The sequence below is a fragment of the Aquarana catesbeiana genome, linkage group LG12, assembly GCF_042186555.1.
Source record: "Aquarana catesbeiana isolate 2022-GZ linkage group LG12, ASM4218655v1, whole genome shotgun sequence".
In the NCBI taxonomy this organism is placed as follows: domain Eukaryota; kingdom Metazoa; phylum Chordata; class Amphibia; order Anura; family Ranidae; genus Aquarana; species Aquarana catesbeiana.
In genome coordinates this window covers 12554737-12698915 of record NC_133335.1, presented here as the reverse complement: position 1 = coordinate 12698915, position 144179 = coordinate 12554737, and the positions used below count along the sequence as shown (strand labels likewise).

Here is a 144179-nt window from a genome sequence, read left to right as displayed (position 1 = left end):
TCTGAATTACTTTCGTTTTAGTCGTATTTTAGTTGAAATCGAATGGGTTTAGTTAAATTGTAATACATTATTTAAGCATTTCTCTAGAATTGACTCCTTATATTATCCTGGAGTAAAAATCTAATAACATGTTATTATTTGTGGTATTAAGATCTGAAGATGCACTACAGACACAGATTTAGCCGTTGTGATATATAACATCTTTATTAACCCCTACCGTCCGCGCTATAGCCGAAAGACCGCTGCAGCGCGGACTTAATTTGCCGACAGGGCGTCCCTGGACATCCTCCCGTGCTTGAGCGGCCTGCGCGCCCCCTGCAGGGCGCGCTCTGTGAGCAGCGAGTCTATGAGACTTGGCTGATCACAGATCCGAGTAAGGAGTCGATCCCGACCCCTTACCATGTGATCAGCTGTCAGCCAATGACAGCTGATCATGTGACGTAAACAGAGCCGGTAATCGGCTATTTTTGAGGAAAAAAAAAGCCGATCGCCGGCGGCTGCGAGAGGGACATCAGTCCCGATCGTGGAGAGGCTTTTGTACCCACTAGTGTCACCTACCACTGCCTGCCAGCGCTTCCTACCAGTGCCCACCAACGCCACCTACCAGTGCCCACAGTGTCACCCATCAGTGCCCACAGTGCCACCCATCAGTGCCCACAGTGCGTCATCACCAGTGCTGCCTATCAATATCACCTACCAGTGCCACTTACCAGTGCCCATCAGTGCCACCTACAAGTGCCCATCAGTGTCACCTATCAGTGCCCATCAGTGACATCTATCAGTGCCACCCATCAGTGCCACTCATCATTTCCACCCACCAGTGCCTTTTTATCAGTGCCCATCAATGTCATCTTATCTGTGCCTATCAGTGCCGTCTTATCAGTGCCCATCAGCGTTGTCTTATCAGTGCCGTCTTATCAGTGCCTATCAGTGTCGTCTTATTAGTGCCCATCAGCGTCGTCTTATCTGTGCCTATCAGTGTCGTCTTATCCGTGCCTATCAGAGTCGTCTTATTAGTGCCCATCAGTGTCGTCTTATTAGTGCCCATCAGTGTCGTCTTATTAGTGCCCATCAGTGCCGTCTTATCAGTGCCTATCAGTGTCGCCTTATCTGTGCCCATCAGTGCAGCCCATCAGTGCCCATCAGTGCAGCCTCATCAGCGAATATTAATGAAGGAGAAATTTTTTAAAAAAATTACACGTTTGCAAAAATTTTATAACAAACTATGAAACATATTCCAAAAATGTCTGTCTTTTTTAGTTTGATTAGCAAAAAATAAAAACCCCAGTGGTGATTAAATACCACCAAAAGAAAGCTCCATTTGTGCGAAAAAAAATGATAAAAATTTCATTTGAGTACAGTGTTGTATGACTGCGCAATTGTCATTCAAAGTGTGACAGTGCTGAAAGCTGAAAATTGGTCTGGGCAGGAGGGGGGTTTAAGTGCCCGGTAAGCAAGAGGTTAAAAATAAAACATAAACAAACAAAAATATTGCTTTTTGACAAACAGAAGTGCAACTTTAAAATATAAAAGAAAAAAAAACAAACTGTAGACTCTTTTGGCTGTAATGTCATTGCACATATTACCTGAACATCCAGTTTGGCTCCGGAGCAATTTTTATAATTTTTTTATGTAAAAATCATAATTTTTGGCAATAAAATTATTATTTTTTTTTTTAAGCAATGCCACTTTTCAATGTTTGTTTTTTTCTTTTAGTTTTTAGTTTTGTGTTCATTACATTTCTCTTACTGCAACTCTCTTTTTACCATCTTATTTTTACAGGTTTTTTTTTATTTCTCTTGCTAACTCTGTATACCAATTTAGTTTTACAAATACATGTTTAATATATGAAAAGGATTCCCAAACTACTATAGCATTGCCACTTTCCAGTGTTGGTAACATTCCTCTTTGTTTTTTTTTTTAGTGTTCATTATTTCTCTCTAACTTTGTTTTTGCCTATTTTTTTTTTTTAAGCAATGCCACTTTTCAATGTTAGCATTTCCCAGGTTTTTTTGTTTTTGTTTTTTTTTATTTAGTTTTATTGTTTTATGTTCATTATTTTTCTCTTACTGCAACTCTCTTTATACCATCTTTGTTTTGCAAATGCATTGCCACTTTTCCCTGTTAGTAACATTCCCCTTTGTTTTTCTAAGATTGAGTATCTGTTGTTGTCTTTTCCTCTTGCCACCTCTTTATACCATCTTAGTTTTACAACATTTCTCTATTTTTTTTATTTCTCTCTAATGATTGCTCTCTTTATACAATCTTAGTTTTTCAAACTCTTATATTTAAAAAAAGGATTCCCAAAGCACTATGACATTGCCATTTTCCAGTGTTGGTAACATTCAACTTTTTAAACTGTTTTTCTAGGGGTTTGTATCTTTTTTTTTTTTTATTTCTCTTGCTAACCCTGTATACCATCTTAGTTTTACAAATACATGTTTAATATATGAAAAAGGATTCCCAAACCACTATGGCATTGCCACTTTCCAGTGTTGGTAACATTCCCCTTTGTTTTTTTTAGTGTTCATTATTTTTCTCTAACTTTGTTTTTGCCTATTTTGTTTTTTTTTTAAACAATGCCACTTTAAGCAATGCTAGTAGCAATTCCCTTGTTTTTTTTTTTTTTTTTAAGTTTTTAGTTTTGTGTTCATTATTTTTCTCATACTGCAACTTTCTTTATACCTTTCTTAGTTTTTTCAAATGCATTGCCACTTTTCACTGTTAGAAACATTCCCCTTTGTCTTTCTAAGGTTTTATATCCGTTGTTGTCTTTTTCTCTTGCTATCTCTTTATACCATCTTAGTTTTACAGATAAATATTTAATATCTGAAAAATTATTTCCAAAGCACTATAGCATTGCCACTTTCATTCGATAGTTACATTTCCTTTTTTTTTTTTGTTTGTTTTTAGTTTTGTGTTCATTATTTCCCTCTTACTGTTACTATCTTTATACCATCTTAGTTTTACAAATGACTACCAATAGGATTCTGCAAGCTCTATGACATTACCACTTTCCAGTGTTAGTAACATTTTCCTTTGTTTTTTTGTTTTGTTTTGTTTTAGTTTTGTGTTCATTATTTCTCTTGATATTTTAGTCTCTTTATACCATCTTGGTTTTACAAATAAATATTTAATATATGAAAAAGGATTCCCAAAGCACTAGGCATTGCCAGTTTCCAGTGTTGGTAACATTCCCCTTTGTTTTGTTTTTGTTTGTTTGTTTTATGTTCAATGTTCATGTTTGTTTGTTTGTTTTATGTTTATTTTTGTTTGTTTTATGTTCATTATTTTTCTTTTTGCTCTTTGTTTTTCTAAGGTGTTCTATCTGTTTTTGTCTTTTGCCCTTGCTATGTCTTTAAACCATCTTAGTTTTGCAAATAAATATTTAATAAATCAGAAGAATTCCCAAAGCATTTCCCCTTTCCAGTGTTAGTAATATTCCCCTTTGTTTTTCATATTTCATATTTGTTTTTTTTCCTCTTGTAGGCATAAGGTGAACTAGGAAAAAATTCATTTTCGTTCCCACACTTGGGCACTACTTTTTAAATATATTTTTGCATAGACAACACACCTATGGACTTTATGTTAAAAGTTCTCCACAAAATATCCTGATTTTTTTTTTTGTCTTGATCCATAAATGTATATACAGTAATTGTGAACCAAAAAAAAAATGAAAATATTACGGTGCTGGTTTTGCTTGTAACTTTATTTCTAGTCATTTTAGCAACACAAAATATCTCTCAAACTGACATTTACACCCGTGCGTAACATTTGAGACAGGTATTGGTGCATTAGTACACTCAAGAGTGAATGTAGACCATAAAATATGGCAAAGTTGTAGAAAATACGCTTCAACTTTCGCAGATTGACACCAAGCAAAAGGAAACATACACATTGTAAATGTATCAAAACTGAGATGTTGTATTCATCAGAATTGTCAGTAGGCACTGTGTAATTAAAGAAAGTTAAAAAAGCAGCAGACTTTGCAAAAAGTTGGCTAAAATGACTCAAAATGCAAACTCCCCCCCCCCCCCCATGCCAAAAATGTACAATTCTACAATAGATTCATTACAGTTTAAAAGTCACCCTAAAATATCAAACCGTGTCTTCATTCATCAGTCTCATCTAGACATGTGCACTGCCGGAAAATGTGTTCGTTTTAATTTCATTCGTTTTCTTTGGAAATTTGAAAATTCGTAAATTTTTAAAATTCGTAATTCGAAAATTCGAAATTCGAAAATTGGCAAATTTGGAAATGTGAAAATTCTAAAAACCCAAAAATAAGAAAGGAAAATCCGAAAATTATGCCGCGTACACACGGTCAGACTTTTCAGCTACAAAAGTCCGACAGCCCGTCCAACAGACTTTCGACGGACTTTCGGCGGACTTTTGGCGGACTTGCGACAGACTTTCTAACGAACGGACTTGCCTACATACGATCACAGAAAAGTCCGACGGATTCGTACGTGATGACGTACACCGGACTAAAATAAGGAAGTTGATAGCCAGTAGCCAATAGCTGCCCTAGCGTGGGTTTTTGTCCGTCGGACTAGCATACAGAGGAGCGGATTTCTGGGTCCGGCGTAGTTACGACGTAAAGATTTGAAGCATGTTTCAAATCTAAAGTCCATCAGATTTGCAGGTGGAAAAGTCCACTGAAAGTCCGGGGAAGCCCACACACGATCGGATTGTCAGCCGGCTTTAGTCCGTCGGACTTTTGTAGACGAAAAGTCGGACCGTGTGTACGCGGCATTAGAAAGAACGAACATCCAAAAATCCAAAAATTTGAAATAATAACGAATTCATTATTAAATTATAGGTATTGGAATTTCCTTTCAAATTTGGCTGTTAGTGAACGTAATGAATACAAATTTATCTGAAGTTACGAATGATCCGAAATAAAGAACCTAAGAGATCTCAGCCTTTTTTACTTCCAGCAGCCCGTACGTGACGTCATAAAATCGCGCCCTGGCCTCCGAGAGTCACAGAGATTGCCGGGGACCATCTGTCCCTCGGTTTTCTCTATGACTTCCTTCTGGCGCCGCTGGATTCCATCTCCGGGTCCCCGTTCGCACGGGAGAGCCCGGATAAGCAACAGAGGGCGGTGGGCCCCAGTAAGAACAATCAAGCGGCTGAACTGCCGCCATAATCGTTCTTATGGTGTAGGGAATCGCCGGCGGAAAAAAATGATATCTGGATGATGCCTGCAGCTGCACCTATCATTCAAATATCACCACTGAAAGCCCAGGAAAGACTGCGGTATGGAAGTGGTTAATATGACAACAAGGATTCATCTGATACTTTCCCCTTAGTTTTATTGTTTTGCATCTATTTTTTTTCTCTTTCACTCTCTTTATACCATCTTAATTTTACAAATAAATATTTAATATCTGAAAAATGATTCCCAAAGCACTATGGCATTGCCATGTTCCAGTGTTAGTAACATTTATCCTTGTTTTTTTGTTTTGTTTTTTTTTTTTTTTTTAGTTTTGTGTTCATTTTTTTCTCTCAAAGTTTTCGTCTCTTTATACCATCTTAGTTTTACTATATTTTTTTTGTAATATATTTTTTTCATATATGAAAAAAGAATTTCAAAGGTGCTATGGCAATGCCGCCTTCCAGTGTTAGTAACATTCTCTTCTGTTTTCTATGGTTTTGTTACTGTTTTTGTCATTTTGTCTTACTCTCTTTATACAATCTTAGTTTTTCAAATAAATATTCAATAGATGCGAAAAAGGATTCCCAGAGCACCACAGCAGTCTTAGTAATATTTCCAATTTGTTACCTCAGGATATTGTTGAAAACTACAAAATTCAGCAAGCTGAGCTCGTGAAGAAGGCCGGTGAGATGAAGAAACTTTATGCTGAAGTTTTGGTAAATATCATACGATTCTTTATTTTATTGTTATTATTATTTTTTTTTTTTTTTGCAAGGGCTCTAAATAGCTTATTTTCAAGCAGCAATATTCTTTTAATTCAAGCAGAGTTCTTCTTTTAAGTGGCCCTGTCAGTAAAGTTAGAAACCAGCAAGAATAAATTCCTAACTGGTTACAATATGTAGCAATAGTATAATTTTTCAGAATTTTTTCAGCTTTTATCTATTTGTCTCTCTGCCTGATGATCGGCGGGTGCCGACGTACGTCGAGCCCAGGGGCATGCGTGCCCCCTACCCGGAAGAGTTAGATCACATATATATACGTGACCCGGCACAGAGGCACGCCCTAAAACTGCTAGAAGGCGGACCTTAGGTGGTTAAGATTAAAAAATATACAATTATTTTGTATATTTGTCACACTTAAATGATTCAGATCATTAAACACATTTTAACATCATACAGAGATAACCCAACATAAGTACAAAATATCATTTTTAAGTGAAGATTACATTTATTAAGGGAAAAAAGCTGTTCGAACCTGCCTGGCCCTATGTGAAAAAGTAATTGCCCCCTAAACCTAATGACTGTTTGGGCCGCCATTGGCGGCAACAACTGCAATCAAGCACCAGAAACTGATAGCTGGACATTCTCCTTCAGGATTTTGTGGTAGAGAATAAGAATAAGGTCCGTTGGCATGGGCCATAGGGAGAACGGTATCATTAGCAGTAATCAGCATAGATTCATGAAGAATCGTTCTTGCCAAACCAATCTATTAACCTTCAATGAGGAGGTGAGTTGCCATATAGATAAAGGAAGGCCCGTAGACGTGGTGTATCTGGATTTTGCAGAAGCATTTGACACAGTTCCCCATAAACGTTTACTGTACAAAATAAGGTCCGTTGGCATGGACCATAGGTTGAGTACATGGATTGAAAACTGGCTACAAGGGCGAGTTCCGAGGGTGGTGATAAATGGGGAGTACTCGGAATGGTTAGGGGTGGGTAGTGGGGTTCCCCAGGGTTCTGTGCTGGGACCAATCCTATTTAATTTGTTCATAAACGACCTGGAGGATGGGATAAACAGCTCAATCTCTGTATTTGTGGACGATACTAAGCTAAGCAGGGCAATAACTTCTCCGCAGGATGTGGAAACCTTGCAAGAAGATCTGAAAAAATTAATGGGGTGGGCAAATACATGGCAAATGAGGTTTAATGTAGAAAAATGTAAAATAATGCATTTGGGTGGCAAAAATTTGAATGCAATCTATACACTGGGGGGAGAACCTCTAGGGCAGTGGTTCTCAACCTGGGGGTCGAATGATGATTTGCCGGGGGTCACCGAATCCTGGGCTGTTCCTGAAGTCCGCACTGCTCTACCAGACTTTTTGCGACCACCCAGCTGGGCTGTTCCTGGAACCCGTGGTCGCCCACCCAGCCTCTTCTCAGACACCCATTCAGTTCACGGCAGGGCTGGGAGTCAGAGACTAGAAGTCAGCTGACTGGTCAAGAATGTGAAGTGGGAAGGGCTCAAAGAGACACTATCTCCTGATTTTGGCATAGGTGTCACTGCTTCGAGACACCACAAAGTCGGAGACACAGTGAGTAACACTACCTGTGATTATAGTTGTCATTAAAAGTCCCCACTACAGTTCTCAGATCAGCAGATGACCTTGATCAAGAGCACCTAAGTTGGATGGGCAGAACTCCCCCGAGCACTGCCACTCATCCCAACACCCCCCGAGCACTGCCACTCATCCCAACTCCCCACCAGCACTGTCACTCATCCCAACTCCCCACTAGCACTGCCACTCATCCCAACTCCCCACTAGCACTGCCACTCATCCCAACTCCCCACGAGCACTGCCACTCATCTTAACTCCCCCCACCAAGGAGTAAGAGAAGGAATAAACATAGAGAATGCATGGAAGGGAGCGGACAAGAATAAGAGAAAGAACAAGAAAGACGGCTAGAGAGAGAGAGAGATGGGGGAAAAAAAAGAAAGAAATTAGGATAGTGAGAGATAAAAGGTAAAGAAGGGAGAACAAACAAAAAGTTTTGGTAGATCCTAAAATGTACCATAAGGGGTTTTAATACTGTACGAGTGGAAGGGAATCGGGGAGCGCTAAATATCTGTGGGTTAGGGGCGCAAATTACTTGTCTTGCCTTGGGTGCTGAAACACCCACGCTACGAAAATAATTTTCTGTGAGGGGGCCCACAACTTGTGAAATTTTATCCAGGGGTCACAACCCTAGTAAGGTTGAGAACCACTACTCTAGGGGAATCTAGGATGGAAAAGGACCTGGGGGTCCTAGTAGATGATAGGCTCAACAATGGCATGCAATGCCAAGCTGATGCTAACAAAGCAAACAGAATATTGGCATTAAAAAGGGGATCAACTCCAGAGATAAAACGATAATTCTGCCGCTCTACAAGACTCTGGTCCGGCTGCACCTGGAGTATGCTGTCCAGTTCTGGGCACCAGTCCTCAGGAAGGATGTACTGGAAATGGAGCGAGTACAAAGAAGGGCAACAAAGCTAATAAAGGGTCTGGAGGATATTAGTTATGAGGAAAGGTTGCGAGCGCTGAACTTATTCTCTCTGGAGAAGAGACGTTTGAGAGGGGATATGATTTCAATATACAAATACCGTACTGGTGACCCCACAATAGGAATAAAACTTTTTTGCGGAAAGGAGTTTAACAAGACACGTGGCCACTCATTACAATTAGAAGAAAATATGTTTAACCTTAAACTACGTAGAGGGTTCTTTATTGTAAGAGCGGCAAGGATGTGGAATCCCCTTCCACAGGTGGTGGTCTCAGCGGGGGGCATTGATAGTTTAAAAAAACTATTAGATAAGCACCTGAACGACCACAACATACAGGGATATACAATGTAATACTGACATATAATCACACACATAGGTTGGACTTGATGGACTTGTGTCTTTTTTCAACCTCACCTACTATGTAACTATGGTTCCATCAATAAAGGCAAGTTGTCCAGGTCCTAAAGCTGCAAAGCAGCCCCAGACCATCACACTACCACCACCATGTCTGACTGTTGGTATGATGTTCTTGTTATGAAATGCTGTGTTAGTTTTACGCCAGATGTAACGGGACGCACACCTTCCAAAAAGTTCCACTTTTGTCTCATTAGTCCACAGAATATTTGCCCAAAAGTCTAATCAAGATGTTTCATGGCAAATGTGAGATGAGCCTTTGTGTTCTTTTTGGTCAGCAGTGGCTTTGGCCTTGGAACTCTCCCATGGATGCCATTTTTGCCCAGTCTCTTTCTTATTGTTGAATCATGAACACTGACCTTACCTGAGGCAAGTGAGGCCTGCGGTTCTTTAGATGTGGTTCTGGGTTCTTTTATGACCTCCTGGATGAGTCGCCGTTGTGCTCTTGGAGTCACTTTGGTCAGCCGGCCTCGTCTTGGGAAGAATCACCACTCTTCCAAGTTTTTCTCCATTTGTGGATAATGGCTCTCACCGTGGTTGGCTGGAGTCCCAAAGCCGTATAAATGGCTTTCTAACTCTTTCCAGATTGATACATATCAGTGACTTTGTTTCTCATCTGTACTTGAATTATTTTAGATCGTGGCATGATGTGTTGCTGTTTTTGATCTTTTAGCATGCTTCACTTTGTCAGACAGCTTCTATGTTAAGTGGTAGTAAACTTATTTTTTGAACTTGTACCTACAAGTAAGGCTATAATAAGGCTTTCCTGTAGGTACAGTAAATATCTCTTAAACTTGCACTGTTTAGGAGATATTCACAGAGCATACAACCGGTGACGTCACCGGCGCATGCACTGTGGAGGAACGGCATATCCCTGCCGTACCGTCAGTTGTTGCCGTGCCCATGACTCCCATCACTCCCGGGAGTGACATCGTCGTGGCTCCGCCAGTCAGGCGCCCGGCGCACATGAGCCAGGTAAGGATGGAAGCCCTGTCAGAGGTGACAGCATGCCGTTGGAGGGCTTCATTCTAAGGTGTATATTTCATAAATTACCAGTATGCAATGCATACTAGCACATTATGCCTTTACCTTGCAGGGGTTTATTTTTTTAACCTTTTTAACCTTTAATGATTTAAAATATGCCCAAGTTTACTACTACTTTAAATGATTTCTTGATTCAACAGGTCTGGCAGTAATCAGGCCTAGGTGTGGCAAGTGAAATTTAACTCAGCTTTCCAAAAACAGTGCATTCATGATTTAGCAGGGGGGGGGGCAATTAGGTTTGGGCATATTTTCCCTTAATAAATGAAATCATCATTTAAAAACTGCATTTTGTATCTGCATTATTTAAGTGTGATGAATATGCAAAAAAAAAAAATCAGGAAAATAATTTTTCACAACACTGTATGAGATAGCCAGGAGCTAGGTCCATTTTATTTGCTTGTTTTGAAAAATTCATGCAGGGTCCTCCTTTAAGTAATTTTGAAATACACTATATTACCAAAAGTATTGGGACGCCTGCCTTTACACACACATGAACTTTAATGGCCTCCCAGTCCTAGTCCGTAGGGTTCAATATTGAGTTGGCCCACCCTTTGCAGCTATAACAGCTTCAACTCTGTGAAGGCCGTCCACAAGGTTTAGGAGGGTGTCTATGGGAATGTTCGACCATTCTTCCAGAAGAGCATTTGTGAGGTCAGGCGTTGATGTTGGAGGAGAAGACCTGGTTTGCAGTCTCTGCTCTAATTAATCCCAAAGGTGCTCTATCGGGTTGAGGTCAGGACTCTGTGCAGGCCAGTCAACCTCCTCCACCCCAAACTCGCTCATCCATGTCTTTATGGACCTTGCTTTGTGCACTGGTGTGCAGTCATGTTGGAACAGGAAGGGGCCATCCCCAAACTTTTCCCACAAAGTTGGGAGCATGAAATTATCCAAAATGTCTTGGTATACTGATGCCTTAAGAGTTCCCTTCACTGGAACTAAGGGGCCAAGCCCAACCCCTGAAAAACAACCCCCACACCATAATCCCCCCCTCCACCAAATGATTTGGACCAGTGCACAAAGCAAGGTCCATAAAGACATAGATCAGCGAGTTTGGGGTGTAGCAACTTGACTGGCCTGGCCAGTCTTAACCTCAACCTGATAGAACACCCTTGGGATGAATTAGAGCGGAGACTGTGAGCCAGGCCTTCTCATCCAACATCAGTGCCTGACCTCACAAATGCGCTTCTGGAAGAATGGTCAAACATTCCCATAGACACACTCCTAATGCCGTGTACACACGGGCGGACTTTTCAGCATCAAACGTCCGACGGTCTTTCCGACGGACTTTCGACGGAGTTACGACGGACCTGCAAACGACCGGACTTGCTCACACATGAACGGACTAAAGTCCATTCAAAAGTCCGGTCGTTTGAACGTGATGACGTACGATCGGACTAGAATAAGGAAGTTCATAGCCAGTAGCCAATAGCTGCCCTTGTGTCGTTTTTTGACCGTTGGACTAGCATACAGACGAACAGATTTTTCGATCGGACTCGAGTCCATCAGAAAGATTTGAAGCATGTTCCAAATCTAAAGTCCGCCTGATTTTCGACAGAAAAGGTCCGCTGAAGGTCTGATGAAGCCCACACACGGTCGGCTTGTCCGACTGATTCGTTCCGTCGGACCATTCCGGTCTAAAAGTCCGCCCGTGTGTACACGGCATAAGACTTGTGGACAGCCTTCCTAGAAGAGCTGAAGCTGTTATAGCTGCAAAGGGTGGGCCAACTCAATATTGAACCCTACAGACTAAGACTGGGGTGCCATTAAAGTTCATGTGTGTGTAAAGGCAGGCGTCACAATACTTTTGGTAATATAGTGTACGTCAACCTACCCCTGTCCATTACCTTTCATATTATGCATTAAGTGTTCCCAAGATGACTGTCGGTCCTCTTCAGCGTTCCTATCACACAGAAAGGGAACAGTTTTTGGCAGTTTGCCTCTTCACAGTTGGGACGTTGGCTGTCAATTGAAAGCAGAATTGAATAAATTGCGCCCTGTAAATTGCCCGCCACATCATTTTACTGAGCAGAGAAGCCAGTCGGCAGACATTTAAGAAACAATCCAAAAACCCATCACTGTCAGGGTTGGGTGTCTGGGCTGGCACGCTTTTTTGATGTTCTTCCTGAATTGGAGCTGTATTACAGTCTTGTTATGTTTATGCCCTACAGCAAAAGTTCGGGGAAGCCGAAGACCAGGATTCACAGGAGCTCTTTGGCTGGATCAGTACCTTCATAAAAGAATTTCAGAGCGCCTACACGGACATCAAGCCTCCGCAAAGATGACAGTTCTCTAAATTGCCTTGGAAAACAATGTCCTTCTTCTGTCTGCTGTGTTTTTCTCTTTACTTACACTCAATTGTTCAGAACTAAGTGTGACGCCAATCCAACATATGTACATTCACTTTCTCATCCTTCAGCATCTTTTTTTTACCAAGAACTGGACTTTAGAAGCAAAACCAATTGAAAAGTGTGCAACACAAAGGAAGTCTATGGCGTGAAAACGAAGCCTTGAAATGCTTACGTGGTTTTCCTGTCCAAGACAGGGTCAAGACAAAGCCCCGGGCATGGTGGTGGGATGGTGGGGGGCACCATATGATAAACCTCAACGCACATTTGCTATGGATCAGTGGCTAGCAACCAGCAGCTACTGCTCCAACACTTACACCCCAGCCACCCACCGCTGAAGGGAAAACACACCTTGCATGTGCAACCACTTCCCAGCTGTTAGAAAACAAGCGATTGGCCACACATGTGCAGTGCACATTCCATGGGTATCTGGATCAAGGGGGCAGAAAGAGGGCACAGGGTGGTAAGCCCATTTTACATTATGGGTTAGCAGTGGAGGTCAAGGGTGCAGTTCTACATCCTCACCCTGGGTGCTGGAACCCATCCTGGTACTGGTCCAAGACATTTGACTTACATGTAGACCCAGCTCTAGATCACTGCTTAAAATCACTTAGTGAATAGTAATTTTGTGTTCTGCGAATGGCAGAGTGATGGCTAAACCTGACAGACTCCTCCAGCAAGATATACTCACCCATCTGTGCTCACTTGTGCCCATCTCCACTCTCCAACAAAGTGGGGGTCCCAGGTATGAGAAAGCATATTGCCTCCCCAAGTGGACCAGACTACCAGTCCAGAACACGGTTGCATTGAGAAATAATCAAGTCATTCACCTTGCTGAGCTCCAACATTGGAGCTTACTCAAGATGGACCCCTGCAGCGACAAGGCGGCGAGGAACTGGGGGTTAGTTGGGTGCTTGTGGGTGGTGGGCTTTCATTCTCCTCTGAATATCTCCGAAAAGCATAGGGGTTGATTTACTAAAGGAGTATGCAGTCTGCTTGCTCATAGAGAACCTTCACTCGGAATAGAGAATAGGTTCCCGAGTGAACTGGGAAGGGGTGAACATCCAATGAGCAATACGATTCTCCAGGTCAGGTCCACCAAACATATTGGGTACTTCTTCGTTTTTCAGTCTCCCCTCAAAATTGAGTAGAGAAGGCATAAAAACTGTCAAAGCGATACCTTTTAGTGGCTAAGAAACATGAGCTTTTAGAGCCATCAAACTCCTTTTGGGGCTATAAAGTCCCTTCTTCAGGTATTATGACCTATCATGGTGTCCAAGGAATTAAAGCATGACAAATTTAGACGTAATAATAATGGGTGCCAAACAAATATGCTTTTAGGTATTCATAATCAAACAAAAACACCCAATGCGTTTCAGAGGTGACAGAACTCCCTTTTCATCAGGGCTTAGAATGATATAAGGACTTGGTTCTATATACTGTATATTATTTGGTATAAACGCTCCTTCGGCTGAGTGTATACAGAGTTTATACCAAATGATATGTAGATCCATTTGGTTTTGGTGACTTCTGAGATCTTATCCCAATCTAAGCCCCGATGAAGGGGGAATTTTGTTGTCTACAAAGCACATTGGAAGTTTTTGTTCCATGGTCAGGGGGCAGGTTTGGAGACCAGTACAGTAGCTATAGCAGTAGATATGTTCATACTGACTAGCCGGATAGGTACACAAGTAGGTCACCCTGGTGGTTCACCCAAGGTGCAGGGTCTAAGCGCTAACTGATCTTCACCAGAGCTCCTGGTGGCAGAGGTGGGTTTTGCTGTGTGTTAGTACAAGGCGGCAGTCCTCATGACCGCTCCACCAGGAGGTGGGCAAGCTGGGGTCAAGCAGCAAATGTATCAGGTAGGGAATAAACAGAAGCGTAGTCAGTAAACAAGTCAAAGGTCGGTAACAAGTGGTTGCAGGTTTAAATCGAGAGGACGCATAGTCGAGAAACAAGCCAGGGTTGGTAACAAGTGGTAGTGAAGATATGGACGGCAGCAGGGCAAAAGGAGAAAGATATTGGCTGGAGAAGAGCACAATAATCTGGCAAACAGGACTCAGCCGTTTGGGGGGATATCTACATGCCATATAGTGTAAGTTCTCAGGAGTTTTAAAAATGTGTCCTCTGGGCAGCTATACTCAGTACTATCATTGCATTGAGGTGTCGGGCTCAGATCCCACCAGTATCTGGAGCTGTGTGATAAGAACTTACTCCTTTTGGGGTTACTGGGATAACACTTTTGTGCTCGTAAAGCAAGACCCTGGTAATACTGAGGGGATAATTGGCCTATGTTAATCCTGGAGGAAGGTCATTAGTTTTTTAAAATTAAATTCAGAGGCACCCTACTGACCACACCCACTTTTAACCCCCAAAATCACACCCCATGTGTAGCCACACCCACAAAAGCACACCCCTATTTTTAACATCCTCAAACAAGAGGTAGAAATTCAGGGTGTAAAGACTAGTACAGTGCCTTGAAAAAGTATTCATACCCCTTGACATTTTCCAAATTTTCATGTTACAACCAAAAACTTAAATGTATTTTATTGGGATTTTATGTGACGGACCAACACAAAGTGGCACATAATTGTGAAGTGGGAGGAAAATGATAAATGGTTTTCAATTTTTATTTACAAATAAATACTTGAAAAGTGTGGCGTGCATTTGTATTCAGCCCCCCGGAGTCAATACTTTGTAGAACCAACTTTTGCTGCAATTACAGCAGCAAGTGTTTTGGGGAATGTCTCTACCAGTTTTGCACATCTAGAGAGGGACATTTTTGCCCATTCTTCTTTCCAAAATATCTCAAGCTCTGTCAGATTAGATGGAGAGCGTCTGTGAACAGCAATTTTCAAGTCTTGCCACAGATTCTCAATTGGATTTAGGTCTGGACTTTGACTGGGCCATTCTAACACATTAATATATGCTTTGATCTAAACCTTTCCATTTCTCTGGCTGTATGTTTAGGATAGTTTTCTGTTGGAAGCTGAACCTCCGCCCCAGTCTCAAGTCTCTTGCAGGCTCTAACAGGTTTTCTTCTAAGATTGCCCTGTATTTGGCTCCATCCATATTCCCACCAACTCTGACCAGCTTCCCTGTCCCTGCTGAAGAAAAGCATCCCTACAACATGATGCTGCCACCACCATGTTTCACGGTGGGGATGGTGTTGTTATGGAGTAATGTGCAGTGTTAGTTTCCGCTACACATAGTATTTTGCTTTGAGGCCAAAAAGTTCAATTTTGGTCTCATCTGAGTAGAGAACCTTCTTCCACATGTTTGCTGTGTCCCCCACATGGCTTCTCACGAACTGCAAATGTGACTTCTTATGGCTTTCTTTCAACAATGTCTTTCTTCTTGCCACTCTTCCATAAAGGGCAGATTTGTGGAGAACACAACTAATAGTTGTCCTGTGGACAGATTCTCCCACCTGAGCTGTGGATCTCTGCAGCTCCTCCAGAGTTACCATGGACCCCTTGGCTGCTTCTCTGATGAATGCTCTCCTTGCCCGGCCTGTCAGTTTAGGTGGATGGCCATGTCTTGGTAGGTTTGCAGTTGTGCCATACTTTTTCCATTTTCGGATGATGGATTGAACAGTGCTCCGTGAAAAGTTCAAAGCTTGGGATATTTTTTTATAACCTCACCCTGCTTTAAACTTCTCTACAACTTTATCCCTGACCTGTCTGGTGTGTTTCTTGGCCTTCATGATGCTGTTTGTCCACTAAGGTTCTCTAACAAACCTCTGAGGGCTTCACAGAACAGCTGTATTTATACTGAGAGTAACTTACACACAGGTGGACTCTATTTACTAATTAGATGACTGAAGGCAATTGGTTCCACTACATTTTAGTTAGGGGTATCAGAGTAAAGCGGGCTGAATACAAATGCACTCCACACTTTTCAGATATTTTATTTGTAAAACCATTTGAAAACCATTTATCATTTTCCTTCCACTTCGCAGTTATGTGCCACTTTGTGTTGGACTATCACATAAAATCCCAATAAAATACATTTACGATTGTGCTTGTAACATGACAAAATGTGGAAAATGTCAAGGGGTATGAATACTTTTTCAAAGCACTATAGATTCCAAATTAAAGGCACCAAGATAAGTGTCACGTTCAGGGGTCAGGCTCAGAGGACAGCAGTAGACCAGATGGATAAGTGCAGCAGCAGGACACCCTGGCAGATGACATGGGGCTCACCCAAGGTGCGGAGTCTAAGCACTAATTTTTTGTGATATGGTGGAGAAGAGTTTTGCTGCGTGTTAGTACCAGGTCAAAGTCCTCAGGAACACCTCACCAGGAGGTGAGCAAGCTGGGGTCCAGTAGCAGATATTGCAGATAGGGATCAAGCAGAAGCGTAGTCAGTAAACAAGCCAAAGATCAGTAACTAGTGGTTCCAGGTTGGGATTAAGCAGAAGTGTAGTTGAGGAACAAGCCAAAGGTTGGCAACGATTGGTAGCCGAGACAGGGATGGCAGCAGGAGTGACAAGAGCAAGATATTGGCTGGAGAGAGAGCACAATAATCTGGCAAACAGAAAGGGCAGAGACACTGCTTAAGAAGAAAGTTCATGGGAGGAGCAAGGAGATCAAGGTTCACCAGAAACAAGATAGAGCTGTCCAGCATCTCAGGTGGCGCAACAAGGAGAGACACAGCCAGACACTGCAGAGGTTCCAGGTTTGGACCCAGATCCTGCTAATTGAGTTAGGAATAATTAAAGACAATGTTGGACTATTTCACCTTTTGGTTTTTGTCAAATATTATTTCTATGAGTTGAATTGCTGCCAGGTAGCCATCGAGGGAGACCTGTTGATTTAAGACCCTTCCTACCATAGCCAGTGAGGTTACTTGCAAAGTTTCTTACATGTGAACGAGCATTGAAATCCCTGTGCCCCTGAAATGTGTTTATTGACTGTAAATTCTAATAGAATATCATTTATATAGCAAAAATACTCACACAATCCAAATATTTACTGTCAAACTAATTGTCTTCCACCAGCAATTGTCCATAAAGTGTATCTGTGTGTTTGCAGTTTGGATGGTATGTTACTTTTGAGCACTGGTGTCCATGGCTCACTGTTCCTCATACAGCTCAGTAGACCACAATTACACAATATATATCTAACTAATTACAATTAGCCTGGTTGTAGTAAAGATGTAAGACTGTAAGCTCCTCAGGGGCGGAGTTTGAACTAAATGTTTTAATGTTTACTTTAAATTGCTGCGTAATGTCCAAGCTACTGTACATAAAGTATATGTATATAGATGAATAAAGTGGGGCAAATGACTGTGGCAGGGTTTAGTAGAGTGTAAGCTTCTTGGGCCAGGGTTGTATACTAAGCCCTAAAGATTAGATTGTCAATCCCGTATAGATACGAAGTGATAACAACATGACTGTCTCAGTATAAAAATAATATGTGTAGATTGTTTGAAAATAAATTGATATGTTTATTTGAGCTTCTGGAATAATTCTCATGCATAGACTGCTGCAGGACATTATTGTTATTTGGCTCTGGAATAGATTTCTCTTTAATTATTAACATTATGTGATTAGGCAAAAGACAGCGAGTACACCATGCTTGTTTTGGCCGCAGGGTAAGCTCAGTCCCGGCTAAGTTGCATAAGGTAGTTAACTAGGGTGAAACAAAAGACACATGTCCATCAAACACAAACTCTAACAAACACCAGCAGTGTGGGTCCCGAGAAAGGCAACACAAAACCTCTGGGATTAATTTACTCCACAGTAAAATAAAAATAATCTATATTGACCCAACCAAGTGCAAAGATAATTATTTTTCCTGGAGGGGGTTTTCAGCCTTGGGGACACAGAGGAAAAAAATGAGGCATGCGAGTACAAGGGGTCAGGAGTATGCAACGTACAGACTACAGGGGTCAAGAGTGTGTAATGTACAGACTTCAGGGGTCAGGAGTATGTAACGTACAGACTACAGGGGTCAGGAATATGTAATGTACAGACTTCAGGGGTCAGGAGTAGTATGTAACATACAGACTGCAGGGGTCAGGAGGAGTATGTAACGTACAGACTACAGGGGTCAGGAGTATGTAACATACAGACTACAGGGGTCAGGAGTATGTAACGTACAGACTACAGGGGTCAAGAGTGTGTGATGTAAAGACTCCAGGGGTCAGGAGTGTGTGACATACAGACTACAGGGGTCAGGAATGTGTAACGTACAGACTACAGGGGTCAGGAGTGTGTAACGTCCAGACTACAGGGATCAGCGGTGTGTGTGACGTACAGACTGCAGGGGTCAGGAGTGTGTGACGTACAGACTGCAGGGGTCAGGAGTGTGTGACGTACAGACTGCAGGGGTCAGGAGTGTGTGACGTACAGACTTCAGGGGTCAGGAGTGTGTGACGTACAGACTTCAGGGGTCAGGAGTGTGTGACATACAGACTTCAGGGGTCAGGAGTGTGTGGCGTACAGACTACAGGGGTCAGGAGTGTGTAACGTACAGACTACAGGGGTCAGGAGTGTGTAACGTACAGACTACAGGGGTCAGGAGTGTGTAACGTACAGACTACAGGGGTCAGGAGTGTGTAACGTACAGACTACAGGGATCAGGAGTGTATAATGTACAGACTTCAGGGGTCAGGAATATGTAACATACAGACTACAGGGTCAGGAGTAAGCTCTCCCCCTAGTACAGCTCTCCCCCTTCATAAAACACACTTACTAGACTAGGATAGTTCAGAGTATCGGAAGTCTTGTTTCGACTGGGTCATGTGACTGGAGCCAGGGAGGACCAGCCTCCCTCGCTCTGAGCTGACAGGCTGACCTGGTGGGGGTCCAGGTCAGCCTGACAGTACTAGTTGCTGAGTTGCACTGTGCATTGGATACTGTGCAGGGTAAGGGGAGTTTGGACCCCCCTATCCCTCCCTTATCTACGCCCTTTGACCCAGCATGCAGAATCCAATCAATGTCTTAACTTAGAATATTCCGCAAGTACATGACTTGTAATAAGGACCTACTTTAAAAAAATGTAATGGTTTTTTGACATTGTTGGCTCACATGGGAGGGCATTCGACAGCATAACTGCTCTTACTGTAGATATTCCTTTCCCACACTAGAGGACTTCTTTCTTCCACAGCTGCTATACCCTTGTTTCCTGTACAATCTAAGAACAAAAAGTTAAATTGCCAGTGCCTAACATTTAGTACAGATAGGCTGAGCACTGCTCCCCAATGCACAAGAGGATCCTTACAGTGTCCACTGCACAGGTAAGGTGACCTGGTGGCAACTGCCATGGATTTACATACAGCACAGGTATGGGGGCTCCTTAATCTTGTTTCTAAGGTCCCATGAGGCAAGGACGCAAAGAGAATGGGGTCTTCTGGGTGGGGCTTCTATTTACTGGTTTAAGGTCCTTCAGAAACCTCAGGGGCGGAGCTTTACACATGTGTATGCTGCCACAAGATAATCAGAAAAAGGAAAGTCGGTCTTGATTACACATGCGGCACCCTAGAACCACTTTTCAGAGGCATTTGGCCGGTGGTGAGAAGGTGATATGTCACCTCTTCACTGCCTGTTTTAACCCTGTAATTGACACATCACTGCACTGAAACCTTGTGCGTTGCTCATGGTTGCGGGTCAGTTGCAGCGCAGTATCATTTACTTGAATGGGTTACTTTGTCATGTAGTAGTGACTTTGCAGCTTAAGGGGGAGTGGTTGGGGGCCTCAAAAGCATGGCTCAACCAAGTGTTTTTACCATGCCCCAACACAAGTGTAAACAAGCAAACAAGCCCTTAACCTGCCAAACTCAGTTTTTTATGGCAAATTTGGCAAGATTTGATTTCATTAGAAAATTACTGATATTGCCAAAGTGCAAACTTTTTTTTTCTAAATTTATAGGATATGTTTTTGTTTGGGTGGGGGGGTGGGTGTATTTAAAATAGTTTATTTTATTCAATGCAATATACTGTATATATATATTTTTTTTAATGTGTATTTTATCACCCTGTGCATACTATTTCTTAAAAACAATTATTTTACTTTTCCATTTTGTTTGCATATAGCAGTGCATTACATTGCTATATGCAAGCATTTTACTGAATGAAACCTATTCATTCAGTTTCTTTTGTTTTGCTTAGCTGTGATTGGCCCAGTCTGTACCATGTGATCACACAGACCAATCACAGCTAGCAGCACAATTGTATACAATGGATGGCTTGAAAGGAAGCCACCCATTGTATATAACTGTCATGTGACCTGCTGTGATTGGTTACAGTGGTTACAGCGGTGACATGGTACCGGCAGAGGGCCAGTGCACTGGTCAGTCTGGTGGACACAGCCGGTGACAGATTGCACCACTGTGCAGCCACACGGCCGTCCTGTGACATCCGCTCCAGATCAATGAAGGGTTCCTGCCAGTGTCATGCCATAGGCTGGGCGGGAACTGGTTAAAATTACTTTTTTATGGGGCAATACTATACTGGCTCTTTGAGATTGTCAATGTTGACGAAACGCGTCGGATCAGAGTCATGGCACAAGACGTCATTGCGCATCGGAGGTGTCCCCAGAGGAAATATTTGTTTAGAATTGCTTTGTTTCTTCTACTTTAATAAAAGTTTGTTCACCTCTTCTTCTTTCCATGAGTGTTATTACATGTGCAGCTTGGAACAAGACCTAACTACCAGCTGGTGCCCTGTATGTTGATGTTTGGAGTGCTTGGGGGTCCTGTATATACCAAACCGAGTAACCTCTATGTGATCCTGTGTCCAGCCTAAACCCACAAGGTGGTCCTTGTGGGTTGGTCCATGGAAACATGTGCCTTACATGACCTATGATTGGAGGGTCATGTAGTTCTGGGAAGCCTCTTGGGAAGTATTTATGGTGGAGGTTGCTGCACTGGCATGGGATGCACAGTATTGTCTTCTGTGTGTATCATTTAAGAAAATACATGGACTTTATTATTATACATGTTGAGGTTTTCACAATTGTATTGAGCGCAGCACATTTTTATATATTAATATTATACTAACGCCATTCATTTTTATTTATTTTATATTATATGTATATATATCTATATCTATATAGATATAGATATATATATATATGTGTGTGTGTGTGTGTGTGTATATGTATATGTATATATATATATATATATATATATATGAATGGCGTTAGTATAATATATAAACTGTATATATATATATATATATATATATATATATATATATATATAATATATATATATATATATATATATATATTTTTTTTTATTTATTTTATTTTTTTCTTTAACGTTGCTGCTTGTCATTGAGCAACACTGCCTGCTACATTATTTCCAAGGCCTTCTCCAGCTCCCATTGAATGGTACCACCACAGCTTTGGTCTATGACCTCACATTTATCCACATTTATATAGCGCCAACAGCTTTACAACATTAGGGCAAACACTACAGTTACGATACAATTCAATACAGGAGGAATTAGAGGGCCCTGTTCGTTAGAGCTTACAATCAAAAATTATTACATTATTAAAAAGTTAACTTCTTATAAAAAAAAAAAATAGAAATGAAGGTAAAAATGCTGACTTTATGGATTATTATGTTGTGAAAAGGAAAAATAAGACTAACAAAAATGTTTTATTAAATAAAGCAATAAATCAAACAATCAATCTAGAAATAAATACATGAATAAATAAAGTAATAAAGCGTTATATAAAAAAAGGTTCAAATACTTCTAATCAGGTCAGCAGGCATTTTTTTTTTAATAGCTGCAGGCTTTCCACAAATTGAAAAAAAAAATACAAATACAATTCAATACAGGAGGAATCAGAGGGCCCTGCTCATTAGAGCTTACAATCTAAAATGAGTACATTATTAAAAACTTAATTTACTTATAAAAAAATATAAATGAAGGTTAAATATACTGACTTTTTGGAATATTATATTGTAAAAAAAGTAAAAAGAATAGCAAAAATGTTAAATAAAGCAATAACTCAATCAATAAATAAATACATAAATAAATAAAAATGCTGACTTTATGGATTATTATGTTGTAAAAAGCAAAAACAAGACTAACAAAAAATGTAAATAAATAAAGCAATAAATCGATCTAAAAATAAATACATAAAAAAATAAAGTAATAAAGCATTATATTATAAAACAGGTTCAAATACTTATAATCAGGTCAGTAGCCATTTTTTTTTTTTTACAGCTGCAGGCTTTCCACAAATTGAAAAAACTCATATTTTTGTTTCCCTGCATCAACCAGGAAATAGCTTAACAGTATTTCAGTTTATTTTTCTTATTTCCTTCATGAAGTTCATTTTTTTTTTCTTTCCTAAATCAGATATAGCGAAAATATATTTTATTTCTAATGATCTTTGCTTTCCACAGCAAGCAATCTTCTCTGTATCATCCTACTCCCTGATACACTTGAACTGGAGACTGCGAGCGCTGGGTCCTCTGCAGAGCGCCCGGCGAGAACGCAATCCTGCAGATGCTGTATTTCTTAGATTACAGTTCAAAGGGGCAAAATTCCCTGGCAGAGCGGAAAGCACCATCAAAGATAAATGGGCTCTGATAAATTTTCCTTATTTCTTGATCTCTCGAGTTTTATTACCTCTTTGTGGCCTGTATCTTTTTTGCAATTTGGCTCAACCAGCCATGCTACCTTTGAGTAGTAGAGCTCTTCTGTAGAGGGGTAAACAAAAAAACAAAAAAAAAAACAACTAAAAAAAAATGTTATACATAACTACATTACCAAAAGTATTGGGACACCTGCCTTTACATGCACATGAACTTTAATAGCATCCCAGTCTTAGTCCGTAGGGTTCAGTATTGAGTTGGCCCACCCTTTGCAGCTATAACAGCTTCAACTCTTCTGGGAAGGCTGTCCACAAGGTTTAGGAGTGTGTCTATGGGAATGTTTGACCATTCTTCCAGAAGCACCTTTGTGAGCTCAGTCACTGACGTTGGCCTGGCTCGCAGTCTCCAATGGAATTCATCCCAAAGGTGTTCTATCGGGTTGAGGTCAGAACTCTGTGCAGGCAGTCAGGTTCCTCCACCCCAAACTCGCTCATCCGTGTCTTTATGGATCTTGCTTTGTGCACTGGTTCGTAGTCATGTTGGAACAGGAAGGGGCCATCCCCAAACTGTTCCCACAAAGTTGGGAGCATGAATTTGTCCAAAATGTCTTGGTATGCTGACAACTTAAGAGTTCCCTTCACTGGAACTAAGGGGCCAAGCCCAACCCATGAAAAACAACCCCACACCATAATCCCCCCTCCACCAAATGATTTGGACCAGTGCACAAAGCAAGGTCCATAAAAGACATGGATGAGTGAGTTTGGGGTGGAGGAACTTGACTGGCCTTGACTTGGAGGGGGGATTATGGTGTGGGGTTGTTTTTCAGGGATTGGGATTGTCCCCTTTAGTTCCAGTGAAGGGAACTCTTAAGGCGTCAGCATACCAAGACATTTTGGTCAATTTCATGCTCCCAACTTTGTGGGAATGGTTTGGGGATGGCCCCTTCCTGTTCCAAGATGACTACGCACCAGTGCACAAAGAAAGGTCCAAAGGTCAAAGCAAGGATGAGTGAGTTTGGGGTGGAGGAACTTGACTGGCCTGAGTCCTGACCTCAACCCGATAGAACACCTTTGGGATGAATTGGAGCGGAGACTGTGAGCGAGGCCTTCTTGTCCAACATCAGTGCCTGACCTCACAAATGTTCTTCTGGAAGAATGGTCACACATTCCCATAGACACACTCCTAAACCTTGTGGACGGCCTTCCTAGAAGAGTTGAAGTTGTTATAGCTGCAAAGGGTGGGCCAACTCAATATTGAACCCTACGGACCAAGACTGGGATGCCGTTAAAGTTCATGTGCGTGTAAAGGCAGGCGTCACAATACTTTTGGTAATATAATGTATATTTATACTGTACTGTGCAAAAGTTTAAGGCGGGTGTGATGCTAACACTGTAAATGAAGAATGCTTTCAGAAATAGAAGTGGTAATAATTTATTTTTATCAATTAACAAAATGGAATGTAAATGAACAGAAGAGAAATAAATCCAAATCCAATCAACATTTGGTGTGACCACCCGGTCCCTTCTTCTAGGTAGACTTGCACTCAGTTGTTGAAGGAACTCGGCAGGAAGGTTGTTCCAAACATCTTGGGGAACTAAGCACAGATCTTCTGTGGATGTCGGCTGCCTCAAACCTTTCTGTCTCTTCATGTAATCCCAGACAGACTCCATGATGGTGAGATCAGGGCTCTGAGGGGGAGCTCACCTACATCCACACGCCTGTCAAATTAGGACCTGCGGCTGTGTTCATACAGCTGCTGCATGCACACAGCTCCAGCCACAAAAAAAAAAATCAAACAAAAAAGCAGATTCACACCATACAGGCCACAGCACCTTTATGAATGAGCCCCAAGACCTCATTTACAGACAGAACTTTATTAACTCAATGTAGTTTTCTATTTTAGATATAGTACGAATTTTGTAAGTTATGTTATGTTTATGTCTGCTAATAATTTTTGTAGTGTATTTTTTTGGTGAAAATATTGTTTTGATTTATTTTTTTTGGGGGGGGGGGACCTGTCAGTCAGCCCTGTCCACCACTCCCCTGACTCCTGGGCTGCTCATTAGTCCAGATGGCAGCACCATCAACTGAGCCTGTGAAGAGCAGCTTCCGTCAGAGGCTTTTCACACAGGATGTTTGGCTTTGTGTTACCTTTAAAGCAAACCTGAGACTCATCCACCAGCTGGCACGGCTTGTACAAGGTCCCGGAGGTGGAAGATATGTGACAAGGCGCACAGCAGGTCATAAAGCACACGGCAGCGACTCCTTGTATCATTTACATCATTTATAGTGAATGTCACACTGCAGAGACGTTCCCCAATGCATTCCCTATTGATTTTATCCTATAGCTATTTAGATAGATAGGGATGGTAATGGCGCTGAGATGGTTTAATCAGGCAACGAGGAAATAGTGGAAAAACTGAAACACAATCAATTGGAGTAAAGAAGGACTGCGCCCAGGGAGAAAAACCTCAAATTCAAGTAGTTATAAAGACGACCAATATATTTCATTTTTTTAGTGGCTGTCCATCCTCAAAAACACCCAAATTGCTCCGTGACTTTGCCTAGGCTGAGATGATGTCATCCCTCTGCTGCAGGCAGACTTCATATTGGAACTTTGTAACTTTATATTGTAACTTTATATTGTAATTTTATATAGTAACTTTATATTGTAATTTTATATTGTCATTTTATATTGTAACTTTATATTGCAACTTTATACTGTATTGTAATTTTATATAGTAACTTTATATTGTAATTTTATATAGTAACTTTATATTGCAACTTTATACTGTATTGTAATTTTATATAGTAACTTTATATTGTAATTTTATATAGTAACTTTATATTGCAACTTTATACTGTATTGTAATTTTATATAGTAACTTTATATTGTAATTTTATATTGTAACTTTATATTGTAATTTTATATTGTAACTTTATATTGCAACTTTATACTGTATTGTAATTTTATATAGTAACTTTATATTGTAATTTTATATAGTAACTTTATATTGCAACTTTATACTGTATTGTAATTTTATATAGTAACTTTATATTGTAATTTTATATTGTAACTTTATAATATAACTTTATATTGTAATTTTATATTGTAACTTTATATTATAATTTTATATTGTAACTTTATATTATAATTTATATTGTAATTTTATATTGCAACTTTATACTGTATTCTAATTTTATATCGTAATTTTATATTGTAATTTTATATTGTAACTTTATATTGTAATTTTATATTGTAACTTTATATTGCAACTTTATACTGTATTGTAATTTTATATAGTAACTTTATATTGTAATTTTATATTGTAACTTTATATTGCAACTTTATACTGTATTGTAATTTTATATAGTAACTTTATATTGTAACTTTATATTGTAACTTTATATTGTAACATTGGATTGTAATTTTGTTTATTGTAACTTTATATTGTAATTTTTTATTGTAACTTTATATTGTAATTTTATATAGTAACTTTATATTGTAATTTTATAATGTAACTTTATATTGTTATTTTATATTGTAACTTTATATTCTAATGTTATATTGTAATTTTTTATTGTAATTTATATTCTAACTTTATATTGTAACGTTATATTGTAACTAAGGTAATAGGCTGCACCAAAGGCTGATCTGAGTCAGACATTGGTGAACACAGACCTGCACAGGCACTGGAGCCAGCATATCAGTCCGGGTAAAACATGTGTGATCCAGAAATGTAGACGAGGCGAAGAAAGGTTTACCGCTCAGCTATGAGTAAGCACCTGTTATGAGTGCGAAACGCGTCAGCTGATTGCTGCACACCCCTGCTGTAAATGTCTTGTACATTTTGTGATCCAACTTTTTAATAAAGGCACCTATTATTCAGTCCGGTGTGTGGCATCCAGATCACTTCGTCTATTCCTGCAAAACATGTATGATACCTGAACAAAGATGGCTCAGTCCTTCTGGAAAGAAACCCACCTTGTCAGGGGGAATACTGTGACCTCTGTGAGAGGTAATGCATACCTTACACATTACTAAGCATGCTGCACATAAAATAGTAGTAAAGTCAGAAGGTTTTTTTATCTTTATGCTTTCTATGTATTAGGATAAAAAAAAAAAAAACCTTCTGTGTGCAGCAGAGCCCCCTCAGCCCCCCTAATACTTACTTGAGACCCATCCCAATCCAGCCATGTTGCCCGGGACTGATTGGACACAGCTGCTGATCACACGGGTAAAGAGCCTTGTCCCAGATCCGCAATGCTCCATGTCTCAGGGACACAGCGCACCACCGATCACCCCTGTGGGCGTGCAAGCACGGCGAGAGTGGGATGACGTCATACGACGTCATCCCAGAACAAGAGAGACAACTTGTGCCCATCATATTACAATACAGCGGGCAGGAGGTGGTTAACTGCAGCAGAGAAAAATTATTATATTATATTATTATTATACGAGATTTATATAGCGCCAACAGTTTACACAGCGCTTTACAATGTATAAGGGGGACAACACAATTACAGTACAGTTCAATACAAAAGGTACAGGAGGGCCCGGCTCATAGAGCTTACATTCTAAAGGGAGGGGGTGGTGGTACAAAAGGTAATAGCTGCAAAGAATGATTTGATGGGGGTGGCTCAGGGACTCAGGTTATGTGGGTGTGGGATAGGCTTCCCTGAATAAATGAGTTTTCAGGGATCTCCTAAAGGTGGACAGGGTAGGGGCTGATCGGACATACTGGGGCAGGGCATTCCAGAGGATGGGAGAGGCTCTGGAGAAGTCCTGAAGGCGAGCATGGGAGGAGGTAACAAGGGAGCTAGAGAGCAGGAGGTCCTGGGAGGAGCGGAGGGGGCGATTTGGGCGATATCTGCAGATGAGGTTGGTGATGTAGATGGGGGCGATGTTGTGAATGGCCTTGTATGTTATGGTTAGCATTTTGAATTTTACACGGTGGGGTAGGGGAAGCCAGTGAAGTGATTGGCAGAGAGGAGCAGCAGTCACGGATCGATTAGTGAGGTGTATTAGTCTAGCAGCAGCATTCATAATAGACTGAAGGGGGGATAGCCTGCTTAAGGGTAGGCCATTAAGGAGAGAGTTGCAGTAGTCGAGGCGGGAAATAATCAAGGAGTGAATAAGTTGCTTTGTGGTGTCATTAGTCAGGAAGGGTCGAATTCTGGAGATGTTGCGGAGGTTAAGGCGGCAGGATTTAGCCAGTGATTGGATATGGGGGCTGAAGGAGAGGTCAGAGTCAAGGATTACACCCAGGACCCTGGCATGTGTGGAGGGACCAATGGTTGTGTTGTTGATATTAATGGTGAAGTCGCAGGAGGTCCCCTTCCCTGCCAGACAGGGCTATGCTGTGTGACAGAGCCGTGTAAATCTCAGTACTGGATTTTGTTTTTTTACAAATCCTTTGACAGAAGAAAACAGCTACCTTATATAGAGTAAATGTTATCTGTGTGTCAACCAGAGTGCCTCCCCACCCTGGGCTGCTTTCTGGGCCACCCAGGGGGGCCGCTATGCATCCCCTATTTTTGCACAGCATATTTGCATTTTTCTTGGTGCAGCTGGGCTGGCTGAGGACTCTGATGGGAAAGAGGAGGGCTGAGGACTCTGGTAGGAAAGTGGGAGGATGAGGACTCTAATGGGAAAGTGGGGGGGCAAGGACTCTAATGGGAAAGTGAGGGCCAAGGACTCTAATGGGAAAGTGGGGGGCCAAGGACTCTAATGGGAAAGTGGGGGGCCGAGGACTCTGATGGCAAAGTGGGGGGCCAAGGACTCTAATGGGAAAGTGGGGGGCTGAGGGCTCTAATGCAAAGTGGGGGGCCGAGGACTCTGATGACAAAGTGGGGGGCTGAGGACCCTAATGGGAAAGTGGGGGGCAAAGACTCTGATGGGAAAGTGGGGGGCCGAGGACTCTGATGGGAAAGTGGGGGGCCGAGGACTCTGATAGGAAAGTGGGGGGGCCGAGGACTCTGATGGGAAAGTGGGGGGCGAGGACTCTGATGGGAAAGTGGGGGGGCGAGGACTTTGAAGGGAAAGTGGGGGGCCGAGGACTCTGATGGGAAAGCGGGGGACTGAGGACTCTAATGGGAAAGTGGGGGCCAAGGACTCTGATGGGAAAGTGGGGGGCCGAGGACCCTAATGGGAAAGTGGGGGGGCCAAAGACTCTGATGAGAAAGTGGGGGGCCGAGGACTCTGATGGAAAAGTGGGGGGGCAAGGACTCTGATGGGAAAGTGGGGGGCTGAGGACTCTGATGGGAAAGTGGGGGGCTGAGGACTCTGATGGGGAAAGTGGGGGGCTGAAGACTCTGATGGGAAAGTGGGGGGCCAAGGACTCAAATGGGAAAGTGGGGGGCCAAGGACTCTGATGGGAAAGTGGGGGCTGAGGACTCTGATAGGAAAGTGGGGGGCCGAGGACTCTGATGGGAAAGTGGGGGGCTGAAGACTCTGATGGGAAAGTGGGGGGCCAAGGACTCAAATGGGAAAGTGGGGGGCTGAGGGCTCTAATGCAAATTGGGGGGCCGAGGACTCTGATGGCAAAGTGGGGGGCCGAGGACCCTAATGGGAAAGTGGGGGGCCAAGGACTCTGATGGGAAAGCGGGGGGCTGAGGACTCTGATGGGAAAGTGGAGGGCCGAAGACTCTGATGGGAAAGTGGGGGGGCTGAGGTCTCTGATGGGAAAGTGGGGGGCTGAGGACTCTGATGGGAAAGTGGAGGGCCGAAGACTCTGATGGGAAAGTGGGGGGGCTGAGGTCTCTGATGGGAAAGTGGGGGGCTGAGGACTCTGATGGGAAAGTGGGGGGCCGAGGACTCTGATGGGAAAGTGGGGGGCTGAAGACTCTGATGGGAAAGTGGGGGGCTGAGGGCTCTAATGCAAAGTGGGGGGCCGAGGACTCTGATGGCAAAGTGGGGGGCCGAGGACCCTAATGGGAAAGTGGGGGGCCAAGGACTCTGATGGGAAAGCGGGGGGCTGAGGACTCTGATGGGAAAGTGGGGGGCCGAAGACTCTGGTGGGAAAGTGGGGGGGTTGAGGTCTCTGATGGGAAAGTGGGGGGCTGAGGACTCTGATGGGAAAGTGGGGGGCCGAGGACTCTGATGGGAAAGTGGGGGGCTGAAGACTCCTAGAGATTTTACTAGAATGCAGTGACTAAAGAAAAACAAAAAGGTTCAGAAACCTGTTTAACCGTTTTTCCCGAGTTCAGTTTTAAACATGAAATAGGAGAAGAGGTCAGGACATCTAGCAAAGATTAAATCAAACTTTTCAAACTTTTTTCCCTTCTTACATTTGCCTAAAGTTTTTTTTTTTTTTAATATGCCAGAATAAGATTTATTTTACCACTGAAGAGTAATTTAATATTGAGTAATGTAGATCTGCAGGCTAAGCCAATGGGAATACTTGATGTATTAATTTCCATCACACTCAATGACAGAGAAAGCCAGCAGGGCTGATTAGAGAAAACAGCACTGCGGACTCCATTTATTTATTTTTTGATCTTTGCCTGCAAAAACAATTAAGAATTTATTTTTTCAAGCAACCAAGCTCTGCAGATCTACCCGCGCTTCTCTAAATGGCCACAAGGTGGAGATAGCAAACTAAGTAGCAGATCATTAATCTTCATTGATACTTTGTCAATAGTTTTTCGAGTGAGAGGCTTGATAATTGTTTTACATAAAGTGAGTCAGTGCTGGTCCATTTCAGATTTCATTAAGATAATCAGTCTTAATGCCTTAGCACACATTCCATTTTAATTTAGCACTGCAGCCCAGCCATAAAATGATATCTTCAGTTATCTGTCATACACACGCAGACAATGGAATTGCTCTTTGCCCATACACTGGGTGCACTGCGATAACTTATACATTAGTAAATCCAAGGTTCATTTCACATGTCCAGTAAAACATCCTGATTTACTGCCTAGGGTTTTCTTGGCTATAAATCGCTGTCTTTTAATTTGGAATATATTCCCTGGCAGTTTGATCTAGGGCAGCCTTATATATGCCATTGTACATGATATTATTCCATAGCACAAGGCAAAGGAAACTGTAACCCTTTCATATTTCTAAGAACTAGCCATGGGCATCTGCAAGCTGCATCTTCCATCACTGACACCCCGTGCTGGGCTTTGTAGTCTCACCACATCCTTGGGGTGTCACTGGATGCTCAGAAAATATCTCAGGGCAGCTTGGGGATGGGACCTTTAGATTCTTTGTTTCTCCTACATTAAATGATCCATAGAAATGGGGGGAGAGAAAAGAAAGAAAGAAAGAAAGAGAGAGAGAGAGAGAGAGAGAGAGAGAGAGAGAGAGGGAGAGGGAGAGGGAGAGGGGGAGAGAGAGAAAAGAAACAAAGAGAAAAGGGTTAGAGGAGAGGTATAGAAGAAGAAGTGGTGAGAGAGAGAGAGAGAGAGAGAGAGAGAGAGAGAGAGAGAGAGAGGAAAGAAAGAAAGAAAGAAAGAAAGAAAGAAAGAAAGAAAGAAAGAAAGAAAGAAAGAAAGAAAGAAAGAAAGAAAGAAAGAAAGAAAGAAAGAAAGAAAGAAAGAAAGAAAGAAAGAAAGAAAGAAAGAAAGAATAGAGTCATAGAAAGAAGAGGGAAACAAATGGGTAGGGAGAAAGAAAAAAAGAAAGAAGAAGAGAGATTTAGGAAGTGAAAACGAAAGAAAGAAAGTATATGAGAGAGAAGTGGGACAGTAGAAAGAAAGAAAAAGAAAGAGAATTAAGTAAGAATGAGAGAAAATAAAGAGAGAAGGGAAAGTAGAAAGAAAGAGAAAAAGGTAGAGAGTGCGAAGAAGAAAAAAAGAAAGAAAGAATATGAGAGAGAAGTGGGTCAGGAGAAACAGGAGGGTGAAGGGGGGGGGTTGGAAAGAGAGAGGTGGGTAGGAGAGAGAGAGGGGGGGTAGGAGAGAGATGGGGGTAGGAGAGAGAGGGGGGTAGGAGAGAGAGATGGGGGTAGGAGAGAGTGGGGGGTAGGAGAGAGAGGGGGTAGGAGAGAGAGATGGGGGTAGGAGAGAGAGGGGGGGTAGGAGAGAGAGGGGGGGTAGGAGAGAGAGATGGGGGTAGGAGAGAGAGGGCGGGTAGGAGAGAGAGGGGGGGGTAGGGGAGAGAGATGGGGGTAGGAGAGAGAGAGTCAGAGAAAGAAGATGAAAAGATCATTAGGGGAAAAAGAAGGGAGAGTAGAAAGACGGAGAAGAAAGGAGACAAAAGTGAGAGGAAGTAAATAAAAAAATAATGAAAGGGGGCGAAGAGGGAGAGAGAGAAAGATAGAGGGGCAGGGTAAGAGAATACGATGTAGGAAAGAAAGAAAAGAAAGTGAGACTGGAGAAAAAAAAGAGGTAGAGAGTGAGAGGAAGTAAAAAAGAAAAAAAGAATATGAGAGAGAAGTGGGACTGGAGAATCAGGAGGGTGAGATAGAAGAAAGTGGGGGAAAAGAAAGAAAGAAAGAACGAAAGAAAGAAAGAAAGAAAGAAAGAAAGAAAGAAAGAAAGAAAGAAAGAAAGAAAGAAAGAAAGAAAGGAGAGGAGAGAGAGGGGGGGTAGGAGAGAGAGATGGGGGTAGGAGAGCAGAGTCAGAGAAAGAAGATGAAAAGATCATTAGGGAAAAAGAAAGGAGAGTAGAAAGACGGAGAAGAGAGTGAACGGAAGTAAATAAAAAAGAACTGAAATGGGAAGGGTAGGGTAAGAGGATATAAAACAAGCAAAAAAAAATCACAGCGCTATCATGAAAAACCCCTAAAAATAAGCAGTGAACCGTGAAATATTCACATCAAACAAGGAAAACAAAAAAAACTGCGCTATAAGTGAAAATTGTGAAGAGATGGTATATGCAATACACACATATATAGGACAATGATATCAAATTAGTGTTGTAGATTAATAGCAAAGTTCATTAATATAAAGGAAACAGGAGTCCCCTGGTAGTTCTCCGTAAGATTCCAGTGAGAAATGGAAAGCAAGTACACCCTACACAGTGAACCTCCACCACCAAACATATGCGCTTACCAGATGGAAAGCGCAAATAAGCACATCTCGGGACAACGTCCGGGTAGGACTGCAAGACAATGGAGACAATCCTCTGGATACCCCCCGTGGATGGTGAGCATATGAGCCAGATCCCGGTGTGCTGTCTACGATCTCTCTCCGTGCAGCGTGGCTCCGACCAACCAGAAACCAATTATGAACATAAGAGTGGAAGAAGGGCAGCCATAACGTGAATCCGGTAAAGAGATTTATTGAGAATACGGTAAAAAACACTTACAGAATATCTGTTGTAAAAAGAGCAAACGCCGGACGGCAAGCGAGCGCCCGTTCGTGGTGAGTTGCAATGACGTCAGAGCGTCACCCTCCCGACGTACGTTTCGTCTGTCACTGACGTCGTCTGAGGAACGCTTCCATCTGGTAAGCGCATATGTTTGGTGGTGGAGGTTCACTGTGTAGGGTGTACTTGCTTTCCATTTCTCACTGGAATCTTACGGAGAACTACCTGGGGACTACTTCTGTTTCCTTTATATTAATGAACTTTGCTATTAATCTACAACACTAATTAGATATCATTGTCCTATATATGTGTGTATTGCATATACCATCTCTTCACAATTTTCACTTATAGCGCAGTTTTTTTTTTTTTCCTAGGGTAAGAGGATAAGAGGTAAGAAAAAAAGTGAGGCAAGAGAAAAAAAAAAGTAGAATAATGCTGCTTACACACGAGCGGACTTTTCGACCGGACTGGTCCGACGGACCGAGTCCGACGGACAATTTGACCATGTGTGGGCTTCGTTGGACCTGCAGCAGACTTTTTCAGTCAAAAAACTGACGGAAAATGTTTCAAGTCTTTACGTCAGAATTCCGCCGGACCCAGATCCTATCAAAAAGTCCGCTCGTTTGTATGCTAGTCCGACGGACGAAAACCGACGCTAGGGCAGCTATTGGCTACTGGCTATCAACTTCCTTATTTTAGTCCGGTCGTACGTCATCACGTATGAATCCGTCGGACTTTGGTGTGATCGTGTGTAGGCAAGTCTGTTTGTTGGGAAAGTCCGTTGCAAGTCCGCTGAAAGTCCGTCGGACCAGTCCGGTCATAAAGTCCGCTTGTGTGTACGCGGCATAAGAAGAAGAGAGAAAGAAGGAGAGAGAGAGAGAGAGAGAGAGAGAAGGAGAAGAGAGAGAGAGAAAGAAGAGAGAGAGAGAGAAGGAGAAGAGAGAGAGAGAAAGAAGAAGAGAGAGAGAAAGAAGGAGAGAGAGAGGGAAAGAAGGAGAAGAGAGAGAGAGAAAGAAGAAGAGAGAGAGAAAGGAGAGAGAAAGAAGGAGAAGAGAGTGAGAAAGAAAAAGAGAGAGAGAAAGAAGGAGAGAGTGAGAGGAAAAGAAGAAGAAGAAGAGAGAGAGAGAGAGAGAGAGAGAGAGAGAGAGAGAGAGAGAGAGAGAGAGAGAGAGAGAGAGAGAGGGAGAGAAGGAGAAAGAGAAGAAGAGAGAAAGAAGAAGCAGAAGAAGAAGAAGAGAGAAAGAAGAAGAAAAAGAAGAGAGAGAAAAAGAGAGAAAGAAGAAGAGAGTATGAAGAAGAAGAAGAACAGCTCAAAATGTAAAATGAAGGGCGTGCACACAGCTCAGGCATGTAAAGTGAAGACAGCGCACACAGCTCAGACATGTAAAGTGAAGAGAGTGCACACAGCTCAGACATGTAAAGTGAGGAGAGCGCACACAGCTCATACATGTAAAGTTAAGAGAGTGCACACAGCTCAGACATGTAAAGTGAAGAGAGTGCACCCAGCTCAGACATGTAAAGTGAGGAGAGCGCACACAGCTCAGACATGTGAAGTGAAGAGAGTGCACACAGCTCAGACATGTAAAGTGAGGAGAGTGCACACAGCTCAGACATGTAAAGTGAGGAAGCGCACACAGCTGAGACATGTAAAGTGAAGAGAGTGCACACAGCTGAGACATGTAAAGTGAAGAGAGTGCACACAGCTGAGACATGTAAAGTGAGGAAGCGCACACAGCTCAGACATGTAAAGTCAGGAGAACGCACACAGCTGAGACATGTAAAGTGAAGAGAGTGCACACAGCTGAGACATGTAAAGTGAGGAGAGCGCACACAGCTCAGACATGTAAAGTCAGGAGAACGCACACAGCTGAGACATGTAAAGTGAAGAGAGTGCACACAGCTCAGACATGTAAAGTCAGGAGAGTGCACACAGCTCATACATGTAAAGTGAAGAGAGTGCACACAGCTCATACATGTAAAGTGAAGAGAGTGCACACAGCTCAGACATGTAAAGTAAGGAGAGTGCACACAGCTCAGACATGTAAAGTGAAGAGAGCGCACACAGCTGAGACATGTAAAGTGAAGAGAGTGCACACAGCTCATACATGTAAAGTGAAGAGAGTGCACACAGCTGAGACATGTAAAGTGAAGAGAGTGCACACAGCTGAGACATGTAAAGTGAGGAGAGCGCACACAGCTCAGACATGTAAAGTCAGGAGAACGCACACAGCTGAGACATGTAAAGTGAAGAGAGTGCACACAGCTGAGACATGTAAAGTGAGGAGAGCGCACACAGCTCAGACATGTAAAGTCAGGAGAACGCACACAGCTGAGACATGTAAAGTGAAGAGAGTGCACCCAGCTCAGACATGTAAAGCCAGGAGAGTGCACACAGCTCATACATGTAAAGTGAAGAGAGTGCACACAGCTCATACATGTAAAGTGAAGAGAGTGCACACAGCTCAGACATGTAAAGTAAGGAGAGTGCACACAGCTGAGACATGTAAAGTGAAGAGAGTGCACACAGCTGAGACATGTAAAGTGAAGAGAGTGCACACAGCTGAGACATGTAAAGTCAGGAGAGTGCACACAGCTCACACATGTAAAGTGAAGAGAGTGCACACAGCTCAGACATGTAAAGTGAGGAGAGTGCACACAGCTCAGACATGTAAAGTGAAGGGAGTGCACACAGCTCATACATGTAAAGTGAAGAGAGCGCACACAGCTCAGACATCTAAAGTGAGGAGAGTGCACACAGCTCAGACATGTAAAGTCAGGAGAGTGCACACAGCTCATACATGTAAAGTGAAGAGAGTGCACACAGCTCATACATGTAAAGTGAAGAGAGTGCACACAGCTCAGACATGTAAAGTGAAGAGAGTGCACACAGCTCATACATGTAAAGTGAAGAGAGTGCACACAGCTCATACATGTAAAGTGAAGAGAGTGCACACAGCTCATACATGTAAAGTGAAGAGAGCGCACACAGCTCATACATGTAAAGTGAAGAGAGTGCACACAGCTCATACATGTAAATTGAAGAGAGTGCACACAGCTCAGACATGTAAAGTGTAGAGAGTGCACACAGCTCATACATGTAAAGTGAAGAGAGTGCACAAAGCTCAGACATGTAAAGTCAGGAGAGTGCACACAGCTCATACATGTAAAGTGAAGAGAGTGCACACAGCTCAGACATGTAAAGTGAAGAGAGTGCACACAGCTCATACATGTAAAGTGAAGAGAGTGCACACAGCTCAGACATGTAAAGTGAAGAGAGTGCACGCAGCTCATACATGTAAAGTGAAGAGAGTGCACACAGCTCAGACATGTAAAGTGAGGAGAGTGCACACAGCTGAGACATGTAAAGTGAAGAGAGTGCACACAGCTGAGACATGTAAAGTGAGGAGAGCGCACACAGCTCAGACATGTAAAGTCAGGAGAACGCACACAGCTGAGACATGTAAAGTGAAGAGAGTGCACACAGCTCAGACATGTAAAGTGAAGAGAGTGCACACAGCTCAGACATGTAAAGTCAGGAGAGTGCACACAGCTCATACATGTAAAGTGAAGAGAGTGCACACAGCTCATACATGTAAAGTGAAGAGAGTGCACACAGCTCAGACATGTAAAGTGAGGAGAGTGCACACAGCTCAGACATGTAAAGTGAAGGGAGTGCACACAGCTCATACATGTAAAGTGAAGAGAGCGCACACAGCTCAGACATGTAAAGTGAGGAGAGTGCACACAGCTCAGACATGTAAAGTCAGGAGAGTGCACACAGCTCATACATGTAAAGTGAAGAGAGTGCACACAGCTCAGACATGTAAAGTCAGGAGAGTGCACACAGCTCATACATGTAAAGTGAAGAGAGTGCACACAGCTCAGACATGTAAAGTAAAGAGAGTGCACACAGCTCAGACATGTAAAGTGAAGAGAGCGCACACAGCTGAGACATGTAAAGGGAAGAGAGTGCACACAGCTCATACATGTAAAGTGAAGAGAGTGCACACAGCTCATACATGTAAAGTGAAGAGAGTGCACACAGCTCATACATGTAAAGTGTAGAGAGTGCACACAGCTCATACATGTAAAGTGAAGAGAGTGCACACAGCTCAGACATGTAAAGTGTAGAGAGTGCACACAGCTCATACATGTAAAGTGAAGAGAGTGCACACAGCTCAGACATGTAAAGTGAAGAGAGTGCACCCAGCTCAGACATGTAAAGTGAGGAGAGCGCACACAGCTCAGACATGTGAAGTGAAGAGAGTGCACACAGCTCAGACATGTAAAGTGAGGAGAGTGCACACAGCTCAGACATGTAAAGTGAGGAAGCGCACACAGCTGAGACATGTAAAGTGAAGAGAGTGCACACAGCTGAGACATGTAAAGTGAAGAGAGTGCACACAGCTGAGACATGTAAAGTGAGGAGAGCGCACACAGCTCAGACATGTAAAGTCAGGAGAACGCACACAGCTGAGACATGTAAAGTGAAGAGAGTGCACACAGCTCAGACATGTAAAGTCAGGAGAGTGCACACAGCTCATACATGTAAAGTGAAGAGAGTGCACACAGCTCATACATGTAAAGTGAAGAGAGTGCACACAGCTCAGACATGTAAAGTAAGGAGAGTGCACACAGCTGAGACATGTAAAGTGAAGAGAGTGCACACAGCTGAGACATGTAAAGTGAAGAGAGTGCACACAGCTCAGACATGTAAAGTCAGGAGAGTGCACACAGCTCATACATGTAAAGTGAAGAGAGTGCACACAGCTCAGACATGTAAAGTGAGGAGAGTGCACACAGCTCAGACATGTAAAGTGAAGGGAGTGCACACAGCTCATACATGTAAAGTGAAGAGAGCGCACACAGCTCAGACATGTAAAGTGAGGAGAGTGCACACAGCTCAGACATGTAAAGTCAGGAGAGTGCACACAGCTCATACATGTAAAGTGAAGAGAGTGCACACAGCTCAGACATGTAAAGTAAAGAGAGTGCACACAGCTCAGACATGTAAAGTGAAGAGAGCGCACACAGCTGAGACATGTAAAGTGAAGAGAGTGCACACAGCTCATACATGTAAAGTGAAGAGAGTGCACACAGCTGAGACATGTAAAGTGAAGAGAGTGCACACAGCTGAGACATGTAAAGTGAGGAGAGCGCACACAGCTCAGACATGTAAAGTCAGGAGAATGCACACAGCTGAGACATGTAAAGTGAAGAGAGTGCACCCAGCTCAGACATGTAAAGCCAGGAGAGTGCACACAGCTCATACATGTAAAGTGAAGAGAGTGCACACAGCTCATACATGTAAAGTGAAGAGAGTGCACACAGCTCAGACATGTAAAGTAAGGAGAGTGCACACAGCTGAGACATGTAAAGTGAAGAGAGTGCACACAGCTGAGACATGTAAAGTGAAGAGAGTGCACACAGCTGAGACATGTAAAGTCAGGAGAGTGCACACAGCTCACACATGTAAAGTGAAGAGAGTGCACACAGCTCAGACATGTAAAGTGAGGAGAGTGCACACAGCTCAGACATGTAAAGTGAAGGGAGTGCACACAGCTCATACATGTAAAGTGAAGAGAGCGCACACAGCTCAGACATCTAAAGTGAGGAGAGTGCACACAGCTCAGACATGTAAAGTCAGGAGAGTGCACACAGCTCATACATGTAAAGTGAAGAGAGTGCACACAGCTCATACATGTAAAGTGAAGAGAGTGCACACAGCTCAGACATGTAAAGTGAAGAGAGTGCACACAGCTCATACATGTAAAGTGAAGAGAGTGCACACAGCTCATACATGTAAAGTGAAGAGAGTGCACACAGCTCATACATGTAAAGTGAAGAGAGCGCACACAGCTCATACATGTAAAGTGAAGAGAGTGCACACAGCTCATACATGTAAATTGAAGAGAGTGCACACAGCTCATACATGTAAAGTGAAGAGAGTGCACAAAGCTCAGACATGTAAAGTCAGGAGAGTGCACACAGCTCATACATGTAAAGTGAAGAGAGTGCACACAGCTCAGACATGTAAAGTGAAGAGAGTGCACACAGCTCATACATGTAAAGTGAAGAGAGTGCACACAGCTCAGACATGTAAAGTGAGGAGAGTGCACACAGCTGAGACATGTAAAGTGAAGAGAGTGCACACAGCTGAGACATGTAAAGTGAGGAGAGCGCACACAGCTCAGACATGTAAAGTCAGGAGAACGCACACAGCTGAGACATGTAAAGTGAAGAGAGTGCACACAGCTCAGACATGTAAAGTCAGGAGAGTGCACACAGCTCATACATGTAAAGTGAAGAGAGTGCACACAGCTCATACATGTAAAGTGAAGAGAGTGCACACAGCTCAGACATGTAAAGTGAGGAGAGTGCACACAGCTCAGACATGTAAAGTGAAGGGAGTGCACACAGCTCATACATGTAAAGTGAAGAGAGCGCACACAGCTCAGACATGTAAAGTGAGGAGAGTGCACACAGCTCAGACATGTAAAGTCAGGAGAGTGCACACAGCTCATACATGTAAAGTGAAGAGAGTGCACACAGCTCAGACATGTAAAGTCAGGAGAGTGCACACAGCTCATACATGTAAAGTGAAGAGAGTGCACACAGCTCAGACATGTAAAGTAAAGAGAGTGCACACAGCTCAGACATGTAAAGTGAAGAGAGTGCACACAGCTCAGACATGTAAAGTGAAGAGAGTGCACACAGCTCAGACATGTAAAGTAAAGAGAGTGCACACAGCTCAGACATGTAAAGTGAAGAGAGCGCACACAGCTGAGACATGTAAAGGGAAGAGAGTGCACACAGCTCATACATGTAAAGTGAAGAGAGTGCACACAGCTCATACATGTAAAGTGAAGAGAGTGCACACAGCTCATACATGTAAAGTGTAGAGAGTGCACACAGCTCATACATGTAAAGTGAAGAGAGTGCACACAGCTCAGACATGTAAAGTGTAGAGAGTGCACACAGCTCATACATGTAAAGTGAAGAGAGTGCACACAGCTCAGACATGTAATGTCAGGAGAGTGCACACAGCTCATACATGTAAAGTGAAGAGAGTGCACACAGCTCAGACATGTAAAGTGAAGAGAGTGCACGCAGCTCATACATGTAAAGTGAGGAGAGTGCACACAGCTCAGACATGTAAAGTGAAGAGAGTGCACGCAGCTCATACATGTAAAGTGAAGAGAGTGCACACAGCTCAGACATGTAAAGTGAGGAGAGTGCACACAGCTCAGACATGTAAAGTGAAGAGAGTGCACGCAGCTCATACATGTAAAGTGAAGAGAGTGCACGCAGCTCAGACATGTAAAGTGAAGAGAGCGCACGCAGCTCAGACATGTAAAGTGTAGAGAGCGCACACAGCTCATACATGTAAAGTGAAGAGAGTGCACACAACTCAGACATGTAAAGTGAAGACAGTGCACACAGCTCAGACATGTAAAGTAAAGAGAGTGCACACAGCTCAGACATGTAAAGTGAAGAGAGTGCACACAGCTGAGACATGTAAAGTGAAGAGAGTGCACACAGCTCATACATGTAAAGTGAAGAGAGCGCACACAGCTCAGACATGTAAAGTGAAGAGAGTGCACACAGCTCAGACATGTAAAGTCAGGAGAGTGCACACAGCTCATACATGTAAAGTGAAGAGAGTGCACGCAGCTCGGGACATGTAAAGTGAAGAGAGTGCACACAGCTGAGACATGTAAAGTGAAGAGAGTGCACACAGCTGAGACATGTAAAGTGAGGAGAGCGCACACAGCTCAGACATGTAAAGTCAGGAGAATGCACACAGCTGAGACATGTAAAGTGAAGAGAGTGCACACAGCTCATACATGTAAAGTGAAGAGAGTGCACACAGCTCATACATGTAAAGTGAAGAGAGTGCACACAGCTCATACATGTAAAGTGTAGAGAGTGCACACAGCTCAGACATGTAAAGTGTAGAGAGTGCACACAGCTCATACATGTAAAGTGAAGAGAGTGCACACAGCTCAGACATGTAAAGTGTAGAGAGTGCACACAGCTTATACATGTAAAGTGAAGAGAGTGCACACAGCTCAGACATGTAATGTCAGGAGAGTGCACACAGCTCCGACATGTAAAGTGAGGAGAGTGCACACAGCTCAGACATGTAAAGTAGGAGAGCGCACACAGCTGAGACATGTAAAGTGCAATCACCTGCAGCAGCCTGTAATGTTTCATCGCTGTGGCTGCAGTACATTACAGTACATTGAGATCTGATTGTATTCCCTGCACTTTGCCCCTGATTATTTCCCCCCTTGTGAGCTGATTTTGTCATATGCCCCCCCCATAGGTGAGTGTAATAATCTCCCATGCTCCAAGTCCAGAGCTGGTCCTAATGAGTAGATAAGAGAGTGATATATGCCCCCCTCCTCTTGCTGTATGGAGCCTGTAGGATCTTTGCAGGGTGAGGGCTGTGCTAAGTCTATTATGACATAAGGCTTTGGGGAATTGGAGCTTGGAGCAGGCATTGCCATGAAGGCAGAGGCAGGATGTGAGCTCCTGGCAGCACAAAGACGAGGCTACCTCTGGAATCAATAGACAGCTCAGGAAGATGTGATAGAGGAGAGGGGGGCACACAACAACCATGGCATCGCCTAGCATTAAGCTGCTGCTACTGCTTGAGCCTTCCCATCAATAATTCACTTTTTTTGGTGCCTTTTTTTTTTGGATGCAGAGTTTGGGGATCCAGGATTAAGGAGACTTTTTTGGAAGAGGACGGGACAGAATAAAGCCAGGAAGACTTTTTGTTGGGGGTTTTGGAGGCAGGGGTTAATTTTTTTTCATTTTTTTTTCATTTTTTTTGGAAAGTGATTTTTTTTTTTTTTTTTTTTGCTGACAGAGGTTGAGAGGAGACAGAGCCGACACCATGGTGGTGCTGAAAGCAGTGCGCTCCTATGCGGAGCTCTCCAAGGTGCTGATCCCACTCTGCTGGGCTCTGCTCATCGGCTCCTCGCCTTGCCTAGCCCAGAACGACACCGAGCCCATCGTCCTGGAAGGCAAGTGCCTGGTGGTGTGCGATTCCAACCCGGCCACTGACTCCAAGGGATCTTCCTCTTCCCCTCTTGGGATATCTGTCAGGGCAGCCAACTCCAAGGTTGCCTTCTCAGCTGTGAGGAGTACCAACCATGAGCCTTCTGAGATGAGCAACAAAACTAGGATAATCTATTTTGACCAGGTATGTCTGCCCCCTTATTCCTAATAGCTGAATCGATGTACACTTATCTCATAAAGATTTTTTTTTTTGGGTGGGGGTGACCACGGAGATTTTGTTTCAAGTGCAGGACAGTGTCCAGATCTGGAGCATTTCCTCCAGAAGTGTCAGCTTACCCTATAGGTCCACTAAAGTAGCCAGCTACATGTAAGTCTAGGACCTTTTAGCTGGTTGGTCAGAGATAGATCACTTTGACGCAGCAGTTGTCCAGCTTGGACATCTATTACAATATATGCAATGGGTTTAGTCCGTATTGGTACCATACAACCACCAAGGTATGCTAGGTGCATGTAAGTAAGTTCTATTGTGTTGATTCTATATACATAAACCACTAAAGTAGCCAGCTACATGTAAGCCTAGGACCTTTTGCTGGATGAATAGAGACCAGAGAGATAGATCACTTTGACGCAGTTGGCAAGCATGAACACCTATTACAATATATGCAATGGGTTTAGCCCATAGGGTATAGATCACCTTTGGGGGGGCTGTTCAGCTTGAACATCTATTGCAATATATATATATATATATATATATATATATATATATAATGGGTTTACACCCTACTGGCATTATATGACCACTAAGGTGTCCTAGGTGCTCATAAGTATTTTTTTTATTTTGGTGATTGCAGTATACAAAAACCACTAAAGTAGCCAGCTACATGTAAGCCTAAGACCTTTTGCTGGATGGATAGAGACTAGTCAGAGAGATAGATCACTTTGATGCAGTTGGCAAGCTTGAACATCTCTACAATATGCAATGGGTTTAGCCCATGTAAGTAGATCACTTTTGGGGCGAGTTGAACAGCTTGAACAGCTATTGCAATATATATAATGGGTTTACACCCTCCTGGCACTATATGACCACTAAGGTGTCCTGGGTGCTCATAACTTTTTTTTTATTTTGGTGATTCGGTATTCAAGGACCATGGATAGATCAAGCATGGACATCTCTACAATATAGTTTAGCCCATGTAGGTGCAGATCTCTAAGAGGCGGTTGGCTAGCTTGGACATCTATTACAATATAGGCAATGGGTTTAGTCCATATTGGTGCCATACAAGCACTAAGGTATGCTAGGTGCATAAGTAGTTCTATTTTGTTGATTTGGTATACAAAAACCACTAAAGTAGCCAGCTACATGTAAGCCTAGGACCTTTTGCTGGATGGCTAGAGACTAGTCAGAGACAGATCACTTCGATGGCAAGCTTGGACATCTCTACAATATAGTTTAGCCCAATGTAGGTGTAGATCACTTAGAGGCAGCTGGCTAGCTTGAATACAATATGTGCAATGAGTCTAGTCCATATTGGTACCATGCAACCACTAAGGTATGCTAGGTACATGTAAGTATTTTTCTATTTTGTTGATTTGGTATATGACAATGCTCCACAAACTGTGGCCCGGGGGCCAGATGCAACCCTTTTCTTGCTTTTATCTGGCCCTTGGGGTACTATTTTTGTCCACTGATGCCATCAATGAGACATAATTGAAGGGGTACCAATGAAGGGGAAGAATTCCTACCAGTAGTACCAACAATAGGGCACTATTCCTCCCACTGACACCAACGATGGGGCACTATTCATTCCACCGATACCAATGATGGGGCACAATTCCTCCCACTGACACCAAAGATGGGGCACTACTCATTACACTGACATCAAAGATGGGGCACCATTTATTCCACTGATACCAAAGATGGGGCACTATTCATTCCACTGATACCAAAGATGGGGCATTGTTTATTCCCACTGATTTCAGGACCTTATCTACTTCCAATGGCCACATATCAACCTCCATCCCCCTCCCCAAGTCTGAAGGACAGTAAGCTGGCCCTTTGGTTAGAAAGTTTGGAGACCCCTGCTATACAAGAACTAGAGATAGGTCACTTTGTTGCAGTTGACAAGCTTGAACATCTCTACAATACATGCAATGACTTTAACCCCTGCAAGTTTAGATCACTTGGGGGGGGGGGGGGGGGTTTGCTCAGCTTAAACAGCTCTACAATATATGCAATGGGTTTAACCCATGCAAGTATAGATTTGGGTGGGAGTTGGTCAGCTTGAACCTATATTACAATATATGCAATGAGTTTACACCCTATTGGCACTATATGATCACTAAGGTATGCTAGGTGCTCCTAATATTTTTTTTTTTATTCTGGTGATTCAATATGTAAGGGCCATAGATAGGTCACTTTTATGCAGCCGGCAAGCTTGGACATCTCTACGATATAGTTTAGCCCATGTAGGTGTAGATCACTTGGAGGCAGTTGGCTAGCTTGAACGCCCATTACAATGCATGCAATGAGTTTAGTCCACGTTGGTACTATACAACCACTAAGGTATGCTAGGTGCATCTCAGTATTTTCTATTTTGAGCTAATTTGGTATACAGGAACCAGTGATAAATCACTTGGATGCAGTTGACCAGTGCTGAGCCCATACTGGTACCGTACGACCACTCAGGTATGCAAGGTGCAGGCACGTATGCAAGGACCAGAGGCAGATCATACTGATGCAGTTAGGCAGCTTAAACATCTATTACAAAAGAATGCAAAGCTTTTAGTACATATTGGTACTATATGACCACTCGGGTATGCTAGCTACATTTAAGTGCTTTCTATATTGTTTATTCGATATGAAATGACTAGACGTAGATCACTTGCCAGCTTGAACCCCTACTACAATATATGGAATGAGTTTAGTCTATATTGGCACTATACAACAACTCAGGTACGCTAGGTACACCTAAGTATTTTCTATTTTATTAATTCGGTATGGAATGACCAGAGATGGAACACTTTGAGGCAGTTGGTCAGCTTGACCACTTATTTACAATACATGCAATGCGTTTAGCCCATATCGGCTACTATATGACCACTCAGGTATGCTATCTGCATTGTAGGCATTTTTCCATTTTGCTGATATGGAATGGCCAGAGATAGAAGCAATTAGCCAGGGGCGAACATGTACTGCAAGATGATTTGTAATGAGTTTACACACTATGAGCGCTATAGTAGACTAGGTGTAAGTGTTTTCCGTTTTAACACAGCTTGAATGCATGCACCCATAATAACTCACATTGAAACTAGAGTACCACTGAGGTATGCTAGATGTAATGTAAAGTATTTTCCATTTTTCTGGTTGAGTATGGAAGGAGCAGAGATGAATCACCTTAACACAGTTGGCCAGGTTAAGCCCTTATATTAGCAATTCATTAACAGCATTAGGCACTATAAGAGTACATTACGTTCATACAAGTATTTTCCATTTGGCTGACTCAGTGTGGAAGGACCGGAGATAAATCACTTTAAGGCAGTTGGCCGGGTTGAACCCGTATATGTAATTTGCTTACACCGTATTGTTGTAATATGACTACGACAGTACACGAGGTGCATGGGAGTGTTTTCCATTTTCCTGTCTGAGTATGGAAGGACCGGAGATAAGTCACTTTGATGCACCTGTATTACAATATAGGTACTTTGTTTTCACCATGGTGGTTCTATATGATCACTAAAGTACACCAGATGCATGGAAGTATTTCCCATTCTGCTGGTTGAATAGGGACTGGTCAGAGAAGTACCATATTGGCACTATGGGGGTTATTTACTAAAGGCAAATCCACTTTGCACAACAAGTGCCCTGAAAGTGCACTTGGAAGTAAAGTATCTGTAGATCCGAGGGGGACATGCAAGGGAGATAAAAAAACAGCATTTTAGCTTGCACATGATTGGATTTTAAAATCAGCAGAGCTTCCCCTCATTTCAGATCTACCCCTCAGTTTTACAGCGACTGCACTTCCAAGTGCACTTTCAGTGCAATTTCAAGTGCACTTTGCACTTGTAGTTTGCACTTGTAGTGCAAAGTGGATTTGCCTTTCGTAAATAACCCCCTATGTACGTGCAAGTGTTTTCCATTCTACAGGCTGAGTATGGAAGGATCGGAGATATTGCACCAGTATTACAATATAGGTCAATTTTTTTTCACCATCTTGGCACTAAATGACCACTAAAGTACACTATTTATAGGCAAGTATTTTCCATTTTGCTGTCTGAGTATGGAAGGCCCGGAGATATGGCACCAGTATTACAATATAGGTAGTTTACATCATTTTGGTATTATATGATCACCAAGGCCCCCTTTTACACTGGGGCCGCAGCCACGTTAGCGCTAAAGCGCCGCTCGTTTTAGCGGCGCTTTAGCGCTGTTTACGTGGCGCTTTTTCGGCCGCTAGCGGGGCCCTTTTAGCCCCAAAGAAGGGGTTTAAAGCGCTCGTGTTGCTTTTTGGGCGCTTCGCAAGTGCTGCCCATTCGCTTCAATGGGCTGGGCATTTTTGGGGGCGCTAAACACCGCGCTCCCAAACCACCCCCCAAAGATGATGCTTGCAGGACTTTTCCTAACGCCCCGCATGTGCAGCGCCCCCAGTGTGAAAAGACACGCTGCAATGAATGGGAGGCGGTTTTCAGGCGCTATTTAGAGGCTTTTTCTAGCGCTAAAACCGCCTTAGTGTGAAAGGGGTCTAATGTACACTGGGTGCATGTTAAGTATTTCCTATTCTGCTGGTTGATCAGGGGCTGGTCAGAGACGTACCATATTGACACTAAAGTACACTAGGTAGGTACATGGAAGTATTTTCCATTTTACTGGCTGAGTATGAAAGGATCAGAGATATTGCACCTGTACTACAATATAGGTATCTTCTTTACATCATAAGGGTACTATATGACCACTAAAGTACACTAGCTGCATGCATAGTAAAACCTTGGTTTGAGAGTAACTTGGTTTGAGAGCGTTTTGCAAGACAAACAAAATTTTTAAAATAAATTTTGATTTGATATACAAGCGATGTCTTGATATACAAATAGCGTCAGGTCACAACTGAGTATAAAAGAGAAGAGAGGCGCCTCTAAGTGTAGCAATATGGTTACATTTAATGAAGGTACAACATTTAGAAACATATTGCTACAATTAGAGGCGCCTCTCTTCTCTTTTATACTCTGGAGCTCCTGCTGGATTTTGTTTCTAATCCGCTTGTGGAGGCTTCCATTTTTGGATGGACGTTTTATGGTTACACAACCTGATCACATTCCTATAATCTTTTTATATGGACTATAGACTGAAGGACCTATGAATAAATGGTTGTGTAACAAATCATTTGAGTTTCCATGATTTCTTATGGGGAAATTCGCTTTGATATACAAGTGCTTTGGATTACAAGCATGTTCCTGGAACAAATTATGCTCTCAATCCAAGGTTTTTCTGTATTTCCCATTCTACTGGTTGATCAGGGATCGGTCAGAGAAGAATCACTTTCGACATAGCTTGGACATATATTGCAACAGATTCAATCCTTTTAACCCATATTGGGGCTTTAGGTATGCTGAAAGTATGTATTTTCTTTTATTGCTGGTTGAGTACAGAATGACCAGAGAAGGATCAGTTTGGATACAGCTGACCGGCTTGAACAGACATTGGCAATATCTGCAATTTGGTTACCCGATATTGACGGTATATGACCAACAAAAGTGCCTAAGATGCATGCAAGGATTTTCAGTTTTGCAGGTTGAGCATGCAATGACCACTTGGATGCAGCTGGCTAGCTTAAGCATATATTGCACTATATATATATACAAATATAAAAAAAAATCCTGATTTTCTGCACAATTTTGGTAGAAGAGTGTAGAGCGGCGTGCAAAGCGTTAACTGAGAATCTTGAAATTCTTTGAGCCATGAGCGACAGATATTTTTTTTCCAGACTGTGTTTTTGCAGATTTATGTTTTTTTTTTATTGCCATGGGAATCAACAGGTGCCCGCTATTGATATTTCACAGTTCCTAGACGGTCGTGTTAAGTGCTGGAATTCCAATGCACTGCACCAAGGACACCCCGAGTGCTACATCCAGCTCTCGCTCCCGAGCACCACACGGAGTCTTAGACTTCGAGGCAACGCGTCTTATAAATATTTCATAAGCCGTATTCATGTTTTCAGTAATTAAGCACGGGTAAACATGCCAAGGAACGATCCCATACGCAATCCGCCTTTGGCGCTCCCATTCATACCCGTTCGCTGTGTCAGCTAAGCCCTGGCCTGAAAGGGATCCGCAGTGATAAAGTTTTATAGCATTCTGCCAGATTATTTGTGCGATCGTAAGATGTGGTCTTCAAAAAAAAAAAAAAAGCTTTGGGATTCGATTTATAAGCTGATTTATAATGCTGGAAAATATATGTGACCATTCATGCACCTTTACAATTTCTATTAACATTAGAATAGACTAAACACCGTGCTGCAGCAAGCCAAGAGGCAAAAAGGTTGATTTACTAAAAAGGCGAATAGACTGAGCACTTTGCAAAGTTGCAGTTGCTCCAGAGCTAAGTAAATGAGCAGAAGCTCTGCTGACTTCCAGCATCCAATCACGTGCAAGCAAAAATGTCTTTTTTTTTTTTTTTTTCCTTGCTCGTGATTAAGTATTCTTTGCAAAGTGAGGCTTTACCTCATTCACCAATTCTCTGGAGCAACTGCACTTTGAAAAGTATTGTATATACTCGAGTATAAGCCGAGTTTTTCAGCACATTTTTTTGTGCTGAAAATGCCCCCCCTCGGCTTATACTCGAGTCAAGCACTTTTCTGCAGCAGAGAATGACATTTTCCGAACCGAATTTGGGGCCCCGTATCTCAGGGTTGCTTGGTGCTAGGAATCCCAGATTTGGTGTGCAAACCCAGTGGAACTAGCACTACAAGGTATCCAAAGCTTGGGTTCCTAGAACCAAGTGGCCCTGATATACGGGGCCCCAAATTCGGTTCAGAAAATGTCATTCTCTGCTGCAGAAAAATGCTTGACATTTTCCGAACTGATTTTTGGGCCCCGTATCTCAGGGTCACTTGGTGCTAGGAATCCCAGATTTGGTGTGCAAACTCAGTGGAACTAGCACTACAACATTATCAAAGCTTGGGTTCCTAGCACCAAGTGGCCCTGATATACGGGGCCCCAAATTCGGTTCAGAAAATGTAATTCTCTGCTGCAGGAAAGTGCTTGACATTTTCCAAACTGAATTTGGGCCCCGTATCTCAAGGCCACTTGAAGCTAGGAGCCCCAGCTGGATATGTCGTAGTGCTAGTTCCACTGGGTTTGCACACCAAATTTGGGGTTCCTAGCACCAAGTGGCCCCAAGATACGGGGCCCCAAAGTCAGTCAACTGTGTCCATCTGCAGCAATGTCATTTCAGGACCCTTTGGGTCCAGAGACCCCAAATTTTGGCTGCAGCTAGGGGGCATCTAGGAACCCTTAACTACCGAGTTTGATGTCCGGGGGACCTATGGCTGCAAATGGGCACAGTGAGACTGCAAATGGTCACAGTGAGGCTGCAAATGGGCATTGTTGACCCTCTTTTCCACTAACAGTAGCTGCGGATTTCTCACCCTAGGCTTATACTCGAGTCAATAAGTTTTCCCAGTTTTTTGTGGTAAATATAGGTGCCTCGGCTTATATTCGGGTCGGCTTATACTCGAGTATATACGGTACAAGTCAGAGAGAAGAAAAAGGCGTGTGATCTAACACATGGATCAAATTGATATAGTTTATTCTAAACAGAGTGGATGGGTACAGAGAAATTACTACGTCTTCATAAAAGCTAGGTTACAAAATATTCACTTAAAATTAGTCATTAAAATTGGAAAACAAAGGGAGGTCTGTATAATGTGGTAGGTTTACATAGAGAGGAGTGGCTGAGTGGGAGATGTATCACAACCTACTATCTGAAATTACTACCTTTTACACCAGAAAATAAGAAAAAGAATCACTACCAATGCCACATCCGAAAATATAGGGACACAGAGAAGGATACTACTAAAGTAGCCAAAAACCGGACTTTATAGGCATGGAAACAATGGAGAAGTGAAAAAAATATTGATCATATCATTTATTTGAAAAAATACATTAAACAAACACAATGTTCAAAAAGAGATAAAAACATGAAAACAGATACAGTCAGTACAGTGAGCCTTTGTGCGTCTACGCGTTTCACCGCAAGGCTTCTTCAGGACACGATCAAGGTTCAAAGTTTTTATCTCTTTTTGAACATTGTGTTTGTATAATGTGTTTTTTCAAATAAATAATATGATCAATATTTTTTTCACTTCTCCATTGTTTCCATGCCTATAAAGTCCGGTTTTTGGCTACTTTAGTAGTATCCTCCTCTGTGTACCTTTTACACCAATACCGCCTACACGAGCGCAGGAGAATATCTTTTCTGTTCATACCTAAACTTTGCAAAGTACACAGGGGTTGATTTACTAAAGGCAAATAGACTGTGCGCTTTGCAAAGTGCAGTTGCCCTCTGCAAGAGCAGTTGCTCCAGAGCTTAGTAAATGCGCAGAAGCTCTGCTGACTTCCATCATCCAATCATGTGCAAGCAAAAATGCTGTTTTTAATTTTCCTTGCATGTGATCGGGTATCCTTTGCAAAGTGAAGCTTTACCTCACTTACTAAGCTCTGGAGCAACTGCACTTGCAGAGGGCAACTGCAATTTGCAAAGTTGACTTTAGTAAATCAACCCCACAATCTCTTCACCTCTTCACCTTTAGTAAATCAACCCCGCAGTCTCTTCGCCTTTAGTAAATCAACCCCACAGTCTCTTCGCCTTTAGTAAATCAACCCCAAGGTCCCACCATATATTTTAAAGACAGTCTTATCATCTAAGACAGTGGTTCCCAACCTCGGTCCTCAAGTACCCCCCAAAGGGTCATGTTTTTAGGATTCACTTCACCTTGCACATGTTCATGTTCTTTAAGTCAATGCTAATTGTATTGATGTCCCAAGACATCTTGCTCTCTAGCTCCCTTGTTACCTCCACCCACACTCATCTCTCGGACCCCAGGAGGCTATTTTTCATGTTCACTACTACAGCTCCCTCCTCACCGGCCAACCTCTACACAGGCTATCCCCCCTTCAGTGTATTATGAATGCTGCTCCTAGACTAATACACCTCACTAACCGATCCGTGACTGCTGCCCCTCTCTGCCAATCCCTTCACTGGCTTCCCCTACCCCACCGTATAAAATTCAAAACACTAACGACAACATACAAGGTCATCTACAATATCACCCCCAGCTATATCACCAACCTTATCTGCAGATATCGCCCAAATCGTCTTCTCTGCTTCTCCCAATACCTCCTGCTCTCCAGCTCCCTTGTTACCTCCTCCCATACTCGCCTGCAGGACTTCTCCAGAACCTCTCCCATCCTCTGGAACTCCCTGCCCCGGTATGTTCGGCCAGCTCCTTCCCTGTATGCCTTTAGGCGATCCTTGAAAACTCATTTATTCAGGGAAGCCTACACCACCTCCACCTACAGTAAGGACTGTATTGAGCCACTTCCATCAGATCATCCCTTGCAGCTATTACTATTTGTACCACCTCCCCCTCCTTTTAGATTGCAAGCACCATGAGCAGGGCCTTTCTATTCCTTTTATATTGAACTGTATTGTAATTGTACTTTCCCCCTTTATATTGTAAAGCGCTGTGTAACTGTTGGCACCATAGGTGTGCACAGCCTATTACATTAGGGTGTGCACCCCAAAGCCCAAACACATATGCATTTGTATATATGCTGACAGTCTCAGTCGAGCAATGGATGGTGTCAGTAGGACAGTGGATTGTGTCAGTAGTTTTTCTTTTTATTATCTTTTAAAAAAAATGTAAATTGTTTGAAAAAAAATTTTTTAGGAGCCCCACTAGGGGGCTTTGCTGAAATATCAGGGTTCTAAAAGCCCTTCGTACACGCCTATGGTTGACGCTATATAAGTCCTGTGAAATAATAATCATGACAGATGTTTTGTCTAATAGGAATTCCCAAAATATGGTCTGTTGGGGGGACTTGAGGAATGAGGTTGGGAAGCATTAATCTAGAATGAAGTGATACAGTAGATATTGCTATGGATTGATGGACTTGTGTCTTTCAACCTGACTGTAAATATGTTATAAAGGTCCTCAGGCCTTCTGAGCCCAATGTTCTTCCAAACCCTATTTTTTTTAAAGTACTCATTAGCCAATAAAAGGTGTCCTGGTGCTGCCGATGGCTACATGATCTGCCCATTAGTATTGACTGTCGATGAGCAATCCTGTCCTGGTCATACATGTTATGATCTAAGAATCATTTGTGATATTCTTCTTTAGATCTTCTCCAATGCAATTTTAATCGCCCTCGTCTTTGACCCTTAAAAAAATTTTGAAGTTGGCAAACAGTTGGATCGGTTGGAAAGGTGCAGGTGCCTTCAAGCCCATTGTGTGGTGCTTTTCTCCGAGTGATTGGGCTATTGTAGTAGATATTGTTATGGATAGATGGACTTGTGTCTTTCAACCTAACTATGTAATTACGTTATAAAGGTCCTCAGGCCTTCTGAGCCCAATGTTCTTCCAAACCCTACTATTTTTTAGTGTACTCATTAGCCAATAAAAGGTGTCCTGGTGCTGCTGATGGCTACGTGATCTGCCCATTAGTATTGACTGTTGACGAGGAATCCAATCCATGCATGTTATGATCCAAGAATCATTTGTGATATTCTTTTTTAGATCTTTTCCAATGCAATTTTGACCGTCTTTGACCCTGCAAAAATTTTGGAAGTCGGCAAACAGTTGCATCGCCTTCGTCTTTGACCTTTTTAAAAAAAAAAATGGAAGTCGGCAAACGGTTGGATCGGTTGGAAAGATGCAAGTGCCTTCAAGCCCATTGTGTGGTGCTTTTCTCCAAGTGATTGGGCTATTGCTGGCGAATGAAAACTGGAGAGTGCAAAATTTGGTGCAGCTGTGCACGGTAGCCAATCAGCTTGCAGTTATTTTCATCAAAGCTTAACTGAACGAGCTGAAGTTAGAAGCTGATTGGCTGCTATGCACAGCTGTACCAGATATTGTACTCTCCAGTTTTAGAAAATCAACCATATTGTGTTGTTTCAGTTGACTCGTTCGATCATCATATTGATTAAGAACGATTGCATCAAAGGTCAGTCTCATGAAAACCGATGGGTGTGAGGGCAGAATTGGCTTGAACTGAAGAATAGCTGACCTAGAAGACTGCTGTCTTTCCAGTGTGATTACAGCTGCAAAAGAGCAAAGCTATACAAAAAAAAAAAAAGAGATGTCTAAAGTAAATGAAGTCATTAATTAATTCCCTGCTGTCGGTGTTATTTAATTTTCTGAACGTGAAGAAAGCGTGTACCATGATTTATTGGTAGGGACACAGCAGGATACATTTCGTACTATATACTCACTCTGCGGGATGGCAAACGCACTAGCAAGCGGCGTGGTGTCTCACAATGAGAGTTTTCTCCAAATAAGCTTTGTATGCCTTTCCTGCACTCTTCATGATCCTAATTTAATGAAGCCTTTGATTTGGCCACCCAGTGAACCAGCCTGAAAGCAGCGAGTCGGTGGGTAAAGACTTGAAGAGTTAATATGGCTCGCTGCCTGCGGTTTCTGCTGTTCAGATTAGCGCCCCGTCATGTTTCATGGCTTAACCCCTTTGTTTCCCAAGATCTATTGGTGCAATATGCCGATTTAAGTCCTCGTGCACAGAGCCCTGTGCTGTGAGAACGTCGTTCGACATTGCAGCAGAGGACTAGGAGTCCGCACTTGTGCATGTATCTAGCGCCCATCACCCTCTGACAGATTAGTCATAGAACTATTGTCAATTTAACTCATGCATACTGATGCCGCAAAACATGACCTGGGCATCTAAGATTCAATTAAATCTGGTATTGGGGGGGAGCTATTTTAGGGGGTGTATTGATTTTACAGATTAACCTCTTTTGGGACCTCAGCTGCTTGAGTTCCATTATAATTATTAATATAGCGCTGACATGATCCATGGTGGGGTACAGAATGGGGGCCTACATGGACTGTAATTATATTATTAAAGCTTGAGCTGTTGACTGAAAAAATAAATCTGGTTATGGGGGGGGACAGGTATTTTTTTTAGGGGTGTCCAAACCTCTTTTGGGACCTCAGTTTCTTGAGTTCCATCATAAATATTAATAGAGCACTGACACCATCCATGGTGGAGTACAGAATGGGGGCCTACATGGACTGTAATTAAATTAATAAAGCTTGACCTGTTGACTCAAACAATAAATCTGGTTATAGGGGGGGTCAGGTATTTTTTAGGGGGTGTCCAGACCTCTTTTTGGGCCTCAGCTGCTTGTGTTCCACTATAGCTGTTAATATAGCACTGACACCATCCATGGTGGAGTACAGAATTGGGGGGCCTACATGGACTGTAATTAGGCTTTTAAAGCCTGAGCCGTTGATTTTACAGATTAACCTCTTTTGGGACCTCAGCTGCTTGAGTTCCATTATAACTATTAATATAGCGCTGACATCATCCATGGTGGGGTACAGAATAAGGGACCTACATGGACTGTAATTATATTAATAAAGCTTGAGCTGTTGACTCAGAAAAATAAATCTGGTGATGGGGGGGGGGGGGGGGTTGGGGCAGGTATTTGTTAGGGGCTGTCCAAACCTCTTTTTGGGACCTCAACTGCTTGTTTTCCACTACAACTGTTAATATAGCTCTGACATCATCCACGGTGGAGTACAGAATAGGGGCCTACATGGACTGTAATTATATTAATAAAGCTTGACCTGTTGACTCAAAAAATAAATCTGGTTAAGGGGGGGGGGGGCAGGTATTTTTTAGGGGGTGTCCAAACCTCTTTTGGGGCCTCAGCTGCTTGTGTTCCACTATAGCTGTCAATATAGATCTGACATAATCTATGGTGAGGAACAAAATGGGGGCCTACATGGACTGTAATTTTATTTTCTTTATCGTACATCACGGGACACAGAGCACCATAATAATGACTATGTGGGTTATACGCTTACCTTTAGGTGATTGGACACTGGCAACCAATAGTAAGACGGTTCCTCCCATATAACCCCTCCCATACCGGAAGTACCTCAGTTTTTTCGCCAGTGTCTTGAAGGTGATGGTCATGGCTGTTGAAGCTCTTCAAATTTCTTCAAAGATGTCCCACTGAGGACGTTATAATCGGATCCATTCGGATGGCATAACAAAAGCTAAAGTGGATGGTACCCGAGCCTCGGTTCAAGAGCTAATGTGTCCTATATAGGCGCTGGACCCTTGTTAAGTTGGTATTCCTGGTCAAACTTGCCCAAGGTAAACCAGAAAGGGTGCTTTACAGGTCCAGGGGTGTGGACCACAAGACATGGGGGACCCGGTCCGTGAAGGTCCTTAGAGGCGCTACCCGCCGTGATGGGGGAAGATTGGGCCTGTTAAAACAGGCCTTGCTGCTTCGGATGGTGAGTACTCCCTTTGGGAATTTGGAATGTATATATATATATATTTCCCTCTGAAACCTGCTGGTAAACCTTAAACCTGTGTCTGGGATTACAGATGGCCGGTATGGCGCGCATTTGGGTCGGGCATGCGCCGGTGTGCGCATGCGCCGTGTACGCGCTGCCGGTGTGTGTGTGTGCCCCTGGTGTGCACGCCATCGGTGTGCGTGTGCGCCGCTGCTGTGCGCATCTCGGATGCGCCGCATGTGTCAGGACGGCGCATGCGCCGTGCGGCGGGCATGCCGCTGATCACGCTGATGCGCGCACTCACTCTCAGGCTAAGGCTTTATAGGGATGGAGCTCCTGGTGTGTGCGTGGACAAGCACAGAGCGATATTTGGGCACGAGAGTCTGGAGGTCTTGGACACAGTTGTGACAGGTTGAAGGCTGGTTGTAGTTTGGGGGAGTACTCCTTCCTTGTGTGTAAGCAATGTCTTCCAGAAAACGAGGTATAGGAAACAAGGCAAGCACAGGGGTAAGAGTACCTCCTTTAAAAACAGGAGACCAACCCCATTCTGATGCAGCCTCAGTTTCTCCTGAAAGACCTGCGGCATCTGGCCTGGCTGAGCCATTGCATTTGTCAGGCATAGTGGCCACTACCAATATACCTGCCTCGGCTTATGTTACAAAGGATGATTTGGCATCTGCCTTAGCGGGCCTTGAGGGCAAAATAGCTGGCATGATTGCCTCTGTAACACAGGGGGGGGAGGAAGTGTAATAGATCTCCCTCCCCTGAGCCTGGGCCAAGTGGGGAGTCACTAGAGCCCCAGGACTCTTATAGCCAGATGGGTCCAGGTGATCTGGAACCAGAATGGGTGGAGGATTTGGAAGAGGTGGTCATAAAAGACTGGGAGGAAGGAGAGGCTGAAGAATCCTCGGCTGAGGACTCCGGCTCTGAAGAGCCAATTTCAGCCTCCCATTCCCAAAGATTGTTTATCCAATCATTGAGATGGTACGAATTGGGTTTAAGTTACCCCCGGTTCAGGAGTCTGGACTCTCCTGTTCTACTTTGCGACCTCAGCAAATTTCCCAAGCGTTCCCTTTGCATCCGTTACTGGAGCAGGTGGTTTACGTGGACTGGGAGCACCCTGACAGGATATACTTACCTCCAAAAAGGTTTTCTATCTTATATCCTATGGAGGAGAAGTTCAGGAAGAAATGGGGGACACCTTTGGTGGACGCTGCCATATCTTCTGTAAATAAAAGTTTAACCTGCCCAGTGGATAATGCCCAGGTATTTAAGGATCCAGCTGATAAAAAGCTAGAGTCCTTATTAAAAGCCTCCTTTTCGGTGGCTGGTGCAGCAGTTCAGCCAGCAGTTGCAGCGATTGGGATTTGCCAATCCCTAAAGGATCGCTTTAAAAAGTTGGTAAAGAACCTACCTTGCCAGGAGGAATCTGCCGAGGAATTGTCGGAGATTCCTCGTGCCTTATGTTTTGCAGTAGATGCACTGAAGGACTCAATCCAACAGATTTCTCGTTTTGCGTTACTGTCAATCCATATGCGCAGAGTCTTGTGGCTAAAGAACTTGTCTGCTGAGACGCCATGTAAAAGGCTACTCGCAGCTTTTCCATTCCATGGAGAGCGCTTCTTTGGCGAGGATCTGGATAAATATATCCAAAAGATCTCTGGAGGAAAGAGTGCCCTACTCCCTATTAAAAAGAAGGGGAAGCAACCCTCTTATAAGATTTCCAATGCTCCAGGACCTAGTGCTTCTTCCCCTAAGCGGTATCGACGGCCTCAGCCCTCTGGGTTTAAAAGACCCCAGGGTCAGAAGAAACCCTGGACCCAAAAGCCACCCAAGCTCAACTCCAAGTCTACCTTGTGAAGGGGCGCCCCCGCTCTCACGGGTGGGGGGCAGGCTTCGGCTGTTTGGGGATGCCTGGGAAGAACTGGTTCAAGACAGATGGGTCATTTCCACTGTAAATTACGGTTACAGAATAGAGTTCCGGGAAATCCCCCCAAATCAGTTTCTGTACTCAGGGGTTCCGTCGGATCCAGAGAAAAGAAGATGCCTATTCCTAGCTTTACAGCATCTGCTGATGCAGGGGGTAATTGTAAAGGTTCCGCACAAGGAAAGGTTCAAGGGGTTTTACTCAAACCTATTCACTGTGCCGAAACCAAATGGGGAAGTAAGGCCCATTTTGGACCTCAAAGCTCTCAACCTCTTTGTAGACGTCTGATCCTTCCGCATGAATTCAGTTCGTTCAATAATAAAATCCCTGAGACTATTTAGCGTCCATAGATATCAAGGATGTGTACCTTCATGTGCCGATCTTCGGTCCACATCAAAGGTTCCTACTCTTCGCTGTAGAGGGCAGTCATTTCCAATTTGTGGCACTACCATTCAGTCTGGCCACGGCCAACAGGGTTTTCACAAAGATTCTGGCCCCAGTGTTGGCTTTCCTAAGGTCTCAGAAGGTCTCCGTAGTAGGATATCTGAATGATCTTCTCCTAAGGGATTGTTCTCGCCCCATACTGGTTCAAAACATGTCAAGAACAGTACGGGTTTTACAACGCCTAGGTTGGATTATAAATGTGGACAAGTCAGCTCTTTGTCCGACCCAAGCCTTGGTGTATCTGGGTCTGGTCTTGGACACCGCCCAAGAAAGGGTGTTTCTGCCCCCCTTAAAGGTCGCCTCCATAGTGGAACTTGTCCAGAAGGTGAAAAAAGAACTAACACCTTCTATTCGGCTGTGCATGAGGTTACTGGGCAAGATGGTGTCATCCTTTAAAGCAGTGCCATATGCACAGTTCCACTCCAGGAGTACCAGGAGTCGGGCAGCCCAAAGAGAGGTAAATCATATATTGACTTGGGCAGAGGAACATGTGCCGTTTCTGTCGGCAGTATTTATCCCGGGGTGGACAATTGGCAGGCAGATTTCCTAAGTCGCCAGAAATTGTGGCCAGGGTAATGGTGCCTGCATCCCGAGGTTTTTCTACAGATCTGCCGATACTGGGGGACCCCAGATGTGGATCTGCTGGCATCCAGATTCAATGCCAAACTGAACAGGTTTGTATCCAGGACCAAGGATCCGCTTGCTGTTGGGACAGACGCATTAGTAGTTCCTTGGGATCAGTATTCTCTGATATATGCCTTCCCTCCGATCCAAATCCTGCCGCACTTATTACGCAGAATACAGGAGGAACAAAAAACAGTGATCCTAGTGGCCCCAGCGTGGCCCCGGAGATCCCGGTACTCGGAGATTATTAAAGTTGTATTGAAGTTGGCAGTAGGGGACCCATTGGTCCTCCCATGCCGTCCAGACCTGTTGTCTCAAGGACCCATATTCCATCCTTCTTTACGGTTTCTGAATTTGATGGCTTGGCTATTGAGACCAGACTATTGAAAGACCGTGGTATTATGGGTTCAGTCTTGTCTACATTGATAAACGCTAGAAAGTCAGTTTCTAGAGCAATCTATTATATCTATTATCTATTATCATACATTTCTTGGTGTGAGAAAAGGAAATGGAACCCTCGTAGGTATACGTTGCAAGAGTTCTCGCCTTTCTCCAAATAGGAGTAGACTTGCAGCTGGCTTTAGGGACAATTAAAGGACAGATTTCGGCCTTATCGTTTTTTTTCCAAAGGCCAATTGCATGACATTCTTTGGTGCGAACCTTTGTCAAGGGAGTAACACACCTGAGGCCGCCGGTTAAACCGCCTTTATGTCCCTGGGACCTAAATTTGGTACTGTCAGCCTTACAGAGTCAACCATTTGAACCTATTAGGCATATTCCTTTTGTCCTATTGACCAGAAAATTGTTATTTTTGATGGCTATAACATCGGCTAGAAGGGTGTCAGAATTGGCCGCCCTTTCTTGCAAGGAACCTTTTTTGATTCTTCATCAGGACAGAGTGGTCATGCGCCCTCATCCGGATTTTATACCGAAGGTGGTTTCCAAATTTCATTTGAATCAGGATATCATTTTACCTTCCTTTTTTCCAAACCCTAAGACTAGGGAGGAAAGGTCGCTTCACTCACTGAATGTGGTGAGGGCGATAAAAGTTTACTTGAAAATGTCAGCTCCCTTTCGGAAGACTGACTGTTTTTATGTCTTGCCTGAGGGTCCTAAGAAAGGACAGTCCGCAACAAGTTCAACTATATCCAGGTGGATTTGTCAGACTATTATCCAGGCGTATGGATTAAAGCGCAGGGTTCCACCTTGGGATTTAAAAGCACACTCCACTAGAGGGATTAGTGCATCATGGGCAGTACGCTAACAGGTGTCTATGACTCAGGTTTGCAAAGCGGCCGCTTGGTCTTCAGTTCATACGTTCACCAGGTTTTACCAGGTGGATGTGAGATCACAAAAGGAGACTGTTTTTGGCCACAGCGTGTTGCAGGCAGCTTTATAGTCTCAGGCCAGTTGGGCTTAGAGATAATGTGTTCCCCCCCCCCTCAGGTGCATTGCTTTAGGACAGTGGTTCTCAACCTTCTAGTGCCGTGACCCCTTGATAAAATTTCCAAAGTTGTCGGGACCCCTAACAGTAAAATTATTTTCATAGCGTAGGTTGTCAGCACCCAAGGCAAGGCAAGTAATTTGCGCCCCTAACCCTCAGACATTTAGCGCTCCCTGAGTCCTTTTATTGGCAACTATAATCACAGGTAGTGTTACTCACTGGGTCTCTGGCTTCACCGTGTCTCTGACTTGGTGGTGTCTCGTAGCAGTTACACCTATGCCGTAATCAGGAGATAGGGTCTCCTCCAGCCCCTCCCACTTCACATTGCTCACCAGTCAGCTGACCTCTAGTCTCTGCCCCCCAGCCATACCATGAACTGAATGGGCACCTGCGAAGAGGCTGAGAGGGCGGCCGCAGGCTCCAGGAACAGCCCAGGTGGGAGGTCACAGGCTCCAGGGATAGCCCTGCTGTGGGTCGGCCACAAAAAGGCTGGGAGAGCGGTGTGGGCTTCAGGAACAGCCCAGGATTTGGTGACCCCTGACAAATCATCATTCGACCCCCGAGGGGGTCCCGACCCCTAGGTTGAGAAACACTGCTTTAGGACATCCCACTTAGTCATTATTATGGTGCTCTGTGTCCCTTGATGTACGATAAAGAAAAACGGATTTTTAAAACAGCTTACCTGTAAAATCCTTTTCTTGAAGTACATCACGGGACACAGAGGTCCCTCCCCTCTTTCTGGGATCGTCATTGCTAGCTACAAAACTGAGGTACTTCCGGTATGGGAGGGGTTATATGGGAGGAACCGTCTTACTATTGGTTGCCAGTGTCCAATCACCTAAAGGTAAGCGTATAACCCACATAGTCATTATTATGGTGCTCTGTGTCCCGTGATGTACTCCAAGAAAAGGATTTTACAGGTAAGCTGTTTTAAAAATCCATTTATTAAAGCTTCAGCTATTGACTCAAAAAAATTAATCTGATCTTGGGGGAATCAGGTATTTCCTAGGGGGGGGGCGTCCAAACCTCTTTTGGGACTTCAGCGACTTGTGTTCCACTATAACTGGTAATATAGCGCTGACACCATCCATGGTGGGGTACAGAATGGGGGCCTACATGGACTGTAATTATGTTTTTAAAGCTTGAGCCGTTGACTTTACAGATTAACCTCTTTTGGGACCCCAGCTACTCGTGTTCCATTATAACTGTTAATATAGCTCTGACATCACATGGTGGGGTACAGAATGGGGGCCTACATGGACTGTAATTATTGAGCTGGTAACTCTACAGATTACCTTGGTTTATATGCCTGTTGTTCAGGTTGGTGGCACACGGCGTTAATGGTTTAAGTCTTTTGTTGCCAAACATCTTTATGCTGGAGAAGGCTAATGTTGATGGTTCCATCGTTGTGGGACTCCAGCCATCTGTGGTTCTTATAGATTTCACAGAACGACATCTTCAAAAGTGCCCTACAGACTGAGGAGGACACATGTGGGTGGATGGGGTTGGTTTACTAAAACCGGAGAGAGCAAAATCTGGAGCAGCTCTGCATGGAAACCAGTCAACTTCCAGGTTTTTTTTTTTTTGTCAAAGCCTAATTAAACAATCTGATGCTAGAAGCTGATCGGCTCCCATGCACAGCTGCACCAGATTCTGAGTGCTCCAGTTTATGGGGACCAAAAACAGTGATCGACAGTAATCAGCCACCAATTAGAAATCAGCTTTTTGTGAACCTAACCATTCTAAACTACGAGAAATGTCTGATTCATCCCTCGGGCACAACACTGCTCTCCGCATCTTCTCTTGGATGTGTCATTAAACCCCCCCAAAAAAGGACCTTGCGGTCATTTGCGGAAAAGGGAAAAGTCTTGGAAGTCGCACACCCTCTGCAAAACCCTGTAAGAAGGTGGGCGGCATGAAACATGTTGGGGGGCGTGGCCTGGTTGGAGCCCGGCGCTGAGGCTGTCATACACCTTCTTACTGGGTTTTGCAGAGATTTGCAACCTCCAGGACTTTTCCCTTTTTCCGTTAGATGTCTACAGCTGGGACGAGCTCTGTCCTTGTCTGCACTCCAAGCGGTTGCCACATAGGAGGACCCAGTGGAGCGCCTGTCAATTTAGTTTGGGTCACATTGCAGTCATTTGTGACTACAAACATTATTTGGAAACTGCAGCGGTGGGATCTCAATAGCTTAGTTCCCATCTCTGCCCGCCTCCAGTGATCTTTACAAAGGAGTCTCACTCCCCTTGTTAGATTTTTCCATTATTTTGCATGAGGAAGAACCTAATAGACATGTGCAGAATGAAAACATTTGTTTTGTTTCAATCTGTTTGCATAAATAAATTTAGTTAGATTTGTTTCATTAGTTTAAGTCGTTTTCAGGATTCGTTTCGTTGATTCGTTTTCGAATCGATTCAAAAAGTTTTCGAATTTGAAAGGTTTTCGAATAGTTTTCGAATTTGAATACCGTAGTTTTCCTATTTCCAAAAAGCATAAAATAGAATAGAAAATAAAGGAATAGAAATATTTTTTTTTCTATTCAATTTCTCTTATTTTCTATACTATTAATTTCTCTTTGGAAATTGGAAAACTATTCAAATTCGAAAAGTATTAGAAAACTATTCGAACTTAGTCTGAATTCGAATTTCGTTATTTCGGATTATGGTACTATTCTAATTAAGAAATTCCGATACATCTGAATTTCCGAATAACAAAAATTCATCCGAATTTTAATTCGTAACAAAACGAACCGTACTTGTTTAGAACCTAACGGGGGGGGGCAGTGAGACTTTACAGGGGGCCGGAAGCTAGGCACTTGATGGGAAGTATTCAATGCTGGAGATCATGAGAGGTATTAAAAGCCAATAGGTGATTAATAAACACGGATGGGCATGTGAAAAGAATCTGGTCACCTAAAATGGAAATTTCAGTTTTTCAACCAATGATGCACAAACATATAGAGTTGATTTACGAAAAAACAGGAGAGTCCAAAGTATTTCCTGATATGTGCCTCCTGTACCATGTTGCTTCCTTTGTGTTAAATTCCTGGTGTTCCTGCCAGTCCCTCACCTTTGCTATTAAAAACTGCCCACACTAAGCAGGAGAGCACAGCGTGGTCAGTTCTCTAGCTATGCTGGGAACTCAGTGTGCTCTCCTCCAATGATCAGGACCTGTTGCTTCTCCACATACCTGCCTATGATGCTTAAATACTCCCCATACGCATGACATCGCCATCCCCATTATTAAGCTCCAGGGAGGCAGAGCGAAACGCGTTGGTGGCATGGCCTGGTTGGAGCTCAGGCTGACGTTACCACTCTGACACTCTGATACTACCACAAGACAAGACAAGATGTGCGGCTTTAGGGATTACCTCCTCCATTTCCCTTTCAGCATTCACTGGGAAGCTCAGTGTGCTGCTGCTTCCTCTCCCCCCCAGCTCTTATGCAGCTGAGAACTGAGGGAATGTGGTCATCAAGGGAAAAAAGGTCATGTATTTTTATATCTATACAACATTTTTTTGCCTTTTCTATTTAAAACTGAATGGGTTGTTTTACAAGGTGATCGTTTACAATCACTTTACCTGAACAAGCAGACGTTAGAAGCTGATTGGCTACCATGCAGAGCTTCATCAGATTCTGAGTGCCCTGGTTTTAGTAACTATCCCCCACTTTGCACATTTATATCCTATAAAGTATTCTGCAACATTTTATAGAAAATGTTAAATGATTCAGCTTGCGTAATTTAATATTCTGTTTCTTCAACGGAGGAGCTTACACTCTAAGGTCCTCACCACAGCCACCCACCCACACAAACAGACGCCTTCCTCTACAGAACGGCCAGTTCTCAGTACATTATTATTATATGAGGTTGTAATGGCAGCAGGACACCGCACATAATTAGGAAAGCAGAAATTAATGGGCCAGAATTTTCCATCTGATTAACCTTACACCAAGACACATTGGGGGTTATTTAAGAAAGGCAAATCCACTTTGCACTACAAGTGCACTTGGAAGTGCAGTCACTGTAAATCTGAAGGGTAGATCTGAAATGAGGGGAAGCTCTGCTGATTTTATCATCCAATCATGTGCAAGCTAAAATGCTGCTTTTTATTTTCCTTGCATGTCCCTCTCGGATCTACAGCGACTGCACTTCCAAGTGCACTTGCAGTGCAAAGTGGATTTGCCTTTATTAAATAACCCCCAATGTAATTCTCTCTGCCGATATCATTTTGATCTCATCTACGTCTGCCTTATTCTAATCATTATATTATTTGACATGAAATAAATTCATTAACTAAAAGAGTTACTTGCGTGTGTGATTCTGCTTTCCCAGTAAACAAGATATCATTTACTTATCTCTTTATGTTACCAACATATGCCGTAGCCCATAGGCATGTGCGGGGTGGCGTGCCGGGGGTGCCTTGGCACACACTAATCTACACCTGCGCCATGTGTGATCCAGTGTACAGAAATGTCCCGCAGTATACAGAAGTGGGCCCTCTCTCCCTCTCTCACCCCCTCTCTTTCACTCACCCATCTCTGTCTTTCACCCCCCCTCTCTTCCACATCCTCTCTCACCCCCTCTCACTTATCCCCTATCTTTCTCTCCCTTACCTCTATCTCTCTCACTCCCCCCATCCTTCTCACCCCCTCTCTCATCCCCTCTTTCTCTTTCTCACACCCCTCTCTCGTCCCCCTCTCTCACCCCTCTCTCTTTCTTTCTCTCTGCCTCACCCCTCTCTCTCACCACTTCTATTTCACCTCCTCTCTTTCACTCACACCTTTCTCTCTCTCTCACCCCTCTCACTCCCCCCCTCTTTTTCTCTCCCTTACCTCTCTCTCTCTCTCATCCCCCATCCCTCTCCCCCCCTCACTCTCTCACACCTCTCTCTCTCTCGCCCTCCTCTTTCTCATCTCCCTTCTCTTTCTCTCACCCCTCTCACCGTATCACCCCATCTCTATCTCACCCCCTTTCTTTCCCTCACCCCCCTCTCTCTCTCTCACCCTCTCTCTCTCACCTTCCTTCTCTTTCTCTCACCCCTCTCTCCCCATCTCATCCCCCTCTCTCTCTCACCCCCCTTTCTTTCTCTCACCCCTCTCTCACCCCTCTCTCTCCACCTCACACCTCTCTCTCTCTCACCCCCTCTCTTTCACTCACCCCTGTCTGTCTTTCACCCCCCTCTCTCTCTCTCACCCCCTCTCACTCATCCCCTATCTTTCTCTAACTCCCCCAATCCCTCTCACTCCATCACTCTTACCCCTCTCTCACCCCCTCTTTCTCTTTCTCACACCCCCCTCTCTCTCTCACCACCCACTCTCATCCCCTCTCCTCTCACCCCTCTCTCTTTCTCTCTCCCCCCTCTCTCTCTCTCTCTCTGCCTCACCCCCCTCTCACCACTTCTATTTCACCTCCTCTCTTTCACTCACCCCTTTCTCTCTCTCACCCCCTCTATCTCTCACCCCCTCTCACTCACCCCCCTCTTTTTCTCTCCCTTACCTCTCTCTCTCATTTCCCATCCCTCTTCACCTCCTCACTCTCTCACACCCCTCTCTCTCTCACCCTCCTCTTTCTCACCTCCCTTCTCTTTCTCTCACCCATCTCTCCCCGTATCACCCTCTCTCTCTCACCCCCTTTCTTTCTCTCGCCCCTCTCTCTCTCTCTCTCTCTCACCCCCTCTCTCTCTTCACCTCACCCTTTTCTCTCTCGCACCCCTCTCTTTCCCTCACCCCTCTTTGTCGTTCACCCCCTCTCTCTATCCCAACTCCTCTCTTTCTCACCCAATCTATCTCTCCCACCCCCTCTCACTCACCCCCTCTCTTTCTCTCCCTTACCTCTATCTCTCACACCCCCTCTTTCTCTCTCTCACACACCTCTCTCTTTCTCACATTCCCTCACACCGCTTCTCTTTTTCTCTCCCTGTCTCACCCCTCTCTCTCACCCCCCCCCCCCCCACTCTCACCCCCTCTCCTTCTATTACCCCTCTCTCTCTCTCTCTCTCTGCATCACCACTCTCTCTCACCACCACTCTTTCACCCCTCTCTTTCACTCACCCCTCTCTCTCTCTGTCACCCCCACTCTCTCGCTCATCTATATATATATATATATATATATATATATATATATACACACATACCCCACATACCCACACACATGTGTGCTTGAGTTTTGGGGTGCACACCCTAATGCAATAGTCTGCACACACGTATGTCGTAGCCCTTTACAGAAAAGAAAGGTTTAATTGAATGCACTCAGTAAAGCAACTTCTTTAGGTAAGCTTCAATAAGAAACCTATTTGAGGTATTTTTATGATATTTCATTTTTATTGGGTTGTTATAAATATACAGAAATGAAGAGGATGGAAAAACAAAACAAAAAGGCTTTTTCTTTGCGCTCTGACAATGTAACTGAGATCTAATTAATGAACTGGATTCAGAGAACTCCTGAATTTCAACTACGGTCATACCGAAGGGAATTGGGTCTATTCTACTCTAATTACACCTAAATATGCTGCATTGCAAATAGCTGGAGAGACAACGGCGCAGCACCGTCTCTGAAAGTCAATGGCCGTGCATCTGTATGAGATGTACATATTTATCCATTGCAGGCTCAGGAAAATTAGAAGCAATTTCAGTGCATTTGCCTTCATGCTCTGTCTGAGAGGCTATATGCATTGCTCATTGTGCTTGAGATAAAATAAAATGCTGAATATCTGAATCCAAGAACAAAAAATTTCATTTATTTCAGGCAATAGTCCTTGATGGCTGCATTAGTCTTCATTTTTTCACCTGGTGATCCTGCCAGTAACACACTTCCTGTCTTAGGGTGGCTACACTCACTCCTACATTGTATCTAGGGAGGATAACCTGGATAGCAGCAGTGTCCCCTTGTGGGGAGGGTAGTGTTAGATGGGCTAGTAAATTGTGATTCTAAAGACAATAATAAAAAAAAATAATAACACACATACAGTGGGGAAAATAATTATTTGATCCCCTGCAGATTGTGTAAGTTTGCCCACTTACAAAGAAATGAAGGGTCTATAACTTTTATCATAGGTGTATTCTAAATGGTAGAGACAGAATATCAACCAAAAATCCAGAAAAAACACATAAACAAACGCTATAAATTAAGTTGGAGTTCAGTGAGTAAAACAAGTATTTGATCCCCAAGCAAAACATGACTTAGTACTTGGTGGAGAAACCCTTGTTGGCGATCACAGAGGTCAGACGTTTCTTGAGGTTGGTGACCAGGTTTGCACACATCTCAGGAGGGATTTTGGCCCACTCCTCTTTACAGATCTTCTCTAAATCTTTAAGGTTTCTTGGCTGTCTCTTGGGAACTCAAAGTTTCAGCTCCCTACAGCAATTTTCTATAGGATTAAGGTCTGGAGACTGGCTAGGCCAGTGGTCATCAACCCTGTCCTCAGGGCCCACTAACAGGCCAGGTTTGCAAAATAACTGAAATACATCACAGGTGATATAATTTGCTGCTCAGTGATTGCAGTATTCTAGTCTGCATCTCCCCCAAGGTAATACATAAAACCTGGCCTGTTAGTGGGCCCTGAGGACAGGGTTGATGACCACTGGGCTAGGCCACTCCATGACCTTAATGTGGTTCTTCTTGAGCCACTCCTTTGTTGCCTTGGTGGTATGTTTTGGGTCATTGTCATGCTGGAAGACCCATCCATGACCCATCTTCAGTGTTCTGGCTGAGGGAAGAAGGTTCTCACCCACGATTTTACAATACATGGCCTCGTCCATTGGCCCCTCAACGCGGTAAAGTCGGCCTGTACCTTTAGCAGAGAAACAGTCCCGAAGCATTATGTTTCCACCTCCATGCTTGACTGTAGGGATGGTGTTCTTAGGGTCATAGTATTTCTCAAAACTCTGTGATTCGAGTTAATGTCAAAGAGCTAAATTTTGGTCTCATCTGACCACAGCACTTTCTCCCAAACCTTCTCTGAATTATTTAGATGTTCATTGGCATGACTGTACATGTGCCTTCTTGAGGAGGGGGACTCACTGTGTTTGGAGGAAGAAAAATGCTGACTATGACCCTAAGAACGCCATTCCTACAGTTTTGCACAGGGCAGCCCCGATCCTCCTCTGGGGTACCCTCTCCTGCCGAGTGCTCCCATAGTAAGTTGCTTAGTTTTGGTGCACTGTCGTGTGTTTCCTCCCGGGCTGCCTCTGCGTGTCCACTGACACACAGAGCGTTTGCTCGGCTCCCCGCCCCTCTCTCCTCATTGTCCGTGATTGAATGCAGCAGGAGCCAATGGCTGGAGCAATGCTGCCTCTCTGTCCATTGAGGAGAGAGAGCTGCTGTTCTCATGCACATCCCTGGATCAAGATCAGGCTCAGGGAAGTATAGACTTCAAGTGGTCGGTAGACTTCAAGTGGTTATACTGGGATAAAGCATCATCCCAGTACTGGTTTTTAGAGCTGACAGTCGGCTCTCTTGTTAAAGCAATCCCCCGCTGCCTTCCGAGGCTTCATTGGGCTGTCCTGTCAACCCGATCAACCAGCCAGCGCTTGGCGATCATAGAGGCGAACAAAGACTGGAACAGCTTTGATCGCCTCTATGATATTGGAACCCGGAAGCGCTGAGCTTTCATCACTTCCTGTTTCTCCCGAAGTAAACTGCACCATTTGTAAAAAATTAAGGGGGTCCCCTAGTGGTGGACTTTTCAGGCACATGTAGCAATCATAAAAGAGATATACTTGGTACAAATATAATTTATTGAATTAACATAATAAAATATGACAACAACTGTAACATCTATTGTTAGGAATGTAAATCCATCAGTATTACAATCCTGTATATACAGGGTTTTGAAGCAGTACTTTTTCACCCGACGCGTTTCGGAGTCAATTAAACTCCTTCCTCAGGGATAGTGTACGCTTTAAATGGTTCTGTATTAAAGAAGATATATTGAAAAGATAATAATCAATATCTGAGTATCCATCAATAAAGCATTTCATAATGTAATTGTCATATCTGATACACTTACATTAAACACTGTATTGGCTGATTTGGCATTCCATAAAATTTGCGATTAAAAGCAGCGACAGTGAAAAAGTCTGTCTGCCCAGTATGCTCTTGATTCCAATATGAACAAACATCTATGTGTTGGAGATGATGAAAACAGGTAGAAGTAGGTTTTTTTTACTCCACCAAGAGTATATATATGTTGTTCTCTTCAAAAAGAAAAGAAAAGCCCAAGAAATATGGGCGTAAACTAAATGCTTGAGGCTCCACTGAGGCCGAGAGGCAAATCCTGCAAGAAATGTGATAACATAAATATATAGTAGTCCTATTTCACTATAGTAAGGAAGTTGGTTTGCAAAATTAAGTTCATACCTGAAGGTGGCTCAAAAGTTGATGTTCATAGGTGTATCTATTGATAGCTAGAGAGGTAGTAGATAAGATAGGGTATTCAATTAGTTGTCTATTTAGATTTTAAAATGATTGTGTCCTTACGCTAAAGGGTTGCTTAAAAATAAATAATATAGATACTGTAATATTAAGTGGCCAGATGGGACTAGATTTGCTTGACAGAGACATACCTGTCACATGTACAGTATATATAGTGAGGCTTGGTCTAAAGTATAGTAGTTATCATATAGTTAATCCTGTATGGGGTTAATCTATCAAGTTGACTGGGAGTCTGTCTGGGACCTCTTTGTTGACTCCCAGTCAACATGATAGATTAACCCCATACAGGATTAACAAACCTACACCCACAGTTGATCCAGAGGAAGGAAAAAAACCCCAGCAAAGCGTGAATAGTACCCTGTACACAAGATTGGACATTGATCGGACATTCCGACAACAAAATCCATCGGATTTTTTCCGACGGATGTTGGCTCAAACTTGTCTTGCATACACACGGTCGCACAAAGTTGTCGGAAAATCCGATCGTTCTGATGTAAAATACGTGTGTCGGGACTATAAACGGGGCAGTAGCCAATAGCTTTCGTCTCTTAATTTATTCTGAGCATGCGTGGCACTTTGTGCGTCGGATTTGTGTACACACGATCGGAATTTGAACGATCGGATTTTGTTGTCGGAAAACTTTATAGCCTGCTCTCAAACTTTGTGTGTCGGAAATTCCGATGGAAAAAGTCCGATGGAGCCCACACACAATTTCCGACAACAAGCTTCGCACATATTCCGTCGGAAAGTCCGACCGTGTGTACAGGGCATAATAATAATAATACTTTTTATTTATAGTGCCCTTTTCATCAAAAGATCTCAAACTGCCACAGATTAAAAAAAAAACAACAAAAAAAAAAAAAAAAAGAAAATTAAGCAGTTTATACGATGAAACAAACATCTAGAAGGGACAAAAAGCTTTGCTAAAAAGAAATGTCTTAAGCCCTTTTTTAAAACAGTCAGTAGATTGAGGAGCCCTCAAGGTGTCAGGTAGGGCATTCCACAGGCGCAGGGCAGCTGCAGAAAAGGCCTTGTCTCCCATTGTCCTGAGTCTAGTTCTGGGTATATGAAGAAGGTTTGAGTGAATGGAACGGAGGGGACGTGTTGTGTTTAAGGGTTTAAGAAGTTCTTTAAGGTGTGTGTGTGGGGGGGGCATGTCCAGGATACATTGGTGTGTGAGAAGAGAAACCTTGTACTCAATCCTGGTGGAGACAGCAAAGCAGTTGAGTGAGTGGAGAATGGGGGTAATATGCTCATGTTTCCGCACTCTCATCAGGATCCTTGCTGCAGAGTTTTGGATGTACTGAAGCCTCTGCAGACTCTTTCTAGGAATCCCAATTAGAAGTGTGTTACAGTAATCCAGTCTGGAGGAGACAAAAGCATGAACCATCTTTTCGGCATCTGAGAGGGAAAGAATGGGACGGAGTTTAGAGATGTTACGAAGGTGGTAGGAAGAGGTCTTGCATAGGTGATTTATATGGGCTTCAAAAGTGAGTTGGAAGTCCATTTTTACACCAAGATTTGTGACTATTGATGAGAAAGGTATGTTAGAACTAGAAAAGGTGATGCTAGTTATGGATGATGATTTGGTCTGGTGAGGAGTGCCAATCAGAATGACTTCATGTTTTGGAACTGTTTAGTTGAAGAAAGTTGTGCTCCATCCCTACCTTTATCTCCTCCAGACAGGTGGTAAGTATCGACAGGGATGACTATGAAGATAGAGTTTCAGCTGTTGCATTTACATATAGCTGTGTGTCATCGGCATAGCAGTGGAATTAAATTTTATGGCATGATTCAATTTGCTACAGCAGGGGAAAAAAATTCTTCCTAATCCCCCGAGAGACAATCATATTTTCCCTGGATCAACTTTACCTATAAATGTCAGTACCCAGTTATATTATGTACATTTAGGAAAGAATCCAGGCCTTTTCTAAATCAATCTACTGAGCTGGCCAGAACCACCTCTGGAGGGAATCTATTCCACATTTTCACAGCTCTTACTGTGAAAAAACCTTTCTATATTTGGAGATGAAATCTTTTTTTCTCTACACGTAAAGAGTGCCCCCTTGTCCTCTGTGATGACCTTAAAGTGAATAACTCAACACCAAGTTCACGATATGGACCATTTATGTTTTTGTACATGTTGATAATATCCCCCCTTAATCTCCTCCTCTCAAGAGAAAATAGATTCAATTCCTCTAATCTTTCCTCATAGCTGAGCTCCTCCATGCCTCTTATCAGTTTGGTTGCCCTTCTCTGCACTTTCTCCAGTTCCCCGATATCTTTTTTGAGAACTGGTGCCCAAAACTGAACTGCATATTCCAGATGAGGTCTTACTAATGATTTCTACAGGGGCAAAATATATCTTTCTCTCTCTGGAGTCCATACCTCTCTTATTACAAGAAAGGACTTTGCTCGCTTTGAAAACTGCAGCTTGGCATTGCATGCTATTATTGAGCTTATGTTGGTGCGAGAAGTGATAGTGTGTGGTAACACACTAGCAACTAGGCACCAACAGTCTTCATTTTAGCCATGAAAGCTGAATTCTGACTGGCCTTTGGATTCCTGTTTGTGCTATTATTACACAAATCTGAACACCAGGCACACAACTGTGTTCTAAAACTCTCCTTGAGCCAGGTATTCCAAGAGTTATGTACTACATAATAGTTTCAGGCCACATATACAATTCATGGATGGTGAGCTTATGGGTGTAAAAATTAGCTTCAGAGAACGCCTGTTCCAAACCTTTCCTGCTGATAAACATCACTTGTACATACTGTATACTATATAACCAAATGTTTGTGGCTGACCATCATTCCTAAACCATGGGCAATATTAAAGAGTTGCTCCACGCTCCCCTTTTTGCAGTTATAGCAGCCTCCATTCTTCTGGGAGGTCTTTCCACAAGATAATGTTGTGTGTCAGTGGGAAAATGTGCCTATTGTGAGATATTGACATTGAAGAAGACTTGGTTCACAACTGGCATTCTAATTAATCTTAAGGGTAGATTTCAGGGATGTCAGAATGTCAACTATATCAACTCCAGCTACACTGTAAGGTATACTCAGTGAGAGGTGGAAAGGTGGTAGTCTTAACTGAGAAGTTCAGGCTGATAGCTAGTTCACAGTAGAACAGGGCACCATGGGACAGGCAAGACCAGGTAGCTGAGTTTGTGTAGTAGGAACTGGACTAGGTCCCGAAGACCAGAGTAGGATCAGTCTGAAATAGATAAGACTTGGGAAATGGATCAGTACTCACTTAAGTAGGAGGATGGTCCCAGGTGAAAGCAGGTGACATGGGATATCCAAATGCACAGAGTCAGCCAATATGCAACAGACACCAACTAACACAAGTTTAGGGTTTCCTGCTATCTGTCACCACACTCACCCTGCTCTAAGTATTAAGGACATTGAGTCAATGGAATAGCTTTAAAGGTCAGGGCTGGCTGTGAAAACGAATGGTCAGGAGCAAGCCAGAGGTCAGTATGGTCAGCAGACACGGATAACCAGGGACAAGCCAGAGGTCAGGACAGGCAGCAAACACAGATATCTGGGAACAAGGAAATCGTCAATACACAGGAATCAATAGAGCATAGAGGCCGGATAGCAGGACTGTGCACCAGGCTCTCGTCAGCTGGTTTGCAAAAGCATAGCTTGAGCAATGAGCTAGAAGCTGCACCATGTTTAAATAGAGTAGGCAAGCGTAAGAAGCCACTCTGATAGGCTACCGCCTGACAGGAGTCAGGATAGTGGCGAATTGATGGGCTACAGCATAACATGGGGGAGAAAGCATTAGTGAGATGGGCTGCAGTCATTCAGACAAAGGGTGCTACGGCAATTGGCTTTGCACAGCAAGAAGTGGGTGTTGTGCTGATAGGATCCAGCTGAAATACTCCAGGTAAAACCCTGAAGTGCGCATGGCCACTTGACAGAAGCAGAGGTGGAGCTAGTTTGAGGAAGGTAAGTAGCACTGGAAAGGACACTGTGAAGGCCACTCAAGTTCTTCCACACCAAGCTGGTCAAACCATGTGTTTATGGAGCTGCCTTTGTGAAAATGGACACAGTCATGCTGGAACAGAAAAGGGTCTTCACCAAATGGTAACCACAAGGGTGGAAAAGCACAATTGCCTAAAATGTTTTTGTATGTTTTAGTATTAATAGTACCTGTCACCGGAAACACCCAAACACAATGATTTGGAGGGGCTTCACAAATGTTTGACCATGTAATTCGTTTCCCTGACTCTCTTACTCAAGAGTTACGAACTTGGATATTTTTCAAGGGGGATAGAAGGAACAAATATTCAAAGTCCGCATTGACATGTAGCTCTTGCACAACTGTTTCCATTGCCCCATTATTGGCAGGGCAGTAATGACAAAATCAATAGTAAAATTTAAAAATAGACCAGATCCTTTCTTTCCATCTAACCGTGTTAGCAGTTACAATCACTAAAGGATATTATGGGAATATTTTGATCCAGGGGACTGATTCAACCTCAATCATGGGTCCAGGAACTGATTTTGAGCCAAAAGTGGACAGTGGGGTTGGTTTTGCCCCTAAGCCACAATATCCAGAGAGCGTAGAAGACTGAATGTGAGAGATAGGTGTCTTTGTATTATGGTAGTTTCTCACTATTGACCACCGATGGACTGACTATGGACTTCTTCTTTTCTACTTATACATTGATGTTTCTCAGAATGAACGCTCATGCTAAAGTCAATGGCTCACCTTACATTCATTTGTTTTTATGTCTTCCAGATCTTAGTAAATGTGGGCAACTTTTTCACGTTGGAATCAGTGTTTGTTGCCCCAAGGAAAGGAATCTACAGCTTCAACTTTCACGTCATAAAGGTTTACCAAAGCCAAACAATACAGGTAAGCAATACTTCTTAGATATTCTTCTTAAATGGCCCACATGGTGTTTAAAGTGTATCTAAAGCTGTGAGTTGTCATTAATGGATAGAATAGGAAAGGGGTTAATATCCCCATCAATTTTTCTCTCTGTTTCTGTCCCACTGGGGAGATTTTTTTTACTTTCCTGTTCTAGAAACACAATAGGAACTTAATGGAAATCTCCCCAAAATCAGAGGGAATCCCTTCATTAAAAGCACATGTCCCCCGATCAAGATTTCCTCTTACCTTCTGTTTTGGCTATAAATGTTGTCCAAGCGTCAATAGACAAAAAGAAAGGTAAATCGATCCAGTGGGGACAGAGACAGAAAATACAAACCTGACGGAGGTTCTCGCCCTTCCCCATGCAAGCTCTCAACAAGCATAGTCAGAATAAAGTCAAATACCAAAAATTGGATAGAATTGTATAAGGCAGCGACTAGAGGAGCTTAAAATTTTATTAGATCTATGAGATTGTAATTTGAGTGGTGTGATTCTACAAACTTACATACAGTAATGTCCTCTATAACTGCCAGTAGATTTGTACAGTGAAAAGCATTGTGCTTGGGAGGCAATTTTACAATCTATTACATACAGTCACCATTTCATTGTACAGGTTTTAATAAAGTGTATGGAAATCTTGTAAGAAAATGAGAAAACAAAAGCAATTTTGATTGTAAAAAAAAAAAAAAAAAAAAAAAAAAAAAAGCTCTATCTGGCACAATTGCTTTATATGTCAGTCATAGGTGGAAAAAGATGGGCTGAATCACCCAGTGAATCCTTATAGTGAGATCCACTGACCAATGTTTCCAGTTCTCCCTCCTCCAAAATTAATATAAAATGATTAAGAAGTGTTACATAGATACATTTTTTAGCATATTGCAATAATTTGTTTTCCCAGATTGAGATTTATCATGGCTCAGAATGACTGCTGGAACTGAACACCCAGATCTGTTTTTGTTGGGGTGTCTCTAGCTAACCCATGGTGCTCTGGGAATCCTTTGTCATGTATTTATTTATTTTTTTTTTGAAAAACAAAGATTGTATACTTATAGCAAACAAATACAGTATATAAAACACAGGTTTAGGAAAAAAATGTACACTGTATTTTTTATTCGTCTTTTTTCACTCACAAGAATGGTAGGCCTTTGGGTATATTCAAGAGAAAACTACACCCCCAGTGCACGAGAGTGGTGGACTGCTAGCAATTCTTCATATGTTTCATGTTTCTGTACACTACAGGGATGCTTCAGACCTTACTGCCCTCAGAGGACTGGGGTTGTCCCAATTAGCAACTGCAAAAACACAAACCAGGGCACACCAGCCTAGTGCAATGTCCCATAGGATATTTATTAATAATCAGTATAAAATGTACTCACAAACCATGTAGAATTGACAGCATATCAAGCTACTTTTCCGTAGCACTGTGGTCCGTCAGACCCAGATTCCTCCTTTGCCAAGGAGAGCACCATCCCGAAATCTAGCTGGTTAATGAGTTTCAAGGGTTCTTCTTCAGAGCTAAACCCTGAAGGACCCTTAGGTCCTTCCTCACCTGCCTTGGGTGTCACTCTTTAGGAAAGCCCCTAACGTAGCACTTGGTGGTCCGCTTCAGCCGGCCATGAGGAGAGGGGTCCGCCAGGCCTTTTACCTAGTGTATTTCTAGTGTCTGGAGTCTTGCAGTCCAAGGGGTCAGGAAAGGGTCCTTCCTCTTTGGGAGGGGACCAATGGCACACCCCATACACTTTTTTTGGTTCACTTGGTTTTTTGTTTTTTTGCGCACCACATTGTAAAAAAAAAAATTATATACATTAAAAATAAAAATTTATCCATTCATTTCTCTATACTGATTGAATGGACTTTCCGACTTCAGCCCAGCTGCAGCGTTTGCTGGATGAACTTAGAAGATCATTAAATGTTAATGGTTATCAGTAATTGCCCTTTAACAAATCAACTCATTGCTATTTACACTCTTTCTAAGATCCAGCTGTCTGTGTCGCAGTGCACAACTGGAAAAAGCCTTTATAATCATATTAATGAGAACATTACAGCTCCTACAGCCCCCATAAACAGGATGTTAATTTAGTTCGGGGGTTTTATCCCTTTGTAGTGTAAATGAGTGGCACCGTAGCATCCCTATACTTTGTTCTGAGCGTACAGAGAGGCTGAAGCAGAAAGGTGTGACCCATCCGTAATTATTCTGTGCTATTTTTAATAATAACTATCTTTATGGGGCTTGTGAATTTTTAATGAGTCCATTAACCTTGCAGGCTTATTTTTGGTGTCTGGTGCGCATAGAGTGAATGAGCTTTGCTTAAAGCGTCCGTCCATAGTTGAGTGATATTTCAGTGGATTGTGGGATTTGTTGGACCGAATCTCCCCAGTGGCTTCTTAAATCCCTTGGGGTCTCCAGCAGTATGATCTCCTTCTAATAATACCTAATGTCTATCTTGGTGTCCATCTTGGGATTTTTGTGGTCTATACTCTGGGTTCTCCATAATAGAAAAAAAATCCAGCAGGGATGATGGTGGAAGCCCCTCATAATGGTTCAAGCGATATTTCAGTGGATCATGGGAGTTGGAGGACCAAATCACCCCGGTGGCTTCTCACATCCCTTTGGGTCTTCAGCAGTGCTCCTTCTTATATTACCTGTTTATCGCTCTCTGAGCCCTTCTTGGGATTTTGGTGTTTCCTGTAACCTGTGGTAGTCTCTACTCTGGGTTCTTCATTATTGAAAAAAAAATCCAACAAGGATAGTGGAAACCCCTCCTAATGGACTTTTGTAATATTTCAATGGATTGTGAGATTTGGTAGGCCGAATCACCCCAGTAGCTTCCCATATCCTTTTGGGTCTCCGGCAGTGCGATCTCCCTCCTATAATACCTAATGTCTATTTCTCTTGGTGTCCATTTTTGGATTTTTGTGTTTTCCCCAACCTATGGTAGTCTCTACTATGAGCTCTTCACAATAGAAAAAAAAAAATCCAACAATAATTGTGGAAGCCCCTCATAACGGGTTAAGTGGTACTTTAGTGGATCCTGTGATTTGGTAGACCACATTACCCCAGTTTCTTCTGATATCCCTTGTGGTCTGAAGCAATGTGATCTCCTTTATGCAATACCCATCTACCACTCTTTGTGCCCTTCTTGGGTTCCCCCAAACTGTGGTAGTCTCTACTCTGGGTTCTGCATAATAGAAAAAAGTCCAGCAAGGATGATGGAAGCCCCTCATAATGGGTTAAGTGATGTTTTGTGGATTGTGGGATTTGGTGGACTTAATCACCCAAATGGCTTCTTACTGTACATCTCTTCAGGTCTCCAGCAGTATTATCTCCTTCTTATAATACTTGTTAATCGCTGTTGGTGCCTTTTTTGGGATTTTGGTGGTAGTCTCTACTCTAAGTTCTCCATAATAGAAAAAAATCCAACAAATTAGGCTTTCATTTGGTGCTAAATGTTAATGGATATCTCCTGATTTTTTATCAAAGGAAAAATTGCCAAAAATAGTAAAAAAAAAATGTTTTTTTTTTTTTAAATTTAGCTGTATATTTCTTGCTACTACCATAACCTCCCACCAAAAAACAACCCAAATGAAATTGGCAGCGATACCGCATATGTGTATTTCAGTTGTTGTTTGTACCCCTAGTACAGCCCAAAAACAATAGTGCCCATTTTGTTTCTATTTTTTTTATCCTAACTAAAACACACCTAAACTAACTGACACTGATAATTAAAAAAAAAATAAAAAATCCTGTAAAAAAAATACTAACGCTGACCATTGACCCTGATGTTGACCCAAAATCTAACCCTGGCATTGACCTAGATCAAGCCTAGGTATTTTTTTGTACTTTTGTATTTTATTTTTTTATCATTATTATTTTTTAAATTTTTTTACACACACTTTTTTTTTCCTCTGCAAGGAGAGAGAGACACTAATGCCCCGTAAACACGGTCGGATTTTCCGACGGAAAATGTGTGATAGGACCTTGTTGTCGGAAATTCCGACCGTGTGTAGGCTCCATTACACAGTTTCCATCGGATTTTCTGACACACAAAGTTTGAGAGCTTGCTATAAAATTTTCCGACAACAAAATCCGTTGTGGGAATTTCCGATCGTGTGTACACAAATCCGATGCACAAAGTGCCACGCATGCTCAGAATAAATAAAAAGATGAAAGCTATCGTCTACTGCCCGTTTATAGTCCCGACGTACGTATTTTACATCACCGCGTTCAGAATGATCGGATTTTCTGACAACTTTGTGTGACCGTGTGTATGCAAGACAAGTTTGAGCCAACATCCGTCAGAAAAAATCCTAGGATTTTGTTGTCGGAATGTCCGATCAATGTCCGACCGTGTGTACTGGGCATAAGTCTTTCTCTCCTCCATTCACAAAGAAAGAAGACACAGGGGCGGGGTCCACGGTGACTGTTTACCAGTGATGGCTGGTTCTCCATTTTTGCGGGGGGGGGCAGCAAATAAACCGCCCCTGCCATGGTCGCACTTATACCATCCAGGTCGGGGGTGGCTTCCCCGGCTTCTCCTCCTAGCCAATCCAGTCTTAAGACCCGCATCCATCCTGATTGGCTGGAAGGAGAAGCAGGAAGGCAATATCAGATGTTGATGCGCTAATGTCACAAGTGGGCGGGCCTAACATTTTTTAAGTCAATTAGAGCCTCAGGCTCTAATCATGTGCTTCATGCCACTGATCACTGTGATCACTTTGGGCAATCAGAGGCTATCACAGCGATCAGGTGACCTGGGATCGGGAGATCCAGGCCCTGATCGTAAGTACGGGGCTCGGGTTCTCTCCGTGAGACCCCGGTTTCAGTGCTGGGAGTGTGCTGTGCGGGGCGCATGGAGATTAGGGGGGTGGCACCCTGCGCCGCTTATGGACCGGCTGCTGCTACTGATCACTGTGATAGCCGATCAGGTGACCTGGAATTGGGAGATCCAAGCCCTGATCATAAGTATCGGGCTCGGGGCTCTCCGTGAGACCCCGGTTCCAGTGCTGAAAGCGAGCTGTGCGGGGTGCATGGAGATTAGGGGGGTGGCACCCTCCGCCGCTTATGGACCGGCTGCCGCTGCTTATCACTGTGATAGCCAATCAGAGGCTATCACAGTGATCAGCTGACCTGAAATCGGGAGATCCAAGCCCTGATCGTAAGTACGGGGCTCGGGGCTTTCCGTGAGACCCCAGTTCCAGTGCTGGGAGCGTGCCGTGCGGGGCGCATGGAGATTAGGGGGGTGGCACCCTGCGCCGCTTATGGACCGGCCGCCGCTGCTTATCACTGTGATAGCAAATCAAAGGCTATCACAGTGATCAGGTGACCTGGAATCGGGTGATCCAAGCCCTAATCGTAAGTACGGGGCTCTCTCTGTGAGACCCCGGTCCCTGTGCTGGGAACGCGCCATGCAGGGCGCTCCCAGCACAAAGGGAGATACACAGATATGCGGCCCCATGGAAAAAAAAAAGCCCAGTCCAGTGGGGCTACATCTTTGCATACGGTTGGCTTTATGGGGTCAAAGTAGCACATAGCGAAAAATGTCCTGGTCAAGAAGGGGAGGGGTTGTTAAAATCTTCCAGAGCTGAAGTGGTTAAAGCATTTATGAGATTTTAGGGATTGGGGTATCGAATGATAACTGATAGTATATCTGTTTTGGGTGGGGTGACCCTTTCATAATCACAGAGGGTGGTAGTCCTCAACAATCTATCGACAACCCCCTATTGATATTCCGATGGCGGGGATAAAATATTAAATCCGATTGCCATGAGATACGGAATTTATACGTGCAATGCATATTCACAGGTACTTTTACGTTCCTTTATAACAAAACGTTGAGGGATGCTCGGCTCCTCGACTGATTAATCTCAGCCAGTCATCGGTAATAATGAAATCTGTGAGCCACGGGGGTATAGGTTTTCCGGAGTATCTCCCAAACTGGCTTCTAAAATACACCGGGATTCATTTATAAAGAAGCGGCGCAGTAATTAAAGCCCGACAGAACTATTCATAGCAATAGATAGGCAGTTGGATAGATATTGTATTATTCATTTCCATTTTAATAGACTTTCCTGTTACAGCTGTTATGCAGTGTGACTAAAGATGACTTTGCAGTCGAAATCGGCACCGAACTTAGACCCAGGGCTCTCGGAAATCAGCACTCAATATTGACTTGGCCCGCCCTTTGCAGCTATAACAGCTTCAGCTCTTCTGGGAAGGCTGTCCACAAGGTTTAGGAGTGTGTCTATGGGAATGTTTGACCATTTTTAACCTTACTGGTCGGACACTAATGCAATACAGGTCTGGCGAGGACCCCTTTAAAGAGGGTATGATAGATGGTGGTCCAGAAGGTCAAGCCAAAGTGGAAGAATGAGGACCCATGGTATGGTTCTGAGTGGCCACAGGTTACAAGTTATACAGATATTTAATAGAAGAAAAAAAAATTGAGAATAAAACAGAACAACTTACATCTAGTCAGGCTGTGGTCACCTCGTGGGGTGAGGCACGCAACCTTCTGTGATTGCAGGTGGGGAAAACCATTGTCCCCACGCAGGACATACAGTATATTAGCCAAAGTATTGGGACACCTGCCTTTACATGCACATGAACTTTAATGGCATCCCAGTCTTAGTCCGTAGGGTTCAATATTGAGTTGGCCCACCCTTTGCAGCTATAACAGCTTCAGCTCTTCTGGGAAGGCTGTCCACAAGGTTTAGGAGTGTGTCTATGGGAATGTTTGACCATTCTTCCAGAAGCGCATTTGTGAGGTAAGGCACTGATGTTGAATGAGAAGGCCTGGCTCGCAGTCTCTTCTTTTTCATCCCAAAGGTGTTCTATCAGGGTGTGGTCAGGACTCTGTGCAGGCCAGTCAACTTCCTCCACCCCAAACTCACTCATCCACGTCTTTATGGACCTTGCTTTGTGCACTGGTCCTAATCATATCTTGGTAGAGGGATTATGGTGTGGGGATGTCTCTCAGGGGTTGGGCTTGGCCCCTTAGTTCCAGTGAAGGGAACTCTTAAGGCGTCAGCATACCAAGACATTTTGGACAATTTCATGCTCCCAACTTTGTGGGAACAGTTTGGGGATGGCTCCTTCTTGTTTCAACCTGACTGAGCACCAGTGTACAAAGCAAGGTCCATAAAGACATGGATGAGCGAGTTTGGGGTGGAGGAACTTGACTGCAACCCAATAGAACACCTTTGGAATGAATTAGAGCAGAAACTGTGAGCCAGGCCGTCTCATCCAACATCAGTGCCTGACCTCACAAATGCTCTTCTGGAAGAATGGTCAAACATTCCCATAGACACACTCCTAAACCTTGTGGACGGCCTTCCCAGAAGAGTTGAAGCTGTTATAGCTGCAGAGGGTGGGCCAACTCAATATTGAACCCTACAGACTAAGACTGGGATTCCATTAAAGTTCATGTGCGTGTAAAGGCAGGCATCCCAATACTTTTGGTAATATAATGTAAGTGATTTTTCTTCATGCCGCGGGGTCCTGATTGAAATGCCGAGGTTTTTTTTCGTTTTTTTTTTTTTTTTTATTATCCCCTCCTATCCACTTGAAAAGAGGGGTGTGGCTACTACTCACCTTCGTCAGCACAGAGAGGGCAGCATTCTCTCTAAGGGCATTTTAAGTCATTTTAAGTCACAAGTTGTAACATCGAAAGGGACAGGACAATAAAAAGATTTAAAGGTGTACGGGTACGCGATTGCGCATGTGCGCACATGCACGTTGTGTACGGCTGTGTGTCAGCCTGCAGCTGTGCGCAGAGATTGGTCTTGAGGAGACATCGCTCCTGATGGCATGCTCTTCCTGACACTGTGGTCTACCTAATCACTACCCATTACTTACTTTAACATGCCTTGCAATGCATTGTGTCTGCGTGGAGGCAGCCATCTTGGTACAATTGTGGCCTTCCACAATCCCTTGGGCTCCCAATATCCCCCATACTCCTAGACATGGCCAGGGGATATACATTCCAGCTCTTACCACTATACAGTGCTCAGAGGGACCCTTGCCTGATGGGGCAGAAGGACCTGGACAAGTGTGCTGGCACCAGACATGGGGTCTTCCATTGCTGTAACTAGTGTGCGGGCTGCCAGTGGAGACTATAGGAGTATGCAGCTTCTGCTTAGGTCACTGTGGTGGACACTGAGACAGGAGTACTGCCCTTCCAGTGGGATTGTCCTCAGTAGACATGTGCAATTTGTTCCGTTCTGAATTTGTTTTTTTCACGAATTTCGACAAATTCATCAATTCGCAAATATCCAAATTAGCGAAAACCCATTTAACCAATTTTTCCGAATATTCGTCAGTTTGAATATTCGAAAATTCGGAAATTCAAAATTCGAAAATCAGAGAACCCGAAAATTTGAAAACCTGAAATAATAACTAACTGATAATAACTTAACTATTACAAACTATTAAATTATAGGTATTGGAATTTCCTTTCAAATTTGGCTGTTAGTAAACGTAGCGAATGTGAATTTATCCAAAGTCACGAATTATCACAAATAACGAACGCCGTATCTAAACGAATTGAAGGTAACAAATTAATAATGATAAATAACAATAATAATAATAAAACAAATTATTATTATTTATTATTAATTAGTTCCGTTCCATTCGTTTAGATACGACATTCTTTATTTCGGATAATTCGTAACTTCGGATAAATTCGTATTTGTTACGTTCACTAACAGCCAAATTTAAAAGAAAATTCCAATACCTATAATTCAACCAATAATAAATAACTATTAAATTAAAGGTAATGGAATTTCCTTTCAAATTTGGCTGTTAGTGAACGTAACAAATACGAATTTATCCGAAGTTACGAATTATCCGAAATAACGAATGCCGCATCTAAACGAATGGCATGTAACAAATTTATAATAATGAATAACAATAATTTAAAAAAAACCTTTTTAGTATTATTAATTAGTTCTGTTCAATTTGTTTAGATGCGGCATTCGTTATTTCAGATAATCCGTAACTTTGGATAAATTTGTATTCGTTACGTTCACTAACAGCCAAATTTGAAAGGAAATTCCAACACCTATAATTTAATCGTTAATTAATTTTTAGTTAGTTATTCTTTCGAATTTTTAAATTTTCTTTCTTATTTTTGAATTTTCAAATTTACGAGTTTACGAATTTTCGAATTCACGAGTTTACGAATTTTCGAATTCACGAGTTTACGAATTTTCGAATTTACGAGTTTACAAGTATTCGAATTTATGAATTGTGATCATAACAAATGACCCGAAAAAACTAAAAAAAAAACTAAAAAAAATGAATGAAACGAAAATTAACCAATTTTTCGGCACTGCACACCCCTTTACATACCAAAAAAAGCAATGCTGTTTTTCAGGATGCAAAAGGTATATTTTTCAAGGTACCTATAACAAATCCTCCATTTTTGAGTTTAGTTGCACTTTAAATATGGTATAAATCAATACAATATGTAAAAAAAAAAGTAGCTGAAGTATAAAATGGTCAATAATATAGTCGAAAACGACTTCTTAAAAATACCTCAAATTAATATTAGCTTATAATGGAACTTTGAATTAAGTGGGTCGGTGGTAGGACCACATTTTTATTGCTGTCTGTGTCTCCTCTGGGAAGTTCACCTTCATGTGCGGTCTTTAGGACAGGTAGTGAGGGAAAAGCCAAACACTGCGCAAGGTCCTTCAGTTGGCCATCGGTATATCAATCTGAAACACAGACCCAGGGCTGCTGTTAGAAATCACGGGGGCCTCATACAGCCTACCTGACAGGGCCCCTTTCCTACAGCTGAAAATGACTGAGGTCATGGATTTATCAGTCCCTTTCTCTGTAGCCCCAGCTCCACAGATGAACGAACAGAAAGCGCTCCAAGGCTTCCTGCGCGTTCACAAACTGAAGCATAGTAAACACAGTTTACTATGCTTCAGCGGTGAATGAACACAGCTGATTGGTGCTGATCGCTCACTGTTTTCATTCAAGAATGGAAGGTGCCAGTAAATTACATATTTACCGCCCCCTTCCCCGGATCTCCATCCTGAAACATCCCCCTGTGTGCCCACAGCAGCTCCCGGTAAGAGAGGAGAGGAGAGAAGCCGGAATCACTGCGGGGGGAAAGGGGCACACAGGGGGGCTCAGACAGCAGATGAAAGGGGCGCATGTGCTAGAACTAATGCAGAGCAGCCAAAGGGGTAAAGAAGAGGAGAAGCTGTCAACGCTGCAGGGGGAGGCAGAAGAGGATCAGTAAGACAGTACAACCGGACCTCCTGCTCAGGAGGTGCCCGGGCCCCCCTTTTGAAATGATGGGGCCCAGTACAGGAGGGCTGGCTGTACTGCCTTATCAGTGTCCCTACACAGACCAATGATCAACTGAAAGAGTGTTGACGGCAGGCTGACAACGCTGCTGCTAATTACAAGGCAGTGGCTTTGTTAGGGCTTGATCCTGAACCCGGACCTCTACAGTGTCTGGCAGTAACTCTTCTCATTGAACCACCTAAGATGCCGGACAGCTCCCTGCCTGATTGCTTAGACAACCTTGCCTTGCTTCTCGTGAACCTTGAACTCTTTGCTCCTTCCATTAACTTTCTGATTTAGGCCATGTTTCGGCACTTTCCTGTTTGCCAGCTTATTGTGCTCTCTCCAGCCAATATCTCGCTCTTGTCTCTTCTGCTGCCGTTTGTATCTTTGCTACTGCTCCTTACCGAACTTTGGCTTGTCTACGCTTCTGCTTAATCCCAACTTACAACAACATGTTACTGACCTTTGGCTTGTTTACTTACTATGCGTCTGCTTGATCCCAACCTGCAACCACTCATTACCAACCTTTGACTTCTTCCTTGACTACGATTCTGTTTGTTCCCAACCTGCAACCACTCATTACCAACCTTTGACTTCTTCCTCGACTACGCTTCTGTTTGTTCCCAACCTGCAACCAGTTCTTACAGACCTTGGGCTTGTTTACTGACTATGCTACTGCTTAATCCCTACCTGCTATATGTGCTACTGGAACCTGGCTTGCTCACCTCCTGGTGGGCCAACCCTGAGGACCGTGATCTTGTACTAACACACAGAAAAAAGAATTTCCATCATCAGGAGCTCTGCTAAATATCAGTTAGTACTTAGACTGGTCTCCGAGCCTGACCCCTGACCGTGACAGGCTTAGCTTGATCAGCCTGCCACAAGAAGTGCTGTTACTGACAAGAAATGTTGTTCCAAAAAAAAAAAAAATTAAGAAAATTGTATACAGTTGGGGATGGTGCTAAAGATCTAAAAAAATAGATCTATCTACAGTTTAATTCGCCAAGTTAAAAGATCAAAAAACAGTCAGCCTCTCCACCAGAATCTTTAGTGGATTGATTTAGTCCCTGTAGTCATCATATCCTAGATGAGAAAATCTCAACATGAGATTTAAAGAATAAATAGTTTGCATTTGCTGGTTGTTTTATATTTGCCATTTGACACCAAAAATATTGCCATCTCAGCAAGCTCTGCCGTCCTATGTTCTCCAAAGTTTGATGCTATCTGCTCCATCCTGACTTTGATGTTTTTTTTTTTTTTTTGTTTTTTTTTTTTAGAGAGTTCTTTTGAATCTCAATGCGTTGGGTGCATAAAATTGCTTCATAAGTGTTCATAAACATAATTACATTTTCAATTGCAGCCTTTTCATCCTTACAAAGAAAAGTACTCATTTTCATCTCCGTCTACTTTCGTGCATGGTTATTTAAAGGTTAAAAGAATTCTGCCTCTGTTATTATACGAGGAGAAACTGTAGTCAGATTCGTTTTAGTAGAATTCATGTTTTGTCTACAATGAACTTTGCATTTTTTTTTTTTCATTTTAGAATACTAGCTAAACGCTATAGATGGATTGGGGTAAAAAAATTCCTTAGACTGTCCTTTTTGAGAAAGCTCCTGAAGGCAAGTTAAGAGAATGAGGAGGATAGGTGGGGCAGGTAGAGGTAGAAGGAGTTGGTAGGCCCCAAGGCCCATAATGACCCATAAATGAACTGAACAGTGGACGTGGTGCCCAAAAAGTGGCAGACAGAGGGTAAAGGATTAGTCGCCAGTTTTGCTTGTGGTATACCTGTAACTTTTTCCCATTACTGTATTAGTGTTGACGCGTTTCACACCAACAGATGCTTAGCTACCTCAGCTGTCAAAGGTTTTATGACCAGGACCAGGCTGGGGACCATGAAGTAGCTTGCACAACAGGTATAGGTAGACTGGAATAGTCTATAGGTACATGGCTGGGGACCATGAAGTAGCTTGCAGAACAGATATAGCTAGAGTAGAACAATCCATAGGTTCACAGCTGGGGACCATGAAGTAGCTTGCAGAACTGGTATAGGTAGACTGGAATAGTTTAAAGTTCATGGCTGGGGACCATGAAGTAGCTTACACAACAGGTATAGGTAGACTGGAACAGTCTAGATTCATGGCTGGTGACCATGAAGTAGCTTGCAGAACAGGTATAGCTGGTGTAGAACAGTCTATAGGTTCATGGCTGGGGACCATGAAGTAGCTTGCAGAACAGGTATAGCTAGTGTAGAACAGTCTATAGGTTCACGGCTGGGGACCATGACATAGCTTGCAGAACAGGTATAGGTAGATTGGAATAGTCTATAGGTTCATGGCTGGGACCATGAAGTAGCTTGCAAAGCAGGTATAGGTAGATTGGAATAGTCTATAGGTTCATGGCTGTGGACCATGAAGTACCATGCAGAACAGGTATAGCTAAAGTAGAACCATCTATAGGTTCACGGCTGGGGACCATGAAGTAGCTTGCAGAACAGGTATAGTTAGACTGGAACAGTCTATAGATTCACGACTGGTGACCATGAGGTAACTTGCAGAACAGGTATAGCTAAAGTAGAAAGGTCTATAGCAGGGATATACAATTAGCGGACCTCCAGCTAGCAGAGGTAGGAGGAGTTGGTAGGCCCCAAGACCCATAATGACCCATAAATGAACTGAACAGTGGACGTGGTGCCCAAAAAGTGGCAGACAGAGGGCAAAGGATTAGTCATCAGTTTTGCCTGTGGTATACCTGTAACTTTTTCCCATTACTGTATTAGTGTTGACGCGTTTCACGCCAACAGATGCTTAGCTACCTCAGCTCTCAAAGGTTTTATGACCAGGACCAGGCTGGGGACCATGAAGTAGCTTGCAGAACAGGTATAGGTAGACTGGAAAAGTCTATAGGTACATGGCTGGGGACCATGAAGTAGCTTGCAGAACAGATATAGCTAGAGTAGAACAATCCATAGGTTCACAGCTGGGGACCATGAAGTAGCTTTCAGAACTGGTATAGGTAGACTGGAATAGTTTAAAGTTCATGGCTGGGGACCATGACGTAGCTTGCACAACAGGTAAAGGTATACTGATACAGTCTAGATTCATGGCTGGTGACCATGAAGTAGCTTGCAGAACAGGTATAGCTGGTGTAGAACAGTCTAAAGGTTCATGGCTGGGGACCATGAAGTAGCTTGCAGAACAGGTATAGCTAGTGTAGAACAGTCTATAGGTTCACGGCTGGGGACCATGACATAGCTTGCAGAACAGGTATAGGTAGACTGGAATAGTCTATAGCAGTGGTTCTCAACCCCCCTAGTGTTGTGACCCCTTGGTAAAATTTCCCAAGTTGTGGGGACCCCTAACAGTAAAATTATTTTCGTAGCGTGGGTTTTCAGCACCCAAGGCAAGACAAGTAATTTGAGCCCCTATCCCACTGACATTTAGCACTCCCCGAGTCCCTTCCACCCATACAGTATTAATACCCCTTATGGCACATTTTAGGATGTACCACTCTCTTTGTTCTCCTTTTATCTCTCTCTATCCTAATTTCTTGTTTTTTTTCTCCATCCCTCTCTCTAGCCATCTTTATTTGTTTTTTCTCTTATTCTTTCTCTCCCTTTTTCTTTGTTCCTCCCCCATCTTTTCCTCTCCCTTCCATGTATTCTCTATTTTTATTCCTTCTCTTACTCCTTGGTGGGGATGGGATGAGTGGCAGTGTTGGCAGGGAGTTGGGATGAGTGGCAATGTTCTGATCAGCCAACTTAGGTGCTCTTGATCAAGGTCATCCACTGATCTGAGAACTGTAGTGCGGACTTTTAATGGCAACTATAATCCCAGGTAGTGTTACTCACTGTGTCTCTGACTTTGTGGTGTCTCATAGCAGTGACACCTATGCCGAAATCAGGAGATAGGGTCTCCTCCAGTCCCTTCCACTTCACATTCCTCACCAGCTGACCTCTAGTCTCTGCCCCCCAACCATGCCGTGAACTGAATGGGTGGCTGCAAAGAGGCTGAATGGGTGGCCGCGGGCTCCAGGAACAGCCCTACTGGGCGGCTGCGAAAAGGCTGGGAGAGCAGCAAAGGCTTTGGGAACAGCCCAGGATTTGGGGACCCCTGGCAAATCGTCATTCGACCCCCAAGGGGGTCCCGACTCCCAGGTTGAGAACCACTGGTCTATAGGTTCACGGCTTAGGACCATGAAGTAGTTTGCAGAACAGGTATTGCTAGAGTAGAACAGTCTAAAGGTTCCTGACTGGGGACCATGAAGTAGCTTGCAAAGCAGGTATAGATAGATTGGAATAGTCTATAGGTTCATGGCTGGGGACCATGAAGTAGCATGCAGAACAGGTATAGCTAAAGTAGAACCATCTATAGGTTCACGGCTGGGGACCATGAAGTAGCTTGCAGAACAGGTATAGGTAGACTGGAACAGTCTATAGATTCACGACAGGTGACCATGCGGTAACTTGCAGAACAGGTATAGCCTATAGCAGGGATATACAATTAGCGGACCTCCAGCTGTTGTAGAACTACAAGTCCCATGAGGCATAGCAAGACTCTGACAGCCACAAGCATGATACCCAGAGGCAGAGAGCTGATGGGACTTGTAGTTTTGCAACAGCTGGTCTATAGGTTCATGGTTGGGACCATGAAGTAGCTTGCAGAACAGGTATAGCTAAAGTAGAACAGTCTATAAGTTCACGGCTGGGGACCATGAAGTAGCTTGCGGAACAGGTATAGGTAGACTAGAATAGAGGGAAGTGGGGCCTGTCCTTACCATAAGTGCTGAACAGACAGCCTACTTCCAATTTTCCATCAAGGGCATAGCCCATTACAGCAACTTTAACTGCTGGCAAGGTCAAGAAAACCGCAGCAAGCTGTGACATACCATAACATAGGAAAAAAGGGGTGGGAGGGTGGGCAGCTCTTCCAACCGACTCTTCCGAAAGACCCAGAATTCCCTGAGCTCAGGCCCATCCCATCCCATCGCACATGTTTCAACCAATCGTTCCCCTTGTCATGCACCTAGCTATGCCCCCATCAGTCAAGGCTCTCTTTCCCTAGGGAGGGGGCTCAAGAGGCCTTCAGGTGAGTGTTACCCAACCTCCATCACACCCTGTGTACACCCAGCCTGCATCTGTCACCACCCATCATATGCCTGTATTGTGTACAGTCACACCCAGGGTTCTGTCACCCTCCTGTCAGCAGCGGGCTCTGTCTTATCATTGCTTGTTCTCCCCCCTCCCTGGGTTGCTCCTAGCTACAGGGGCCCATGTGGCCCTCCTGGCCTATCAGTGTAGCTGAGCGATCCCCCCTCCCACCGATGCACGGGCCACTTCGGTCTCTGAACGGCTGTACTATTGCAGGGGAGAAGTGCAGTTGAGGGATCTCTGTGTACTCACAATCTGCTTGCCACCCCCACCTCCCCCTGTTAGCAGCCAACTCTGTCTAATCGCTGCTTGTTCTTCCCCCTCCCTCTGTCTAAGCAGAACAAGCAGCCAATCAGAAGAGACTTGAGGGGAATAATGGGACATGTAGTCCCAAGGAATTAACTATTCACTGAAGTGCCTGAATATACCTTGCTTTAAAAGAAGGAGGGAGCAAGATTGACAAATTCACTAGGACAGTGCAGTGTTCTGGGGAGTTAGTGAGAGGAACGTGTGGTACAGATCCCCCAGAGAGAGACTGATCTGCTGAAAAACAAGCAAGCACCATGTGGGGGAGACTGCAAGAGCGAGAGGACCATGTTGCTGAGCCACTGCCAGGCTATAAACCTTGCTGTACTGCCTACTGTAGTCACGGGCAACCCCAGAATCCTGATTGAAGGGACCACTGCTGCTGTGTCGCTGGATCTGGTAAGAGTGCTTTGCAGGCTACTTGCTACCACCACTAGAGAATGAGCCATTAGTAACTACCTAACCATCTACCTTATAGTTGTGGTACCAGTAGCAGAACTCCCAGGATCGCAAAGATCGCACTCATGACCAGGCCCTGGCTTTCTGTCCATGTGGGGGGCTCCAGATTGCAGGAAAGGGGCCCGCTGATGAACATGCCAGGGACAGATCCCCCCTACCCCAGCAGTGATCAGGTGGCTCCCACTGGAGTACTGATCATCCCTGAGGCAGAGCCTGCTGCAAGGCTCGTAGTGATTGGGCGGGATTCAGGAAGGGTTGCAGGAAATAAATTTGCTTGATTTCCCCATCAACACAGTCAATGTTGATGGGGGCATACCTCCTGCTGAGCCATTCTTTTCTTCCGGGGGGGGGGGGGGAGGAGAACACAGTGAATATTGCTAGCGGCTGTAACAGTCACATGTAAAATCCTGCAGGCTGGTGGTACCCAAGTTGATCAATCAACTTGGGGACATTCAGCCTGCCCATACATTGTTCGAATCTTGGCCAGTGCCAGCTGAACCTGCTGAGATTTGAACCGTCTATGGCCGGCTTTAGTCAGGCTGGACAGAGGTATGTGCCATGGCGGCTACTGAGTGGAGATCTCTTGGGAAGCACATGATAGTCCTTTCAATGCTAGAAGATCCCTGCTGGAAATATCATGCATTTCCACTAGGGTTCTGCTAGCAAAGAAATGGTTAATCATACACTTCCAACACAGATCTGAAAGGGTTAATCATACACTTCCAACTGGGATCTCATCTGCCAGCAATGAAAGGGTTAATTGTGTCCAGTTGAGTCATAATGATGTGCTGTAACCTCTAGCAACCAATCAGTGAGCTGTAATGATGTGCTGTAACCTCTAGCAACCAATCAGTGAGCCGTAATGGTGTGCTGTAACCTCTAGCAACCAATCAGTTAGCAGTAATGATGTGCAGTAACGTCTAGCAACCAATCAGTGAGTGGTAAGGATGTGCAGTAACTTCTAGCAACCACTCAGCAACAGAAATGATGTGCTGTAACCTAACCTCTAGCAACCAGTCAGTGAGCGGTAATGATATGCTGCATCCTCTGGCAATTAATCTCAATCACTGCCTGATCTTCTGTAGTAAACTGATTTTGAGTCTAGCTGCTCTCAGAGCAGGCGGAGAGCGAAATTGTATGGCGGGGGCCCAAAGAAAATGTTTGCCCAGGGTCCAATCAGTATTAAAGATGGCCCTGTTCACCACGACCTACAAAAATAAAAATTTACATGAATATTTACTAAGATATCCACTTATAAGTCTGCAAAATTTCAAATCCCTAGCACATCTAGGTCATGGTGAGAGTAAGAACTTATTGGCCTACCCTCGTAGAAAGATATACCTTGTTCATATTTCATGTCTGAGATTTACAACTACTTTAAAGGTAAATGTAATGCTCTATAAGTGCTGTTGCCTTGTTCTGAATCTTTTTTATTCATTTATTTTTTGAGGCGCGCTGTAGACTTGATGGACATGTGTCCCTTTTTAGCCAAGCTAAGCATGTAAATATGTAATTATACAACAAAGAACCTGCACTGAAAATATATGATACTTCAATACAAACACTTCCTCCCAGTTATTGAATTATAATATTTACAGTATATTGAGCTCTTACTTTTGAATTAAGTAAGGACATTTTTTACAAATTCTATATATATACAGTATCTCACAAAAGTGAGTACACCCCTCACATTTTTGTAAATATTTTATTATATCTATATCACCTGGGGAGCAGGTGTGTTAAATTTGGTGTTATCGCTCTCACTCTCTCATACTGGTCACTGGAAGTTCAACATGGCACCTCATGGCAAAGAACTCTCTGAGGATCTGAAAAAAAGAATTGTTGCTTTACATAAAAATGGCCTAGGCTATAAGAATATTGCCAAGACCCTGAAACTTAGCTGCAGCATGGTGGCCAAGACCATACAGCGGTTTAACAGGACAGGTTCCACTCAGAACAGGCCTCACCATGGTCTACCAAAGAAGTTGAGTGCACGTGCTCAACGTCATATCCAGAGGTTGTCTTTGGGAAATAGACATATGAGTGCTGCCAGCATTCCTGCAGAGGTTGAAAGGGTGGTGGGTCAGCTTGTCAGTGCTCAGACCATACGCCACACACTGCATCAAATTGGTCTGCATGGCTGTCGTCCCAGAAGGAAGCCTCTTCTAAAGATGATGCACAAGAAAGCCTGCAAACAGTTTGCTGAAGACAAGCAGACTAAGGACAATGATTACTGGAACCATGTCCTGTGGTCTGATGAGACCAAGATAAACTTGGTTCAGATTGTTTGGTTCAGATGTTGTCAAGTGTGTGTGGCGGCAACAAGGTGAGGAGTACAAAGACAAGTGTGTCTTGTCTACAGTCAAGCATGATGGTGGGAGTGTCATGGTCTGGGGCTGCATGAGTGCTGCCGGCACTAGGGGGCTACAGTTCATTGAGGAACCATGAATGCCAACATGAACTGTGATATACTGAAGCAGAGCATGATCCCCTCCCTTCAGTATTCCAACATGATAACGACCCCAAACACACCTCCAAGACGACCACTGCCTTGCTAAAGAAGCTGAGGGTAAAGGTGATGGACTGGCCAAGCATGTCTCCAGACCTAAACCCTATTGAGCATCTGTGGGGCATCCTCAAATGGAAGGTGGAGGAGCGCATGGTCTCTAACATCCACCAGGTTCAGCTTTGTGATGTCATCATGGAGGAGTGGAAGAGGACTCCAGTGGCAATCTGTGAAGCTCTGGTGAACTCCATACCCAAGAGGGTTAAAGCAGTGCTGGAGAATAATGGTGGGCAAACAAAATTTTGACACTTTGGGACCAATTTGGAATTTTTTTTGTATACTCACTTTTGTTGCCAGCGATTTAGATAATGGCTGTGTGTTGAGTTATTTTGAGGGGACCGCACATTTACACTGTTACAAGCTGTACCCTCACTACTCTACATTGTAACAAAGTGTCATTTCTTCAGTGTTGTCACATGAAAAGATACTATAAAATATTTAGAAATTTAATAAAATATTTACATGCCTTCTCACTTCCTGTCCTGGTGACCCTTGTCGCATCCTGACAAAGAAGGTGTCACTGGGACACAAAGTCCGAAAAAATCTCCCCAACAGGGACACAGCAAAAATCCAAAACTAACACAAAGAGAAAACTCTGGGCTGAAGTATCACTTGAAGGTGTTTATATAGGATTGCAATTAGGTGAGTGGTTAAGAAAACACTTTCTTGTATAAAAATTTTGAATTTTCAGCTTGCAAATTACCTAGTGCATAAAATCGGTTTACAAACACATAATGAGTATTTTAAACCCTAAAGTGCTCATTAAAACTGATGTGGTCCACTGCAGAGCTATTCTAATTGATTCAGCAATCTGCCTCATTTCTTTTAAAGGAAAACTTTTGCTGAGACAAATATGAAGGCCTTGTGCCGATCTCCCTCTGAAAATACTAGTCGGCTGGCTGTCATACTGATTATCTGACTTGAACCCAATCATCAGCCCCCCTCCCCCTTTCACACACCAATCTCCCCTGAGTTACTGGAAAGTTCATGATCCATGTTTCTTCCAATTCTTTGACTAAGAAGTTTTGAAGACCCCGGATCACTAAGTAAGCCAGGTGAATAGCATTTTGAAGAAGAGGATGTTTTTTAAAACTGATTAGAAAACCAAGGAATGAATTTAATATGTTGCTGCTTACCAGTTCTCAGATTTGGTGATTTTTTTTTTTTTCTTAAAGTGGTTCCAAAGGTGTTTTTTTTACCTTCATGCAACTGCAAACAGGACTTCTTTTAGCTCTCTTTTAACAATGGCTTTCTTCTTGCCACTCTTCCATAAAGGCCAGATTTGTGGAGTGCACGACTAAAGCCTCGTACATACGGTACGGTTGTTGGCAGGGGATTGTCTATTTACAGACTGTTGTCCTAAAATCTTACTGTTAGTACGCTCCTTTTGACAATTATTGTCCAACTTTCGGCCAACAAATGTTGGATGACAGGCTAGTAAATTTTCGTCAGATTTTTTTGACGTCAGATTTTCGTATGGTCAGTACACAAATCCGTCACACAAAAGTCGAAAGTACAAACACGCATGCTCGGAGTCAATGCTCGCCAAACACGAAATTAGCAGAAGGGCCCAAAGGGTGGCGCTCAAGAGCTGAAATTGCTTGTAATACGTCACTGCATCCGTGTTTGTGGCACAAACAATTGTGTAACATTAGTAGACAAGATCCTGGCACATGCCCTTTTGACAAAAATTAGACGCTCGTTTGGCCAAGAAACGTACCGTTTGTACTAGGCTTAATAGTTGTCCTGTGGACAGAATCTTTCACCTGAGCTGTGGATCTCTGCAGCTCCTCCAGAGTTACCATGGACGTCTTGGCTGCTTCTCTGATGAATGCTCTCCTTGCCCGGCCGGTCAGTTTGGGTGGACGGCCATGTCTTGGTAGGTTTGCAGTTGTGCCATACTCTTTCCATTTTTGGATTATGGATTGAACAGAGCTCCGTGAGATGTTCAAAGCTTGGGATATTTTCTTATAACCTAACCCTGCTTTATACTTCTCCACAACTTTATCCCTGACCTGTCTGGTGTGTTCCTTGGCCTTCACGATGCTGTTCATTCACCAAGGTTCTCCAACAAACCTCTGAGGGCTTCACAGAACAGCTGTATTTACACTGAGATTAAATCACACACAGGTGGACTCTATTTACTAATTAGGTGACTTCTAAAGGCAATTGGTTCAATTAGATTTTAGTTAGGGGTATCACAGTAAAGGGGGCTGAATGCAAATGCACACCATACTTTTCACATATTTATTTGTAAAAAAAATTTGGAAAACTATTTATCATTTTCCTTCCACTTCACAATTATGTGCCACTTTGTGTTGGTCTATCGCATGAAATCCCAATAAAATACAATTACGTTTTTGGTTGTAACGTGACAAAATTTGGAAAATTTCAAGGGGTATGAATACTTTTTTAAGGCACTGTACACCTACAATTTGATGTTGGAACGGTCCAGTAGCATGTGCTGCCCAGAAGGTGTCAGTAGATATCAGTGGTGTCCTATGTTTTGTAATTTCAGTTACTACCTGTAGGTATCTGACCCACCTTAAGTCCCCCATATAAACTAAGCTCCATTTCCATGTCCCCCCTGGAATTCTTGTGACAGAATCAGAAGGAGAACTTTTCCTCTCGTGTATGTAGGTCATTGATAGTGCGCTATAGGTCTTTTGCAGCTGACCCCCTTTAATTATCCGTTCTGAATCAATTTGATGCTCCAGTTAACTGCTTTTTTATATTCTATATTCCTTATGCAAATTGAAAGAAATTAATATCACGGGTTATGTGGAGTGTTACTGCATCCTTTATTGGGCCGTAATTATGTAGAGGTTGTTGAGAAGAGCTGATGAAGTTAATGTGAACCACAAAGGCAAATTTTATAGTCCAGAGTCATAAGGCTTCTAGGGAGATGATGATATAACACTCGTAATATTCTGTGGTGTGGCAATAGCAATCAATTGATGATATCTACTTATATCTGTCGAAATGCTCTCAACAGATATAACATTATAGTGTGTGATGAAGCTATAACAACCAGCTGATTCGAAGGATGTTCATTTTTATCAACCACAGTCCCCAGTGGTCATTTTGGCTTAGCCTTCTCTGGACTAGGAATTCACTCATCTTATTGGTAGGAATGAGAACAGTGGTTTCGGCAAAACATTCTTTTGAAGTTGCCAAAATGTTGCCAAAGCCGACACTCAGTTTCGCTTATTGAAATTTGTATATATAAAATGTTCTTTACTTAGAGGTTGTATTTTTTTAAAAGTGTATTTACGATAGGTTAGTGTTCCTTGTGTAGCACCCTCCTAGTTAGGCTTCTAGACATATTTAGTTGTTGGCTCCTGCTGTAGGCAGGGAAGCGATGCTTGTTTCGTTTTTGTCTGCTCAGGGCTGCACAGGCTGGGAGTTTGATTGCTTCCCCCTGTCTCTAGAAGAGGTTTCTAGAGTTTAGGGAGGAAGAATCTTAATGAACGGCCTGAATATTGAGCAGGACCTAGCCAATCCCTGGGGAGGTGTGCCCAGTTGGTGGCTGGCATGCTGTTAAATAGTCTGGAGCCCCGAGGAGATCATTCTCCTTCTTGAGAGAGGAGCTCACAGGAGCTCTGAAGAAGGGGATGTGTCCCCCGAAACATGTCAGTAGCCCCTGCAAAGTTGCAGTGTGTTTGGCCACGCTATTCCTGCACTGGATTGAGATTTTATGTCATACAACACCCGTATGCATTTGATTTTGTGCGTATCCATTTGGCCGTGGTTTTTTTTTTATATAATAAACCTTTGATAATGCACTAGACGTGTACGCCCTCCTATGTGCTCTTTTAAAGTTCTGCACAGGCTGGGAGTTTGATTGCTTCCCCTTGCCTCTAGAAGAAGTTTCTAGAGTTTAGGGAGGGAGAATTTAAATGATGGTCTGGAATATATTGAGCAGAACCCATCCAATCCCTGGGAAGTTGTGCCCAGTTGGTGACTGTGGAGCCCTGAAGAGATTTTTGCTTCTGCCCCTGAGGGGATGGATCGCTGAACTGAGGAGGACAGGGGCTGCTTGCCTCTGGAGCCCCGGGACTGGATGCCGGATTGCTCTACAGAGGGCTGCACCTATGGACTGGTCCTATACCAGGACTCTGTGAGTAGAGCCTCCTTTCTGTGCTGCACCTTCAAGCTACTTCATGGTCCTCAGCCGAGAACTTGACTAGCTATACCTGGTCTGCATCCTACCTCATGGTCCCCAGCTGTGATGGAATAGACTGTTCAATAATCACATTCACTTAAAGTGGTTGTTTAGTAATTTTTTGAAAAATTTAAAGTCGGCAGCTATAACAACTGTAGCTGCTGACTTTAAATAATAGGCTTACCTGTCCAACGATCCAGCGATGTCCTCACCTGAGCCTTTTCTTCACTGGGCTTCGACCCAAGGCGCCAGCATAGTAACTGTGGGCAGCTGGCTGTTACTGTTTGCGGCTTCACTGCCGTCTGCTCACTGTGCATGTATGGTCCTGCAGCTTTCTTGGACCTGTGACATGTTCCTGAAGGCTGCCGGAAAAGAGGGGGGGGTGGAACTTCTGCTCGGATCACTGCAGTGATCCAACTGGAAGTGGGGGAGCGGGTACCTGTCAAAATCAGGTACCCACTCCCCCCCTCCCCAATAAAAAAATAAAGTGAAAAATCTGACTGAGGAGGAAGGGAGGAGGAGAAAGAGTTGTACTTCCAATTTTGGGAAGATTGACTTAGAAATGCTACTTGTCAATAGTTTTGGAGTAGCTCATTTCACCCATAATCCCCTCCCAAGTTTCTACCAGCAAATAAACTACAAAGAAGACAAACCCGTGGACTGTTCAATGAGCCGGAGTGAATGGACCATTGCTGTGTGCCTGGCTGCCTCTGCACTGTGTGTGGAAGAACCTGTGAATCACATCAGCTGCTCTGGGGGTAGCGCTAACCTTGTATGCATGGGTTTTCCTATTTGATCGTTATTTACAGTGCCTTGAAAAAGTATTTATAACCCTTGAAATTTTCCACATTTTGTCATGTTACAACCAAAAAACGTAAATGTATTTTATTGGAATTTTATGTGATAGACCAACACAAAGTGACACATAATTGTGAAGTGGAAGGAAAATCATAAATGGTATTTTTTACAAATAAATGTATGAAAAGCGTGGCGTGCATTTGTATTCAGCCCCCTTTATTCCCTTTACTTTGATGAAGAGAAGATGCTCTCAGCTGGGCAGTGCTGGATCCGCTGGGTGGGTTAGCAGAGCTCACCACCAGGTAGGTAAGGCTTAAAAAAAAAAGGGGGGTGGGAGGGTAGGGGATGTTATGTGGAGGATAAAGTTTCGCTTTAAAAAAAGCCTAAAAAAGGAAAACGAATGCACCACATCTAAGGACTGGGAAGCTGCATTATATTACATGTTAGTTCTTGTATTTAGATACACTTTATGGACATGAAAATAGCTTTTAGGCAACTTTTTTCCTAAAAGTTAGATTTTTGTTTAATTACTCATTTCATCAATAATTTCTGTGTATTTATAAATACTAGTTTTACTGAATATGAACCCCTGATGTCTTTAGAAATAACTACCTAGTCCGTTTCTATCCACTAGGTTAATTTGATGCTGAACGGGAAACCAGTAATTTCGGCCTTTGCCGGCGATAAAGACGTAACCCGAGAGGCAGCGACCAATGGAGTCCTTCTGTATTTGGATAAAGAGGACAAAGTGTACTTAAAACTTGAGAAAGGCAACTTGGTTGGCGGATGGCAATATTCTACATTCTCTGGTTTTCTGGTGTTCCCTCTGTGAAGATGCCTCGGTGTAGGACATCAGACAATCTTTCACCTTTGTAACCCGAAGATCATTTTTTGTCATTGATGGATTGGTGTCTCTTAACCGGCATTTCGTGTTGGAACTTGGATTATGCTGTCGCCAAATTTCAGTGACATTTCAAAGAAAATAAATATTTTGTGTGTCTTAAGCTATATTTGGAATCCATCAGACAGTGACTCTATATGCTAATGTTACTGCTAAAAGCTTTTCTGATTTAATTTAAGTGGAATCTATTTGGCGAAGCAAAGGACCATGGATTGACATAGTTTGAGAAGGACTTGGTCCATTTAGTCACCTTTGTGTTGTGGACTTCAATCAACAGTTGGCCTTTTGCTGCCAAAAAAATACATAAAAAAAAAGCAAAAGCTTGATACAATTTCTAATGTAAAACAATACGCTATGTTGGTTGGTTGTAATGATCCTGATACCTTTTGAGTTTCGCAATCGTCGTTACTAAATGGATGATCTAATTTGAGTCTTGATGTAATCTTTTGTCATTGGTCATGAGGTAAAGGGGAAGTATACCATCCTGATAAAATTTGCGAATGAGGGCCATCCAACCATTGCTCTTAGGCCCCACACTTTGATGTTCCATTATTCTTTATAGAGAGACTCTGGCTATGTTGACCCCAAACATGCAAAACTATGAGTGAAACCCCTGAAGATGATGACCAGGTTCTGCCACGTTGACTAGCAACTTTAAGATAATTTTCAACCACATCTAAAATCTATGAGCAGAAACGATATAATCCTGGAATTCATGGTTAGCTCTACAGTGTGGTTTCACTGGTCTACTGCTCTAATGGAATCACAATGTTACTTTTCCTAGCAATGTCCAGGATAAATGGCCAACTAAAGAAGAATTTAGGCCAAATATTTATTTTTTAAATTTCATTCATGGATGGAATAGGGTTATGATCTCTGTCTCTTTGTAGTTGTCTCCATTGGAGAGACTTTTCCTCGTGTTGTGTTCTGTTGACACCTTTTTTAGTCAGTCATGTGCCACCAGCACAAGATATAAGAGAACTCTCCAGCCACCAGGTATGACTCTCACCATTCTACAGGGCTAATTTACAAAATTGAGAAGCCAGAGGCTGGAACTCTAGCCTGCAGGGCTCACTTCTCATAGTTTTAGACGCTATTCCAAGATTGGGGCGTACCTTTAACATGACAGGCCACTCCTGCACCCAGGTAGCTCCAGACAACCTAACTATAGTCCATATATGATGCCTGGGCAGAGTCCCCAGACTACTTACCAGCAGATTAAGAGATGGGAGACCCACTAATTTCCACATTTGTAGTGGAGTTTCCATAGCAGGCCAACAACCTCTAATTTCTTGCAACGCCCAAATCTATCTCTATTTTACTTCAGCCACAACTAACTTCTCCTTCCAGAGTTTCCCATCCAACAACTGACTCTCACACACCTCTAAGGGGCCCTAAATACCCAGGGTAGACAACTATGATGAACAGGAAGTGCTGTCCAGCAACACCTGGGTGAGACCCCCAAGTAAAAGGGCCCTGCACTTTGTTATTAGAAAGTAGACAAAAATCTCACCACTGGAGGACACAGGAAATAATGAAAACAGCAGGAGGGTTAAATTCTTCCAGACCCAATAAAAAAAAAAAAAAAAAATCAGACTCCTTACCCCCCCCCCCCCCCCATTAGAAAAGAAAGAAAAATCTCTTCAGTGCAGGTACATAAAGACATGAAGAACTCACAAAGTTTCTAAAATTTCACCACTCTGCTAAAAAAACGAAATATTAATATAGCTGTTCGTATGTTGGAGAAATGTTACTGGTCTGGAGTCAGGCTCAGAGATCAGCAGATAGCAGTAGAGTGGGTCCCACCAACCAGATGGATAAGTAAACAAGCAAGTCACCCTGGCGGATGACAGAGGCTCACTGGAGGTGCGGGTGTAATCACTAACCTGTGTTCACCAGAGCTCCTAATGGTGGAGATAGTTTTTTTTGTCCAGGTCCCAGTCCTCGGGATCATCTCACCAGGAGGTGAGCAAGCTGTAGTCTAGTAGCAGATATAGCATGTAGGAATCAAGCAAAAGCATAGTCAGTAAACAAGCCAAAGGTCAGTAACAAGTGATTGCAGGTTGGGATCAGGCAGAAGTGTAGTTGAGGAACAAGCCAAAGGCCAGTAACAAATGGTTGCAGGTAGGGATCAAGCAGAAGTGTAGTCAGGGAACAAGCCAAAGGTTGGTAACAAGTGGTTGCAGGTAGGGATCAAGCAGGAGCGTAGTCAAGAAACAATCCAAAGGTTGGTAAAGAGTGGTTGCAGATTGGTATCAAGAAGAAGCGTAGTCGAGGAACAAGCCAAAGGCTGGTAATGAGTGATTGCAGGTAGGAATCGAGCAGAAGCATAGTCAATAAACAAGCCAAAGGTCGGTAACGAGTGGTTGGAAGCAGGAGTGACAAGAGCGAGATATTGGCTGGAGAGAGCACAAAAATCTGGAAGGCAGAGTGCAGAGACATGGCCTAAATTAAGAAGTTCATGGGAGGAGCAAAGAGTTCAAGGTTCATGAGAAACAAGACATAAGGCAAAGTTGTCTAAGCAATCATGCAGGGAGCCATCCAGCATCTCAGGTGGCTCAGCGAGAAGTTTTACTGCCAGATACAGCAGAGGTGCCAAGCTCAGGTCCAGATCCTGAACACTTTACTTCCCATCTTAGGTGACACAAAACATCAGGGCAAAAAAGTGGGGTGAGGGGGGAAGAGGGGTTAGAATCATTCAGATGGGAACAAAGACAGCTGTAAAAACTGACAGAGGTTCTAATACTTCCCAACTATATACAAAAATAATAAAAAATTATTTGACTTCCACTTTGAGTTTATTTATACATTCTTTTGACTGCTTATAAGTTAGCATTACATGACCTTTGCAGATAACTACTACTGATATGTATAATTTGTATAGGAAATATTACGCCTTTTATGCCACTGAAACCCCTTCAGTCTCAAGTCCCTTCAATTCGAGTTTTTTTTTTTTTTTCATTTCTGACCATTCCACGTAGTAGCATCACCTTATACCTCCACCATCGCACCAGGAACCCTAATTCAGATTAAGCTACAGTGCCCCTGCAGGTGAAACATTATTTTGCAGCCTGTTACAGATAGGATTGCGTTATTTTTCTGATGGACTTAAAATGCCCGTACACAGCTGTTATGAGAGCGCCTTATAGGTCAATATAAGTAGAAGGAAATTTATGTTTGATCAATAGAGGAGGACAGTGTACGAAGATGTCTCTCAATGACAGATGCTCAACCTTTAAAATGTTTATGTTCAGGGAGATCAATGAGATGTTTGTTATTCTTATATTTTTGTCTATGCATGTAACTGTACAAAGGACCAGCTCTCACTGTCCCATTTATAATTATTTCGATCTTAAAAGTCATTTGAAGTCCAATTGGCAGACATTATTAGATATACCTGTGTATGGGGACATGGAGACTAATGGCCAATGCCAAAAAGCAGAACTTTTGTTATACTCCCATTATTAAGTGCTAAGTATGTGGTAAGGTAGATTTTATCCTTGAAAACTCCTTTAAATATTATTTCTTCAAAATTATTACTTTAAAAAGTTTTAAGCTGAATTCCAAGTTTAAGAAACATGTATATCCGTATTTTAAATTTGACGCCCTTTGAGTATTTATTTTTAATTTGAGCGGCGGTACACCGGCATTTTCCCTCTCTTTAGGAGTTTCCTGTAATAAAGACCGGTCACTGCTGCCCTTTCTCTATGTACCATAGGCGTGCGCACAGTGTGTGCTGGGTGTGCCTGGGCACACCCTAATTCCCCCTTGCTGTACCGATTCCCCCTGCTTTCTGTCTCCCCCCTGCAGTGCTGCCACCTTCCCTCCTCTCCTCTCAGGAGCGGGGAAAGGGCTGGTAAATATTTAATTAACTGGCCCCTTCCTTTTCTGAATGAACACAGTGGGTGATCTGTACTGATCGCTCCTGTCTTCATTCTTCATTGAAGCATAGTAAACTATGTTTACTGCAGGCTGCAGAGAAAGGGACCAGGGAATCTCTGTCCTTAGTTTCTTTCTCTGTCTCAAAAGTGAGACATTAAGGGTCTGTTTAGATCCTTGATATTGCACCAACGTCCCATAACGGGGCTCCTTAAAAATAGAAAAATAAAAGAAATGAAAAAAAAAATAATTAAAAAAAAAAACAATTCTAAAAAAACTATAATAAATGATAAAAATAAAAAAAAGCTACTGACACCATCCACTGCCCTACTGACACCAATCTTTGCTCTGCTGATATACAAACGTGTGTGTTTGTGCTGTGGGGTGCACAACCTAATGCCATAGGCTGCGCACACCTATGCTATGTACATGATGACTGGTCTCGTCTCGGCCCCATCTGTAGTTCTTTGCCTGCTGAGCTCCTCCCACAGCTCTGCTCTCTGCACAGGCTATGTACAGCCCAGTAATGATGTCCCTGCTCCTGTTACAAGGTAATAGCTGGCCATTGGGGCCCACCAAGGTTTTGATTTACTATAGCCGGAATGCAAAATCTGGTGCAGCTGTGCATGGTAGCCAATCGACTTCCAACTTCAGCTTGTTCAATTAAGCTTTGACAAAGAAACCTGAAAGCTGATTGGTTTCTATGCAGAGTTGCACCGGATCTTGCACTCTCCAGTGGTAGTAAATCAACCCCAAAGTGTATTTTTATCCTTCGTTGCTCTTATATTTCATTGAAAGCTTTAACTGTTACTCCTATTTTTCAAGTCCTTCAAAAGTCTTAGTGGGCTTCCAAAATACTGTTGGCTCTCGAGTATGAAACAAGTGGATGAAAGGAATTAAAAGGAGAAAGACAATTTTCACTTCATCACTTAGTTATGCTAGTTAGCAAACGAGCCCGAATTTAAAATCTGTTCAATAATAGATCTATCTCCAATACACAGATTTGCAAATATATGGTTAGGAGAGGACACACCAGTATCAAAGGGCACCTATGCAAGGAGTAAAAAGTAGCTAGTGAGGAGCTTGCCTGCAGACACCAGAAAATTGATACAGGTTGCTGTTGACAAAAAATAGGCCCGGGCATTTTAGAATGAGCAGCAAATTTTTCCAGGGAAGTGTCCACCTCATTATAGGTCCGTCCATCAGTGTTCCCCTCATTAAAGGTCCGTCTATCAGTGTCCACCTCATTATAGGTCCCTCCATCAGTGTCCACCTCATTATAGGTCCCTCCATCAGTGCCCCCCCTCATTAAAGGTCCCCCTATCAGTGCCCCCTCATTCGAGTTCCCTCCATCAGTGTCCCCCTCATTAAAGGTCCCTCCATCAGTGACCCCCTCATTAAAGGTGCCTCCATCAGTGTCCCCTCGTCAGAGGTCCCTCCATCAGTGTGGACCTCATTAGAGGTCCCTTCACCAGTGTCCCCCTAATTAAAGGTCCCTCTATCAGTGCCCCCTCATTCGAGTTTCCTCCATCAGTGTCCCCTTCATTAAAGGTCCCTCCATCAATGCCCCCCTCATTAAAGGTCCCTCCATCAGTGTGGACCTCATTAGAGGTCCCTCCATCAGTGTCCCCCTTTATTAAAGGTCCCTCCATCAGTGCCCCCTCATTCGAGGTCCCTCCATCAGTGTCCTCCTTAATAAAGGTCCCTCCATCAATGTCCCCCTCATTTGAGGTCACTCCATCAGTGTCCCCATCAGTAGAGGTCTCCCACCAGTATCCCCTATGTTGAATTGCCTTACCGAGGGCAGGATGGGAGGCTGGGAGTAGGGACCCAGTAGCTCTGTGGTCCACCTCATTATAGGTCCCTCCATCAGTGTCCCCCTCATTAAAGGTCCCTCTATCAGTGCCCCCTCATTCGAGTTCCCTACATCAGTGTCCCCCTCATTAAAGGTCCCTCCATCAGTGTCCCCCTCATTCGAGGTCCCTCCATCAGTGTCCCCCTTATTAAAGGTCCCTCCATCGGTGTCCACCTCATTAGAGGTCCCTCCATCAGTGTCCCCCTTATTAAAGGTCCCTCCATCAGTGACCACCTCATTAGAGGTCCCTCCATCAGTGTCCCCCTCATTAAAGGTGCCTCCATCAGTGTCCCCTCATTCGAGGTCCCTCCATCAGTGTCCCCCTCATTAAAGGTCCCTCCATCAATGTCCCCCTCATTCGAGGTCACTTCATCAGTGTCTCCATCAATAGAGGTCTCCCATCAGTATCCCCTATGTTGAATTACCTTACCGAGGGCAGGATGGGAGGCTGGGAGTAGGGGCCCAGTGGGCGCGACTCAATGGGTGGGATTTGGTGGACATGGGAACACAGTGCAGCAGCCAGATCTGGAGGAGGAATTTTGGTTAACTTTCTCTCCACTAAATGCTGGGGGGCGGACCTACCATGGGGTTGGTTGCCAGGCGGCCCTAGCAACCAACCACTAATGCTGGAAGCGGTGGGCAGAAGGTGGGACTGCAGCAGCAGAGCCACAGAAGAATCATTGTCAACACTGCTCGTGACACCCGAGCCCCCTACATGTGGTTGGCCACCCCAAAGGCGGCCCTGCATTTGGCCCCGACCCACCAGGCAAATGCCCGGTTTGTCCTATGGTCAGACTGGGTTTGGGGCAAACTAAAACCCTTAACAAAAGCGAGCCCAATCAATCTTCAATATTGCCTAGGTGAAAATTGGACTATTTAGGGGATGACCTAGTCAATTTCTTTCAACTGAAAGTCTTCATAGCACATGTGCTACTTTAGTCCACCAGTCAAGTCCACATAAGAGGGCCAATCAAAAGATCACCAACCAGACAAATATCTCAGCATTTAGTATTGCAAGAATAAGGTACCTAACTCAAAGATCATTTTTACACTCATAGGTGCTTCTAATTTACAGGCATGGGGTACCATCCCCGGTTTCACGAGGTGATCCTTCTTCTTTAAACTCTACCTCCTGTAGGCATTTTACACTCGTGGGATTGTCCAAAAAAGTTTCTGCAAGGAAATCATAAGCAGCATGTTCTAACGATAAAACAAAAATAGATCATTACAATGGCAAAAAAAAAAAAAAAATTGCTTAACCGACATCTAAGCCATCCATCTTGCTAAGCTCGGTAAAACAGCCTTGCCCTGCAGGATGGCTGAATCTCACTTCTTAATTTTAGCATGACTGATCATATGCACTTTAATAGAAAATTTGGGGATTTTTTCTATAAATATAGCATATATATATATATATATATATATATATATATATATATATATATATATACAGAATCACTTTATTAGTCCGAGAAGGTATTTTTTAATTTATATCTTATTTATCTATTGCACATATTTTATCATTTGATGCCTTAAGACAATTAAGACTGCATTAATTACCATTGAGATGTACAGAGTAAAAAAAAAAAAAATGTTCTAGTTGTAGAGATGCATTAGTTCACATTAGTGAGTATATTTGTAGTCTAGATTAAAAAGAAAAAAAAAAAGGAGAGATCTATGAGCTATGATTACCTCTTGGTGTCACAATCATATCTAATAAAGGTTAATACGTGATCGACGCCTTGACCTTTGGGTTTTTTCAAAACACGCTCTGTTGCTTTATTTGAGATATTTATAACTTGGATCGTTAAGAACCTCGGGCTTTGCAAACTCCTCCTGATAGGTGACAAGCAAATGCCACTTACTGTGAGATAAGTACCTTAATCCTCAAGGTATTTTCATGCACAATAAAGGGAGGAAAAAAAAAAAAAAGGAATATTAAAAAGCTGACTTTAAGATGTTAACTCTACATAAACCTGCAGACCACACGAATTTGAAAACCACGTGGAAAAATAAAATGTCACAAAACCGCTGTCACTTTCATGAGTATATTATGTTGGAGATTTGGTTTTATCAAATAAATGTGTTACTGTTTTTATCAAGAGGGGTTGCGTATTGTACTTAACACACAGCAGTGTCCTTCCAATATACAGTATGCACACTGAACCATTACTACATTAATATTGGGAAGGGCCTACCTTTGCTCCCAAGACGGCCTCAGTTCTTCATGGCATGGATTCCACATTCTGCAAATATTTCTTTGAGATTCTGGTCCATGTCCACATCACACAATTTCTACAGATTTGTCTGCTGCGCGTTCATGCTGCGCATCTCCTATTCCCCAATCCCAAAGGTGTTCTTTTGGATTCAGTGACTGGCCTTCCATCTGTGTTCCTCATCAGTATCGAGGTTTATAGGACCATGCTACATTTTTCCAGTCTTTTCCTCTCCAGTTTTAATGCTCAATACAGCCTAAGCTTTCCGCTCATGGCTGACACAAGAGTGGAACCCAATATGGTCTACCAGAGGTGGGGGACTCGAGTCACATGACTTGACTCGAGTCAGACTCGAGTCACCTGTTTGAGGACTTGCGACTTGCTTGACAAAATTAAATAAATGACTCGACTTGACTTTGACTTGTCACTAATGACTTGCGACTTGACTTTGACTTGGGCTATTTGACTTGCAATGACTTGCAATGACTTGGCACCACCAGTTCTGTGTCTTGGCCTAGGCAAAAGCCACCCCCCCCCCACAAAAGAAAGCTCCCCCGAGTCCCGGCTTCGGGGTATATCAGTATTTTGACTTAATTTGTGACTTGACCAAAATAAATGACTTGGACTTGACTTGCTTGACTTCTAGCAGGGACTCGACTTGACTTGCTTGCTTTTCGCCACAGTAACTTGGGACTTGCTTGTGACTTGAAGGTTAAGACTTGAGACTTGCTTGTGACTTGCACATGTGTGACTTACTCCCATCACTGTGGTCTACTGTTGTTGTATTCCATCTACCTCAAAGCCCAGCAAGGTGTGCATCCTTAGATGTTGTTTATCTGCTCACCACAGTTGTAATAAGTGGGTATGTGAGTTCCGTAGGCTTTCTTGCACCTCCAACCAGTCTCATCAAGACATTTCTATCCTCAGCACTGTAATCACACACATAGGTTGGACTTGATGGACTTGTGTCTTTTTCTGACCTCACCTACTATGTAACTATGTAATATAAGAGGCATGTTTCCAAATGGACCACAACAAATTGGATTTATAAGGGGTTCCCCAAGACCTAAAAATTATTTTAGGGCTTCCTTTGGGGTTAAAAAGGTTGAGAAATGCTGCTATATAGACTGTTGACTGGCAACAACAATCATCTTTACAGTCAAAAGCACTAAAATCACATTTTCCCCATTCAGGTGTTTGATGAGATTTCAATGATGATTTCAATATACAAATACAGTACTGGTGACCCCATAATAGGGATAAAACTTTTTCGCAGAAGAGAGTGTAACAAGACTCGTGACCGCTCATTAAAATTAGAAGAAAAGAGGTTTAACCTTAAACTACGTAGAGGGTTCTTTACTGTAAGAGCGGCAAGGATGTGGAATTCCCTTCCACAGGCGGTGGTCTCAGTGGGGAGCATAGATAGCTTCAAGAAACTATTAGATAAGCACCTGAATGACCGCAACATACAGGGACATATAATGTAATACTGACACATAATTACACACATAGGTTGGACTTGATGGACTTGTGTCTTTTTTCAACCTCACCTACTATGTAACTATGAGAACATTAACTGAAGCTCTTAACCTACTGTATATCTGCATGATTTCATGCACTGCGCTGATGCACATGATTGGCTGATTAGATAATTGCATAAATAAATAGGTGTCCTTAACAAACTGCTCGATGAGTGTAAGATGTTTGAATTGGGCTGGTCTGGAAACATGACCCCTAGGTTCATAAATATAAAAAGGCCATCACCCTTTTTACAGCAATTAGAACCGATTATAAAAGAGTGCTTGGGTGAAATGGTGCCACCAAAACAAGAATCCCAATCCAAGATATCGTCAACACACCATGTTCAAACAAAAATGCAGGAAACTTTATAGTCACTAACAAACAGCAAAGTTTCAAAGCCACAAATGACCTCTTCCTCAGACAGTCCCCAAGGTTGGTGTTTTGGGAAAATGCTGTAAAGAGAAAGGTTAACCCAAAGAAAACAATAAATTTGAATCTTGTCAACTCTACGGGTTACTTATCCCTAATTTTTAATTTCTTCAGCATCTCAGAACAAAAGTGGAAGTCACACCTAGCTCACTCACCTAGCTTACTCAACCCAACCTCCCTGTTCTAGCATGGTAATATGCATATAACATGATGAAGACCTCAAAGGAGAGCTCAAGTTCTATAAGAAAGCAGGGCATTTGGGATCTGTTAATATGACCAAATGCAATTGCAATTACAGTGAGGGAAAAAAAAATATTTAATCCCCTGCCAATTTTGTACGTTTTCCCACTGACAAAGAAATGATCAGTCTATAATTTTTAATGGTGGGTTTATTTTAACAGTGAGAGACAGAATAACAACAACAAAAAATCCAGAAAAAAAGTTATACATTGATTTGCATTTTAATGAATGAAATAAGTATGTGACCCCTTCGTAAAACATGACTTAGTACTTGGTGGCAAAACCCTTCTTGGCAATTACAGAGGTCAGACGTTTCTTGTAGTTGGCCACCAGGTTTGCACACATCTCAGGAGGGATTTTGTCCCACTCCTCTTTGCAGATCCTCTCCAAGTCATTAAGGTTTCGAGGCTGACATTTGATAACTCGAACCCTCAGCTCCCTCCACATATTTTCTATGGGATTAAGGTCTAGGCCACTCCAGGAACTTAATGTGCTTCTTCTTGAGCCACTCCTTTGTTGCCATGGTCGTGTATTTTGGGTCATTGTTATGCTGGAATACCCATTCACGACCCATTTTCAATGCCCTGGCTGAGGGAAAGAGGTTCTCACCCAAGATTTGATGGTACATGGCCCCGTCCATCATTCCTTTGATGCAGTGAAGTTGTCCTGTCCGCTTAGCAGAAAAATACCCCCAAAGCATAATGTTTCCACCTCCATGTTTAACGGTGGGGATGATGTTCTTGGGGTCAAAGGCAGCATTCCTCCTCCTCCAAACATGACAAGTTGAGTTGCTGCCGAAGAGCTTGATTTTGGTCTCATCTGACCACAACACTTTCACCCAGTTCTCCTCTGAATCTTTCAGATGTTCATTAGCAAACTTCCGACTGGCCTGTAGATGTGCTTTCTTTAACAGGTGCTGCAGGATTTCAGTTCTTCACGGTGTAGTGTGTTATCAATTGTTTTCATTGTAACTAGGGTCCCAGCTGCCTTGAGATCATTGCCAAGATTCTCCTGTGTAGTTCTGGGCTGATTCCTCACCATTCTCATGATCATTGAAACTCCACGAGATGAGATCTTGCATGGAGCCCCAGACCGAGGGAGATTGACAGTTATTTTGGGTTTCTTCCATTTGCGAATAATCGCACCAACTGTTGTCACCCTTCCACCAAGCTGGTCTTGTAGCCCATTCCAGCCTTGTGTAGGTCTACAATCCATGACAACCTTGGACAGCTCTTTGGTCTTGGCCATGGTGGAGAGATTGGAATCTGATTGATCAATTGCTTCTGTGGATAGGTGTTTTTTATACAGGTAACAAGCTGAGATAAGGAGCACTCCCTTTAAGAGAGTGTTCCTAATCTCAGCTAATAACCTATAAAGAAGACACCTGGGAGCCCGAAATCTTCCTGATTGATAGGGGATCAAATACTTATTTCGCTCATTAGAATGCAAATCTATTTATAACTTTTTTAAAATGCATTTTTCTGGATATTTTTGTTGTTATTCTGTCTCTCACTGTTAAAATAAACCGACCATTAAAATTATAGACTGATTATTTCTTTGTCAGTGGGTAAACGTACAAAATCAGCAGGGGATCAAATACTTTTTTCCCTCACTGTACAGTGTATCTAAAAAGTTTGCATTTAGCTTTGGATGGAGTTGGGAATGTTTAGAACCCCGATCAGGTATTCACGATGTCTGTGTTTCCGCTAGAGAATGCGCTTCATGCTCAAAGGCACTTACTCAAGTAAAAGCGCCTTTGAGCGTGAAACGTATTGAGATTTCTCCTTGGATCCTGGTGCTGTGATGCTTTTATCGTGATTTTGCTACAATAAAGTATTTTGGGGTTTCCCTACTTCAGTGTATGGCCATCCACTTGTTCTATTGAAGACTCCTCAGTGTGGCCATCCACTTGTTCTATTGAAGTCTCCTCTGTAAGACTTCTTGGATTGGGTAGTGTGTTTGGGACGACCCGGAGTGGTGCTTTATTTTTGTAGCATCCATATGTGCATTTCAACTTTTTTTCAGGAGATCAATCTTAAATACTGTAGCGCAGATGAGCACTACAGCCCCTGGTCTTGCAACAAAGAGATATCCAAGTTTCTACCTTACTGGTTCTCTACAAGCAGGCTATGTCAGCAGCATTTACACAGGATGGCCATTCGTGTAATATCTAATTTAAAACCTTTGCTTTGGATATTCCATTTTAAAAAAAGCATGAGAACACATTACAGCTGCTGCCACTGCCTGTATCAGCGTATTTCCAAAGTGGTCCTTGGTGGAAATGGTGAAAGTAGTTAAGCCTCGAGCATGCATTTTGCTTTCCCAGATGCTTCGTGGAAGCATTTTCATGTGTCTTGGGGGTGATTACAGTGCATTTGTATAGGATTTAATAAGATGTAATCATACAGGATAACCATGTGAAAATAGGTCCATGTAGGTACTATCTATCTATCTATCTATCTATCTATCTATCTATCTATCTATCTATCTATCTATCTATCTATCTATCTATCTATCTAAACATCTAGGCCATCTAGTATGCAATTTGTTTCCCCAAATGCATCATGGGTGCATTTTTCCTCCATCTTGGGTTTACAGAGCATTCTTGTAAATGTATAGGATGAAAATGTAGGTAGTGTTCTATCTATCTATCTATCTATCTATCTATCTATCTATCTATCTATCTATCTATCTATCTATCTATCTATCTATCTATCTATCTATCTATCTATCTCCCCATCTATCTATCTTTCTGTCAGGAAACAGCAGCAGGGATGGCCAAATCTGCGTAGCTACACTCAGAAAACTGGGTCCAGATTGTGTATACTTTAAGTGAGATTTATTTACAGTAAACTAAAATCCATCCAGCGCACAGCAACCATAAAATATAAGTGAACCAAAACCCCAGAGACAGAGTACCTCACTAATTTACCTAACATACAGAAAGCCTAACTAACAATACAATAGATGGGAAGATGGGGAACCAAAGCTGGGATCAGGAACAAGGGGGAGCAGGTACAAGGCAGCAGCAGGGTACAGGGTAGGAGCAAGATTATGATCAATGACAAACAGAATCTAGCAGCAGCAAAACACTTGAGCAAAAGGTACTAGTAGGGGAGGGCCTAAATACCCTCCCAGCAGCCATCATCAGGTGGAAACTGATTACTGGGATCTGCTGGCCACTGGTGGACGGTGGACACTGGAACTACAACATTCTGCTCTCGGAAGCACGGTGCCACCAGCAGGTTATTCAGGTCCTGACTATCTATCTATCTATCTATCTATCTATCTATCTATCTATCTATCTATTTTTAATGCATCTATATATATATAATTACTTGAATTTGTTTTGATATCAGTCTCTTGTGGTCTCCCATATATCAGCACCCAGATTGGTGGATAGTGAATTCAGTAGTCTGAGCCATGTGCTGCAAAGACCATGTTGAGAAGAGAAGCGAGAAGAGAGAAGACCATATCAGCTTTTACTCCTTTACTGTCATCACAGGTCGGGGGTGGAAGGATGTATTGCTTGACTTCAGCAGAAAAAAAAAATAATCAGGTCACCAGCCTGGCTGACTTAGTGGATAATTCTCCTCACCTTGCTGGATTTCCTTTCATTTCCTGTTGTGTCCCTGTGAACCAAGACAGCAAAAAATTAAACTGTCAAGTGTTTAATCCTTCCCAGGTGTTTACAAAACTAAAAATAAATTGTACATATACTTTGCAATACGTAAATAGCGCATACATATAATTCACTGCTCATTAGCCACATTTCAATAAACGTTAGTTTTAGAACATTTTGCCGATGTGATAACACACCAACATGGTCCTTTATTATTCACCGCTAAATCCCATGCTTGTAAAACCGACGGCGTTAGATAATCCTCTAAGTCTTTGTTAATTACCGGATCCAACATGTCCCCAGGGCACATTTCCATTAATTTGTTGTTTTCTTTTCCGAAACCTTCCAGATTTCAGTAGGCTTGGCTTGCTGACCTCTGCTATGTCCTTCTGGTCTTTTAAAAGTGTGCTGAACTTTGTAAGCATCTGTTTACAGGGCTGAATCGTTCCCAGCAGTACCTGTAATTAATGGCGGAGGTGAAAGAAGCACAGGAAGGGCACAGAATTTGTATTAAGTCATGTTTTGTGCTACATTTCGGTGTCATTTAAAGGTGCACTCTAGACAGATAACATGCTCAGGGGACGCGGCCTATGTGTGTGTTCTAAGCTTCATCCCCACGGTCAGCTGGAGCAGTTAGTTTCCCCTCTCATTAAATCCCTAAGGCAAGGGATGTCGGTATCCTTTTGAATATCTCTGAATCTGAACCTAGAGCAATCTAGACTGTTGTGTTCTTTGGTTTTATACCCCACCCTCTTAGGTTCCTAATGGAATAAGAAATAAATACAAAGAGCACTTATCATTTTTTGCCCCCTACCCTACAGCTATAACAGCTTCAACTCTTCTGGAAAGGCTGTCCACAAAGTTTAGGAGTGTGTCTATGGGAATGTTTGACCATTCTTCCAGAAGCGCATTTGCGAGGTCAGGCACTGATGTTGGACAAGAAGGCCTGGCTCGCAGTCTCCGCTCGAATTAATCCCAAAGGTGTTCTATCGGGTTGAGGTCAGGTCAGTCAAGTTCCTCCACCCTAAACTGGCTCATCCTTGTTTTTATGGACCTTGCTTTGTGCACTTGGTCCAAATCATTTGGTGGAGGGAGGATTATGATGTGAGGTTGTTTTTCAGGGGTTGGGCTTGGCCCCTTAGTTCCAATGGCGCCATAGAGAAACAAACATCCCACGGGAGCTGAGGCTGCAAACCCGCAGCCAGGAAAGTGACCGGGGAGACAGTATGGAGAGCATGGGTAGTCTAAGGAAGTCCTGTTGGTAACAGAGGGTATGTGCCAGTTCCGCTGAGTTATTTGACCACAGCATCAGCCACTTGCTCCTTGATGATACCCAGCCATTACTGGATTCAGATGTTGGTTCTGAGTTTGAGGATGACAGGAACATGAGCCTAGAGAGAGGGAGGATCACTGGTAGACAAATTGGCATTCATGTTCCCCAAGCCGCAGCGTATTGCCAAGTTGTCTCCAATGTTAATGATGAAGATGGAGGAGATGGAGATGATGATGATGATGAGGTCACTGATGCAACTTGGGTGCCAGATAGAGCAGAGGAGGAAACTGAAGGTGAGGCGGGAACAACCCAAAGGAGGCCATCGTCAAGAAAGAGTAGAGAGCATCCACCCTATTCCATCACATTCTGCAGCCGTTATTTCCCGGCCCACTCCCCAAAGCTCAACTGTCTGGGCCTTTTTCAGCACATCTGCAGCAGATCGCACTGTTGCTATCTGCAAACTGTGTCTCAGACACATCAATCGTGGCAAAAACACAAACCATTTGGGTACTACATGCTTAACAAGGCATTTGAAGGTTCAACCACTGCCCGTTGGCAAGAGCACCTAAGAGCCACACAAAAGGGGCAAAAATCTGTCCCTCCTCCTTAACCACTTCAGTTTGCCCCTGCGATACTGAGTCATTACCTCTCAGCAGCCTCCACTGACAGGGATATTGGTATAGCACAGGGTGTCCCAGGTCCTAGCAGCACATCTGCCAGCAGCATACCACCAGCTGTAGACTGTAGCTGGCAAATTTCTCTGCCCCATCTGCTGCAACGAAAAAAAAAAAATACAGTCCCTGCCACCCACATGCCCAGCGTCTGAATGCAAGCTTGTCAAAGCTGTTGGCTCTCCAACTTTTGCCTTTCAGCCTGGTGGATTCTGCCCCCTTTGGTGAATTCACACAATGTGCTGTACCACAATGGCAGGTTCCCAGTCACTACTACTTTTCACGTAATGCCGTTCTATCTCTCTACCATCACATGAAAGGGAATGTTCTGGCATTGTTGGTCAAGGCAGTCAGCCGTAAAATCCACCTTACTGCTGACATGTGGTCCAGCAAGCATGAGCAGGGACGATATATTTCGTTCACAGCACACTGGGTAATGCTGCTTGCAACTTGAATGGATGCAGGACAGGGCTTGGTGCTGCAGCTTGTTGTGCCCCAACGTCCCCATACAGCTGGTGGTGATGAAGCCAGACCTGTGAGCTCTACCCACTCCTCCTCCTCCGCCACCTCCATGCCCTCCTCTGCAGAATTGTCCTATGAACATCAGGCACCCCCTAAGCATTCAAAGGGCTATTCCCGGAGTCAGGCTAAAAGGTGCCATGCAGTGATTCAGCTGGTGTGTTTAGGGGACAGGAACCATATCGGAGCAGAGATTCTTGCAGCTCTGCAGGAACAGGCCCAGAGGTGGTTCACACCACGCCAACTGGAGCCTGGAATGGTGGTGTCCAATAATGGCTCAAACCTCCTGTCCGCCCTTAGACAGGGAAAGTTGACACATGTGCCATGCCTGGTGGTGCAGGTTTCCTAAGTATGTACCCAGGGTTTCAAGATGTACTAAAGCAGACAAGAAGAGTCTGTAGCCATTTCAGGCGGTCATACACAGCCAGCGCTCGGTAGGCTGAAATTCAGTGGGACTTCCACCTGCCCGTAAACCGCTTGATTTGTGACATGCCCACCAGGTGGAACTCAACTTTGGGAATGCTGCAGTGGCTATACATGTAGCAGAGGGCCATCAACGAGTACCTGTGTCAATATGGCACGATGACAGGCCCAGGCCGCCTCTGCTTTTTTTCCCCACGCCAAAGGCTGATCTTTAAGGATCCATGCACTGTATTGTCATTATTTGAGGAGGCCACAAGGATGGTAAGCAGTGACAGTGCATGCATCAGTGACACAATCCCTGTTGTGTTCCTGCTGGAGCAGACTCTGCGTGGCATTATGGACAGGGCATTGGAGGCAGAGCACTAGGAGGAAGAGGAGGACTTCCTTTCCTCTCAAGGCCCACTTTATCCAGACACCATCATTCCTATGTCACAGAACACACAGGAGGAGAGAGGGGAGGAGGATGAGGAGGTGGATTCTGGAACTTTCATAGGCTTCAAAGAAGAGGAAGATATGCGTCAATTTGTGGCATTCCAACCCCAGGACCCTTGGGAGTAGTACGTGGCTGGGAGGAAGAAGTTCCAGATGCTGTCATCCTGAGTGACCCCGAGGAGTCTGCTTCTCAAGACACAGCAAATTTGAGGCGCATGGGCAACCTCATTCTTCAAAGCCTGCGAAAGGACCCAAGAATACGTGTCATAAAGGAGAAGGATGATTACTGGTTGGCAACCCTCCTTGACCACCGTTATAAGGGGAAGGTCTCAGAACTCATCCCGTCCCCAGAGTGCAGGAGATAAAATCTCTTGAGGAACGTTTTTCCTGACTCCAGTAGGTTACAGTGTCGTGGAAAACATAGTTTTGAGTCTTCGGTTGGTCAAGAGAGGAGCGTTGGAGAAGGCGCCCGCCTAAGTGAGGCATTTCTGAATTTTTTCAGTCCTCCCCGCCCAGGGCTGTCAACTTCAACATCCCATCGGCAGCGTCTGCATCACATGGTGGACGATTACCTCGGGGCCAAAACAGAGATGGAGAGTTTTCCAGCTGACGATCCACTGACTTACTTGGTGATAAGAATAGACCACTGGCAAGAACTTGCCCAGTATGCTGTTGAGTTGTTGGGCTGGCCTGCATCCAGCGTGCTTTCAGAACGGGCATTCAGTGCTGCAGGAGGTTTCATTACTGATCATAGAACGCGTCTGTCCACAGACTTCGTGGACCTTTTGACTTTTATAAAAATGAATCAGTCCTGGATTAGCAGTTATGAAGCCCCTGGTGCTGATGTCACTGATTAAGTCTTTTTGGGATGTGGAATCTCTGCAGGACTTCGAGGCTGCCTAGCTTTGAGGGTGTTCAATCATTTCATCTGGAAGAATGTTTTTGGTATAGGTTTTATGGGCACAATTAACACTCAAAGACCAATTTTTCTGCACCTGTTTGACAGGTGCATATTATTGCAATTTTTTACAACAAGGCCAATTTTTGCTTTCATCAAGAGTACCTCTATAAGGTTACGGTGGGAAGGCGCCCCCGACACCCAAAGAACAATTTTTCTGCACCTGTTTGACAGGTGCATATCATTGCAATTTTTTACAGCAAGGCCAATTCTTGATTTCATCAAGATTATCCCTATAGGGTTATGGTGAGAAGGCGCCACGACACCCAAAGACCAATTTTTACATACCCGTTACTTCTATCCAAAGTCAAAGTGACACCAGAATGTATCCAAAGAATCTCTAATTGTGTTCCCAGTGCACTACATTGTGACCTCATCATTCACACTGGCTCCCCAGCTGTTGCTGAGCAAAAGATTGCTACAGCAGATTCTAGACATGGTACAGATCTGACACTTTACAGGTAGACTAAGGGAACCCCCCAGGCACTATATTGGAAGGAATTTTTCATGTTTATGCTTTCACTTTAAAAATAAAAAAATCACTGCTCATTTAAAAATGATGTTTTTCAGAAACTTTTCTTTTATTGATACATGTCCCCCAGGGCAGGGCCCAGACCCCTATAACCATTGTATGCCCAATTGCTTGCATTTAAGCCTTCAAAATGGGCACTTTTGATGTTCGAGTCACATTGACTTTAATGGGGTTCGTTATTCAGGTCCGAACTTTCGCGGTGTTCGAAAGTTCTGGTGCGAACTGAACAGGGGTCTGGTAGCCCATCCCTACGAGAGAACAGAGAGAGAGAGAGAGAGAGAGAGAGAAGTGCGAGAGCAAGGAGAAAGTGAAAGAGGGAGAGAAAAAGAAAAAAGAGGAAAAAATAGATAAAGAGAAAGAACATAAAGAGAGGAGAGTGAAAGAGGTAGACAGAGAGAGAGAGGGAGAGCAAGGAGAAAGTGAAGGAGGGAGAGATAGAGAAAACAGAGTAAGAGAGAGAGAGAGAGAGAGCAGGGGGAAAACAGAGTAAGAGAGAAAGAGAGAACATAAAGAGAGGAGAGTGAAAGAGGGAGGGAGAGAGAGAGAGAGAGAGAGAGAGAGAGAGAGAGAGAGAGAGAGAGAGGGGGGGGAGAGGGAGAGTAGAGAAAGAGAGAGAACAGAGAAAAAGAGAGAAAAAGGGGGAAAACAGGGATAAAGAGATAAAGAGAGAACATAAAGAGAGAGAGAGAGAGAGAGAGAGGGAGAGAGAGAGGGAGAGAGAGAGAGAGAGAGAGAGTGAAAGAGGGATAGAGATAGAGAAAAAAGAGGAAAAAAGAGATAAAGAGAAAGAACATAAAGAGATGAGAGTGAACGAGGTAGAGAGAGAGAGAGAGAGAGAGAGAGAGAGAGAGGGGGAGGGAGGGAGGGCAAGGAGAGAGTGAAAGAGGGAGAGATAGAGAAAAACAGAGTAAGAGAGAGAGGGAGAGGGAGAGAATGAGAGAGAGAGAGAGAGAGAGAGAGAGAGAGAGAGAGCTGGGAAATAATAGACATAAAGAGAAAACCTAAAGAGAGGCGCGTGAAAGAGGGAGAAAGAGAGAGAGAGAGCGAGAGAGAAAAGGGGAGAAGGGGGAGAGCAAGGATAGAGTGAAAGAGTGAGAGATAGAGAGAAAAGAGGAGAAAAGAGACAAAGAGAAAGAACATAAAGAGAGGAGAGTGAAAGAGGGAGAAAAAGAGACAGGGAGAGAGTGAAAGATAGAGAAAACAGAGTAAGAGAGAAAGACAGAGAGAGCAGAGAGCAGAGATAGACCAAGAGAAAGAGAGAGAATAAGAGAGAAAGAGAGTGAAAGAGGGAGGGAGAGGGAGAGAGAGGGAGAGAGGGAGAGAAGGGGGAGAGCAAGGAGAGAGTGAGGGAGAGATAGAGAAAACAGAGGAAAAAAGAGATAAAGAAATAAAGAGAAAGAACATAAAGAGAGGAGAGTGAATGAGGGAGAGAGAGAGAAAGGGGGGGGGGCAAGGAGAGAGTGAAAGAGGGAGAGATAGAGTAAAAACAGAGAGAGAGAGGGAGAGAGAGAGGGAGGGAGAACAGGTGGGAAACATAGATAAAGAGAGAACATAAAGAGAGGAGAGAGAGAGAGAGAGAGAGAGAGGGGGGGCAAGGATAGGGTGAAAGAGGGAGAGATAGAGAGAAAATAGGAGAAAATAGACAGAGAAAGAACATAAAGAGAGGAGAGTGAAAGAGGGAGAAAGAGAGAGAGGGAGAGAGTGAAAGATAGAGAAAACAGAGTAAGAGAGAGAGAGAGAGAGAGTAGGGTTGCCACCTGTCCGGGATTCACCCGGACAGTTCGGGTTTGGAATCATGTGTCTGGGTTTTAGACTGTCTGAAACCCGGACACATTATTCAGACCGGACTATGGCTTCCCAGCAGGCTTGCTGGCTGTAGCTGTTACACTTTCTTTCACACTGCCCAAAGCCAGCACTAACAATCCCCCCCAAACACACACACACACAGATGGGAGAGGAGAGAGGGCTCAATCTGCACCTCTTCCTTCCACCCCTACACCTCTGTGTCTGCTAACACTCCAATCCCGGTGCTGTGCCTCAGAAAAGGAAAGTGGGGTCGGAAATTATAAATCTGGATGTGAGGTGCTGACTGCCAAGGGGTGAGTGAGCTCACCATCCATCCCTGTCTGTGACAGAAGCCCCCCCTTCTCTCTCCTGCCTCTGAGTGAGCACACTAAGGTAAATCAGGGTTCTCAGAGCACCCCTTACATTAGAGTTCCTGTTTACACCAGAGGCCGCAGTGTTCCCCCTTAAATCAGAGTCCTCTCCGTACATCAGAGTTCTCAGTGTTCCCCCTTAAATCAGAGTTCCCAGGACATCCATTATGTTAGAGTCTCCAGAGTTCTCCCTTACAACAGAGTCTGCAGAGTCCCCCTTACAGTGAAAGGGAATTCTGCGAGTTCAGATGTAAAAGGGAAACTCTGTGGACTCTGATCTAAAGGGGACTATTGTTATTAACTTCATATGATTAGAAATGTTATTTAATAGCAAAATGTATGTATAATTTATACTATAAAACCAAGTTGTTGTGCTCCGTGAAAGTGTTCGGGTTTGACTTGCAGAAAAGATGGCGACCCTAAGAGAGAGAGAGAGAGAGAAGGGGGAGAGAAAGAGAGAAAAGAGGAAAAAAAGATAAAGAGAAAGGACATAAAGAGAGGAGAGTGAATGAGAGAGAGAGAGAGAGAGAGAGAGAGAGAGGGGGGAGGGGGGCAAGGAGAGAGTGAAAGAGGGAGAGATAGAGTAAAAACAGAAAGAGAGAGGGAGAGAGAGAGGGAGGGAGAACAGGTGGGAAACATAGATAAAGAGAGAACATAAAGAGAGGAGAGAGAGAGAGAGAGAGAGAGAGAGGGGGGGCAAGGATAGGGTGAAAGAGGGAGAGATAGAGAGAAAAGAGGAGAAAATAGACAGAGAAAGAACATAAAAAGAGGAGAGTGAAAGAGGGAGAAAGAGAGAGAGGGAGAGAGTGAAAGATAGAGAAAACAGAGTGTGAGAGAGAGAGAGAGAGAGAGAGAGAGAGAGAGAGAGAGAAGGGGGAGAGAAAGAGAGAAAAGAGGAAAAAAAGATAAAGAGAAAGGACATAAAGAGAGGAGAGTGAAAGAGGTAGAGAGAGAGAAAGAGGGAGAGAGAGAGAAAACAGAGTAAGAGAGAGAGAAAGCGAGAGAGAAAGAGAGAGGAAATAAGAGAGAGAGAGAGCAGAAGAGGGGGCGGAGGCAGAGAGAGAGAGAGAAATATAGCAGCGATCTCCTCTGTCTTCTGTCCATCTCTCTACCTGTATGCTCCCTGAAAGAACTTCTGTGCAGACGGCTCAGGAAGACAATCGTAAAAGCGCGGTGAAGTTAATGAAGTCAGGGAGCGCACCTTATTAATGGCGTTCAAATGTCATGTTTAATCTTAGTATCCAGAAAGGTTGATTGTTGGCACAAGCCATTACTCAAATGAAGAGTTCTTGGTGGTGTTCTCCGCAGCATCCGCCTCGCGGTGCACGTATGCCCGGAATCCAAAAGCCATTAATATGTTTTCCGAGGTGACGCAGGTTAATCTCCGCCGAGATGTTCCAGAGCGGTATCAATTAGCGCCAGTTATGAGTCTAATGAGTCGACTTTTGATAATTACTTGCAGCCTCCACGAGGCTGGGGCCAGAGGATGCGATATTGTCTTCTGTATTGGAGGCATCGCTAATTGCCAGCAGAATGAGATCATTTGGCGATTTTATCATGGGAAACGAAAGAGATGTGAATCGCCTGAAGGCTTTGCAAGTTAGTTTTATAACCACTTACAAGATTGTGGGGCCTTTTACACTGTTAATGGGAAAACAAAGTATATTTTCAGCTAGGACACATTATAATGTTTGCCATTTTTTTATGTGACTGCCGTCATTTGCACACTTGTATTTTCATGTTTGCATAAGTCCAGAGTATAGGGCATTAAGATTCAAATGGCCAGTGTGAATATTTATCATGCCCAGGTCAAGCCCTGTAAGGAGGCACCCACAAGGTGGCTGGGGAGGTGATAAATGTTTAGGAAACCTTGCCAGAGAATTATTTTCTCTCCACGGAGGGTTCCAGTTCTCTGGGGGCTGCTGCCCCTGGAGGCATCTTTTCTGAGACAAAAAAATGCAGTCTGAGCCTCAGCAGCTGCATGGCTGAGGACCTAGAGAAGGTTTCCTAAGGGTTATATTTGCAGGAGGGCACTGTCTTGAAGTCCTGGTCTGGAAAAGGATCTTTTCATTCTTTCTTTCATTCTTTTCTTTTTGGATGCTGGGTGGCAGACAGCTACTGGGGGACACTGTGAGTAAAGACCTTGCTGTGGACTAATAGTTGGACAAATTTCGGAAGGGAACTAAGTTTCAAAAGATGTTATATGGACTCAGACTGCTACATTAACCCTCCCTAATTTCTTGAACAGTTACCCCTGTAACACTAGCACTCTCTTTACATACTAACATAGTTACATAGTAGGCGAGGTTGAAAAAAGACACAAGTCCATCAAGTTCAATCTATGTGTGTGATTATGTGTCAGTATTACATTGTATATCCCTGTATGTTGTGGTCGTTCAGGTGATTATCTAATAATTTTTTGAATTTATCGATGCTCCCCACTGAGACCACCGCCTGTGGAAGGGAATTCCACATCCTTACCGCTCTTACAGTAAAGAACCCTCTACACAGTTTAAGGTTAAACCTCTTTTCTTCTAATTTTAGTGAATGGCCGCGTAAGGGTCCCTTACACAGACCCTATTGTGGGGTCACCAGTCCGGTAATTATAAATTGAAATCATATCCCCTCTCAAGCGTCTCTTCTCCAGAGAGAATAAGTTCAGTGCTCGCAACCTTTCCTCATAACTAAGATCCTCCAGACCCTTTATTAGTTTTGTTGCCCTTCTCTGCACTCTCGCCAGTTCCAGCACATCCTTGCTGAGGACTGGTGCCCAGAACTGGACGGCATACCCCATGTGCGGCCGGACCAGAGTCTTGAAGAGTGGAAGAATTATCTTTAAAAGAGAAATATATATTTTTTTTATCATACTTACCTAGGTGGATCCAGCATCAGTCCGCCGGCTCTAAGACTGAGAACGGAGCGATCAAACACCTCCGATCGCTCGGTTCTCAGTTTTCCGTGAGCAGAGAGCTGGTGGCTGTCAGTCACTGGCTCTCTGCTTTGCCCCCCCCACCCCGCAAACACTGGAGCGCAGGGCTGTGGAGGGGGCGGGAGCGGCCGGCTCAGGCTCTCAGCAGCTCGCTGAGAAGCTGAGCTGGGTGTCAGTCCAGGTATGTGGGCAGATCCCGAACATATGGTCGCAATCTTTCCCGAGCGTAGACCGGATCTGTGACATTGAAGCCCGCTGTCTGCTGAAAATGGTTCACAGGAGTGCAGAACAAACTACACTCCTGTGATCCACAGCCAAACAAGCTTTGGCTGTACTTCTCCTTTAATACTGACCCTCCATGACACTAACCCTCTCGATAACCCTAACACTAACCCTCACTGTAACCCCCTAGGCCTTGTTCACATGGGGCATATCAATGCATACCCCGTGTGAGGGCTGTGTTTAGCTGCATGGAGATGCACAAGTGTTCTGTACATACCTGTGTAGGCAGTCCCGTTGATGTCCATTGGGACACAGCAGCTGCATGGACATAAACGCTGCTCTAAGTTTGGCATCCATGTGGGTGTAGGCACACAGCCCCAATCGCAGACAGTATAAGTTTGGAGACACGCACCCAAAACCACATGGATTTTAAATTAAGAGCAAATTGCTGTGTCCGTACAGCTTTTTTCCAATAGACCTTACATGACCCAAATGTGGCATGTAAGGGGGCGAGGAGTGCTTAAAGCGGAAGTTCCACTTTTGGGTGGAACTCCACTTTAATTGGGTCAGGGTTCACTAGAATTAAGGGCTGGGTGACTCATCCTGGCAGCTCTCTGGTGCCTCCCCCTTGTGTCTGGAGGGTTGGAGAACCTTCTAGAACTAGAGGGCAGAGGTTAGGAGGAGCTGCCATGAATATATATGGGGCCTCAGCCAATCCCTAGAAGTGGGCTGGCAGGGGGCAGAGACAACCCCATAAATAGACATGGGCCATTCCAGCGGGGAAGTCAGGTGGAAGATGTGGATAGAGTGCTGAAGAGAGGATGTCGTCGGTAGCCCTTGAGGGAACCCCCTGCCAGGGAGGGGGTAATACCTTGGGCTGGAGGCTCAGCATAGCTGGCCTAGAAGGATTCCACCACTGGAGGCAGTTGGAGGAGAACCTTCAGGTGAGGCAGCGGGACAGACAATGAGTAGAGATCAGCACTGAGCCGGGACAATACAAGGGAAGAGACTGTCAGCTGTAACAATGCTCTCTGAATACAGCGGTGGGCTTAGTCTTTATCCTTGCCCTGGGGAATCTCCATGGAAGTGTGCCAGTCGGGCAGGACTGAGGCAGAGAGTCAGTCGGGAGGACTGGGAGGAAGTTTAGCCTGGAGTGGCTGGTGGCAGCCAGCTGGGATAGCAATCTCTGAAGGCAAGGGGAGATGGGATCAGTGGCCACAAAGGAAGCAGAAGGAGGAATGTCATGCTGTTTGCTCACTGCACTACTTTGTCAGGGGACTGAGAGTTCCTGCCTGTAATGGGCCTTTGTGGAGCTAACACAAAACAGTTAGTTCCCTCAAGAGTGAGAAGCAGCTGCTTTGCTGAGAAAACCAAGTTTGCGCAGGAGGAAGGAAAGGAATTTTTAAGTTGGGCATCCCAAATTTTTTCAAGTTGGGCATCCCATAATTCCCTACCCCATCCAAGTTATCAACTGCTAATAAAAAATAAAAAACAAGCCGAGGACTGATTTCTGCATGGGAGTGCATGAAGGAAATGCTGTGTGACTGGCTGTGCAGCGGTGGGGACCCGGGACACTAGCGACTCCTAGGGGGGTAGTGCTACATTCACATCTGCTCGAATGCACTCAAAAAATTCCACTTCCCCCCTTCAAAGATAAGACTCCACCAGATTTTTTAATAGATTCCCTTACTTCTATCCTAATCCTGACACCCCCACCCCACCACCAGTATACCTTTAATTCTCCATTGCTGCAGCTCCACTTCTACGTCTTCTTGTGACATTGCAGAGAACAAAGTTAAAACTTTTCAGGGAGTGCCAAAGAAGACGAGAGATTGTGACTCTTTAGCAGCCGCCTCTTGCTTTGTTATATTTTGCACATTGTATTCCTAATTGTTCCTAACGCTGTTTGGATGGAGTGTGATTGATTTTATTGCAGTCAATTGCGATACTTTTTCCGGAGCTATTTTGGCTTTCACCTCCTCTGCGGCCTAGGAAGCGACCTGACAAGAAAGTCTGCAGAATAACAAGCTCATTTCTGAAACCCCCGATCGTTTTCCTATTTCATATCAAGAGCAAATAAGGTGGCTGGAGGATTTTCAAGATTGAATTTTCTGGATTAGCCCACTTAAAAAGTACAAACTCTTATATTAAACAATACTTCCGGAGAATTATGGCAAGGAATGCAGAGGTGGCAGCTATTAACCACTTGCTTACCGGGCACTTTCACCCCCTTCCTGCCCAGGCCAATTTTCAGCTTTCAGTACTGTCGCGCTTTGAATGACAATTGCGCGGTCATACAACACTGTACTCATATGATATTTTTATCATTCTTTTGAGACAGATAGAGCTTTCTTTTGGTGGTATTTAATCACCACTGAGTTTTTTTTATTGTTTGCTAAATAAACGAAAATGTTGGACATTTTTGAAAAAAACTAAAACTTTTTTTTAGTTTCGGTTTTAAAATTTAGCAAATAAGTAATTTTTCTCCTTTACTGATGGGCACTGATGAGGCTGCACTGATGGGCACTGATGAGGTTGCACTGATGGGCACTGATGAGGCTGCACTGATTGGCACTGATGAGACTGCTCTGATGGACACTGATGAGGCTGCACTGATGGGCACTGATGAGGTTGCACTGATGGGCACTGATGAGGCTGCACTGATTGGCACTGATGAGACTGCTCTGATGGACACTGATGAGGCTGCACTGATGGGCACTGATGAGGTTGCACTGATGGGCACTGATGAGGCTGCACTGATTGGCACTGATGAGACTGCTCTGATGGACACTGATGAGGCTGCACTGATGGGCACTGATGAGATTGCACTGATGGGCACTGATGAGACTTCTCTGATGGGCACTGATGAGACTGCTCTGATGGGCACTGATGAGGAGGCACTAATGGGCACTGATCGGGAGGAACTGATGAGGCTGCACTGATATACGGTACATATAGGTGTCACTATATGTGCCACCTATAGAGCTTTCTTTTGGTGGTTATTAATCAACACTGAGGTTTTTCTTTTATAGTTTGCTAAATAAATGAAAAAAGTGGGACATTTTTGAAAAAAAAGAAAACTTTTTTTTAGTTTCTGTTTTAAAATTTAGCAAATAAGTAATATTTCTCTAAACAGGTGATAGGAGGAATATCCTGATAGATACGGCACCTCATCCCTTGAAGAGTATTCCATTAGGAGCAAAGGAAATGGGATTATTGCAGTGCCACAAACAAATTAGAACCAAATTGTTTAAAAATTATATTTTTATTAATATCAAAAGCTAAAAAGTATATATAATTCATACATATACATTGTACAAAAAAGGAATCAAAACAAGAAAAAACATAATACAGTTTCAGAGTAATGACCGTCACCACTGATGTTGAAAGGTGATCACTGGTCAATTCATCCCAACTAGTTTCGCCAATACATTGGCTTCATCAGGCGAATATGCAAAATAACGCAAATGGTAAAAACACTGTAAAGAAAAAGAGTGTGTTATATAATTGAATCCACATAGTATAGTAAAATAGAAATGAGCAATCATGTCACAGAGTGGTCAAAAGCTTTGTCCCGCCCGTATCCCCAGCCCCCCGGCCCCCATATCTAGGACATACCATGCGGGAATCCCAGGATGCTAGGAAGGCACCAGCCTAAAAAATGATGAAAAGATTTTGGCACATAAATATTCAAATATTCATTAATTAAAAGAGAGGGGGGACGGAGCCTCAATTACATACCCTAATTGTGTAGAGGAAAAACACCCAAAGGTGCCCAAGATGAATCACAGCACAATACTTGGATGTAGAAATCACAGAATATGTATATAGCCAAGGATAACTAAAAAATAAATTAATAAATTGATGGTATTGGTGGGATAGTCATGGTATTAATAGGCTAAGCAAATTGGTAGCAAATGCTCGTAATAAGAATAGAAATTAATAGACCTATCTACACCGCATCACTGGTGAATATTACCATGTGATGCGGCTGACGCTCGGCCCTCTGGGTAGTGTAGGACGTTAGCATTCGGCTACTGCGCATGCGTCCCGTCCGCCCTTTGTCCGCTCCCGATTGGCTGATCAAGTCATGCTGACCAGGTGGGGGACTTATAAGGCTGCCACATCTTCGCACTTTGCAAGTGCGGTGACCAGGCGAGATTTGTTAAAGGTAAAAGCATTGTTCTTTTTTTCATCTTATGCGGGAGCCTTTGTTCCCTCTATTGCTGTTTAACCTTGTAACGCCAGGAAGTCTCCATGCTGACATTATACTTACAATGGATTCCTATACAGATTATCAAGCTCACTGGTGTTATTTGAAGGATACCTAGGGGAGGTTCCTGTGCTCAGCCCTTATAACGGCGGAATCTCATGCTTAGCATGCACCTTTGCCTTAATTGATATGCGCACTTTTGGCAAGCATCTATAGCTAATTAACTATTTGATTAGCTTTTTAATTTAATTTCTATTCTTATTACGAGCATTTGCTACCAATTTGCTTAGCCTATTAATACCATGACTATCCCACCAATACCATCAATTTATTAATTTATTTTTTAGTTATCCTTGGCTATATACATATTCTGTGATTTCTACATCCAAGTATTGTGCTGTGATTCATCTTGGGCACCTTTGGGTGTTTTTCCTCTACACAATTAGGGTATGTAATTGAGGCTCCACCCCCCCCTCTTTTAATTAATGAATATTTGAATATTTATATGCCAAAATCTTTTCATCATTTTTTAGGCGCCTTTTGAGTCCCCTGTAGCCAAATACAGGGTTGAGTGCGACTATTGTTCTCAGTGGCTTGGTGGTGCCTTCCTAGCATCCTGGGATTCCCGCATGGTATGTCCTAGATATGGGGGCCGGGGGGCTGGGGATACGGGCGGGACAAAGCTTTTGACCACTCTGTGACATGATTGCTCATTTCTATTTTACTATACTATGTGGATTCAATTATATAACACACTCTTTTTCTTTACAGTGTTTTTACCATTTGCGTTATTTTGTATAATCCCCTGATGAAGCCAATGTATTGGCGAAACTAGTTGGGATGAATTGACCAGTGATCACCTTTCAACATCAGTGGTGACGGTCATTACTCTGAAACTGTATTATGTTTTTTCTTGTTTTGATTCCTTTTTTGTACAATGTATATGTATGAATTATATATACTTTCTAGCTTTTGATATTAATAAAAATATAATTTTTAAACAATTTGGTTCTAATTTGTTTGTGGCACCGCAAAAATCCCATTTCCTTTGCTCCTAATTGAAGTAATATTTCTCCTTCACTGATGGGCACTGATGGGCACTGATGAGACTGCACTGATGGGCACTGAGGAGGCTGCACTGATGGGCACTGATGAGACTGCACTGATGGGCACTGAGGAGGCTGCACTGATGGGCACTGAGGAGGCTGCACTGATGGGCACTGATGAGACTGCACTGATGGGCACTGATGAGGAGGCACTGATGAGGCTGCAATGATGGGTACTGATTAGACTGCACTGATGGGCACTGATGAGGAGGCACTGATGAGGCTGCAATGATGGGCACTGATGAGGAGGCACTGATGGGCACTGATCGGGAGACACTGATAAGGCTGCACTGATATACAATACTTATAGGTGGCACTAATGAGGAGGCACTGATGTGCAATGATATGCAGCACTGATTGGCACTGATGGGGCTGCACTGATAATCAGTTACCGGCTCTCCTCACGCTGTGACAGCTTGTGAGGAAAGGAGAGCCAATAACCGGCAACTCTGTTTACACTGTGATCAGCTGTGATTGGACACAGCTGAGCACATGGTAAGCGGCTGTCGCGATTGGCCCTTTACCACAATCTGTGATCGGCTGTGTCCTAAGGGGCGCACGAGGGGAGTGGTTACGGGAGGACGTCCATGGACACCCTCCCGGAACAACAGGCAGGCTGTAGCCGTCTTTAGGCTATAGCGCGGTAAGGAAGTGGTTACAGAAGAATTCCGGGTATGGATATTTCTACATAGTTACAGCTTGGAGCAGTGTAACGGTGTACATACCGCACCTGTGGGCTCCCTCCAGAAGGGGGAAATCGTTGTAGTGAGCACTGCTACTACACCGCTACTACAGTGATCTCCACTAGCTTCCAGGTCCCGCTGCCCTTCTGCGTTGTGAATGTCGCCAGCTGTGTGCTCCGCCCCACCTCCCCGCCACTGTGCTGCTCTGCCAGTTATAAGGGGAGCAGGCTGTGTGTTCTGGATGCTTGTTCTCTTCCCTTACTTCTCCCTCCCACCACTGGAAACTACGACATACTGAGGGGAGCACTGCGCTGTGTGTGTAACAGCCGGCTTTAATCCTTCACTCCCCTGCTGCAATGATGGCACGGCTTTGTGTGTGATCCCCCTCCCTCCTGGCAAGCAGTGGTAGAGAGCCAATCAGAGCACCGGAGAGGCTGTGACGTGACGCCGAGGATCATGGGAAATTAAGCCTTAAAGTGGTGCTGTACAATACAAGGGAGTGGCTGCAGAACTACAATACCCATAATTGCTTGCCACGCAGAGGAGGAGAACAGAGAACTTTTCCTGTGCACCAAGAGTGGTGAGCTGAAATATTTTGTGCTTATTTCAACACTGACACAGTTCATGCAATAGAAGCTGCTCCTTACTTTGTAGCTCATCAGCCATCCATTGCACACTCTTAAAGGGACAGCTTTATGTGCACCACCTCACAGAAAGGCCCCAACGTCAGCCAGTGTAACATTTCAAACTAGGCACCAGGTTTCACTAGAGAGTGCTCTTCCCAACACTTTCTTTGAATTGGTTATTATTACAGAGCTACTGTGAGTCTCTTTCACTGCTGTTATATACCTTACTGTCTATGCGATTCCTTATTAATGCCGTGGAATCCATGTTAGTTTGGTTTAGCGTTAAGGTGGTTTAAGCTAATTACCATACTTAGGGCTAATATTCAAACTAGCAAATATTAAAAATGAGAGCCGCATTAAATTGTCCAAAACTGATGAATGCAAAGTCCTTGAGGAGTAAGCATGAATAGCATGCATCTGTGTACTGATGGTGAAATAAAGATCCCCCTAATGGTAGACACCACAGTGATTCACATCACAAAAAGTGCACCGCCACCTTAAGAAAAAGTTGATTACCAGAGGGACAAGCAAACCAGGCATGTGGCTATAGCCCAGCCAAGGCCTTGTAAGCTTGAGTGGATGCTTGAAGATGAACCTGATCACGGGAAGGATCGCTGCAGCAGGACTTCATACGCTTTACAGCCAAACGTGTCTCGTCTCAGTTAACACAGAACCCAGAAAGAAAAGTTCAACATAGTGTAAATCTGTATTTGCTTTTATTAGTATAAAAAGTGTTGCACTTACATCAGGTCACCTGTCCTCCGGGTACCAAACAGCATGGTCATCTCAACGCTTCCCTCCTCCCGACGTGTTTCGTCATAAAGTGACGTTGTCCTGAGGAACGGGCAGCGTGTTGATTCACCACCTTATATTACACAACCACGTCTCATTCTGAGTCCCGGGTGGTTGACTGCAAAAACACCATTTTATGTATGGGCATCCCTCATCTAAGCAGGAACACACCAAAACAGACATTGTATTAGGTTAAATTGGCAGAGATTAGTCACTAATAGAGACTCAGCTCAGATTATTAAGCCAAAACACTCCAAAGCAACCAAAACTGACTAAAATAGTCCCTTAATAACCCTAACGAGAACCTATGTCTCACATATTACTCATTAACCAACATAAAACCATTAGCTAATACTCACATTCCACTCTCATGTATTGATTTCAGAGAATGTTTAAAGGTTACAAATTGTCCCAACCCGATAGTAAACAACCTCCCAAGGAATGAAAAAACCTTACCCATGTAGCGCCCCTAGTGGGCAGGGATTAAATTAAAAAAATATTAAATAAATTCCTAAAACTATGTATATGGTAAAACGAATGGCACCTAGTGGGCAACCAAATAAGCGCACCACACCAAAGATCACATATTGATTATTTATGTGAATGGTCAGGAAAAAAAAAACAACAAATTCACCTCCAAACATCCCTACAGGGCAATATTTAATACCGAAAGACAAAAATATATAAAAATAAGTTGATAGATAAAGGTCATAACATCACAAGTACAATAATTAAAAATGATCATTTAATTAAAAATGAGTTTTAATAAAGGCCTACACACGGGACTCAGACCAAGCACGCACATAAATGAATCCTATGAGTTATCAATAAAGGCATTCACATCAACATCTATGTTAAACCCATATGGAACATAGGTCTTGAGCCTATGGATCCAGGACATTTCTAATTCAGATATTTCCGTTACCAATGAACTCCCCCTCCAGTGGGGATTATATATGTCAATCCCCCCAAAAATATTCTTGGAGGGGTTTTTCTTGTGCACAAGCAAATAGTGCTTGGACACCAAATAATTCCTGAACCCAGTTTTTATATTTGTAATGTGCTCATTGAGGTGAACCTGTAAGGGACGTTTAGCATTCTGCTAATCTCTGCCAATTTAACCTAATATAACGTCTGTTTTGGTGTGTTCCCGATTAGATGAGGGATGCCCATGCACAAAAAGGCATTTTTTTGCGGCCAACCACCCGGGACTCAGAATGAGGCGTGGTTGTGTAATATAAGGTGTGTGAGTCAACGCGCTGCCCGTTCCCCAGGACGACTTTATGACGAAACGCGCAGGAAGGAGGGACGTGTTGATGTCACCACGCTGTTTTGTATTCCGGAGGACGGGTGATCTGATGCTAGCCGGCCGGCTCTTATAATCCATGCAGGTTTTTATCTATTTGATGTAAGTGCAATACTTTTTATACAAATAAAAGCAAAGACAGATTTTCTTTCTGGGCTCTGTGTTGACCGGGACGAGATCAGACGCCACGTTTGGCTGTAAGGTGTATAAAGTCCTCCTGCAGCGATCCATCCCGCGATCAGGCTCATCTTTAAGCATCCGCTCAAGCTTACAAGGCCTTGGCTGGGCTGGTTTGCTTGCCCTCTGGTAAGCAAGTTTTTCTTAAGGTGGCAGTTCACTTTTTTGTGACGTGAATCACTGTGGTGTCTACCGTTAGAGGGATTTTTATTTCACCATCAATACACAGATTCATGCTATTGATGCTTACTCCTCAAGGACTTGGATAATTTAGCGTGGCTCTCGTTTTTAATATTTGCTCGTTTGTGTTGTGTATCCTACACCGAGCTGCAGCTCTCATGCTTGTGGGGTTTACATTAGCGAGGTATTAATCCAATTTAATATTCAAACTAGCTAGCTTAACTTATACTGATCTTTGCCCATTTATTGCTTTGTGCTTTTGTGTTACCTTGCCTTGCTTTAATAAACTTATATTATTTTCCACCAAGTAGCTTGTGGCCTATATTCTGTGTACTTTAAGGCCTGGCTCACACCTATGTGTTTTTCAGTGCATTATCAGTTTTGCAGAAACACGCTGCAGTCCATTTAACATGATTTTCTATGGGTCACGTTCACATCTGCGGTGTTTTCAACTGGTGCGGTTTTTTGGAAAGGATCAGGGACTTCATGCGGGATAGCTGTGCTTTCCCCTAGACTTCTATGGGGTCCTGCTTTTTTGGTACGCTTTTTCAGAAAGTATACTGCATCTTTGGTGTGCTTTCTTACAACCAGGTGTGCCAGAGGCAGTGGCAGCCGGTGGAAATTTTTTTTGGGAGGGGGTGGCAAACAGTATGCCCCCCCCCCCCGTAGGTCGGTCGGCACTTACACCATCACCAGCAGCTTCCCCTACTCGGCGGCGGCTTCCCCTGCTTCTCCCCCCTGCTGCCTCTTGTCCCCCCCCCCCGGGTCATCACGGCGGCAGCGGCTTCTGTTTCCTCCCTCCTCCTCGCCATGCTTGGCGCTCGCAGTTCACCCAGGTGTGTTAGAAAAGCGAATGAACATTCGCTTTCCTAACACCGAACCGCCTCTCCGCCACTCAGGTGCTTGGGCCTGTTACCTGTCACCCGATTGGCTGAAACCACAGGCGCTGTGATTGGACGCCTATCAGGCGTCCAATCATAGGAGAAGACAGGAGGAGAGGATGGGAGAAGAGGACATCGAGGACATGGAGGAGCATGGAGGACACCGTTCGCCGCCGTCACCCGCTGCCCCACGGAGACAGGGTAAGTACCGGGCAGACAGCGAGCAGGTGGGCGGGGGGGGCACAATGGCTGCTTTCGATGGGCACAGTGGCTGCATTCGATGGGCACAGTGGGAGCATTTGATGGCACAGTGGCTGCGTTCGATGGGCACAGTGGCAGAGTTTGATGGGCACAATGGCTGCGTTTGATGTCACAGTGACAGCGTTTGATGTCACAGTGACTGCGTTTGATGGCACAGTGGTGGCAATTGATGGGCACAGTGGCAGCGTTTGATGCCACAGTGGCTGCGTTTGATGTCACAGTGGCAGTGTTTGATGGCACAGTGGCGGCAATTGATGGGCACTGTGGCTGCGTTTGATGGCACAGTGGCTGCATTTGATGGGCAAAGTGGCTGCGTTTGATGTCACAATGGCTGCGTTTGATGGGCACAGTGGCGGCAATTGATGGGCACTGTGGCTGCGTTTGATGGCACAGTGGCTGCATTTGATGGGCACAGTGGTGGCAATTGATGGGCAAAGTGGGTGCGTTTGATGGGCACAGTGGCTGCGTTTGATGGGCACAGTGGTGGCAATTGATGGGCAAAGTGGGTGCGTTTGATGGGCACAGTGGCTGTGTTTATTGGCACAGTGAGGCTGCAATTGATGGGGGTTTTTTTTCAGAATTTTTCCGTTTGTTTGTGCCCCCCCCCCCAAAAAAAATGTTGAGCAGCGGCCACCACTGAAAATCATGTAACCAAAAAAGATTGATCCTATGTTTATTGGTTATTGATCCCACCCAGGAAAGATATACAATATATTTGCATAGAGAAAAGTCATGGGAAAGACATAAAAGAATCCAACCCCCTTTAAGTGGGCTCTTCAGGTCAGTCCGATCAATATATCTGCATAATACATACTGTAATTGTAATTGTATAGATTGCAGCATTCCGCTACACAGCAAAATCTTCCTGCCTTTACTTTATGGCCAGCTGTTCATTCCTTGACAAAAAAAATGGCCGTGTGTGTTGATGAGGGTTTTGGATAAAGTAAAGTGTTAAGTTTTTGTTAAGTTTTTATTTTTGTCAGTGACCCTGTTGGGGAAATACTCCTCACTTCCTGTCCCTGTGACCCCTATGCAAGAAATGGGGGGTGGGAGGAAATTGCAGTAACCCACAAAGCAGAGACAAGGATCCATCTCTTCCCCTAGTAAAAGCACCTCCCACAGAAAAACACAGGCTAGGAACACAGTTAACCCTTTGATCGCCCCTGATGTTAATCCCTTCCCAACCAGTACAGTGACAGTGCATATTTTTTAGCACTGATCACTGTATTAGTATCACTGGTTCTCGCAAAGTGTCAAAGGGTCAGTGTCCGAATGTCCGCCGCAATATTGCCGTTGTGAGTCGCTGATTACCACCATTACAAAAAATAAATACAATACAAATACAATAATAAATACAAATATCCCATAGCTTTAGACGCTATGACTCACCTCCGCCCTCACCTCCCTCAGGTGCATGAAGAGATAGAAGGAAAAGCATTAGTTGGCCCCGCCCTCACCTCCCTCAGGTGTGTCCAGCCAGGGATGAAGAGGAGCAGAACCAGAACTGAGCCCATGAGGTGATTATAGAAAATGGAGGGAAGGGGAAGCAGTTGCCCATAGCAACCAATGTCATTATACTCCCCATTCAGTGAGTGCTTGTCAGACATACAAATATACACATTCTCTCAGCATGCAAAATGGCCGCTCTTCTTCCAATGTTACATGACAGAGGTCCCTTAGAACACTGAGTTCCCCTCAGACACCCAAAATTCATCATTATTTACCTCATGGAATAGCAAACATGACAAATCTCCCCTCATATGAGGTACCGGGGACCCCACACAGGACACACATTACAAGGACAAATCTCCCCTCATATGAGGTACCTCGGACCCCACACAGGATACACATTACAAGGACAAATCTCCCCTCATGAGGTACCGGGGACCCCATACAGAATATGCAAAATGGCCACCCTTCTCCCAATGTTGTATGACAGAGGACCCCCAGAACACTGACTTCTCCTCGGACTCCCAAAATTCATCATTATTTACCTCATGGAATAGCAAACATGACAAATTTCCCCTCATATGAGGTATCGGGGACCCACACAGAACACATTACAGGGACAAATCTCCCTCATATGAAGTACCGGGGACCCCACACAGGACACACATTACAAGGACAAATCTCCCCTCATGAAGTACCGGGGACCCAACACTGGTCACACATTACAGAGACAAATCTCCCCTCATATGAGGTACCGGGGACCCCACACAGGACACACATTACAGGGACAAATCTCCCCTCATATAAGGTACCGGGGACCCAACAGGACACATATTACAGGGACAAATCTCCCCTCATGAGGTACTGGGGACCCCACGCAGGACATACATTACAGGAACAAATCTCCCCTCATATGATGTACCGGGGACCCCACACAGGACACACATTACAGAGACAAATCTCCCCTCATATGAGGTACCGGGGACCCCACACAGGACACACATTACAGAGACAAATCTCCCCTCATATGAGGTACCGGGGACCCCACACAGGACACACATTACAGAGACAAATCTCCCCTCATGAGGTACTGGGGACCCCACGCAGGACACACATTACAGGAACAAATCTCCCCTCATATGATGTACCGGGGACCCCACACAGGACACACATTACAGTGACAAATCTCCCCTCATATGAGGTACCGGGGACCCCACACAGGACACACATTACAAGGACAAATCTCCCCTCGTGAGGTACCGGGGACCCCACACAGGACACACATTACAAGGACAAATCTCCCCTCATATGAGGTACCGGGGAACCAACACAGGACACACATTACAAGGACAAATCTCCCCTCATGAGGTACCGGGGACCCCACACAGGACACACATTACAGGGACAAATCTCCCCTCATATGAGGTACCGGGGAACCAACACAGGACACACATTACAAGGACAAATCTCCCCTCATGAGGTACTGGGAACCCCACACGACACAGATTACAGGGACAATTCTCCCCTCATGAGGTACCAGGGATCCCACACAGGACACACATTACAAGGACAAATCTCCCCTCATGAGGTACTGGGGACCCCACATGGAACACACATTACAGGGACAATTCTCCCCTCATGAGGTACCGGGGACCCCAACACAGGACACACGTTACGGGACAAATCTCCCCTCAAATGAGGTACTGGGGACCCCACACTGGTCACACAATACATGGACAAATCTCTCCTCATGAGGTAACGGTGACCGCACATAGAACACACATTACAGGGACACTTCTTCCCTCATGAGGTACCGGGGACGAGGGACCCCATAGAGGACATGCAAAATGGCCACGCTTCTCCCAATGTTGTATGACAGAGGACCCCTAGAACACTGACTTCTCCTCAGACTCCCAAAATTCATCATTATTTACCTCATGGAATAGCAAACATGACAAATTTCCCCTCATATGAGGTACCGGGGACCCCACACAGGACAGATTACAGGAACAAATTTCCCCTCATATGAGGTACCGGGGACCCCACACAGGACACACATTACAAGGACAAATCTCCCCTCATGAGGTACCGGGGAACCAACACAGGACGCACATTACAAGGACAAATCTCCCCTCATGAGGTACCGGGGAACCCACACAGGACACACATTACAAGGACAAATCTCCCCTCATGAGGTACCGGGCACCCCACACAGAACACACATTACAAGGACAAATCTCCCCTCATGAGGTACTGGGGACCCCACAGAGGACACATTACAGGGACAATTCTCCCCTAATATGAGGTACTGGGGACCTCATACAAGACACATTACAGGGACAAATCTCCCCTCATATGAGGTACTGGGGACCCCACATGGAACACACATTACAGGGACAATTCTCCCCTCATGAGGTACCGGGGACCCCCACACAGGACACACGTTACGGGACAAATCTCCCCTCAAATGAGGTACTGGGGACCCCACACTGGTCAAACAATACAAGGACAAATCTCCCCTCATGAATTAACGGTGACCACACATAGAACACACATTACAGGGAAAATTCTTCCCTCATGAGGTTTCGGGGACGGGGGACCCCATACAGAATATGCAAAATGGCCACCCTTCTCCCAATGTTGTATGACAGAGGACCCCTAGAACACTGACTTCTCCTTAGACTCCCAAAATTCATCATTATTTACCTCATGGAATAGCAAACATGACAAATTTCCCCTCATATGAGGTGCCGGGGACGCCACACAGGGCAGATTACAGGAACAAATCTCCCCTCATATGAGGTACCGGGGACCCCACACAGGACACACATTACAAGGACAAATCTCCCCTCATATGAGGTACTGGGGACCCCACACAGGACACACATTACAAGGACAAATCTCCCCTCATGAGGTACCGGGGACCCCAAACAAGACACACATTAAAAGGACAAATCTCCCCTCATGAGGTACCGGGGACCCCACACAGGACACACATTAAAAGGACAAATCTCCCCTCATATGAGGTACCGGGGACCCCACACAGGACACACATTACAAGGACAAATCTCCCCTCATGAGGTACCGGGGACCCCACACAAGACACACATTACAAGGACAAATCTCCCCTCATGAGGTACCGGGGACCCCACACAGGACACACACTACAGGGACAAATCTCCCCTCATATGAGGTACCGGGGAACCAACACAGGACGCACATTACAAGGACAAATCTCCCCTCATGAGGTACCGGGGAACCCACATAGGACACACATTACAAGGACAAATCTCCCCTCATGAGGTACCGGGCACCCCACACAAAACACACATTACAAGGACAAATCTCCCCTCATGAGGTACTGGGGACCCCACAGAGGACACATTACAGGGACAATTCTCCCCTCATATGAGGTACTGGGGACCCCACATGGAACACACATTACAGGGACAATTCTCCCCTCATGAGGTACCGGGGACCCCCACACAGGACACACGTTACGGGACAAATCTCCCCTCAAATGAGGTACTGGGGACCCCACACTGGTCACACAATACAAGGACAAATCTCCCCTCATGAGGTAACGGTGACCCCACATAGAACACACATTACAGGGACAATTCTTCCCTCATGAGGTTTCGGGGACGGGGGACCCCATACAGAATATGCAAAATGGCCACCCTTCTCCCAATGTTGTATGACAGAGGACCCCTAGAACACTGACTTCTCCTTAGACTCCCAAAATTCATCATTATTTACCTCATGGAATAGCAAACATGACAAATTTCCCCTCATATGAGGTACCGGGGACCCCACACAGGACAGATTACAGGAACAAATCTCCCCTCATATGAGGTACCGGGGACCCCACACAGGACACACATTACAAGGACAAATCTCCCCTCATATGAGGTACTGGGGACCCCACACAGGACACACATTACAAGGACAAATCTCCCCTCATGAGGTACCGGGGACCCCACACAAGACACACATTACAAGGACAAATCTCCTCTCATGAGGTACCGGGGACCCCACACAGGACACACATTACAGGGACAAATCTCCCCTCATATGAGGTACCGGGGAACCAACACAGGACGCACATTACAAGGACAAATCTCCCCTCATATGAGGTACCGGGGAACCAACACAGGACGCACATTACAAGGACAAATCTCCCCTCATGAGGTACCGGGACCCCACACAGGACACACGTTACAAGGACAAATCTCCCCTCATATGAGGTACCGGGGACCCCACACAAGACACACATTACAAGGACAAATCTCCCCTCATATGAGGTACCGGGGACCCCACACAGGACACACATTACAAGGACAAATCTCCCCTCATATGAGGTACTGGGGACCCCACACAGGACACACATTACAAGGACAAATCTCCCCTCATGAGGTACCGGGGACCCCACACAGGACACACATTACAGGGACAAATCTCCCCTCATATGAGGTACCGGGGAACCAACACAGGACGCACATTACAAGGACAAATCTCCCCTCATGAGGTACCGGGGAACCCACATAGGACACACATTACAAGGACAAATCTCCCCTCATGAGGTACCGGGCACCCCACACAGAACACACATTACAAGGACAAATCTCCCCTCATGAGGTACTGGGGACCCCACAGAGGACACATTACAGGGACATCTCCCCTCATATGAGGTACTGGGGACCTCATACAGGACACATTACAGGGACAAATCTCCCCTTATATGAGGTACTGGGGACCCCACATGGAACACACATTACAGGGACAATTCTCCCCTCATGAGGTACCGGGGACCCCCACACAGGACACACGTTACGGGACAAATCTCCCCTGAAATGAGGTACTGGGGACCCCACACTGGTCACACAATACAAGGACAAATCTCCCCTCATGAGGTAACGGTGACCCCACATAGAACACACATTACAGGGACAATTCTTCCCTCATGAGGTTTCGGGGACGGGGGACCCCATACAGAATATGCAAAATTGCCACCCTTCTCCCAATGTTGTATGACAGAGGACCCCTAGAACACTGACTTCTCCTTAGACTCCCAAAATTCATCATTATTTACCTCATGGAATAGCAAACATGACAAATTTCCCCTCATATGAGGTACCGGGGACCCCACACAGGACAGATTACAGGAACAAATCTCCCCTCATATGAGGTACCGGGGACCCCACACAGGACACACATTGCAAGGACAAATCTCTCCTCATATGAGGTACTGGGGACCCCACACAGGACACACATTACAAGGACAAATCTCCCCTCATGAGGTACCGGGGACCCCACACAAGACACACATTACAAGGACAAATCTCCTCTCATGAGGTACCGGGGACCCCACACAGGACACACATTACAGGGACAAATCTCCCCTCATATGAGGTACCGGGGAACCAACACAGGACGCACATTACAAGGACAAATCTCCCCTCATGAGGTACCGGACCCCACACAGAACACACATTACAAGGACAAATCTCCCCTCATATGAGGTACCGGGGACCCCACACAAGACACACATTACAAGGACAAATCTCCCCTCATGAGGTACCGGGGACCCCATACAGAATATGCAAAATGGCCACCCTTCTCCCAATGTTGTATGACAAAGGACCCCCAGAACACTGACTTCTCCTCGGACTCCCAAAATTCATCATTATTTACCTCATGGAATAGCAAACATGACAAATTTCCCCTCATATGAGGTATCGGGGACCCACACAGAACACATTACAGGGACAAATCTCCCTCATATGAAGTACCGGGGACCCCACACAGGACACACATTACAAGGACAAATCTCCCCTCATGAAGTACCGGGGACCCAACACTGGTCACACATTACAGAGACAAATCTCCCCTCATATGAGGTACCGGGGACCCCACACAGGACACACATTACAGGGACAAATCTCCCCTCATATAAGGTACCGGGGACCCAACAGGACACATATTACAGGGACAAATCTCCCCTCATGAGGTACTGGGGACCCCACGCAGGACACACATTACAGGAACAAATCTCCCCTCATATGATGTACCGGGGACCCCACACAGGACACACATTACAGAGACAAATCTCCCCTCATATGAGGTACCGGGGACCCCACACAGGACACACATTACAGAGACAAATCTCCCCTCATATGAGGTACCGGGGACCCCACACAGGACACACATTACAGAGACAAATCTCCCCTCATGAGGTACTGGGGACCCCACGCAGGACACACATTACAGGAACAAATCTCCCCTCATATGATGTACCGGGGACCCCACACAGGACACACATTACAGTGACAAATCTCCCCTCATATGAGGTACCGGGGACCCCACACAGGACACACATTACAAGGACAAATCTCCCCTCGTGAGGTACCGGGGACCCCACACAGGACACACATTACAAGGACAAATCTCCCCTCATATGAGGTACCGGGGAACCAACACAGGACACACATTACAAGGACAAATCTCCCCTCATGAGGTACCGGGGACCCCACACAGGACACACATTACAGGGACAAATCTCCCCTCATATGAGGTACCGGGGAACCAACACAGGACACACATTACAAGGACAAATCTCCCCTCATGAGGTACTGGGAACCCCACACGACACAGATTACAGGGACAATTCTCCCCTCATGAGGTACCAGGGACCCCACACAGGACACACATTACAAGGACAAATCTCCCCTCATGAGGTACTGGGGACCCCACATGGAACACACATTACAGGGACAATTCTCCCCTCATGAGGTACCGGGGACCCCAACACAGGACACACGTTACGGGACAAATCTCCCCTCAAATGAGGTACTGGGGACACCACACTGGTCACACAATACATGGACAAATCTCTCCTCATGAGGTAACGATGACCGCACATAGAACACACATTACAGGGACACTTCTTCCCTCATGAGGTACCGGGGACGAGGGACCCCATAGAGGACATGCAAAATGGCCACGCTTCTCCCAATGTTGTATGACAGAGGACCCCTAGAACACTGACTTCTCCTCAGACTCCCAAAATTCATCATTATTTACCTCATGGAATAGCAGACATGACAAATTTCCCCTCATATGAGGTACCGGGGACCCCACACAGGACAGATTACAGGAACAAATTTCCCCTCATATGAGGTACCGGGGACCCCACACAGGACACACATTACAAGGACAAATCTCCCCTCATGAGGTACCGGGGAACCAACACAGGACGCACATTACAAGGACAAATCTCCCCTCATGAGGTACCGGGGAACCCACACAGGACACACATTACAAGGACAAATCTCCCCTCATGAGGTACCGGGCACCCCACACAGAACACACATTACAAGGACAAATCTCCCCTCATGAGGTACTGGGGACCCCACAGGGGACACATTACAGGGACAATTCTCCCCTAATATGAGGTACTGGGGACCTCATACAAGACACATTACAGGGACAAATCTCCCCTCATATGAGGTAATGGGGACCCCACATGGAACACACATTACAGGGACAATTCTCCCCTCATGAGGTACCGGGGACCCCCACACAGGACACACGTTACGGGACAAATCTCCCCTCAAATGAGGTACTGGGGATCCCACACTGGTCAAACAATACAAGGACAAATCTCCCCTCATGAGGTAACGGTGACCACACATAGAACACACATTACAGGGAAAATTCTTCCCTCATGAGGTTTCGGGGACGGGGGACCCCATACAGAATATGCAAAATGGCCACCCTTCTCCCAATGTTGTATGACAGAGGACCCCTAGAACACTGACTTCTCCTTAGACTCCCAAAATTCATCATTATTTACCTCATGGAATAGCAAACATGACAAATTTCCCCTCATATGAGGTACCGGGGACGCCACACAGGGCAGATTACAGGAACAAATCTCCCCTCATATGAGGTATCGGGGACCCCACACAGGACACACATTACAAGGACAAATCTCCCCTCATATGAGGTACTGGGGACCCCACACAGGACACACATTACAAGGACAAATCTCCCCTCATGAGGTACCGGGGACCCCAAACAAGACACACATTAAAAGGACAAATCTCCCCTCATGAGGTACCGGGGACCCCACACAGGACACACGTTACAAGGACAAATCTCCCCTCATATGAGGTACCGGGGACCCCACACAGGACACACATTACAAGGACAAATCTCCCCTCATGAGGTACCGGGGACCCCACACAGGACACACATTACAAGGACAAATCTCCCCTCATATGAGGTACCGGGGACCCCACACAGGACACACATTACAAGGACAAATCTCCCCTCATGAGGTACTGGGGACCCCACACAAGACACACATTACAAGGACAAATCTCCCCTCATGAGGTACCGGGGACCCCACACAGGACACACACTACAGGGACAAATCTCCCCTCATATGAGGTACCGGGGAACCAACACAGGACGCACATTACAAGGACAAATCTCCCCTCATGAGGTACTGGGGACCCCACAGAGGACACATTACAGGGACAATTCTCCCCTCATATGAGGTACTGGGGACCCCACATGGAACACACATTACAGGGACAATTCTCCCCTCATGAGGTACCGGGGACCCCCACACAGGACACACGTTACGGGACAAATCTCCCCTCAAATGAGGTACTGGGGACCCCACACTGGTCACACAATACAAGGACAAATCTCCCCTCATGAGGTAACGGTGACCCCACATAGAACACACATTACAGGGACAATTCTTCCCTCATGAGGTTTCGGGGACGGGGGACCCCATACAGAATATGCAAAATGGCCACCCTTCTCCCAATGTTGTATGACAGAGGACCCCTAGAACACTGACTTCTCCTTAGACTCCCAAAATTCATCATTATTTACCTCATGGAATAGCAAACATGACAAATTTCCCCTCATATGAGGTACCGGGGACCCCACACAGGACAGATTACAGGAACAAATCTCCCCTCATATGAGGTACCGGGGACCCCACACAGGACACACATTACAAGGACAAATCTCCCCTCATATGAGGTACTGGGGACCCCACACAGGACACACATTACAATGACAAATCTCCCCTCATGAGGTACCGGGGACCCCACACAAGACACACATTACAAGGACAAATCTCCTCTCATGAGGTACCGGGGACCCCACACAGGACACACATTACAGGGACATATCTCCCCTCATATGAGGTACCGGGGAACCAACACAGGACGCACATTACAAGGACAAATCTCCCCTCATGAGGTACCGGGACCCCACACAGGACACACATTACAAGGACAAATCTCCCCTCATATGAGGTACCGGGGACCCCACACAAGACACACATTACAAGGACAAATCTCCCCTCATATGAGGTACCGGGGACCCCACACAGGACACACATTACAAGGACAAATCTCCCCTCATATGAGGTACTGGGGACCCCACACAGGACACACATTACAAGGACAAATCTCCCCTCATGAGGTACCGGGGACCCCACACAAGACACACATTACAAGGACAAATCTCCCCTCATGAGGTACCGGGGACCCCACACAGGACACACATTACAGGGACAAATCTCCCC

General features: G+C 44.1%; 2 protein-coding genes across 3 annotated transcripts in view; both read left to right on the top strand.

Moving 5' to 3' along the window:
* Positions 1–17686, top strand: part of LOC141113900 (uncharacterized) — a 158204-nt gene extending 140518 nt beyond the window's left edge. The window contains exons 16-17 of the mRNA XM_073607245.1: positions 5794–5877; positions 12051–17686. Of these exons, the coding sequence (XP_073463346.1) occupies positions 5794–5877; positions 12051–12164 (198 nt within the window). The 3' untranslated portion in view covers positions 12165–17686. The remainder of the gene's footprint in view (positions 1–5793; positions 5878–12050) is intronic.
* A 23728-nt stretch (positions 17687–41414) lies between these two features.
* CBLN4 (cerebellin 4 precursor) lies at positions 41415–106847 on the top strand. 2 transcript variants are annotated; one of them, XR_012236830.1, is made up of 4 exons: positions 41415–42259; positions 74237–74353; positions 98749–105052; positions 105083–106847. XR_012236830.1 is itself a non-coding variant. In XM_073607244.1 (3 exons), the coding sequence occupies exons 1-3, from the start codon at positions 41951–41953 to the stop codon at positions 98944–98946; spliced, it is 624 nt and encodes a 207-aa protein (XP_073463345.1). In that variant the 5' UTR covers positions 41415–41950; the 3' UTR covers positions 98947–106847. The 2 variants fall into 2 exon arrangements, 1 of the variants encoding a protein (XP_073463345.1); XM_073607244.1 differs by having other exon boundaries at positions 98749–106847.
* The last annotated feature ends 37332 nt before the right edge of the window (positions 106848–144179 follow it).

Bases quoted from the DNA above. Each gene is read 5' to 3' on its own strand.
- CBLN4 (XM_073607244.1), top strand. From the start codon at position 41,951: ATGGTGGTGCTGAAAGCAGTGCGCTCCTATGCGGAGCTCTCCAAGGTG. The intron at 42,260-74,236 runs GTATGTCTGCCC...TATGTCTTCCAG, and splicing joins GGATAATCTATTTTGACCAG to ATCTTAGTAAATGTGGGCAA. The intron at 74,354-98,748 runs GTAAGCAATACT...TCTATCCACTAG, and splicing joins ACCAAAGCCAAACAATACAG to GTTAATTTGATGCTGAACGG.